We start from the raw sequence: 144,179 nt of genomic DNA on the forward strand, positions 1-144,179 counted from the left end.
TTTGATGGAGCAAAGCATATAAAATGCCCAAATGCTTGAACTACTTGATCCAGTTTTGAGCCCCCTGGGAAGAAGTTCTAGAAAAACGTCTGTTTAAACTCTTAGCTGTTTTGTATCTTGAGTCAAGATTTGCCGTCTCTGTGAAGAGCACATTGGCATCATGAATTTGGAAGCCTGGCTTTGCTGGAGTACAAGCTTTGCAGATTGTGAGACAGTTACCATTTTACAGGACCCATCAGTACAAGAATGCTTTTCTTTCACACTTCACAACCAACATTTAAAAACATTCATGAGGGCAGTTACAAACTGCACATAGTTCTCGATCTGCTTGATGCAACAAGGAATAAAAACCCACAAAGATAAAAAAAACACGGACACCAACTTCCTTGGCAGAAATTACAGATAAATTGATCAACATAGGAAAAAAGAACCACCCTCAGTAATTAACTGTTAGGAACTTTAGCCACCTATATGCCTAGTTCCTGGGAGGTAAATGTTTCATTGGTATTGGTTGTGTCTTCAGTTTCAGTCACTGCAGATAGAGAGGGATCAACTGGGAGAGATTAACGCTGGAAAAAGGTACTGTGGAATTGTATGATTTGCTGAAGAAACACTGGGCGTTCTTGCCTTGTACAATACTTCTGTGATTCCAAGCAATGTAGTCTCCAGGCAGTTCTTTTCTGGAATTCCAATGTGTAAGGCTCAAGAAAGGTGGGGGGGGGGGGGGGCGGGGGGTGGTGGAATCTTCTCTATAGTTTTGTGGAATATTCTCATTCATGTAGCTAATACAGTATCAGGAAATATATACAAATCAAATATATAAAAATCTATTTAAATGTCATAGGGATATGGAGCTATTTACGAACAAGCCACAAGACTTAGCAATCCTATTAAGGTATGCGATGTATTTATTGAAACTGTTTTACATCAGCAGAATAATTAGGAAACTTAGGGTTTGTAGTTCAAATTCAAGAATAAGCTGTAAGTATTAAATTTTAAATACCCTTACATAGTAAAATTAATCTTTTATTGACTAGTGTGTGGTATTTGTTATTTGCAGATAGATGGCTAAAAATAACTCAGAAGGACCAAAAGACCTCACTGATTTGTTTGGTATGTGAGTGTATTTTGTGAAGTGCTAAAGATAATAAATAGCTAGTGGCATATGTACAGAAATTTGTTTGGTGAAAAAAGAGGATTTCATAAGGATCTGATTATCTGGCAACATCATCTATGTTTTTTCAATGTGGCAACAGAAAAAAATACTTTAAAGGAAGCTTAGACATGTAAATCCAGTTATTAAAAACTTGTCCTTATAATAAACCAAAGGTAAAGACTAAAGTCTGTATTCTGCTTTCACTGAGATGGCTGCAACAGAAGCTTGTCCTTGTATTCTCAGAGACAGGATTTAACTTAATTTGTTGCTTTCTGCCTAAGAAATTCTGAGTAATGCTATTACCTGTTAATTAAAGCAGTATATAAAGAAAATAAATAATAATCACATTCCAGTCAAATAAAATTCAGTTTCACTTTATTCAAGGTGAAGAAGAGGTCAGAGGGCGGGAGGGTGGGGGACAGGGAGGGAAAGTGTGGAAACCAAAAGAGCCATGCCACGCAAAGCCATGCAGCTGAACAAAGAAAGGTGCAAACAGTTCAACTTACAAATTTTTTAGCAATGTGTCTGGCATCTTTGATTCTATGTTTGGTTTGTCACTGATTTCTTAGAGGTAATTCTAAGCATGAACAAACTACTACTAAGAACCCAAATGACATTTCTCAAAGGTATTAAGTTTAGGTAACAGTCATCTAGAAGAGAAACTGTTCTTCAGTAAAGGCCATGGTATACTTTTAAATGCCACAGTGGGCAGACCTAAATGCCTACATTTTAATTTGTATTGATATCCCCTTGTCTAATTGCATATACATTTTTAATAAAAGTTAATATATCTATTCTGCCTTGTTGAAAAAAATATGCATATTGCAATAAGGAATGAGGCACAGCAGAGTGGAAATCTCAAACAACTTACAGTAATCCAGAAAACTACACAATAGCATAAGTCTGAATACCTTTCTCCTCACCCCAGGCTGATGTATAGTTAGAACAGAAAGAACTGGTGTCTGCCAAGAAATGGCAAAATTCATTCATGACTGTATGGAGAAAGTGTAAGAAAAAAAACCAAGGAAAAAGATAAAATTTACTGACTAGAAAAAGGGAACTATAGGAAGGCATATTGTCATTACAAGTGGAGACAAGGAGGGAGGTGGGGGAAAGGTCCCATGTTGACTTTTGAACACTTCCAGTGTTTCCATTTTTGTGTTAAGGCTTTTAAGTTAGCACAGATGATCAAAATATTTCATACTGTATAAGAAAAATGTAATTTTGGCGGAATTCTTATGTTTTCCAAAACATGAGCTTAACCACAGACACACACATTTAAAATAAATCCTTCAACATTAATGGTTAAATTGCTCAAATATTACTGAAGAGCCAGCTGAGATTTGAGAATCAGGAGTTTGTTGGCAAAATAAATACAAGAGAGTTAAGAACTGGAGATAACATTAATTGAAATAGATGCTCTGTGAAGAGAAAATACTTAGAATAGGGTAAATTGAAAAGCTACACAAATGGGAATGTACAAAGTACTTGCAAGAGGTACTAAAAGTGAAAGTTGCAGCAGATACTCAGTAAATACTGTGGATGGAGAGAGGAGAAGACAACACAGTAATCAAGATCATGATAAGGCTATTAATTTAACTATCATGCCTAAGATGAAAAGTGATAGATGAAAAATTACAGATATGGAATGGTACTCAGTGCACCTAATAACACGACTTATCTAAGGCAAATTACTCTATTAGTTTGGCATGATTATAACCTGAGTTAATACTCTTGGTACGTGCTTAGTGTACAAACAAGTGGAGTAACACAGTCATTCCGATAGTTAGGAATTCTCTTATAATCTTTTGATTCAATTTACAATTTATGGGAAAAATTACAAGATTACATGTATTTTGTAACCCACTAAATGGTTACTCAACACCAAAGGCAAGACTTAGAGCAAATTAAAGAACCGCAATTGTAGGTTAGCATGCTAGTCATTTCAGATTTTACAATAATACAACAATTTGGGTATCTCAAGCACCAACACCAATGTCAGAATTATATCCTGTAGCTATAAATATTCCAAACAGTTGTTTGGAAATAATGTTTTGGCAGAAGGTACTTACTGTATGTAACAGATATTTTGAAGACTTCGATATGGGAATTTATGGAAACCTTCAGGTAACACTGTACTGTTTCCTGTACTTTTTATATCAACTGCAGTAAACAGCCATTCAACAATACTATGACTATTACATCTGACAAATAAGCAGAATTGCACACATTCAGGCTTTCCCTATTAAAGTTCTGCTGTCTGGATATGAAACAAAAAAGTTTAACTGGATAAGAAAAGTTGATAAAAGCAACTGTGAAATATTATATTTATTATTTAATATAAATTTGACTTTATTAGTCACTTGCTTAGCACACAATACTGTGTAATCCAAGGCATTTATTTTTGGTATGCAACAGTGCACTTATAACCCCATAAACTCCTTGAGCTGCAAGACAGTTAACTTTTATTTAAAATAATAGGCTTTAATTAATATTTTTAGTGCAGAGATATATTAATTTTCCCCATTACACATTTTTGTAAACTGTTATATTTTCTGTGAATATTGATGGAGGTGTTGCAATGTTTCCTTGAGTAGAATATAAAAAAAGTTTACACTAAAAGTGATACTGTATTGCAAATTCATCATGACCTGGTCCATTCATTTACAAAAAAGAAAATGATATTGTTAACTAAGCAGCCACTCCTGTCATCATCTAAGTTAGACCTCTCTGGTCAGTAACCTCCTCCTTAGAATTTGAGTTGTAAGACTAGTGATTATTTTAACATTTCCTTTGATAAAGAAATTTGAATTTCAACGTAGCCTCAAGTCATCAGAAAACTAAGACATAAAATAAGTATTGATTTTCAGAATCAAACCCAAAAGATTTGCTCTGAATACTATCGTAAGAATTATTCCAGAGTTCAATTTCAATATCAAATGTAATGGTAAAACAAATTCACTTTACACTGTATTTATAAAAAAATGAAATCTGGAATTCTTATGTTAAAAAAAACCAAAGAAAACAAGCCAAAACCTGGCAGAATTTTTTTGATCACTAGATTTTTTTAACTTCATCTATTTTTGTGATACAGCCATAGACTGTTGTGACCATAATAAACAATTTCATAAATCGTCCTTCCCTCCTGGTTTTGCTTTTGTTGCTGATATTCAAATAGTTCTGCTTGTTAAAGAGGAATTAAAAGGTAGCTGTTCAGTGTTCTTCGTATCTTGGTGCTTCTCCATTCATTACAATTTTGGCTGATTCTCCCTCACTTCTTCCAGTTTAGAAAGGATCCACTGTGTGAAGGAGAAAAAAGAAGTTTCCTTGGTAAAAACCATACAAAGCAGCCGAAAATTAGATTGGGTTGGCCAGACATTTCACTACCTGCTCTCTTCCCGAGTTTTAACACAGTGCTCAAAATTCTACTGTAGATTATAAACGCCTGATTTTCTCACATGAAAATGGAGGCATTTAAGTACCAGTATCTGACACTGAATACCACAGCTAATTAAACTGGCTAGGTTGATATTTCAGTTTCCTGGTCTGTATTTCAATGAATAATATATTAATAAATAAATTACATTATCACTTCACCCACATCATTATTAATGCTCTGCATTAGTCTCCAACTCTAGACAAATCACTGATGACAATAGAGAAGCAAGAATAACAAAGGACAGAGGACAAGAATAGGTTGCAGCAATGTGATAATACAGTTATTTAGAAAGAAGCTTTCTTTAACTACATTTGGTTTCTTTTCAGAAATTTCAAATTCACATGTTTACTGAACATGGAAAGGAAATTAGTTTCCCAAGAGACTAAAAAAAAAAAAAAAAAAAAAAAAGAGGGGGCATTGGGCAGGGCAGTGACATGGAAATCTAGGGTAGGAGATGAAGTGACATGGAGGGATTGCCAGGAGAAAGCTGCATAATGCTTTCAAGAAAGATGAGTGGATTATTACAAATCAGCACCTCCAAAGAGTACAGACAAGTCAAATTCAGCATGGGGCCCTCAAATACCTTGACAGTATTTGTAATGCTTTTTGAGGTAAGGGTCAAAAGGTATCACTCAGCTGTGGTTAGAAACTACTCTCATGAAGACAAAAGCAACTTAAACTGATAAGAAGATGCAAAAGCAACTTAAACTAATGAGAGGATGCAACTTTCACAGACTGTTTCAAAGTGTAATCCTAGGGTACCATATCCCACTGGTGTGAATATATACAAGACTAATTTATTGACTTTGAAAATAATTAGCTATATTAATAAAAACAAGGCAGAACCTTCACAACCTGGCTACCTCATCGTTCTGGTAGCAGACCTGAACCACTCCTACTCTCTGTTGTAGTCAAAACTAGTGATGTCAAAAGGAAGAGATCATACAGAATATGTGTATAATAATAGTAGTAATATCATATATCAAATAAACTATTTGTGTTTCTACTAGGGATTTTCTTCATTCTTCAACCAAAACTGTATTTTGAGGAAGAGAGGAATGACACCCCACCCCCCCAAATCAAACTAGGAGTAATTTACAAATATTGTTTGTTCTATTAAAACATACCATTTTGATTCACATTCATGAGTTATTAGCAGTACTGTTAAATCAGCTGTTTGACAGACAGTTACAATTCCAAAGATTTATGTAAGGAAAAGTTTGGTGTTGGAATTAAGTATTTCTGAAATTCAGTACTGAATAGATCATTGCCATTTCCATCTGGGCAGTGGCTGTGAGGAAATACTGAATTTTAAATATACATAGTCATTCCAGGTTAAGAATATTTCTGTTTGAATTTTTAAGCCAAATTTAGCACAGTATAATTGTAATAGTATTTTGACTTTACCTTAGCATCCTCTGGACTTTTAAAATTAATTATTTTTCCAAATTCTTTGGCATGGAACACAGACTTAACTCTTTCCTACAAAAAAAAGTAATTCAAAATTGTAGTTAGCTTCTTCAAACTTTACAACTAAGAAGTTATTTACCATTAAGGCAGCTATATGGTTCAGACAGCCATGTGTACCCATTACACTAATCTGAGTATGTTCACATTGCATGCACACACCCTGAGAAACTTCATTTTCTGCATGAAAGTACCATGGAGTGTAACACTCCAGCAATAACAGACTTCCCTTTTTACCATGGAGTCCCTGGAGACTGGAATATAAAGGTGTGTAGGAATGGAAGGCAGATAATGGAGTATGTGGGGTAACAAAATCCAGTACTCCCTAAGGCTGTAATGTTTCATTCTCCTTTAAGTCATTACCTAAGTGGACATTCCACCAATACTGACTTGCAAGTAGTGGTCTTAGGTAGTGGAAAATAGCAACTTAGGCTTCAGAAATAGAACATAAGCAGTGCTTTGCAAAATACAGGTTTCAACCATAGATTTCAATAAAGAGCATACTGCAGACATGTGAATGGAGTCTGAAATGACTGCTGTGTAGGGGTAAAGATGGGTATGTTATTCAGCATTGTCTGAAATGACAGAAACTCTAAGAATTTTTTCATCCTGTAAAAGTTCACTTGCAGTCAGAAATCCAGTTTGGAGGATTCCAAACCAATATGGCTCTGCCTTTCATGCTCTCTGCAATAGAAACAAATAATCTGAGTGAAAAACTGAATGACTTTGTACACTGTCAAGACTGTCCTGACAACCAAGATGCGTAATTACACACATGAAGCTTATTAAAAACAGAAACAAAACAAAACACTGGCAGGTAAATTTAGATTTAAATTAAATTCAGTTACCATCTCAACAAGAATTTAAGTATTTTTTTTAAGGAACTTTGCCTCTGTAAGTACACTTAGTCATCAGCGGTCATCTTTCTCCTCATGTCCTTTGCCACTTTACCAGGGAAAGAAAGTTTTGGGATGTTTTAAAGGAAAAATTGCAAATGACAGCAACATTCTTCAACTTGCATTGAAAGGGATAAGCATATGTCATTACATTTTTTAATGAAGATGTATTAAAACCTTATTATACTTTTGAAGAATTTGATTACTCGCAAATGGGAAAAAAAAATCCTTGAAGCATAGCACATGCAAATGTGTTGCTCTGATACATTTGAATCTTTGGGATCGCAACAAGGTACAAGTCCACATATTGGCATATTTCCACTGTGCCAGAGTGAGTAATAAAAATATTCTGCAATTTTCTGAGACAGTTTTGTTGCATCACCATTTTCCAAACTATCAATACACCATGAACTGGTGCATACCAACAAAAAATTCCCAGGTTTCAAGGAATAATTCCATCTGTGAACACCAAGTCACCATTCCGCTTAGAACAGTCAGAAGCTAGTTATCTGAGGAGTTTGCCCATGCCAAATTTCAACTCCCTTTTCTGTATGCATCTCAACTAGAAGAGAGATCAAGAATTCAAAGGAAAGAGATCAGGAATTCAAAGTTCAATTTTATAAACAGTAACACAAAAAGAAAACAAAACACGATTAGGTTAACATACCTTGGCTTCAATGCGTAATCTTCTGCCATCGACGATGAACGGTTCTTTGGTAAACTCATCATAAGTGTATTGCCATTCACATGTCAGCTGGCCAAATGTCCCTTTTGTCACAAATAACACACCACTAGGCACCAGAAAATAAAATTAGTAATTAAAAAATTAATGTAAAAATCCCTAAAAGTTATCAAGTTACCCTAGCCCCAGTGAAGTTCCTCATTGTTCCAAAATAGTTTTCAACTAATGATATATAATAATCATACAGCATACTTTCCAAAAGAGTGAATTTTGAACCTTATTCTAACTTACTTAAAAGACTGTGTTTCACAGCAAAACCGCAACACTACTTGTAGCTGTATTTCTACAAAAAGTTGTACAGACTTCTTATTTGAGGATGCCTGATACTCCACTGTTAGATATTATTGACTCTGTTCCTATATTATCCTTTTTTCCTTCAATATGCTAACTTATAAGCGAATCCCACAGTTCCATTGACTTCAGCCTAACCAGATTTATAACAAACTTCTCATTTAAAGAAATCATAAAACCAACATTCCTTTTCTCTCCTTAAATAGAGAGATTACTGTAACACTCAAAATAACATACTGATCAACAATTATCAACGCATGCACATTTTGATGATAGTTTTAAGTACTTATTATTCAAAACTGTTTACCTTTTTGTTACCATTAACAGATCTGTACTGTTGACCATAGCATGTGCAATATATCTGAGTTTTGCAAATCTTCCGTTTTCAATTTTCTAAAAGAGAAAAAAGTTTTATAACTTTGAATATGCTAGTATAAATTCATATACTAATTTTGTGCTTAAAATGTATTTATCCTCTAAAAGTATAAATTATAACAAAGCACACAGCACATACCTTTAAATAAAAGGCTACTTTCATAAAGTCATACTATGACTAACATATCTGTGACAGCTAATGTTCATAATTATGTAGAATTATTTGGTTGCTGTTAATGCAGTTACGCAAATAAAAATCAATCCTAACCAAAACTGGCAAGGAACAATATAATTTCTCAAAACATTTCAGGGCTCAGTTTTCTACATATCTTTAGCACACGCCAAACTTCTGCTGACTAATACAGTTCTGAGACAACAAAAGTAGTAAGGATTCATTTCCTAATTTATGTCAAGTCACCTCCAAAACACTGGAGTAATTAACTCTGGGAATAAATCTATACTTAACTGTATACAAGAACCTACTATCATGTAGACAGTGGGACTTAATAATGCACTTGAGGTAACACTTAGCATTTCTCCATATTTTTTTGTTTCCCTCTGAATGTACTTAATCTTTTCCTACAATTGCCATGAATATTGTAGAATATTCTGTAACAGGCAATAAATTTTTAATATTGATGACAGCAGATGAATCATTCTTAAAAACAGAGGCTCTGTAACTTTAACATGACTTGGCAACCATTGATTTCTTACTTTCTGAGCAACAAGTGGTTAAATTAGTGATTGAATTAAGATTGCTGTGTCTTAGTTGGGAATGGCAACATGACTGCTTGCATACTTCCCATCTGTTACAAACTGGAAGCAAAAATAGATTTGTATAAACCAGTATGATTCAATAAACCCTTAACTACAAACATATTGCTTCAGATATGTATGCCAATATTTAAAAACATGTAGGTTTGTTCTCAATGCAGTTAAAATAGCAAAACCATTTAATGAGTATTCATCACTGCTGTAAAATGATAGACATTTAATTAGGTGTACCTTACAACTTCAAATTTGGCCGCATGGGTAACTCCACTTGCTCAAACATTTTTTTAAATGATGCCTTCCCTCAAAGATGCGGATTCTTTAGTGACTAAAATGCAAGAACACTTCAGTAACAGGTTCCCAAGAGAGCTTTCCAGAAAGCTCTCAGAAAGTTCAGATTATTTCTCTCTTCCCAACTTGGCTGGGCTACAAAATCACAGCTATTGATCATGTGCCTACTTACATAAGTCACTGCTTGAATTTATTTCTGCAAGAGCTAGTGTCAGGGGCAGGATGAATACAGCAAGAAGAATGGCATAAGAAATGAGGAATTAAGGACTTGGAAAACAGATTTTCTTGTTGTGGTGGTTGTTTTGTTTTTGGAAACTCCTTATTCAAGCTTTGTCTAGGGGTTGCCATCCCTACGACTTGAGTGTCTCCCTGCCTCTCCTATTTAGGTCCAAGTCCCTATTTTGTAATTAAATAACCAAAAAATCCTCTCTCGAGGTAGCCTCTACAGTGTTCCAGCACACAACACATTAGATGGTTAGAAGATAGAGCAGTCTGTATGGAAAGACAGCATGGATAGGATACTTGACCCAGATACCAAGCTACTGGTCTAGTTCTATGTCCTGATGGATTTTCAGTGTTAGCGGCCTAGTGAGAAAGACTGGGACTGGGAGGAGAAGGCTGACAGGAACTTAGAGAAATAATATGTGTGGAAAGAGCAAGGGTGGTTCAATACAGGTAACAAATACACACCATTACATTTAATCTGCAAGACTCTGTCACAATGCCAGCAGTTCCTCTTACTGACCAAACACATTACAAATATTGCAAAGTATGATGAGTATCTCTCTTCTGTTAGAAGCAATTATAGGGGAGAAGCATTTAGCAATTTAGCCTTATTAGGATGGAGAGGATCTCTAGTCTTTCTCCTGCATCAAAGATGATAACTTGCTTATGCTATACATAGCATTGAGGTAAGGCTCTCAATCCAAATGTTAATTCCCCTTAAGTGGGACTTAAGAGAGAAGGGTTAACTCTTTCTGTCTTTTCATTAGCTTGCTAGGTAATTTTCAACAAGTCATGTCACCCCACTTTAACTTACTCTGTTTACTGATAATCAATTGAGAATTATGAAAATTATTATGGAAGTACACTACTCAGATATCACACAGGTTGCAATCCTAAACAAAAGCTATTTAAATGTCCAGCAAATTCCACAAAAACTATTTCATTCTACTAAGATTTACAAACAAGTGACTTGCTCAGCACAAAAATACTGTCAGCATGTGGTATGCACTAACTACTACTCATTGTTAGCTATAAGTCAAAGATCACAAATTCAAGTCATCTGCGTTCTATAGTTTTGTAGATAACAGACATTAATTGGGAAATAAAGCACAGGAAAATGCTGCACAGTCCATTTGCAAAAGTAACGCTTGTGTCTATGTCAATGCTGAGCAGTAACTACTTCTAAATTTTCTGCCTTTAGATTTTTCTACCCTTCACTTACAATCTTTATCCCTTTCAGCATTAGACTTGCACCTATTCATTAGGTAGTACATCATAGAGGAATACACCAATTTACTGCTGATAATTCTTACAGCAAGATCACTACTGCGCTCTGCTACCAAAGTGCCTTATACAACTCAAACATAAGAGGATATATAATTGATCCCTCAATATAGATGCATAAATATGTTTTTTAAATTTCACAGTATTTAGCTATTAATTGTGTGGAGAAAGACAGCAACTTGGAGCACTGGTTATGCAAAACTACGAAAGTGAACATTGATCAATCGTTTGTTTGATATTAGTTTCACCGGTGTAAGAAAACAAATATTAATTTTTAAAACACAACTTCTGTATTTCAAATTAAAAAAGGTTTAATAACCTTATTACTTTAGTATATGTTATGATCCATTGACTAGACATGGAAATTGAATGAATCTATTGAAAAAAGACACACCAGCAGCTGTAAAATGTGAAGTAATCCAAGCACAAATCCCTTCCTTTGCAAATTATTCTTACCTGTAGTACAAATCCTTAGATGTCGCTGCAATAATCTAACAGTAGATATGATAATTTATGCAGAGATGGGTATGCAAATATGCTCAGTGTCTTAAAAGTGGCATCTCTGCATTTGTTAAGATTCCTAATCACATCACACACTCCTAATTTATTGAGAAGCAAGCACAGAGGCCTTTGACAAAGTTAGAAATGAAACAGAGCAGAGCGTAAGTAGTGGAAACGAAATGTAAAATCTGCAATCCTTCTGGTTATACTTCTAAAAAATATTCACAGTATATGTCATTAAAAAGTCAAAATGTTTGATATCCTTGAACTCATCTCAACTGAAACTACTTGTAAAAAAACCACTGCAAAGACCTTAATTACTTAAAAAGTGGTTATAAATCTGCTACTCTTCTCTCTTGATGTTCAGGCTAACTTGAAGTTTTCAGTTGGATTTTAGATTGCCACTGTGTTTCCTTATGAACTGATTACTGTCCAAATGTGTGAGTTCTTAAGACAACTCACTGTTGTTGCTAGAAACTCCAATATTGAATGTATCTTTCAGCTCAAATTATAAGGTGACTTCTTCAAAAGCTGTAGAACTGCTACTTTCAGCAGGCTAACCTGGTATAATTACATATCCAATCTTTCCCACAGAAACATTTAATAATTCTAAGCAGTACTTGGGTCACTTGTTAGATCTAGCTTGAATGTGTGTGAAAAAAGGGGAAAAATTGTTAAATAAAGAAAAAAATAACATATAAAACATTTCTTTTTCTGCCATGAAAAATTCTCTCCTTATCCTTTATTGATAAGAACTAATGTTAATCTTTTATTGCCTACTCACTCATTCCAGTTATCCTAATGTGCAATGTCATTCTACAAAAAGCAAAGCTTTTGTCCATGATACATTAGCACCTGAATTCAAGATTCCATTCAGCCATGCTGAACAACCACTCTGAAATCAACACGATTTTCTTCAAATCAACAGAAATTTGTGGTCAAGGTTAACATTTCAATCTAAGGCCACAGTATGCAGGACAGTAAAAATTAGGAAAGCAGCTTTCTTTTAGAACACAAAGTTTCTACTTCACAACAGAAATATAATTTGCCTATGCTGACTGGCAGAATTATCTTGATCAATTTTTCATCTGAATACGAAGAGAATTCATTTGATGAGCTGAATGTAGAAACCATACTGATCTACACTTTCATTATGATAACCACATACAGATGTTCTGTTTCCTGCCAATATAACCAAAGTTCTTTGATTTGTAGCCTCTGAAGTGATTACAGTATCAGCAGGGAAATGGAAAAATATTTCAATTTTCTTTTCTGTATTCTCTGTTAGCAAACAAGCTGGTGTATGCTTTGCCTAGGACACTTCTAGATTTTACTTGCTTTTCTACCGTACAAAAGCATTTATGCTTCAATCACAAACAAGTTAAAATGAAACCAAGTCACACAAGCTTCCATGTTCTTCTGAAACAATTGGTGTTAACTAGTCTCAGCCAGACTCCTGTAAATATATACAAGTCTTCTACTTGGGGATGGGCAATGGCTATGTAATAATATCCAAAAGTTGCACACTTAAGTGATAAGGATCCTGCTCTTTCCTTTAACCTAGACACAACAGGTTTTCCAAAGGAGGATGGATGATAACAGTTGGGAGCAGCAAACTAGATGGCATGCATGAATGAATGCCTGGTAAGAGACAGGACAATGTCAAATAAAAATGAAGTTACTTTGAAATTTAGAAAGAATTTCTCCCTACGATTTTATGAAGTGAAACCTCAGTTTTAGAGTACTTCATGATATGATGTTTATGTTTTGATTTGAGCCCGAGCCCAAGCCCAAGGCGGGGGTGAGGGAAGGAGAGAAAGGAAGAGTAAGACACACTTTTCCCGCTCCTCAGATGTTCTTCCTGGCAGACTGAAGTTTGAATACTAAGAAACAAGGGCCTGTTCAACCCATTCCTACATTCTGCCATCTGATCTGAAGCTTATGTCATGACGAAAACAGGATCACTGAACTGAAAGCTGAACACCTCCAATACAGTAGGACACAGTACTGAAGCATGGCTTTGAAGGATTATCTTCTCTACAAGCTTACATCCACTGCAGCACATTTGGGCAGCAACCTTGCATAACACTGTAAAAGAGCCCTCACAAACTCATACACTATGAAGGCAAATTAAAAATAAAAAAAGGGTTTGCATTTTGGTTTTGGGTAGGCACTGAGCTGTGACACAGAGAACTCCACTGATTTCATGGTGCAAGTGTCGATGACTCACGTTCCTAAGCATGAGACTAGCCTATCTTTCAGCTTTAGTCCCTAGCAGGGCAAAGCCCAGTGATTTCTGGCAGGTCTACAGCTTCTGTAAATGACTAATAACAACAAAGGTATAAACAGTCTATTAAATGATGCCAGAAACTGTCTATAGTATCCCTCTGCACTGACTTAAGTCTACAGAGCCTCTGGAGAAAACAAAAAGACCAAAGAACACAATCAAAAGGGCTGTACTGGATAACATCAAAGATAAAGAGCACAGCCAATTCTTCACCTCAACAAGGAGGAAGCCTATAAATTCAAGTTACCATTATACAAGTCACTAAAAGAGTAAAACTAAACACTTGGGAAAAGCTGAATCATCAGTTTGTTCTGTAGCTGACAGCAGAAAACTTGGCAACCCAGGCTGAAAGGATGGCACTTAGTCCTGGAGTTTTCAGCACTGGACTTCAAATTCAATTTACCAGTGAAAAAATGGGGAAAAAAATTGTGCAGCCAAAAGTTAAACTATTAAAATACATTAAACTGAAGTGCTGGGAGGGGATGCATTCGAAGGTCTGTATTTTTTGGTATGTTACTTAAAATCCCTAAAGAAATTAATGTCTAAATTGTGAGGTTTTTTTCATTTTTGGTGCCTTATAGAGCATCAGTTTCAGCTAGTTAGCTATTACACTTTTCACAGGTTTTTGTTCCATGACCTGGAGAGAAATTAAATCCTGATATCCTAGGTGATACAATTTTTTGTTGTCCTAAATCCAAATTATTTCTTTTCCCAATGTATATTCAGCGGAAGCTAGACTCAAGACAGAAACAAATAAAATACTTCTACAAAATTACTACAATTTTATTAACAGAAAACCTTCAAAAAGAGAACTATACTCCATGAAAGACACAAAATACTCTAAGGTATATAATCATATTTGCCAACTATACTGGCAAATTTTTTACTGTTTTGGGTGGTTTTTTGTTTTGAATTGGGTTTTTTTGTTTGTTTTGGGTTTTTTTGGTTTTTGTTTAGTTAGCATTCTACAACCTTTCAATCTACTGAGTAAAGAAAGAACTGGGTTTAGTTATATTGCAGTGGAACTTCAATTAGTGATATCTGACCCAGAAGTACTACCATTCATGCTAAATTTTACTTCCATATTCTGTAATGATTTGTAGAATTGTAAATTAAAAAAATGTTAGGTCTATCTGATAGAAAAAATGTATTATTTCCAACAATCAAATTCTTTTTTTTGCAGGGATGCTTTTTCAGCCAAAAAATGATTACATTTCTTTCTCAAGCTGTTTTACAATGGGGAAAAAATATGTTTTGTTATAAAATTGACATGCATTGTCTTGTAAGACAGGTCATTAAAGAAGAAAAACAATATCTTATAGGATAAAAAGAAATTGCAGTAAAAAGCCAAAAAGGAAAAAGGAAATGCCAGGTAACATAGTCAAAGTTACCAAAACCCAGTAAAGTTTAAAAATGCAGCAGTAACCTTTCCATAAAGTTGTACCTAACAATTTCCTCAACTTCTAGGTATGAGGTGTCTTTTTTTCAGGATTGAAGATCAAAACAATTTCCTACATTCTTCAAAGAAATACCCAAGATCCATTTGTACCCGATATATTGAAAATCGTTCCCACAACGTTTCAGGCAGTAACACATGGCAATACAGTCATTCATTCACCTACTTCTGCAAGACATTCTTTTGAGATGCCAGTGTTACAAAATAAGCAGCAATACACAATCTGTAGCAATCTTAAGCATCAGTAGTTTCAGCTAAAACAAGCTCTTAAATTGAGTTTGTTCCGTCTTTTATCTGGGAGATTACAGGCATATATTCCTTCACTCATTGCCCAGGAGATCAGACAGTACAGGAACTTTTGAAGGCATAGCGCTAGAATAAACAGTCTTATGGATTTTAATGGTTCTTCCCTCAGAATTTTGATAACTGGAAGACATTATGAAGGACATGATATCATCTTTGGTAAATACGCAAACATTTCAGCAGTTCTTATTGCTTTAGAGCAATTCTAATTCTTCAGATGTTGGCAAAAGAGTTAATTCTTACTACAGTACTTATTGATACATAAATATCTATTGCAAGATGTCTTTAGAATGCAACACAAAATTTAGCAACAAACCACAAAAAAAGAATGAGAAAACTGTGCAAGCATTCCAGTGAATACAGAATAAAACAGTTTTTAAAGAAACAAGTAACTTATAAAGCTATATTGTAGAATTCACAATACAGAATTATAGTGGTTCAGTGCTGCTATTTTTTTTGTCCCCCATGTCTAAGTGAATAAAAAACCTAAATACTTTTGCATGTTATGTATCTTTTACTACACAGAGCCTTGTAAAAGTACTGGTGTTTTCTCCAGCTGCCCATGATTTTACATAGGGTTTAGTCCTGGGGTGGATTTTTTTACTTTTTTTGTTGCTATGAAAACAAAAATATTGATTTAAGAACCAAATAATTTATGGTCACAATCAAAAATAACTAAATAATCCATTATTTCACACATCTAAGGATTCCAAAGGACACACAAAATAAGTATTTAAAAATTACGGTAAAACAAATGATAAATGAAAAATTAAAGGTTTATGTTAAATGTTCCTTTCAAAATACATACATTTTATCTTTTAAAAACTTTTATAGGCCATTTAGTGTTCTTACATAATCTAGTTCCAGGAAACATGAGAAACAATGTTGGAACAGAACAGATGAATCCATTTTAGATATAATTTAGATGTGTTTATTGTTAAAAAGAAAAGCAGACAAAATACTTTTGAAATATGAAATAAATAAAACAGTCAAACAGCATTTTAACACCAGTAATGACTGTACAACTCAGTAAAGTTTTACTAAACACATTTAAAAGCATTCCATCTAGCAAATTGTAAATAAAACCTGTCAAACAGTTATATAAATGCAAAAACATTAAATACACTTGACAGAAACATATCTGGAAATAAACTTTAAGTCATGGTATTACTATTTCTTCATATTATTCAATATTAATTTCACCTAATGTCCAGTTTTATCTATAAGACTATATTTATTATATTTTTTGCTCCTTTGTCTAGCACTCACCATCATACAGTATTTCCCCACATTTATTTTTTTTTTTTTGCACATTTTTAAAAATAAGAATTTAATATCAGACAACCCCAATTTCTCAGTGGGAATCATAGCAGCAACATTTAATACTTAAAGGTCAAAAGAGCATGACAAAGGCCATGTACATCTGTTACAGTCCATATTATCCTAACTGTCATCATCATCACTACTATTGTGAGTCTTAGTCCATTCCCTGTAGGCCTGTCTTTTCTGAAAGCATGGTAAGGGAAGAAGAAAGCAGAAGTATTAGTTTAGAAGTATTAGTTTGTCTTGCAAGTTTGTTAATTAAAGCAAAATAAAACCCCAGAAAACAAAGAAGTTCTGAAGTGACATCCTAGTTCAGGACACAGTATAGGCACACGAAATCACCTATATCCTATTCTTTTAATCAGCATATACAATCTCTAAATCACTAAAAAGTTTCATTCCAGTCTAATCCGGTAATCTGTTTAAAATGCTACAACACAGTGCCTGCAGTGGGGCCAGTCACCAGATGTGTATGCATAGAAATAATACAAAAGTGGAAAATAATCTTTTTTCCCGCATAAGAAAATATTATGCTATTCAAACTGCTTCAGCTAGGGGACATGAAATAAACTAAATCTCATGCAAAACAAAGAATTATCTCTAGAACCAGAAACTCCAAGAACGAAAAACATTAGTACACTTGAGGGTAAAATAAGATTAAGACATCAAACATACTATATCAAAAATTAATGTCTGAAAAAAAATTACACGATTCAATATTTTCTGATTTGACTGCCTCCTAAGAGAATTACAACCCTGTTTGGAGCTTTCAAAACATTTCTTCAAGAGTAGTTCTACCTTAGAATCATCAGTAGTGAAAACTAATATGAAACATACAATTTCTCAACTTTAGCTACTGTCAAATGGCGGCTGCCATCACAAAATATGACAGGCATAACGCAAGGCAACGCCTTTAAGCTTTTTCAAGTTGGATAATGCAAGGTGGTGGTACTGTACTCAACCACACAACAGAGAAAAATTAGAATTACATATTACATTGCAGAATTTTTTAAAGGTTTCCTCAGAAAAAAACCCCAAATGCAAACATCTACAAATTTAAGAAGCAAAAGCAATGCAAAATCATTAGAGAATTCTGCACATTAGAGCTGACTCTGTTGGCTCACTAGCATTTGTTTTAGTGGTACACTTTAAAACAGAAAATGGGATACTTTGGAATTCATTTTCTTACCAAAAAGAGGAGAAAGATTAGAAATAAGTTTATGCTGTTTATCAGTAGTGGCTTCTAACTACACTCTAGTTAAGGTAATACTGCTTTATAACACTAGGTTTACATCGGAGAGCACGGGTTAAAGCTACTTCATTAGAAGAAAGGCAGAGGCGTACTATTTATTATCAAAGAACTTTCACAGTTTGCTGAACTATATCACCAGTGAATGGTATGGCGAACATAGCTGAGATGCCCCAGATAGGACAACCCTCTTCTACCAGAAAACAAAAGACACACTAATGAAATGCAGCAGGATCAGAAACAACCAGATTGGAACTTGACATGAAACACACAGCTGTGGCAATTCTCAAAATAGTCTAAAAATCCTCTCCAAAGGCTACTTCATTCTTATCTGCTTCTCCAAAAAGGTTATTTCTGTATACTTCTCCAACATTTCCCTGGCACACTGTGAATCCTTCAACGTGTATTTTAAAAATTCTGTTTACATTCATGCAATCACTAATTACTACTTTTTTCTTATGTTTGAATATTTTTAAGATGCAGTTTTACTTCTAACAGAGAGAAAAATAGAAACTTTGTAAGCTGCAAAACAGTTGAAATTATTTCCACTTTGATATCCAAGTAAATTTGCTTAACTAGCAGCCGAATTATTAAAGAATAGCTGCTGCTCAGCATGTTCATCATGCAAACAGTATTCCACTTCAAAACTGTTTATGTTCTTTCAATGGCTGTAGTATGACATAAATACAGCTATTTTAAGTGTGTTTAAAATGCTGTTTTACATAAAATTCAGATTTAAAATGTGTATTGTAAAATTACTGAAAAAAGTGTCTTTGTGTTTATCATCCCTGCTTATCAAAAATAAAAATTAAAGACATAAACCTTTTTAATTACACATGTAAACCTTTTTCTTCTTTCAAAATGCTCTGTATCTTGTAGAAAACTCTACCGAAATACCGGTGTAAATTATGGTGTCTTTCTCAAAAGTTGTATCACAGAAACAAAGTAACCAAAGTGGTCATAAGCCTAAGAAAGTAAATGAAACTTCTTGACTACTGAGTTACTAAGTAAGGGGCGGTAGGGAATTTAAGAAACAGGAAATTCTGTTAAATATTTATTTGAACATATGATGAGTTAAAATGTATGTCAAATTATCTTTCATTTTCTTCACCTGTAACATTTGACTTCCCGTTCCATCTCTTAATCTGTAAGGTCTAATAACTCCATCTTCACCAAAGAAGCGAGGTGGGCGCAGGCTTATCACATCTTCTGATGAATCTGCAACTCTGACAATAAAGCAGCAAATTTAAGGTATGTGTCAATATCTCTACTCAGGTATAATATTTAGCAAAGGCTCTACATCATTTTAAATAAAAATTAAATTCAAGTACTAGTACAGCAACTGTTGTTTATGTATGTGCTTTTGCATATGAATAGACATTGAGTAGGTAGTCTATGAAACAGTAATAGATTTTAGTCAGAAATCTATTTCAGAGAATGATTATGAGAAAATTAGATGGCACAGAGCAGCACACATCTGCAGTAGTCTTTAAGTATTGTACTTCAAAACTTCAAAATTAAAGACATCTGTGCAATACAGAACTTTTGCTTTGGTATTTTTCTTGCATTTCTCTGCTAAAGAACTTGAAGAAGTGGAAAACAAGAGACTGGCAATCTCATGGCAGCAAAAGTGGTCCAGCTCACTAAGAACAGGGCCATTAAACAGCTGTATTCAGATGAAACTACTAAATGCCCCCTCAAAACATTTTCTCCTACTTCTTTACATATTACAGCATGAAATAATGTACAGCAACAGCTTTATTAAAGTGAGGCTATCACAGTACTCAATATGCAGTCCTAACAGTTCTCAGTCAGAACAACCAGGACAGATTCCTGGCATGACCTGCTCGTCTTGGAACTCATCTTATAGAATATCAATAATATAAAAAGTAACTTCTGATGCAGCTAAGAAGTTCTTTTTTCCTGTATATTTTGGGTAAAAGGAAAAAATCAGCAATCAAAGGAAGCCCTATCACTGAGGCTTTCAAACTAGTTTCTTTGGTAATACTAGAAATACCTGAGATTTGATGTTGTGATTTTTTAAAAAATACATAGTTGGTAGCATTTAAGTGCCACATACTTTTCATATAAATAACAATATGGATAAGATTTTTTTTATAGCTCATCTGTATTAACAACAAAGTTGAGAGATCCAGAAACATTGACACAGAAGCAACACAAAGACACAATGTACTACTGCTACTACTATTGTCTGTTTAATGCCATATGTCATACTTCATATTTGTTTTACTTACTTTTTAATACCCTGAAATGTGCTGCTTGCCATGTCTATGATTCCTCCAGTAGGCCTAGCTACTGCTCCCACTAAGCCTTTTCCAACACCTTTGAAAAAACCAGCTGCTCCTTCTTTCTGAGCTCCTAAAAGGATTAAGTGCAGCAAATCATTATAAAACACCAAGTTTTTCTTACAATCTTAGCAAACTTAATTACCATTTAATTACAAATCTTATTTGATATGCAACTACATATTCTCCTCCACATAAAGTTCACGTGAACAACATTTAAACTAAAAGTCAGTAGGAATACAAAATCTTGATAAAAAGTTTTATAACTCAGATTTATAATGTGTGGTGGGTTGACCTTGGCTGGATGCCAGGTGCCCATCAAACTGCTCTATCACTCCCCTCCTCAGTGGGGGTGGGGGGAGAAAATAAGATGGAAAAAAACCTTGTGGGTCAAGATAAAAGCAGTTTAATAAAGCAAAAGCAAAGGCTACACGCGGAAGCAAAGGAAAACAAAAGATTTACTCTCTACTTCCCATCAGCTGGTGATGTCCAGCTACTTCCCAGGAAGTAGGGCTTCAGTAGACATAGTGGCTGCTCCAGAAGAAAAACATCGTAATAATGAATGCCTCTCATCCTCCTCCATTCTCTTAGCTTTTATTGCTGAGCAGACGTCATATGGTATGGAATATCCCTTTGGTCAGTTTGGGTCAGCTGTCCTGGCTATGTCCCCTCCCAAGACCTTGCTCACCCCCCAGCCTACTGGTGAGGGGGGGGGATGTTGGAGAGACAGTGTTGATGCTGTGCGAGCACTGCTCAACAGTGGCCAAAACACTGGTGTGTTATCAACACCTTTCTAGCTACCAATACAGAGCACAGCACTATGACGGCTGCTATGGGGAAAATTAACTCCATCCAATACATAATGTCTTATCAAATATCAAGAATTTACCATCATATGAACAGTTAATGCATCAGAAGACCTAAACTTACCTCTTATTGGTTTTGTAACTATTCCTGTTATGCCACTGACAAAACCCTACCAAGAGAAACAAGAGACATTACAAATAGGTTTTCACATTATTTTTCATTCTTTACATTTCTCTTACTACTACATTGGTGAACAGCCTCAAAGTACATGTGTTGGAGTATTCTAAAATTCACTACAAGTTAACAGAATTAGAGGTACATACTTCACAGTTACTACCTTCTTTTCTACCCTCATATATTTTTCTTTAAAACTATCAATCAATTCTGGCCATATATTTGCAAAACCAGAATTAAAATAAAGAGTAACAACTCTCTGGTGACTATGGCAGCCTCTATATTTGGTACTCCTGCCTGCATAAAATTCATTAATCTTTTTGTAACTTTTTTTCTCCTTACAGAAACTAATCCTTTTCCGCCACGAGTGATACCCTCTCTCAGACCAGTGGGCTGTTTATTCATGGCTTCTCTCCTCTTCTGCTGGTAATCCTCATCCATAGTTATCGCAGCTACTCCTTTTGCCATAGCACCAGTGATTCTCGATGCAGCACCAGCTAATCCACCTATTGGAAAATAAAACAATGTAAAATGTCAATACAATTTACAAATACTCATCTGTATTGCTTACTATTAAGTATACTACCATAATGCTGAAACTTACCAACAGCTCCCCCTACTAGTGCTTTAAGTCCTAGCGCCATTCCTTCTATAAATTCTTCAGGACCCTGGATGGCTCCCTAAATAAAAAAATGGATTGCATAAATGCAATGCTAAGCTTCAAATAGTATGCACTACATATTTTAAAATCTTACATTTTTATTGGAATTTATATATAACAAGGAGAACAAGAGCGCAAGAACGAGTGATAAAGTGTGAAAGTGCCCATGAGAGCACCTGTGAGAGAAAGACTATTTTAGAATACTAATCCATTCCCTGCAGTCTGCTTATTTTAAGGCAAATGGAAAAAAAAGCAGATTTATTTTAAAATAAGAACAGTAAGGAACAGTCTTTTGTGAATTAAGTTAAATGGACTAGTGTCTCTGTTTTATCTCCCTTGAGTTTTCCAGTAACTTTTCCTGGCACTTTCACTTTAAATTTTCAATTCTAAATCAAAATTTAAAACCAAACAATGCATTAATATATCCACATTTTCAATTTAATTCATATCTGTCTACTTGTGCTACATTTCATAAGAAAGCAGCAGAGATTTTTACCTGGTAAGGTTCATAGAAGAATGCTTCTACTCCTTCAGACAAGCCTCTTATGAATCCAAATGGATTACCCAAGACGTCAAGGCCAAGAATGAGAACATACATCTGTTTAATAGCCTAAAATAAAAATAGTTATTAGTAAAAATATTCAGAAATTACAATAAAACAAGGGCAGTGTAGTATATTGAGATTAAAAAAAAAGTGGAAGTAATATGAGTTTAATATAAAAAACTCAAAATTATGTGGAAAAGTAGAAGTAGTTGTATTAAAAAGGATCTTACAGTGAGTGAATCATATTAAGTCAGCCAAATAACCATTACTTCTTACAAGTATTTCACAAACAACTGACATTAATGTTCTTGAGATTTTACAAAGCAAGCACATTACTTAGATTTCTCTCATGCTACAGGACAAAATTTGGTCTGTTTGCATATGCTGAGAAAATTTCATTGATAGTCACCGCAAAATGTTGCGACTACATCTATATGAAGTGTAATTCAGTTTTTAAGAAAAGGTTGAGTATATCCTAGGAGATTTAAATTTTCCCTCTGGAAAAAGGAAGGGTCAGAGAACAAAAGATAAATCATTCCCCAATTAAAACCCTTTATAGGTTTTTTTTCTCCTTTAAAGATGGACAGAGCACTAAATTAATATGTTCAAAGAATCCCTTATTATTAATGATGGATGGAGAGGACTAATCCCTTTATGCAAAAGCGTGTCTGTTGGATTCTCTCCACTGGATGACAGGACCTGAACAGTACACAAAGGCCAAAGAGGCTTCATAATTCATATACTACTAATATCCAAGAAAAAACATTAATATTTTGATGCCAATCCTGCTCTATCAGAGCTGTATTGTGTTTGCTTTCACTATCCATTCCAGCAAGTTGTTTTGGCATCTATGCCACTTTTCCTCTAGTGATAATTTGGAAACAGTACTTGCCCCCAAAATAAAGGCAACAGAATACAACTAATAAGTAATGTGTTTATGTGTTTAACCTTTGTACAAACATACAAGGCTGAAAGTAATTTTATTTATTTTCATAGAACCAAAGCACATAGTAGTGCTTTCAAAATATAAATTTACTGAAATATTGAAATTTACTTATTCTCACCTGTTTTGAATAGTGCCTTACAACTGCTGATTGGAGCTGTTGTGTAGTACAGAAATGATAGCTGAGTTCAAAGAATGCCAACCTAAAAAAAAAAAAAGTAGTAAAGAGAAAAAGTAAGTCCTTATTATGAGAGCAAATTAAAGTCTAACATCTGTAATTTTGGTTTAATCTTCGGAAGTAATCTTTACAATCGTATTTTTAACCTACTTAAAGACAACATCTTGTACATCGGTGAGGGTGGCCCCTATACTCTTCAGCAGAAGATTCAAGGACTGAAGTGGTATCAGTTCATTCTTTCTTTCTTCTTTGTTACCATCTTCTCCACCCGTACTGAGTGAAAAGCTTAAGTGTAACTGAAGGATAAAAATGAGATTGGGAAATAACACGATTGGTTAGTAAAAGTATTATATTTCTTTGTTTATAATCTTTTAGATGATTTAAAAATTGAGATAAGACATTTCTAATCTTGACTGAAATCATACTGACTTCATCACAGAAAACATAAATACACCATGCAGGGCAGTACAAAAACACTGAAAGTCAAACTGTATAACCAGAACTACCTTTAAGAAAACAAGAACTTGAAATGGCTTACTCCTGTTTTCAGATAAGGTCTCCAGAATCTTTTAGTTGTAATTTAGGTTATTAGCTTGTTTCCAAAACATTTTGTTTCTATAACTAATACCCAAAATCAAAGCAGACTGAAAATGGTAACATAGCTTGGTGTCCAGGCAAGAACAACAAACAAAAGCCTGAAAACAAATAATTATTAACACAAGTTTTACAGGTGCTAAACAAACACTGGAACATGTATACAAGAAAAAAAACACACCGGGGCAGACCTGAATTAACCAAAGTATTTGTTTCACAGAAATTCAGATGACAGTCTCAAAACAGAAAAACATTCAGGAAAATTGCTCAGAGGGCTCTATAGTGCACAAGCGTATTCAGCAGTTTTCAAAATCAGATGAAAAGTTGTTATGTATGTTTCCAATTCTCCGAAGACAACACCACGTGCCATTCATTAATTTATGGTATAACAGACCTTAACTATATCTCATTTCAAAGATACATAGCTCGTCTTGCAGAATCATTTCAATTCACAGCTCTATATTGACTTCATAACTGTTAAAGACTAATCTTTTATTAGAACCTGAAGCCCGTTTATTCCATCCTTTCTCCTCTGTGTACTTTTTCTTGTCAAATATGACAGAATACATTAAAAAATAAGCTTTTGTTTACTTTGTTACAAAGTGTTCACTTTGTTACCTTAACATGTAAGGGGCATTTTAATTCTGCCAAGTCAGGAGTAGTTTTTGTAATAAAACATTGAAAACATTGAAACAGCACTAGATATACTTGGAATAAGTTAAGCTAAGCTGTTTACATGAAGCTAGCCAAGCATTTCCTGCAATTACCTGTTCTAATAGCAGACTGTTTCTAACTTCTTACCAGATACTGTAGAGGTGAAACTCAAACCATTCTTTGATCTATTTCCCAGCGGATGGAGGTTAGATTCTCTTACTGAGCACTGTTATAGAGCCTACAAAGTACCATCACAGCTTTAACAACGTCAGCTATGCAATAATCAAAAAACAAAGACCAGTAAGCTAAAAATGCATGGGAGTTAGATTTGGGCAAACAGGCTGTTGTTTCCATGTAAGTATGCACCTATTACTCAACAGCTGTACCTGAATGTTTATGGGAATGGGGAAATAGCCAAAAGTAGACTTTACTGGAGTCAAAAAACAAAACTGTTTTTCCAGTAAGTAATGATAAAGCAAAAAATATCATTGCGCAGTCATGCTGGCTGTACATGTTTTTTTAGAAATGACCTCATTCCCCAATCCACAACACACTGTCTGCACACAAACTATAGCATTTTGCAAGGATCTCTTAAATAATAAAAAGTATTACTGTATATGAAGAAACTCATGGATATGAATGAAATAATGAACTTCTAATGTAAATATTTAATAAATATTAATATAAACCCCATATAAGTTAGTGGTAACAATGAAAGCACTTTTCTAGGACATTTTTATTTTATTTTTGATCACCATTATATTTCTTTATTTCCAGTACCTACTATCCTACAGGAGTCAAAAATTCTTCAGTTAGAGAGCAAACACAGGCTGTACTGTGAAAAAGGTATACCTTAATTGGAGAGATATGAAAGTATTCATACAGGCTGATTTGTGAGGTATCCATTGACGACACACTCATCAGTTCTTCTTGCAGAGATTCAACATCCTTTCTGAAAAGTTCTAGCTGTGAATGCATTTTTAAAAAATATTACTTTAGAGTATATAAAACTACCCTGCATTTGTCAGAGATGCAATACATAGACTAATACTACTTATACTCTCCTGATCTTATTTTTTTACTTAGTCGACATTTTAAAGGACTTTTTGAGTTTGCTTGCTGCCTTTTTTTGTATGAAGAGGAGGAAACATATGTATAAACATACATCTATTTATTAGTTAAAAAAAAAATCTATTTTTATTAGAGTTCAAATACTAAATATTTCAAGTAAATTTTGGACAATTTTTATGTGGATCAAACAAAGGGCATACATGTATATCCTTTTGAACACATAATACAGCACACAGGTTTTTAAATACAAAAAACTAGACTAAAGACTATTTTCTGGTACACAGAAACTAGACTTTTACATACTCTGAGAAGACCTTCATCTAGCCCTTTTTTCTTTTCTCCTTCAAAAGATAGAGTTACTTTACAACAGTTTTTCAAGAATTGGCCAAGTTAAAAAAAAAAAAAAATTTTAAGATTTTTAAATAATTACAATTCTAAAGTCAGAAAAAACTTAATAGTCAAAGAAAATGAAGTTGTAACTGAAAATAATGAGAGGTCTTTTCAGAACAGTAAACCCCAGTACCACCTTGCTACTTCAACAAGCAGAATAGTCAAGGTACTAAATATTAAGTAGGGACCAAATCCGAAAATTATGCCTTGCAATTCCAATAAAAATGAAAGTGCAGAAGAGGACTTCCTCTAATCTCCGGATTCAGTGATTTAGCTCACAATGCTGATCTCAAATCACTCATCTTTCCACTGGGAGGGGAAAGAGAGAATAAAATACAACAATTTATTTTTTCCACTACACAACCATGCATTGAAAATTAACATAATTTTTCAAACTACCACAATAATCCAGGATTCATGGGTACACCTGGTATCAACAGAAGTAACAAACTGTATGCCCTAGCACACTGTTGGGAACCACCAGTTTAGACTACATACTCCCACATATGAAAATACAGTGACATTTCTGAAACAATTCTAAAGTAACATTATTAATGTTCATTGAATCTCTGCTTTAACAGACCTTTCAAATTTCCTTATATTTCATAAGTCACAATTAGACCGCTCATTCTTACTATTTAAATTTTTGAAGATGTTTAATTAAGCTTATGATGTTTAACAAAACTAGACTCATCTAGCCTTTTACATTACTCAGTTTTGCTTCAAGAGTTTATAATATAATAAGACAAGACTATATAGAAATACACACTTAGGTCTTGAATTAGAGAAAGGTGCCTCTCACCAGAGAGGATCCCATTCTTTAAGTTAAAATTTTACTTAAAATTTACATTACGACCAAGAGACTAGAGTTCCTAAGTCAATAAGCAGTTAACATGTTTTGTGAGTCTTTCCAAAATTGTGGTGCCTCTAGAGCTCTGCAAAGAACCCACAGGCTTCAAATTACAGCAACAGGAAAGAAAGACAGGACTATGAAGAATCAACTACATCTTCATGCCTGCTAACCCCAAACTCAAGGTAACCACATAAACGTCTGTGAACTGGACAGTACATTTAGTTTTCCTTTATCAAAGGTCAGAAAACAAGCTACAAACAACCCACCAAAATCAGAATCTTCTTTTTAAAATTCAAAATAAAGAACTCCATATGCTTAAGAAACAAAAGTAGGAAACTGAGGGAATATTTAATACATTATACCATGCAAGAGTAGCGAATTTACTTAGATGAAAAGATCTACTGAACTATAACCCACAGCAGACAAGTCTTACATTAATTTATTTTGCTGTAAATTTACAAAATTCTAACAGGATTCCTATCTTGCTTGAAATGTTATTCCAGAAATAAATTCTCTTGTTCTTCTACAGTTCCTTCTAATTTTCAATTTCTATTTACACTGGAGCAACTTTTTAATCTTTTCTCCTTATTTTAGTATAATCCCTGAGCAGTAATAGTTTTTTCAATCTCTGGTGTGTAGATATGGGGAAATAAAAGAAAAGTAAGTTGCCTTTCCGGCGTACCTTTCACTTGCCACAGTAAGACACTACCTTTTAATGCCCCACGAAAAAGGATGTTTTTGCTCTACTCATCCAGGAAGATCTTGTATGCAAATATTTCTGGTTCATTTTTCACTAGCAGCATTTTTGAGATACAGACAAAACCGATACACTTTCTGCTAAATAATTTATTATCAGTTCATTGTGTACTGACATTCAAAATTTCAATACTCTTAAAAGCAGCATGCCCAACTGCATTGTATCTATACAACTTATCACCTTTTTTGTTTTATTTTGGCAAATCCGAGAAACTCTGGCTCCTCCGTTGCTTTATGGTTGTATCTGAAGTTTTTATTATTATTTTCCAAGCAGACTACCTTGCATTTCATATTATCATTTCTACTGTTCCTATGTACAAACTTCTCTCATTCTCCATGTACAATAATTAAAATCCATCCCACTGCCCTCTCCTCTCCACTTAGTATCAACATGTCAATTACATCATCTTCCAATTTTACATAAAATTACTAAAGACTCTCACTTTCTCATCAACCTCTCTCCCTTCCTTTTACATTCTCTTGCTCTCATGGGCAGGTAAGTTTCAGTGATTTCCCGGCCAAGATTTTCCTTTTTTTTTTTTTTTAAATAAGTCGCATTAAGGAAAAGAGCATTACTTTCACTTCCTTCCTGTCTTGGGTTCTTAATTAACTGATGCCTCAGGCATTAGTAAGACCAAAGAGCCTACAACAGCATTAGTTTCATTCTTTTCAAAACGTTTTTGAAGCATGCAAGATGAGGATAAAAGGAAGCGTTTACTGATTGCCTCAGGCAATGGTAGTGCTTAAAAACCTCACAGCTTCATTAGTCCCTGACACAGGAATTAACCAGTGTTATGGACACAGAAGACCAAGTTGGTTTTTTTTTCTTTTTTTTAAATATAAATTGAATAATTACAAATTTTTAAAAAAATCTATTAATCTTTAAACAACAAAAGGTTTCTACCTCTTGGTCACTCGGCACATCAGTCTGTGTAAAGAATTCAACCAGTGCATACAAGAAGCCAAGATCTAATCTGAGATCCATCTCTTGAATGAGGACTTTAAAATACCTACACATGAAACAAAAAACAATTATTAAGGTGTTTTATGAAAACGCGTGACACACAAAACTTAATCTAGGGTATTTAGGCCACTTATGTATTGACTTCATGTAGTATTCCCACCACCCCTAGAGGGATTCGCCAATACTGGCGAAAAGAAGGCTTCCCATAGTGGTGTAAGATAAACACATTTCCTGTAACCAGAACCGTTTTAAACAAGTAGCAGCATTTAACATTGTATATAGCACCGTTAAACACAGAGGTTTTTCCTCAATCAAAAATGACTAAAAATCTGCATTAAAAACACACTTAAAAATCCTTACTTTACTCTGCCATTATATGGATAATAAAGGGGGCTGAGTTTTCATCTCTCTAAGTGCTCTGATCTTTCTGAGAATGAGTTGGTGTAAAATTATCTTGCATTATCTTTGCCCCTATAATAATTTTAAATCTTGATTAAACAAATCAATAGCAAAAGAGATGAAACATGTCAAAATACTTACTTAATATGAGATATTTGTGAATGTCCTGCAGTTCTCATGACAATACTGACATCAGTAAATGGTTTTGGTGCTATGAAGTTGTAAAGTAAAAAGAGATCAGGACAGATTTTTATATGATATACATACCTTTATATTTTTAATATGAAAATGTTGTATATGTTCAGGATTTTCTGAATCCTGTAAAGTAGGATTACATAATGGATATGACTGGCAAACAACTAAATCAGGGGAAAGACCAGGAACAGAAAGGAATAGGAAGACAAGGATGAAATGGAACATAAAAATTCTATTTCACTGATCTCTGGAAATGTACCAGTTTCATTTAAAAGCAAATTAATATTGATATAATCTTAGACTTATATCATTTCCCTGCTCATGGAATAAGATTTTCCAACAGGTGATACCAAAATATAAACTAAACAAAAAAAAGAATTCCACTGATTTATGCACTGTAGCTTGAAATTGATCATATTTAGAATGAACACCTGACATCTTATTAGCGTCTGTACAAAATTACAAGCAGTATTCTTTGTTGCAATCCAGAATCCCTCCTGAGATTACTCTGGTCTTCCAAGTGACTTTACCCTTAATGAGTTAATGGAAGACATAGTATACTGATTTGAGCTCTATGTTCCAAGCAATGGAGAAGTTGGGAGGCTACATACAAAACAGGCAAAATATAATTTGCTATCTACAGAGCTTATAAATGGTGACTCACATTGGAATTTTGAGTTTAGACTGGCACACATTTCTTATTATTTAAGATTATTTCAGATAGGTCACTAGGTCATCTATTGCATGCAAGCAAAGGAAAAAATAATCAACATGATTAAGATAAACATTTATTTGGGGCAGTAGGGAAAAATCAGATGACTAAAAATGAAGATTGAATCCTCACTGCCGTGGAACTCCAAATGCAAGTAATAGAGAAATGGTACCACAAATTCACTACCACCAATATAAGCAACAATTTGATCTTTTCTTATTTTCAGCAGGCAACTCTTCTCCTATATTAGTCAGCATTAAGTTTTAACTGTGGTCTGAATACAACTGCCAAAAGTCTGTTTTAAGCTTGATCCAAATGTAACTTTCACATTACACTCTCCAAGAGCACTGAATTAGTGTGTCAGAAAGATATGCTTAAAAGGTATGATATTGATGAATGAAAGAAATTTTGTTTTCTTCCAACTGTTAACTGTTCAAATGGTTTTCTGTATAACTTCTTTGTAGAGAAAACTGCTTCCCTATCTCTAACATTAGTATTTGCATTATCTGTAGTCAGGAAGCTTATACAGACTTCATCTGACAAGTGACATGGTTAACGTCAGTACAAGCAAGTTATCTTGTCATTTTAGAAGTAAGGATTATGTTAAACTAGAAAAACAAACCTGAATCCAGGGTGATGGACTTTGGAGGTTTAATAGGATAGAACACAAAGGGAAATATGGCTCCAGGAATCTGGTTTTGTATCTAATAGGGGTAAGGACAGGACAAGGCGCAGCACGTTAGCTTTTCAACAGTGAAATATTTTAAAATCAGGACAAACACAAGAATTATGAACATTACCTGTAGCATTCCACCAATTCAAAAGAGAAAAAAAGCTGCTATTGTGGTTCAAAATATCTCCATTTTCAAAATGAAATCATCCAATTCAAATAGTCTAGAAAAGTTTCTCTAAGTTGGTGGTAATTAATGGTCCACAGAATTTTTGCAATGGATTTGTTTTTAAAAACTTGAACATATGCAAGACAACAAACTGTACCTATTTTTTTGTTGACTGTAAAGCAAAGCCACAAGAAAAAGCATGGAAGATGAATGGTAAATGTTTTTCCTTAACAGTCATAGTTGTCTGGGTTTTTTTTTCCATAAGCATTTAAGTAGTATTTCCAAAGATTGAGAAGCACTGATGTAGAAGCCAGTGAGTACAATTAAATTCAAAACATGACAAATCCAATCAATTCTAAAAAAAAATTCCAAGTTTCCATAAAAGTTGCTTTTTTTTAAATAACTCACTGTTTTTTGACAAGACTCACCTGTATCCTGTAAATTTGAATTCTGAAAGACTTCTGATGTGCAGATGAACTGTATTCTACTTTTAATGCTGGCAGATAATTCCTTCTGATGGGAATCTCATTTGGTTGTTGAATTTTCATGTTCATTCCATTAGGAGTTAAACATACCTATCATATTATTAAAGAAAATTTGCTATGTGTTTCAAAAGACTGCTTTTTATAATATACTTTAAAATTTACACTGTTCATTGATACTGTAAAGATAGCTTAGCAGTAAAAATTTTGCAGCTTTTAAGGCAGATGTCATAACTTTTTTAAAACAATCAAATTTTGTCATAAATTTCAATAGAAGTAAAACTACAAAATAATGCAATATTTGGGGGATTACTAGCGTTTAATACATGGCTGTCTAGAGAAAGGCAGAGTGGTATAGTATAACAGTCTACGATTGAGATAACAATTGGCTTATTTACTTATAGCATGTTCATTTACCTACAACACAATTCTAATGAGTATCTAGAATCCATCTACAGACACGGACAGCAGCATTTAGAGCATAATGTACTTCTACATTCCAAAATAATTTCTGGAATTATTTTTTCATATGTATGTTACACTTCAATTTCAAAGTTAAAGGCTAACAACAAAACATCTATAGCAAGCTTTCAAATGTTTAGGGATTTTTTCCAAAGACTTTTTTTCTAGACAGAGAAAAAGAAGAGTTTTCAAATGGATTATGTAATCAATCATCTCAGTTTTCACTGGAAGTTTCTTCAAAGATAGCAAAATTGATACATTATCTTTTTTCCTGTGTATGCATGTAAACAACAGAATTAGAGAAACATCAGTATTACCAAAACATTTGATTCCAACTCAATAATCTTATTTTCTGAAGGAGTTAGCTCACTGTAATCTTTGAATTCTTGTTCTAATTTATCAGTCTGCTTAACACTCATTGGTCTCCATCTTGACTTCTTCTTGGGTTTTGTCTCCCAAACCACATCAGAACTTTGAAAACAAAACAAAGGACCAAGAGAGAAGGATTAGCTATTTCAAAACAAGTTTCACCTACCATAGTATGGCTTTTAATAAGTTACAACTATGAAATGAGAAACCATAAAGCACTACTGTAGTAAATAAAAGTGACCCAAATCTCCCACTACCTTCTTGGTACTAAGTGGAAGCTAGTCTCTGCAATATAATGCAAAAAAGAAAAGTTAACGGAAAGTCTGTATAACTTTGATCAAGATGGGTATGTAAGGATACTTAATCAGGAAGCTCAGTTTCAACAGTACTGCCACCTATTATTCTACAAACTCAGTGTAGTTTTCTGCATATACTCCTGCATGTATTTTGGCATAGCTGAATTTACTAGAAATTGAGAACATCAAGTCAAAATGAAATGCCTCCTGAACTACCTCTGACTTTTGATAGCTAGTTTCTTCATCCTGTCTAAATCAATAGATGGTGATTTTGGTTTACATGTCTCCTCTAATGATTTTATGGTGGGAGTTTTTGGTTTGGGTTTTTGGTTTTTTGGTTTTTTGTCCTTTAAAATGGTATCCCCAAATCAGTTATTTTGTTTTATTAATAATAAAAGTAAGAGACAACAAAATAATTAATCATCCTTAAAGGGCACTGGACTCTTTCCTGCTCAATTCCACTGCTTCTGGGAGAGGCTCTACTGTCTGATTTCACCTTACAGTCAAACCAACGACACACGATAGGGCACAAACCAACACTATCAGCAGGTGGAGGGTATTTCTTCTTTCCCCAAGTTACTCTATACCCCACAAATACATAGCTTTCCAGACACAGCCCCCCTAATCCAATCCTGTCCTGGTTTCAGCTGGGATAGAGTTAATTGTCTTCCTAGTAGCTGGTACAGTGCTATGTTTTGAGTTCAGTATGTGAAGAATGTTGATAACACACTGATGTTTTCAGTTGTTGCTAAGTAGTGTTTAGACTAAAGTCAAGGATATTTCAGCTTCTCAAGCCCAGCCAGCGAGAAGGCTGGAGGGGCACAAGAAGTTGGGAGGGGACACAGCCAGGGCACCTGACCCAAACTGGCCAAAGGGGTATTCCATACCATGGGACGTCCCATCCAGTATAGGAACTGGGAAGGGGGGGCGGGGAATCGCCACTTGGGGACTGACTGGGTGTTGATCAGCAGGTGGTGAGCAATTGCACTGCGCATCGTTTGTACGTTCCAATCCTTTCATTATTGCTGTTGTCATTTTATTAGTGTTATCATTATCATTATTAGTTTCTTCTTTTCTGTTCTATTAAACCATTCTTATCTCAACCCACGAGTTTTACTACTTTTACTGATTTTCTCCCCCATCCCACTGGGTGGGGGGGAGTGAGTGAGCGGCTGCGTGGTGCTTAGCTGCTGGCTGGGGTTAAACCACAACAAATCCCTTTAAGCTGTATCTGTGTCTGCATTCAGATACCTCAATGGCAGACCCACCTAAGAAAAGGTGAACTAAATGGCAAAACAACAGCTACAAAATAGAGTGCTACCTTGAAATTGCTGTGAGTTTTTCCTTTTTTATCCTCTCTGCCTGCCCTCCCCCACCCCCCCTCCATGGGCTGTGATCCCAGAACTGGTGTGGTGAAACTTGTTTCTGCATCAAGTTAGATACAAACTGCCTTTTCCGTTCTTTTTATAACAAGATGTTCACAAATGGGAACATTCTGAATAATAGGGTTTTCTTCATCGTACCCAAGGAATATACTCTTATCTTTAGAAAAAGCTTGCAGGAGTTTGACATCCACTCAGGGTTTAACAAAAAACCAATACCAACTATAAGTACTGCTATACTACTGACTATGGATGACTGCTTCCAGAAAACACTGATTCAGTAAAATCTCAACACTACTTTGAATCTAGGCAATTAGCTGCCACTTTTAATGGAGCGTTTCCACTGTCTAGATAGTTATCAGATCTCCGTTTCTCAGGTGAGGGCAAGGATTGAGATTATCTTTGTGAATGATAGATGTGAATACGTGAAGTATATGTGTACACAAGTTTTTGCTTGTTTATTTTGCAGTGCTATGCAAAGGATTAATCGGGAGAAAAAAAACTCACTCTAGCAACCTTATGGCTATGAATACACAGGAGTGTGTGGATTATGGCAATGATACACAAGTGTCTCTTGAGCATTCTAAAGAGCCCCTGTTTGAATATATGATAGCACACATTTCTTAACCATTACATAGTTTCTTTTCTGCTTCCCTCTGCAATGTTATAGTAGAAAACCTAAAGTCACCATAATTTGTCAATCAAAACTAAAAAGAACTACAAGCTGCTACTGCATCAAAATTTTCAACACAGTATTCAGCAATTTGTTTCTGTAATGAAGACAGAAAAATTCACTGACACAAACCACCCACAAACCTTACTCCTTAAAACACTGTTATCACTCCCCAAACTACACAGACAGGAAATACTTCTGTTCAACGTATTGGGAAGTTTGCCACACAGAGTTACAATTATGTGTTGCAAAAAAACATACATCCAAATACAGAAAGCATATGCATTAATATAAAACACAGTGAAAACATTTCTCTTTACAACAGGAGAATATGATTTTGTTCTAAATACTCTTACCCAGACCTCTTTTTCCTCTTCCATCACACCCCAAAATGAAATTCAGTGAGTGAAAATACCTGAAGTTAAACATTTTAGACTGTTGCACATAGAATAAGTTACCTTGTAATTCCAATGTAGGACACCTCTTGCTTCGTATAATTGTTAACCAATGAAATTCCAACATCTTGCAAAGACAGAACAATTTCTTGTTCTGCTAGTTCTGCTTTTACACTTTCATATGTCAATTTAAATACATTCTCATCTTCAGTGATCAGGACAATACGCTGCAAACCTTCAAAAAATGACACTAAATAGACTGCTTTTCTACAATCCAGGCTGAGTATTTCCATTTTGTCCTACAAACAAGAAAGGAAAAGTTTTAACAATCGTATTCATCATTCTACTCCAGAAGCAAATATAAGTCTTAGCAACACAAACAACAATAAAAGACATTTTTTAAAGGTACAGGAAAATAATAAAATTTTTAATTATGAAGTTTTACAGCAGTCTTCTTCACACACACGTGCTTTTGAACTGAAGACAATGCTTACTGGCACAAGCTCCAGCAAACACAGTTGTTACTGTTCTGTGTTTGAACCTCATATGAGATTGCCGATCATACTCATTACATATGGAATTTCATACATACACTGATGAACAGGATAATAAGTTAGACAGCATTAAAAGGAGATTTAGATAATAAACATACCTCTTTGGGGGTAATTTCCTCAGTTCTATTTCCACATTTCCATTTCAATTTTCTAGATCCTGCTGGGTCTGCCCAAGTATACAGTACTGCCTTATTTGGCTGAAGACAGTCTTCCAATTCACTGAGGGAGCTACAACAAGGTAATATTAAATTAAAATGTCAATGAATATTTTGTGTCAATGACTTTTGCATTCTAGCATTTCAACAAGAACACCTCAGTTATTTTTTCAAATAATGAAATGAAAACTTAAAACATTGTGCATGAAAAAAACATGCACAAAACCATTCTCACACTTCAAAGTACATATGCAGACTTTAGAAATAAAGTATACGCAGTAGATTTCAAATACTCATTTTCTTCCCCACTTGTAGTTAACAGGGAAACATCAAATAGAGAAAAAAAAAACGGACAGTGGGTCTTACAAGCTGAAAGGAAAATTCAGAATTTGTGCTGCTTAACACTAATATTCAAAGAGAAGAAATGCATGTTCAAAATCCGTTGTTTCGGAAAGGTTTCCCTTATATGATTTGCTGAGGGGAAAAAAGTGCAGTGTTTAGTATCTGGATACAGTGGATCTTTTCAGACAAAGATTTTAAACTCCATTCCTCCTCACACACAGTTAAAAACTGGCAGACTTGTCTTCTACAGCTCTCTGAAAGGAGCCTATCCCAGAAGGGGAAGTGGAGAGGGATGTGCTGATCTCTTCTCACTGGGATCCAGCGATAGGACGAGTGGGAATGGTTCAAAGCTGGGCCAGGGGAGGTTTAGACCGGACATTAGGAAGCATTTACTGAGGGGATGGTCAAACACTGGAACAGGCTTCTTAGAGAGGTGGTTGATGCCTCATGCTTGTCAGTGTTTAAGAGACATTTGGACAATGCCCTTAACATGCTTTAACTTTTGGTCAGCCAGTTGGAGTAGATGATCATTGTAGGTCCCTTCCACCTGAAACATTCTATTCTAGTCTATTCTCCATAGTTCATTACAAAAGTTACATATATACTTATTAAATTTACACTAGGGATGCCCAAAAGCCAGCTAAAAAGATCAAAATTACTAATCTTTACAAAAGAAAACCAAAGCAAACAATTTAATATATTCTTCAAACAGGAACATATAGCTGCAAGCTTAATTTGACTAGCAGCTCTTCCACTTTTCAAGTAAAAATCTTTAAACAACACTGCTTTGACTGACTGAAAGGAAAAAATGGTAGAGGCTGTTTGGTTTTTTAAAAGAAACAGGTCAAGAATGCTGTAGATATGCTTACACTTCTCAGCACTGCACAGTATCTGCATACAGTAGCACAGCATTATAAAGACATTCCATCTTGAGAACAGAACCAGTACAGCTGCATGCAGGTGCACAGCCAAATTTTCACCGATTGCAGATAATTCATATTTGTTAAAATAATCTTAGTTTTGGTCTGGCTTGACAAAAATTTATGTAAATACCTACCCATTTTTCAGCCCATTCCCTCATCTCTCCAATAACTTTTTAACCCATTCTTTCAGCTAAATCTCAACTAAATATGATAGGACAGTAAGTCTCAAATCTAATTACACTTACAATTAATTTGTTACTTATTCTGCACAGTCAGCACCTGCACAGTTTCAGAAAAGCCAAGCATATCCTTTTCCCCCACCAGGAATGTAAAGGAATGTAGAGGGCAAGGCCATAAAATTCATATAAAAAGAGACCAGAAAGCTTCTTTAGCTCACAAAACAGCTTCTTTACTTGTAGAAACAGGCACCTAGCACTATATAACACTGCACTGGTAACAATTCATTCTCTTCGATTTATAAAACAAGACATTTTGGGGTGCTCTGACAAAATTAGACAGCCATATCTTAAAAAATAGGCTTCTTAAGAAATAGGCATGTTTACAATATGTGAAATAACAGATCACATGTCACCATGCAGACATCCACACTAAAACTCTTCCTACATACCTTTGTCCATACTCAATAATTTCTTCTTTAGTATGGTTTATCAAGAGAAATGGAGCTGCGCCATCATGGTAATTAGAAAAAGTAATCACTGTAGAATGTTCAGTCAGGTTGACATCCACTGTAATTCCTCCAAGCTATCAGATATAAAAATTATGAAGTAAATAACAATGGAATTAATTTCTAGTAAAGCAAATGTAGTTGACATATTTTGGAAAACTTCTCTCTCAGATAAAACCGCCAAATAGTCAACCAACCAACCTGTTTTAACATGTCTTTAAAATATTTCCCTGATCTAACTACTAGGTAACAGGCATTACACTTAATAATCAAAACTATGGAGAAGTTCTGTATTGTCAAAATTTAGGCTGGTGGTAGAGGAATCTTCCTTGAACCAGTCATATGCATTAATGCCCTCCAAAACATTCTACTATTAAAAAGACTAATATATTTTAAAACTACTACTAGATGAGACTACATGCAACATAGAAGTAAATTTAGTGGTGTCAAAGTTACTTTGAAAAGTAACAGGGTTATTTTAGAACTAATGTAAATACCTCTCAGCTTCAGCGAGACAACACTAGCAAAATAATCTCTGTTTCAACTTCTATAGACCTGCCTCCCAGAGAACCGCTTAAAACGAAACACCTACTTATATCTGTGTGTACACACACAGGAAAGAGAGAGCACAAGAATGAGAATAATGCACTTGCATATACATAATCTTTTCCCCAGCTAAGGTTTTGCAATACTTGATTGTATGGGAAGACAGAAAGTTTTGAGAATGAAAATTAAACAGTTATTTATGTTGGTTTACCCAATTTCCGAAGGCAACCATTTACCTTGTTGTCCAAATGCAGTAGGAGACAGTTTTCTTGCTTATCAAAATTTATCTTCTTTGGGGGGAGGTCAGAGTTTTCAACTCTAACAAGCAGTTTGTTGGCATCATTTTCAGGCCAAAAAGGAATGCACTAGAAAAAAAAAAAAAATCAGATGTTTTAAAGTAAGTGAGAAAACAAACTACATGTTAAATAGCATACATTTCAGCCCAAAGTTCATCTACTGAAATTCTACCCAAAAGCGTAATGAGTTGGATCAGAAACTCCATTAAAAAACCAAAAAGTACTTACCTACCTGAACACAATAAATTGAAAGCAAGTCAGAAATAATTCAGACTACAGTGAAGAAACTGAGGAGTTAAGGAGCTAAAAGTGAAAACAGTAGGACTTCATATTCACATGAACAAGTAGATTTAAAATGGATAATGTATACGAAATCCAGAGTATAAAGCTGAGTGTGGCTACAACACTGAAATGGCCAAGTTGTTAAAAAAAAAAAAATTTAAAAAGATCAATTGACAAAACTGTTCTTCCATTAACAGACCTTTTGCCAAAGAAGTAAAAATTACAGATCAATCTTATAGTGACAATGACAAAAAGGGATATTAGCATAAATACACTCCCCATAGTAACTTGCGTATGCAGGACATCAGCATATTAGATGTTCTTTTGATATACTTTATATATATCCATAAAAATACATATACACACACATATATACGTGGGTATAAAACATACATAAATAAAATATGCAGCATTAGGCAGCTAAATCAGAGAGCATGTTCTGCTATTCACATCCACAGTTGAAATCACAGCAATTCTGGGTTTAAAAATCCCATAGACAATCTCTCTTCAATAGTTTACACACCAAATGGGTAAGACAAGGAGGCAGGGAAGACAAAAGTTTTAATTGTAACTAATGAAAAGTTTCCAACTAATTAAAAGAGTCCTGCCACAGGAACAAGCTATTATTAACAATAACTCTCAACCAGCAAGAGCCGAAGGCTGTCTAGATAGACGAGTTTTCCTGTATTTCAAACTGTTCACCTGCAACATCCAAAACTTCAGGAGCATCATTCTCAAACATAGGTTAAGAAATTAGATGTTTATATTTAATTGCGTCTGAATCCTAGAATTAAATCTTCAATGGTGAAAGACTAGTTCACCAACTTACCATGCCACTAAGTTCCCTTTCCCATTGTTTCTCACACCACAGGAAGCAGGAAGACAAAGGAAAAAAATATAGTTAAACAGAAAGATTGAAGGTGTTATCTACATCAACACGTATCCTACAGACAAAGGAAATTTAAATTGGATTGTAAACTAGCATAAAACACAGCAAGTAAATCTCAACATGGAAATTAAGAGACCTCAAAGGAAATTAAAGGAGAATCAGTCAACAGTAAATGAAAGTTTAAAATCAAAACCAACATAAGTAAAAAGGATTGGCTAAACAAGAAGTTACAGAATTAACCACAGAGAAGTGAAAAATAAATTTTTGCAATAGTCTTTAGCCACAGAAAGTGTCACAAAATGATGCTGTTGCCAAATGTTTTGCCAAACACTTGTTAAGTGCTTCACTAGGTATTATATATATACAACAATCTCCATTTCATAATAGGATCTTTAATTTATATTTAGCAGTGGTCTCATGTACAGTCTTCAGCAATATTTTCATTCTTTCTTTCTCTCTCTATGTTGGTCAACTGTCTTCTGCTCGAAGGACTGTCCTTGGCAAGCCATTTCATACTAATCATTGTCCAACAACTTCTATTACAACCTTTGAAGAACAATAGATTTTTCTAAAAATAGTAATTAAAGTTTCTGATAGATTGACTGCTTTCCAGACAGGAAACATGTCCAAGAGGAGATGGGTTCTACACAAGGATTGCTTTTGTCCCTTAGAAGACAAGCTATCTGTCACTAAGAAAGAAGAGTGGATAAAAAAAAGGAGCAGGAAGGACTCAACTTAAAATGACAAAAATAGAATGGGGGGAGAGGGGAGCAAGCTGAGATATGAATTAACATTTCAACAAGCTTGGTTTTTTGAAGATCAACCTAATGTAAAAGACTAAAGTGAGAAGTACTCAAAATCACAGGCATTAATTAAAAAAAAAAAAAATCTAGGTTAGCTGGATAGTACAGTTCTGCACCTCAAGAACAGGATCAGATGGGAACTTGTTCCTGGAAGTCTGTCCTGGATGTCCAAAGACAGACCAATAGTGGCTGGACTCTACCTAGCTTTAGAAGAGGTAAGAAACATACTGGATTGAGCAACTGGGTTAGAAATTAACAACCTTGGCAGACTTAACTATCACATCACAGATTTTGAGAGACTGCTTATCAAAAGGTAAAATATTGACACAATGTGGAAAGGCAAGCAATTTTGGGACTGAAGTTTGGAATAATTTAGGAGGGGATACAGATTCCTCTGTTGACCTCTATTACTCCATTTGATAATATTATTTCAAAAAATATTAGGAGTGATCCTAAAATCTACAAAGTCCTCCTTTGATACTTGATAACAGAAAGGAGACTAAGATCAACTAATACAATTATGAAACACCTGAGAAACGATGACACTTGTGGGACAAGGTAGAAAATTCTGTAAGCTTATCAGTAAAACAGCCAACACAGGAAAACCACAGATTATATATGTGGCAATGTGTTTGAACTTTCAAAACTATTACCTTTGAATAGTTTTGCAGAAAATTTCAAAAGTTCCTGTAAAATAATTCAATTTATTCTAATAATAACTCTATATCAAATATAAACCACAAGACACCAAGAAGTAATAAAATCTGACTATATTTTCTCAGAGTAAAAAGTCAGATATGAAGTAGCCCATCCCACTACACATGAACCTTTGTCATTTCAGAGCTTTATCAACAAAGTAAATGAGGAATCATGCATGTAAGGAACCCAAAACCCATGTAGAGTCAAACAAAAGTTTGGTGCAGAGGAACATAAGAATATTAGGAAATAGAACAAATGTGTAGGCTTATGACAAATAGCCTGTTCTTGAGTAGAAGCAAAGAAACATTTCTGAAAACAATGATAAACATTATGGGAAGCTGAACTGACCTAAACACTTAAAGATCTAAACATCATTGTGTACACTTAAAAATCACAATGGAACAATGACAACAAGAAGCACGCAAAGTAGTATCAATTCCAGAAATTGAAACAATGATATTTAAATGGTATTTCTCTTCCATAATCATTAAAGATAAAATGCTCACTTAAGGCGCATGTGTGGGAGGTACCAAAAATGTAACAAAAAGATCTGGTTACAAATCTGATTTAAAATATTCTTTTAACTTTGGTATTTTAGTTTGCAAGCATTTTTTGGTAACCATTTGGAGTATCTACAACGCTAAAGAAAAGCAAGAGGGCCTCCAACTGCACTATTTGTTAGGCTAAACTCTGTCTGGTTTGGATATGCTCTTTTCAAGACTCATTGGAAGGTAAGGAGGGAGATTTCACTCTTCCCAGAAGGCAGTATGGATCACTTTCAGCTTTCACAGACATCCAACGCTACCCCAAACAGACATTTCTTTTCCTACATGTCCTGAAGGAAGGCATGATGGCCTCCAAACACATACAAAATGTAATTGAGGGATACTGCAGTGCAAACAGCCAAGCTGCACACCCAATCTGCAACAGTCTGGACCTCTGCAGCATAGACAAAAGCCCAAAAGCCATTTCCACACCACTTGCCCTGGGGGCCAGGGATCCCTCTGTAGAAATGATGCATTCATTAAGCACTAAAAAACAGCTGTGAGACTAGTCTCAGAAGAACAGTTTAGAGCTATCTGAACTGATCCATGTGAGGGATTTTCTTCCTATATGAAAGTGGCGTGACATGTACCAGCTCAGCCAAAATACTCTGTCAGACTCCACTGCAAAAACTGAACAGAAGTTTCAGTGCCACTGCAGAGAGAGATAATATAGTAGCAGTACAGGTCTATTTATGATGCAAGTAACAGAGAAAACATTCCAATTACAATGTAAACCAGCTTCACAATAAGTCCTAAAGCAACACTGAGAAAAGGTAACAGGACGCAAGCACAATATATTCAGACACTGTCATTGAACACTATGCATGGCTCGTATTTTCCATCAGTGAGTGTTCAAACCATTTTGGTTTTTTTTTTTTTTACCCTTAGAGAAATGACTCAGAACAGCTTCCTTTATAAGTTTACCTGTTGCAAAACAATAGGAATCCACTTTTCCTTGCCTTCTTCAGCTACTTCCAAAGTGTATTTGCTTCTATTTGAGATCATAAAAAATGGAGTGAAAGTTACAATTCTAGTAATATTAAAACTGCTGTTGTTTATGGTGACACCGACCTGTGAATAGAAAGACATTGTTAGAAGTATGTTGTTCTTTTCTTACCTCATTTATATCTCCTGAAAGTAATGAATTTGAAAGATAATTTTAACTCACTTGATACTCCTTTTTATGACTCTTGCATTTCACAGAACCATGACTTCCAACTGTGTCCAGTGAAAATGGATCAGACAGCTCACTATCAGTTACCATAAGTTGCACCTGTGAAGAAGCACCCTAAATTAACTTTCAATTTACAGACACTGACAACATTTAAATCATATATAAAGTATGCATATATATAAATACAAGTGCATACTGGAAATGCTGGTTTGTCTATTAAAAAGTCAAGACACAACAATTGCCAGTATCTTCTCACGAAGATATTTTCTACCACCCTTAGTTATAAGCTATGTGGAATAAGCATTATAAGTGTAAGATACTCCAGAGGAAGCAACCACATAAGGATCCTTTCCAAAACTTATCACAATTAACATCTCAAAGGCAAATCAACACAGTCTTGTGATCTCTCTCATATCATTCATCCATCAGTAATACTCAGCACTAAAAAAACTCACATGGCAGACTCAAATGGTAAACTGCATCTTAACCTTAGCTGACTACAAGCTCAGACACAACCTACCAACCACCACTGCAAGCATTCATTTTTCAAGTAGCATCAATTTTTCAAGTACTGCAGTTTACATTTCTTACAAAACTTCTAGGTCTTACTTGAAATAAGGACCTTTATTGATGCAGTTTAAATGGGATAAAGGAAATTCTTTCATTTAGGAAACATTTCTCAGTGAATTTTATTCCTCTCAAAGATCTCTTTCTTAAAACCACCTTTGATAATGTAAATTTCCCACCTCAAGCATATCTGACACTACACTTATTTAAAATATTGTCTTTAGACAGAGATATTGTAGGTTGCATGCCCTTTTCAGAGCACAGTGTAGTGTAGGTAACTTTCTCAGTGTAAAAAATACTTTCATACAAAAACACTGGGGAGTGTGGAGCTGTCAGGTTTTACAAGATATAATACCTTGTTATTCTGAAGGAAGTTTTTGGGCTGAAAAGAAAAAAGGAGCGGCCTTTTGTAATCCGGAGGATGCTTGCGGTGAATACCATCAGCTTTGTATTGCAACATTCGACCAGTTTTATTTACCATCCAGTACGGACTGTGAATTGCTATAACCATCTGCCCAGTTGTGTAGGTCACGTGGACAGCAATATCCAGCTCAGTCTTATCCAACTCCGTGATGCAGTAAAACGTTGTGAAGCTGATATCAGGTAGATTGCTTTTTATATGGTACTCACTTTTCCAATTTTGATCAAGATAGTTAAGCAACTGTAAATCTAGTTTTGTTTGATCCAAGACTGCATTATGAATCTGGGCTGAACAGCCTTCTTGTAGAGTGTCATACTTGTTCCCATTTCCCTTAAAAAAAATCCAAACAGCGTACATTTGCATAAGTCACACTCAAAATTCATATCAACTTTTCTTTTCTAGCTAGCTGTGAAAATTAAGATACATACAAATTATTTAGGCATAATTTTTAAATACTTATTATGCTATTTAACCATGTTACATTCTTAAACATCTACCTTAACACAACATTTTACAGAAAAACCCTTGTCATTGTCATCTTTATTTAACACCAAAAAAAAAATCTGTCACCAAATTCAAATACATAAACATGCTTAAGTGACAGATTTCCTCAACTCAGTATTTCTTTCACTAAGTTTAAATTTATAAGACACATGCAGAAAAAATCCTGTTCCTTCCATACATTTGGTAGAGGCCACGGTCTCTAGCTCTAGTAATCGTGCATTTGCAACAAAATTTTATCATTCAGTTTTACTATTTGAGTCCAAATACTAAATACTAAGATCATCTGAAAAAAAATGTTTCAGTGTCTCCCATCTATATCTCTATCTTATGTCTACATCATTAAGGAGTGGGACACAACCATAGCAGATCCACAGAATGAAACATTTAGTGTTGAGGAACCAATGTCCACACTGTACATGTTTTAGGTGTTTTACAAGAGACTGGCTCTCATCTGGCCCTGGAATGAATGACTATTAACAGTCAAAGTGCACCTAATTGTTTAATTTCATGTGAAAAGAATATAAAGTCTGGCACTAGGCTGCAATTCAAACCAAAACCTGGCAAAAAGGCAGGTCTGTGAGAAGTCACTAAAAGCATGCTACTGCTACAAGTCAGTGACCGTGACAGCACATAAAATGCTGCTGCAGGCTGACCCACTTATGTCACTTGAGGCAGTCATAATTCACAGGAAAAACTACACTGCAGTTAGGCTTAAGCTGCACTTGAGCAACAGCAAGCGACTCTCTCACAGGGCTAAACGTGCACAGTGTAGGTTTTACTTTGCATATATATCTAAAGTATGACTTATTACTAATGATTAATACCATCACTTTTCACATTCTGGTACTGTTTCATTTCTATACATACAGACTTGCCCTTACAAGATCTGTAAACTTGCTTCACAGATACTTTAACAGAAGTCTTTCTTCTAATATCCATTTATAAACATATTTCAACTAGCTGCTCAGCTTTCATACCATAGGTGGGAAACATCACAAATAATACAAACATTAAAGAATTACCTCTACAGAGTAAGTGATTTGATAAGGAAGCAGATTGCGGAGAAGAACAGAAGGCCATAAATGAACAACATATGGAAAATCCCATTGATCTTCTGCACATAATGAAGATGTCAACATGTCTTTTACAGGAACAATATTGATGATAAGTGAGTAGTTAGTTGACCTCACAGACTGGCATTTCCTTTGTAATAAACTGTCAACATTTTTCATAATTTCATCAAATGTAATTCCTTCACACATATCATATTCTCCATCCACTCCATTTTCATTGGCTAGCGGTTGCAAACTTAGTATGGATCTGTAAATGAAAACTTTTTTTAAACATTCAGTATGAGTTTGAATTTTTCATTTAGGAAAAAGTACTATGCAACACTAACATTCTAGGATTATTTGGATTTTGGAAGATTTCTGACAGTAATTCATTGCCTGCCTTTATCTTGCTTAAAGGAGGAAGCAAAAGGTGGTCTGGATCACAAAAGTTAAGTGAATTATACCAGTTGGAGTTTTTTGTTCCATACCTCCACATACTTCCCTTGCAAAGAAGTGACTGTTGGAGATTCTTATGAAGAGGCTACTGACTTCCCTTAAAAGTGCTGCTATATTCCTGTTCCAAGCCAAAGGTCTGGATAAACAATTCACTCCTATGACAGATCCGCAGAAAGTGCCCTTCTTTCCAGTCCCATAAAGCATCAAGTTTATGCATTTACACACATGGCTTTTGTAAGGCAACTGCTTTAATCCAATCAGCTGCTCCTTGACTGAAGATTTTTGTTAGTAAACATTTCCTGCCTAGTGGAACTCACCCATGTATCTGTGCAATGAATCAGAATGTCACTAAACTTCATTAAATAAAACACAGATAGAAACATTAATGAACTTACATTAATCTACAGTAAAGTGTAACTTACTTAACGAAAAGATACACAGCTGTTATCTTAGAAAAAAGGGGGGAGAGTGTTTGGGGGAAAACAGAAGGAAAAAGTCTGTCATCATAAAAAATAATCAAAGCAAACTTATCTGTCTAAAAGTTGGGGACAGTTCGGCTAAACTATGTGTACAAACTCATTGCAGTTTTAAGTGGGTATTGGCTTGAAGGTGCTAATAGCATAGCTATACTGGAAGACAATTTTTTATAAGGTTTGCAAGTCTTTTTCTACATCTGTGAGAGAGTTTAAGTGTATTAGTTTCAATTTTTTACTTCAGTATCACAAAACATCAAAAGCCCTTTTTAAGAAAAAAAGTCTGTACTGTGCAGATAACAATCACTGTGTTCCAGAAGTACCTGGGCTTGGATCCTTAAAGTAACTTAGCTAATTTAATTTGTTCAGTAAAATGGATTTCAAAAGACTTCCAATTCAAGAATCAAATAGTATTCTGTTTAACTCAGACTAGATGCTCTGAGAAGATCCTACCCAGCAATGATAGCACAGTATTAATTGCAGTATGAAGTAGCAGAGAGAACAATTAAATTTTTTTTCTGCATAATTGTATGGATACAATAATCAACAATGTATAAACATATTCCATGATAAAACAATAATGCAACGAAGTACCTGTAAGAGGACAATGGTATGTTGAATTCATTTTCTGGTGAAGCAGTCCCTAAGCATCTTCCTTCCTCAAAAATATTTAATGGGATTGAAAAATGGTTCCTTATCTATATGAAATAAAAATCCAGCAACATACATTAGGAAAAAATGGAAAGATAAAGTGTTTTGAGCCTAACAGAGCACAGAGTGAGAACTCTCTCATTGTTCATCTTACCCATTTACCATTCAAGGTCAGGTATTTCAAAATAACTGTCTCTAACACCAGCAAATCTCCTTAAATGATTTGGTTGTGCAGATTAATGTTATATTTTAATTATGAAATTAATACATTAGTTGTAAAATTCTTTTCAAGAAGAAACATAAAGCTCTGTAAAACCAAAGACAAGTAAATCTGAACTATATAATAACTTTCCGAAGAACTTTTTCCTAAAAATATAGCACATACAAGGCTGTGTGGGTCAAAATCCATATGGCAAAAACCACAAGGGAAGTCAAATACTTATTTAAGGTTAAACCATCAATACCCATTATAATTTGGGTCGTATATAGTTCTCCTGTTCTTTGCAAACATTATTTTATTTATTTCAGTGTTAATTTAATGGCATTATTAGCTCTGGGAAAAAAAAATTAGTTTAGGGAAGAATAAAACAGTAAATCTGGTTATTAACCAAGTCGTAAACCACTCTGGGCAAAAGCAGCAAGTGAAATGTCCCTGTTACATTATCACTATTGAACACTAATATCTGGACCATCCCTGTACTTGTAAACCATATAATGTCTATCAAAAATACTATTCAATCAAAAAAGATATATGCTCAAAGGGCTCACTCTTCAGCTGACCTGGTACTAAATTTGAAATTCATGTATTAATGGTACAAGATGAAAAAAAGAAATAATCCGATAGAAGGATAACCTTGCGGAACCAAGGTAAGGTTAAGAGAGGTTTGATCACTTCACACAAAGCACTTAGTTCAACAAGACTGAAATTAGAGCTAGCATTAGAAAACAGTACTGATGAATGACTCTGACCTAAAATCTGGTCCATTTCTACCTCCAGCCCACCCACCGTCTTTGCCACTTTGAAAAAACTTTTTATTCTTGAAAAACTCTTTTAAACTATCTTATAATAAACAACAGCAAAGTTACATGAATTGTTCAGATAATTTTTTAAAATATGTTTTTTAAAATGTTTATTTAAAGAGTATAGGATCATTTTCATTCATTAAAAAATTAAAGTAATAATGAAATTATAATGCATGGAAATGTAACCTGAATAGGAGAACGTATAGTTATCATCTTGCTTCCTTCAACAGTATCAATCTGGCAGACAATGGACCTTTCAACACCTGATTCCTCGTGTCTCACTCTGTAAATACATCGACCCACTTTTGTCAATGGAATCTTTTCCACAGTAGAATGATTATGTGGACCTAGAATTTACAAGATGAGAAAAGAAAGACTCATAAGGAGCATAAAAATATTGAGACAGAAATATGCATTCAATAGAATTTCCTGTATCATTCAATCTATTAAAAAAAAAAATTAAAGCAGATGAAAAAGTACAATCACCACTTTTAACATGCCAGTCTTGCACTGTTACTAAAGAAACAGCAGATTCGTTTATCACCACAGGAAAAAGAGTGAGTCCATCACTCAATTAAATGGGGTTTGCAACTGCAAATAAAGAGAAATGTTTACAAGATGTAATGGCTTATTAACAAGGTACAGCTCACAAATATTGTAAAAACAATTCAACTAATAAATCATATGGTCAAGACCATTTTGAAAAATCAGTTTTGAAAAACTGTCAATTGTTGCAATGAATCAACTGAAATTGTTAACACATACTCCATTAGAAAAGAGCTAAATTTTACTTTTAGCTTTAACTGTGCTTTACTTTAAATTATTTAAAACAATCTTCTCTTAAAAATATTCCCCTTTAGAGTAACTTCTATGAACATACATACATACAGGCCTCAATTCCACAAGAAAAAAATTATTTTGGGCAGCTTAATTCTGCATTAACATGTGAATGCAAACAAAAATATTTGATTACAGTAAAATTATGAAATAAAAAAATTAGTTACCTAAATAATACATCATATTAGAAAATTTATGCTACAAAAATTAACAAGCATGATACATGTAACTTTTAGCTGCAAAGAAGAAAGCAGAATTTCAAATACTGCCACGCATCTCGAATCCAAAGAAACACTCCTTTCATTTTATGTAGTCCCCCAATACTTACTGACCTGTACAAGGTGCAGTATTATGCATCATGTAGTATTGACAAAAACAGAAGATGTATGAACTTTGGAACTTACAGATCTGAATGTAAAACCTCTTGCTACTCAGTGTTGTCATTGCTGTGAACTGGTCACTCTCATTTTTTGTTCTGACAAATTCCATATTTAAATTCTCTCCATCTCTTAAATGAAATATTTTTGCTCCACATTCAACATTAAGGACACTAAAGGAATCACTAGGCGAGACAGTGATAGGAAGTCCTAAAGAATTTATTATTACAAATGGTGCTCGGTCTTTTTTGAAGATGTCTGAAGTTTGACTAGCAGCTTCAGCAAAGGCCTAGAAAGCAAAGTATAGATACAAAACACATGTACTGAATAAGACTTCACCAAGACTATCTGTGCAAACATTTATTTAATAATTCCGACACTGCACAGTTAAGTAATCTTTCTTACCGTGCCCAAGTTACTCAGCATTTGTAGCCCACATTTGGATAGTGTAATGTTCAGCTGGTCTTTTGAGGAAACATTTATTACTGTTTTATATTCTGGAACTTTGTAGTTTTCTTCTTCTGCATCTGATTCAACCAATGCTTTTTTAGCCTTCTTCTTCATCTGAAAGGAGATTTTTAAAGAAGTCTTATCTGACCACTCCTTCTGTAAAAGCAAGTTTCACTTAAAGAGTCTTTTCCCCTCCTTTTCCTGCTTCTACATCCTGCCATGTTTTTTTTTTGTTGTTGTTGTTCATGTTTTTATTCTCAAATAAATACAAAAGAGGGAGAGAATAATGAAGGCAAGAGGCAAAAGATATTTTTCAGAATTCAGTGAAATTCTAGTAACAGTAGCTAAATTTATGATTATTCAAAAATAAAGAACATACCCAGTAAATGCTGTGTGAAAACATTCATCTTAACATATCTAATAACACTGTGTAATTACTATTATACATAATTGATTTCCTGTTCTTAAAACAGTAACTCCAAATTTAGTCTTTATAAGTTTCCAAACCAAATACTTATTTTGTATGTTTTCATTTGTTTGAAGGAAAGAAATAAAAATCACATGGATTACATTTTCCTGGCCTTCAACATTTCTGGAAATTATGTATTTCCAAATGTTATATGTCAACTCTGGGCAAGAAGATATGAGATTTGACTCACTATCTTCTACCTTCCTCCTGCATTAGGTCTCATATCCTTCTGGAAAATTCTTAGGAATATTTTTAATAGCAATTTCTTAATTGCAATATCAAAGTCCATAATCTTTACCCTTCTGAGGCCATTACTGTAGAAAATTGTTAAATCTAATTGAACAACAGTTCTAGGAAAAGGGTGGTTCATCCATTCTGAGCAACCTCTCAGGCTAAAAATACTTGAAAAGTTTTGAAAAAAATCAGAAAACAATGTAATAAAACAGTTAAGACATAAGGAGAGAAAAAAGAACTAACGCCCTTCCTTAGATAAATGCTTATCTACTTTGAGACCAGAATCTATACTATTTCCTCAAGAAAGATGGAACCGGAGTGGTAAGAGCACTATTCCCACAGTGCACTTTGTGCTGGTCAGTAACAGGTATCAGTTTTTCCAGTACATTTCTACTAGATACTACTGTGGAACAGGATAAGTGGTCTTCTATCTTTCCAAAGTCACTGAATGCATCATTAGCATATGACCTAACTTTAGAGAAACTGCTATAAAGTCATTATGATTATCTAGTGCAACTCGAATCAAATCTTCTTGCCACCTGAAAGCCAATATTACTTAACAGATCTGTGAGTCTGGATCTTCACTTGTGCAAGAGCTGGTTTCATTCACTAATTGGGGAAAAAAGTCTCAGTAACAAACAAGAAGGAACAAAATTGTTAGAGTAGTCTCAGCAATGAAAGGTGCAGAGCCTTTGTTTCTTCTAACATACTGAAATGAAAGATCGGAGTTGAGCTTTGGAAAATATACCTTGATTTCAAGAATCCACGGTTTAAAAAAATCAGTCTTCTCAACTTCTAGTGGTTCAAGCAAAGGTTCCCACACCCCAAACATCTCATTAAAATAGTGTACCTATCAAAATGCAGAAGTCAATTAGGAAATTACATACAACTGTTAAATCAATGAAAGCTCTATACTTAAAATTCAATTTACAATTATATTAATTACTTTGGTAACATAAAAGTTTTATAATCAGATTGAGCTTTCAGCCCCCACCATAAGATGAAGCAAACGCACTAGAGAAATAAATGAAGCAGCTAAGTCTCTACCGCAAAGATGCACTTCCAAGTAAGTGGTATAAGGTGTGTATAAGGTGCATCACTTAAAATTTTGGATTAAACTGTAGGCACTGGAAGTTTAAAGCACTAAAAATAAGGAAGAAAATCTATCTACAGCAACCACTGCATTTTAAGTCACTAATTTCCAAATATGAGCCAGTTTGGATGTTTTATGTACAATACTGGTACAACATAGTATTTTATAGAAATGACACATGACTATATTATTTTACTGTAATCTTAAATTAAGATTGTCAAAGAGTTTTAGCCAGTTGCTACTCCAAAATTTATTATTGATGCAACAGGCCTTTGTGAACTTGTATAGAGTATAAATGTGAGTTTGTATAACACTAATTACTGCTGCTAATACATTACATCTAATGCATTAGATTTTCATTTGAACTACTGTAACACCTCATTCCTGTCCTGCTCCCATAACGTGTATCTGCAGTTTAGTCATCAAATATATGGACTGTTTTTCTTTTATTGTCTAACATAACAGGTTTAATATCTTAAGAAAACTTTTCTTTCTTATGTAGGATTCCTCACCTCTAGCTCAAGACGAGAACGTAGGTTGATTAAAGTAGTCCAGTTTTTGACTTCTCCAAGAAATGAGGACTTGGCTAAAAGCATTGGTACAGTTCGGTGCCCAACCCCAGCTTCAAGTGTTAGAAAAACAGAGTCTATATTAATTTTCAATGACTCTCCTGTGGGAATCAGTTCAGCGGTTGGATTTGTATCTTCATTTTCATTTGCCTCTTCAAGAAACCACATTTTTAGATTTTTTATATCTTTCTTATTCCACAAGTCTGGAGGAATTGGACTAATCTCCTCTTCTGTTGTTTCTGCAGTTTGATAAAGGGCTGATGTAATAGTAATTACTGTGTTTATGATTATTGGTGAAACCTACAAATAGGAAGTTGGAATAATTGGAAAAGAGAAGGTAGTACAGGAAATAGTCAGCTACTTTCAGACACAAAATTATAATGAAAACATTACAGTAACAAAACCCCTCTGTACTCTACAGGACTCTTAGTTTGAAAACTCATTCCTTTGCACAAGCTACAGTTCAACCTCCTCAGATTTTCAACTCCTGCCTTTCTTCCAGACAGGAGCTTTCTGAACTACATCACCCAATGCTCTATCTGAACACTTCAAAACTTATGTCTGCACACCAGGCCATTTTATAAAACACAGATTCCAAAACCAAAGCATTGTGACACAATTGTTAATTTTCAATTTTGTTTTCATGTGCTAAACAGGTAGGTGACCTGATGAAGAACAGAAAGAATTCCCCTCTTCAGTCATTCCTGATTTCATTTTTTTTTAAGAAACATATCCCACAAGCAGCTTCAAAGCCTTCTGAGCAGGAAGTAGTAGAGAACTAAAAACAGAATAAAAGTTTACCTACTTTTATTGTTAGAGATTTAATCGTTAGATCAGCTGTCTGTGGATTAGTACCTGACTGTTTCATTTCAAAGAAGAAGTCACAAGGCTGTAATACCTATACAAAAGAGTAAAAACACATGTTAAATAGAGAAAAAAAAATATCTTTTAAAAATCATACAATTTTAAATACTACATATCAAAAGTACCAAAAGGAAAAGTTACCATTATATGTTTCTTCAAAATTAAGAGCAATCTGAACACAAATAATGTGTTGAAATGTAAAGAAAAAAAAACAAAACAAAACACGTATCAGAAGCATCACCTCAGCCATTCTCAATCATTAAAGATTCAAATGTCAGCTACAGTAAAATCCATTACACTTCAGCAACCCCATTCTTTAGGTAAAGTCTGCAGATGTCTTCAAATACTCTGCATCATCGTGCCTGTGACTTTTGAGGAGAATCAGACTTTTCAGTTAAGGGCAACACAGCCACAACAGTTACAGTTTTCCTGAACAAAAATACCACTGTTTGAATCACAATCACTCAGTTCCAGCTTTATTTTACAATCAGTCCTTGCATACTCCCACTTGCCAAGGCTTACCAAAAACAAATCTAAAGTACACTATAAACAAAATCATAGTGCTATGTGATTAATAAAGCACTCAGATGTAGTTAGACTCTACTGAGCCTGTTTTGACAGAAAAATTTGCTCTCCTGTCCCTACCTGAGTAGATAAGTCTTTCAAAAACAGTAGTTTCAGACCATATTGTTTTTGCAATCTTTCCCAACATCTTTGTCCATACCTGAATCAGATGCTGGGGGCATAGAAACACTGTGAATCAGTTTTACAGTTTTTCCAAATGAGTTTGATCTAACAGATTTTTTTGTCTCTATTATTATTTCATTCTCTGCTGCTCGAATTTTTTTTTTTTTTTCTTCTGTGTTACAGCCGGGAATGAAAAATAACATACTCTTCTTTAGAGGTACATGCAAGAAATGTTCAGAACTCGTGCTACTCTAAATCCAGAGGCTAGTTTCCCAGGTACCTGGGGAAACCTATTCATCAGGTGGGTGAATTCATCCATCACTACTGTCCCCAGAGTTTAGGCAATATAAAATCTTCACATCAATATCAGCCTTCAGAAATCTTGTAATCCTCATATAACCTCAAATCATACATTTTCTTTCTTGATCAAAGGTGGCCAAGGAATGTCATCTGAACCTCTATTTCTCTGTTTCCCAGACTGAAATCATATTGTTTACAGAAAAACTGGGCTCAGAAATTTCCTTATGTACACGTTTTCAAAAGGGGAAGTTATGCTGCTACCTGCAGAGAATGTCTTCGGTTTTGACCCCTACTACTCTCTTGAGAACTTTCTGAATCTTTCAAAGAAGGTACTGTTTTAAGCATCAAAACTAAGGTCCTCCAAAGTTCTTTCCCTCTTCACAGCACAAGCATCCCATCAGATACAGGTCTTTGTTTCTACAGTCTGAGGTAAGAGATTCTGGCACAAGATATTTCTGTAAGAGGGAAAGCTTGGTGTGAAGCCTTCTAATTGCTTTCTACAAAGCTAGCCATATTTGTGCCACATTCACCAGCTACGGAAATGGAAGTCAAGCAACTCTGTGTTGTGATGTGGCTTCACTACATCACTTCCTCAATGACTAGATTGTTAACTGATTAATGCAAAGACTTTGTCTACCCAAGGAGTAAACTGAGCTGCTATGAAAGTATCTGATAAGGAGATGAACTGGAAGTCCCAGCCCTTTGTGCTTATACCTTTGGTCTTTTCTATGTAGCTCCATAAAGTAAGCAAGCATAAATGCAGAGCTGAAAAGACTCATTTTTCAAAATTCATTTGTGGTCTGAGGACACAGATAACAGTTGGATATACTGTCAAATTGAATTTTTCCTCTGATACAATAATATCATTACAGGGTTAACTGAGGTATAGCCTGCTGTAGAGGCAGAAAACTATAAGAATCTCTGGAAGTCCATGCATTCCCACCTGCCCAGTAACTAGCAAGTCTGATTCGGTTGCCAAAATATAAACAGGCAGTTTTAATGTAATGGATTTATGGACCTTAACACAAAAGAATTTATGAACAGCATACCATAAGTAAATTATATCATATTACATACTTCCTATTCTGTCTGTGACCCTTTCTTATTCACTTACATAGCTATTTAATGCAAAGATTCAGACTGAAAGTATTCCAAATTTACTACGTTGCATTTGAAATAGTGTACACTCATAATATTCTATTTATTTGGCTTACATGGACTATAAGAGATTACTAACATTTTACTCCTCTGGGCTCTTAATATTAGCTTGTCATACAAAGCAAACCTCAAAGCCACTGATCAAGATGACGTTTTTGGCATATCAGACGAAACAGAATAAAATGAACAAAATAAGTTAGCCCCAGAATTTTACTCCTATGTCTGTACTATACATTCTAATGATGAAAGCTTCAGAAATAACTTGCATTCTAATACTATAAGTTACACAGCACGTTTTAAATACAAACTGGATGTTTGCAAACTCACCGTAGTAATGTTCCCTTTCCTTTTTTCTGGAAGAAATGGGCATGCTTTCATTTGTATCTCTTTAACAGCAGCTGTCATGCTATACCTTTCAGGGCTATTTTTAATGAAGACCTCACACTGCGTTGTAACCACCAATGCAGGAGCATCACTTCTTGTTAAATCGGCCACAAATACAATCTCTGGATTTTTAACAACAATGTTCATCTCCATTGTAGATACAGGCTGCACAGGTGCTTCAAAAATGTAAATTAAATTAGATGAATTGTTCAAAGATTAAATTGTCATTATTAACATCTCTCTTATAACTTATAAAGAAGTTTTAAAGATTTACTGATAAGATCTAGCATAACTGGTGTCAGAAAACCCGTAGATGCCTGCAACTGACTTATTTCTAGGCTTTTCACTGGAGATACAAAACCATTAAAGCTCTAATTACTTTCAGACACAACAAAAGATTCCACAAAGCTTCTTTGTCAAAATGAAAAGGATAACAGTATCACCACTATTATTACCTCTGACACTAGCAAATATATCAGCTTCACTAAATATCTACATCAGTCAGCTATGATAGGGTCTTACGGAAAATGCTGGACACATTTTCTGCTCTCTGGAGCAGTAAAACATACATTTTTCCATAGGACAATAATGCAGCATTTACTAGTGCCTGATGTAACCATTTGCAGTAGCAATATACTTTCATGTAAGACTTCCTAAGCTGTTTAGATTTTGATCATCTACTAAATAATCACAGCAGGCCTAACTGAGGTGGACACAACTAAGATATTCAGAGTACAGGAAAACAAAAACAAAAGAAGGGACTTGCTTTGCAGATCTGATGCAAACTACCCAAGGCCTGGAAGCATAAATAGCCCATTTCCTGCTCTGATGCTCTAATGGACTGATTTCTGATATCAGGTATCGGGTCCTGCACTAGCAAGACCAAATTGGACACTCAAGCTAAAAACCTGTTTCCTGATGTAGGGAGAAATCTGCTTCAGTGGACAAGTGAAATGACAACATTTCTAGGCAGCAATATCTGGCAAGCTGAATTCATATTTAAGCATAATATAATATGCTCCATCATTCTCAGGAAGGATGAAAATGATGATGGTGCTAATCATCATTATAAACTTCATTGAGATTGCAAAGATAGCCAAACAAACCAGCTGTAATTGTCCTTTCCCATTTTATTTTAGACATACATTTTTAGGTATTTCCTTTGACTGGTAAGACAAAGCTTCATTTGGAAATAAAGACCAAGGGACATGAACCAATTTACATGATGCAAATAAAGAAACATCAATAGTTAAAATAAGCTGTTCTATACACACAAACACAGGAAATAGCATGAAAGGAGTATTATAATTTTTAAGATAGTATTATAATGCCAAAATTAAAACAGATATTTAAATACAAATTTTTAAATATTTCCAATATATACCTTGCTCCTTTAAAGGTAATGACTGTTTGAGATTTCTCTGTGCAGCAGCACTTTCTGCATTAGCCTTTAGGAATATATCTGCAACAGTAAGTAGAAACTCCATGCTTGCACAAAGGTATATCTCTTGAACAATCACATCAAGAATAGTACCATCTCTCCCCTGCTTATAGCTTATATCCACCATAACTTTCTTTTCAAATCCATGTTTCATTTCCACCATCCTGAAAGACCATTAAGGCAGCATTTAATGAGACAATAAAAAACAGCCACAAATACTGAAAAACACTAATGATTTTCATGCCAGCTGCAATACATTAACAAGAGTAAATTTTAAAAGTACACCACAAATTCTAAAACACAACCAATAAAGACATTAATATGAACTCTATAAAACTTCAAAACTGGATTCCCATACATTGGCAACTAAAGGTCTTCATAATTTTAAAAAGACAAATCATCACAATTCCTTGTTTACATATCAAAAGCGTTATACTTTACTGAAGTTTGTTAGTCTTCATGAAAAAAAAAAATCTTAGCCTTACTTAGCCAGCATTTTGTTAAAGCTGAAAGTTAAATTTGCTTCTATATGAATTTATTAATTTCATATTTAAAGTTTGTTTTATTTCATATTTAAAGTTTGTTTCTAGCATTTCTCTCAAACAACATGTGGAACAAAAGGCAAGACACACAAGTCTACAGTAACATGTACTTTAAGAACCACCTACACCAAAATAATTGCAGTTTTAACAGAACACTAAAATGGGAACATTCGGAACTCTTTGTCAAACTCCAATAAACAGTAATTACGTCAAAATACAGACCTTGGTGTAGCCTTCTGGATTGACTGTCTTTTATCATCTAAGGTACAGTTTGCCAGCTTGACTGAAGCATTCATTGAACCATCTGATAACATTTTGACAGCAGCTGACATCAAAACTAACTTAAACTCTGCAAGCTTCAAAAGATCATCTCTCTGATCCAAATTTGTAACCTGTTTGAATCAAATGAAAATATGTCTGTAATTTCCTTAGAGGTAATGGAAATAATACACAGGTGTGATACAGAGCTTTATTCTAATTGGTAAGATTTCTAATAATATATTAAATAAACCCACTGGTAATTCAAAAGACAACACAAATCAATAACATACAGAGAAAACTGAAAACAACCAAAGCTTTACCCTTCTACCAGCTTGCTAAAGCAAGCTTACATTACTGAGAGGGAGAGACTATGTTTAAAAGAAAGTAGAATTGTCATACACAATTTTGGTTTGTCTGCTGTTTAAAAATACATAGTATATGCAAAGACACTAAATAAGAAATTAAGTTTTATCTCTTATGACTACGTAGTGTTTATCCAGATACTGGAAAATTGTTCAAAATGTAAAACAACAGACTTAAGTTTACAATAAAAAATTACCAAACTTTTAGTGAGAAATTTGCTGACAAGTTTTGTAAATTTAAACCAAGAAGAGTAAAAGTCCATTCATACTGTAATACCAATTTAAAATCTCTCTCCACAATTTCATTTATATCTGTGTGTCCACATATGTGTGTGTAACTAAAGAATAGGTTGCATCCCTCTGCATTTTTTTCTTCCCAAACTGTATTTTAAACTAAGATAAGTCTTCAGCAAATTTTTAGTCAGATCACAGAAGATGCCACATATCATGTGCTACCACTGATTATTCTCCTTCCTGTAATATCTGCCATGAGATTTAGTTACAGTAGCTGTTTATCATTTCCATCATGTTCAATACTATAGCTAGAAATCACTTTCTCTGCTCATAAATTAAACTATTTCCGTTCAGAATTTCCAGGACACTAGGCAACATTGAAGCTGTTTGTTTCTCTTTGTAACCAAAATTATATTTACCTGTTTTGAATTCGGACTATATAATACTAAAGTCAGAGAGTCGAATCTGAAGTCCAGTTTCAGTGTTGTTTTTATTTTCATAGGTGAATGCAATTCCACCACAGCTGATGTCACAACAGTTACACCTTTCAGAAATTAGAAAAACACTCAGTATTAAGAAAATTACCTGACTGCAAATAAGGAAAAAAAAAAAACCAAACAAAACCAAAACCCAAACCCAACATCCTCACTAATGACTGTAAAGACAAAAACCAGATGTAAATCCATCCACATTTAGGATACATTTATCATGCTCTCTGTAATTACATTCAGCAAAATCACACAACATTTGAGAAAATAAAATATTCTGCTTACATATTCTACATGCAATTTTTACCATCTTTAAGACATAAATGCACAACTTCCTTTAGTGTTATATGGTACTGTGTGCAAGAATGCTACAAAGAATACAATTTTGCTTTCATCCTCATTTGTTCATCTTGACATGTTTTTGCTGTTTTTCACATTTAATAGAAGAGTTCAACAGAAGATTCTTTTCTTAACCTTACTTTCCTTTTTTTAGTGTGTGCTGAACACTTTAGGAATAAACTGAACAGGAACAACTTTTAGAGATACCATAATTATGACAAGACAAACAGATCTAAAACTGAACAGCAACAGAACCAGCATACACAGGAAAAAGAGTAACATAGCAGCTTTCCAAGTTGGGATGTTACCAAATCCAGCTGACAGACTTTTAGGTGCTCACTGCATTACTGCCAGTAGAACAAGACAGTCCTTACATTAAAACACATCATGCTACAAAACTCGCTACAGTGGCCCAGTTGTTCCTATCCATTATCATTATTGTTAGCTATAGCTCAAACCACAATGTCAAGATAATAGAGGCATGCTGTTAAAAAAACCTGAATCTGGCATCCTTTCATAAAGGCAATTCCAACAGAAATAATAAATTGACAGTAATACCTAAAAATGTTAGGCCACGTGTAATTTTAGAAAACATTACCTGCAGAATGCTGTGAAGTACTAGGCATATCACTACAATGGCTAGTCGTATCTTTTGGTTCTGGTAAAGAAGTTGATGCACCAGAGCTTCCACCTATATTTTCATTTAGTGTCCTCAGTATTGTGGTAATATCTTCCTGACTGAGAATTAGCTTAAAAAGACATTGTTATTAAACTCAGAACAACTCAGTTCATGAAACTTATGGTAACTAAAATCTGTTACAAATAAACAGATAAGCAAAGTAATCTCATCTGAGTCTCTGTTTAGGAGACTAAAGAACCAAGTAAAATGTTTTTCTCAAATCCACACAACCCCTTACAGTAACTTCGAGAAATCAGAAGTCATTCACACATTATTTTGTTTTAGTCCACAAACTTTCTTTACAAAGCTATAATTTAGAGATTGAATGTTAGAAGTTGTACACGTATAGTTTGACTTATAGTCACCCAAAATTGTTATCTGCATTTAGTTACAAGGTACTTTACAGTAATGGCTACTAGTTCTATTTCAAAATTTGGCAAATTAGTTTTCCTCATACATGGACAAGCTTTATATTTTTTGATATTACATTTAAATGAGCACATGCACTAACTCATACTCAGGCTTGTCATGGGTATGAATTCAGCAGGCAATAGCGCTGCTAATGAACAGACCAAAAACCCCCAACTTTTTCCAATACTACTTTGAAAGATACTGACAGGTAAAAGAAGGCTGTAACAGCACACCCACTCCTAACTAGCAACAGTAATACATAGTACAAAGTCTTCCTGCAGTATCACAGATGAAATACAGAGCTTAGATTAGAACAGAAAGCTATTCACTTCCTTCTTCCTATGAAACAACAAAATCCACTCTACCTATATGTCTTGAAATCAATACCATAACTAAGGAACTAGGATTTTTATAGACAGAAAAATAAATCCATCTTCCATGGATATTTTAGCAGCTGCTTTCAGAAACGAATGCTTACATTCATAGGCTTGAGTCGGCCAGATATTTCAATATCAGGAACTTCGTTATACCAAGCAGCAGCTAAATTTCGTTCAACAGCTACTTCCAGATTGAGTGGCTGCAGCAACTGTACTTCAGTTTGTAGTGAACCCTGCTCATAGCATGATCTGTGAATAGAAACAAAATACTCCCAACTTGACATGCTTCACTTCAACATTCTAACACATTTCTGACTTTTCCTCGTCTTTTTGACTAGTACTGTAAAACAGTCTTCATACTACTCCTGGTATCTCTAGTTAAAGCCTTACTCCACCCACTAGACATCTGTCTTGGCAGGGAGGAGACACATCAGGCACATACCAGGCATGAACTTCTGGCAAGTTAGGACCTCTTATGTGTTCTCCACTGGAGAGCAATTCCTCCTTTCTTCAGTACTCTTCAACTGTGTTTGAAAATCCCCTTCCCTTCCCTCTCCCCCTCCCAATCCCCTACACCAAGGCCCATTTTCAAACACTTCTTTACAGCTATCTGACTTCATATCTTTCCTGCTACATATAGCTCGAAAACCCCATCAAAAGAGCCATTTACAAATGGGTATAACCTGTCCCAAAGTAGTGAATGATGCATAAGTCTATTATTCTACACAATATTCCCTAAACAAACATTTGCTTCTATTTAAAGATGTGCAGATTGCTATTTCTCCTAAACCATACATTCTTATAGCTTTTACAAAATCTTTATTAATTTGCTGTTATAGTTCAAGATAATAGTGTATCCATCAGCCACCGACTATTAACTAATTATTTTGATAACAACTTCTCAAAGCTCTCCAACTGAAGCATCCCAAAAGGGTTACATGAATTAAAAAATATCTTGACACTACATTACCTGTATAACTTTAGTTCACTCAATTTCACCGTCATAGAATCAACAACAGGTGGGAGATTATACCGTGTTTTTGTTTTAGCAATAAAGAATTGGTTCTTCACAGTGATTAGACCAAGATCAGCCACCAGGACATTAGCAGACATTGCTGACTGTGGAACTATCACAACAGGTGCTTTAATATTGATATCTAGTGCCAAACGGGAACTACGTTCTGCTAGCTCTTTTACACCTGTAGCTGCTTTCTCTGCTGCTTGAACAGTTGCCTCAGTAAGAGCTTCCTTGGCAGCTTGGAAGTTATTTATAAAAGCCTAGGAAAAGAATACAGATCTTGGAAATTTTATTAAGAATTACACTACTTCAAAAAAACTAAGAATCATATTTTTTTAAATAACAAATCATCTTAAGATACTACTTTTGCTACGCACTTCTTCTGAATTCTTTAATAGGATAATCTCCCCCCCAAATATGAAGTATGCATATATGTAAAAAATAAATTTCCATACTAAATATTTGGCAAATCAGATGGTAACAGCAATGACCTTGTAACATGACTTGTATGAATTATGTTTTATTTACTCAAATGGAGAGCAAGTTAGATTTACTTAGCAGAATTTATGGAAAAGGCATTTATTTTCATGGTTTGTTACTTATATTTCAGTGTTATAAACAATGAACAATGAATATCAAAAACAATGAATATCTAAAAGCTGCCACAAGTAATTTAAGGAAAAAAATTACTAACAATAATAGCCAATATTGTTGCTTAGCCACCCACTCCACAGTAACAGACACATGGAGAAGAAAAGTAAATGGCCCAACCACCAATCCCAGTGAAGATTTTACAATAGGATATAAGAGTTCTTACACAAATGGGCACCTCCCCATATGGGATGTTTTATCCTTTTTTAGGTCTGACAATGTTATCTTAATGCTAAGGAATAGTATCTGGAAGATTTAACTTACCAAAATAGATGAAACAAACTTGTTGACAAAAACCACTTGAATACACCCAACAGTTAGGTAAATACGATTGTCAACAACATCCATATTTGTATATGCAATGCCATCTGTAGCATTCACATATGACATCATTCTAAAGTTGAAGACTTCTTTTCCTGTGATGTAAAGAGCCTTAGGAAGAAAAAAGAGTATCTCTGCTGTAAAAAGTTATGCTAGAAAGACTGAATTGCAATACAGAACGTAGTACCTCACACTTCTAAGACATTTTTACTTCAAATATCTCAACAATAAATGAAAAATAAAAATCCTTTAAATAGCTGAAGATATTCAGTTGGAAGCTCAGCTTGAATAATTTCGTCCATTAAAGTCAACAAAATAAGGAGCATAATGAGCAGCTGGGCATCACAGTTGCGCAAAATCAACGTCAGCCTAACAATCACCAGTTCTGGGGGCGAAATCAGTCTGCCTATAGAGAATCATGCTCCCAGCAAATACATAAAATATTATTAAAAAAAACATAGTTAAAGAGTAGAGTCCACAAAGTAAGTTCAATTTACCATCTATATTCCATTCAGAAATCAATGATACATGCAAATGCATACCTTTTTATACAATGCCATCTCATCAGAATCCACAATAATGATGTTCTTTAATTTTGCGGTCACTTCTGTTGCTGCTTTCTTCATGATCACTTGGCTATCCAGACCTTAAAAAAAAAAGTCATACAAAATCTAGAGACTATTCTGGTTATGAGGTTTTATGCCTTTGTGATTAAAGTTTTGTTCCTACCTTCAATGTGAATTTCAGCTATTCTATGCTTTTTCTCTCTAATAAAGATACGTAAACAGGATAAATCTGCACAGATATTGAGGTCAATAACATCTTCGTACTTCGATTTTTTTTGATGCTGTAGGAAATATAAAATAAAAAAAATTACAGTTCTTCAAGGAGGAGATGTAATATTTTAGTATCCCTTCCCCAAAGCCTAGTTTGCTTCAAGCCTGCAGCACTGGCCAAATGCACTGCACCCATACAGGCAAGCATGACACAAAGGAATTGTATGTACAGGATTGTATATACGAGAGTCCTCATGTGCTTCACAAACTGCGAACACCAGTATTTTACTAACTGCAAGAAATACATTTAATATACATCTACATAGCACAATGCAAAATTCGAGATAGGTTATTCAGGACTAAGCAGTTTACCTCAAATAGTGGTACCATGACAGCTTGTCGTGGTTTAACCTCAGCCAGCAACTAAGCACCACACAGCCGCTCACTCACTCCCCCCCACCCAGTGGGATGGGGGAGAAAATCAGTAAAAGTAGTTAAACTCGTGGGTTGAGATAAGAATGGTTTAATAGAACAGAAAAGAAGAAACTAATAATGATAATGATAACACTAATAAAATGACAACAGCAATAATGAAAGGATTGGAACGTACAAACGATGCGCAGTGCAATTGCCCACCACTTGCTGATCAACACCCAGTCAGTCCCCAAGTGGCGATTCCCCGCCCCCCCTTCCCAGTTCCTATACTGGATGGGACGTCCCATGGTATGGAATACCCCTTTGGCCAGTTTGGGTCAGCTGCCCTGGTTGTGTCCTGTGCCAACTTCTTGTGCCCCTCCAGCTTTCTCGCTGGCTGGGCATGAGAAGCCGAAATATCCTTGACATTAGTCTAAACACTACTTAGCAACAACTGAAAATATCAGTGTGTTATCAACATTCTTTGCATACTGAACTCAAAACATAGCACCGTACCAGCTACTAGGAAGACAGTTAACTCTATCCCAGCTGAAACTAGGACACAGCTACATTAATACTCTACTCTATCTGGTCTGTTGATTAGTCATCTGCAATGAACAGTCTTGTTTACATATGGCAGGTGACTTTTTATTAAATGTCCACCACCTGTATTTTCTAAACTTAAGTTTTAAATATGAAAATACCATTAATATAACTAGACACTGAAGAGAAGGGACAGTGGGTATCTTTCAAAATTAATATGGTCAACCTTAAGACCTACAAAAGATACAAGCACATATATAGTACCTTTCAGAACAGATGTGTCCAAATATTTAGTCCATTTTTGGTTTTCTCAAAACTGCATAAGAGTAAAAATATCCTATTTCATGTTAACAGAAATAATCTCCATTCATTTTGAGTAGACATGACTGATGCCACACAACACTCTCTGCAGGTACGGTGCTAAATACAGAAGTCAACAGATAGTGGACTCAACCAATAACAGTCCATTTTTTCTGAAAGTCAAATCTGAAGTAATGTTATATGCTACTTCAAATGACAAAGAGAAATGTCATATCCTGTATTCAAGGATTTTGAGTCCTAAATGGTAAATTCTTATAGGTAATCTATATACAAAGCTAAAAGCAGCAAAATTAAAAGTAATAAACATTCAATCCATTTTTCCACAGGCTAGCTTTTCAGATGAGATACTACCTTTAATGTTGTGTGCGAGTATGTTACGGCTCTCTCAACCCTCACAATCAAGCTATGGTTCCATAAATACATTGGCTTCACTCAGATGATTTTATTCTATGTTGCTAACAGAAGACAAGCCACAGTAAATTAACCAATCACTACCCTCAGTCAAAGTTTATTTTGCACAGTTGTATAGGATTGGGGGAGGAGGAGGGAGGAGAATCACCTATGCAGCTTTTCAGCTGTGTAAAGTCTGAATTGTCACATGTTAATACATAAGGAACTAATTTAATCCTTTGTCTCCAAGAACTCTATAAAACAGCAAACACTTCACTGTTTGCCTGCATAGCAAAATGGTTCAAAGCTAGAGAAATGCTGAATCTTCTGTCCACAGCTCTCAGTAAGCCAAAGAACAGAACTCTAAGTTAACAGACTATCATAGGTACACAAATGGTATTTCATCTAGTGTCCAAGCATGTCCCTGTGTAACTGAAATCAAACAACCACCATGAATAAGAACAATCTCACACAGAAAAAAATCATTTAAAAAATACAGTTAAGTGGAAGAAATTTTTTTCACAGAGCAATTATTCTACCTTTTACTTCTCAGTTCTATTATGCAATGGAGACCTACAAAACACCCTCAAAGAACAAGCTGAAGAACTAAACTTCTTAATCTGATGGAATAATAAAAAATCATCAGCTGAAAGACAATGCCCGTGTGACATACTAATACTCTTCCCACATCTCATCATTCATAAGGCAAATATTTTCCTTCATCTTCCTCCATCTCCCCCCCCCCAAAAACAGAACCTACAAAACCTTATTTTCTCTCATTTTTTTAATAACCTGTTTGGGTCTAGACATGATAATTACCTTTCCTTTCACAATGCTTAAAAAATTAACATAGCTGATTTCACTTAAGTACGTATGGGAAACAAATACTCAAATCCCAAGAAAAGCTGTGCACTGAAAACCTTTGATTTTTTTTTTTCCTAATCCAGGCACCGATTCTGCCTGAAGTTCTTCAAAAAACACTGTCAGGCTACTAGTTCATCAACCTCCCATAATAAAATCATCGACCCTTAGCAACACTGTGAATTAATCACTGAATATGAGTATACACTAGACTTACAAACATATTTCTGTTTTGCCAAACAGAAATATATTTGTAAAGGCAGCACAAATTAACATTCTCAAAAAAATGCCACCAAATGTTGCAAATATGATACTTGCGGGTTAAAGATACCAAAATAATGCTGAAGTTTAACTCGAAATGCTTGTAAGAACTAACATCAGTGAATGCAGAGAGCCTCAGAAAGATCTCATCAGTGTACCAGTGGGTTGGCTAGGTCAGTCATATGGGGGAACTACTGAAAGCAGTAACACAGAGCATGTATTACAATACTTGAACTACAATCATCTTGAGAATTACCTTCTACCATAGTTTGTGTGTGTGTTTTCTTTTCTGTTTTAATAACTAGCTGGACCCTCACCGTTTTACAATTAACAGCAAGCAATGATTGCAAAGATCTGAGAGAAGTCCTTCTCAGAGCAGAAGTGAACATCATTGGCATCATGTTGAGCATTTAATAGAAGCTTTCATTTCAAAGTAGCTCCCAGACACAAGATCAAAAAATGGAGGTGATCTGTTTGTTTGCTCTTGCACAACATTGTCAACAAATCAGACCTGCCAAATTCTTGGTCATTGAATGAAAAACTGCATAGCAAGCAAGTTATTCACAAGATATGGATGTTCCTCAAGTATAAGGTAATAAAATAACTGTAAGGCAATCAAAAGTCTCAATTCATCCCAGAAAAAAAAAGAGCAACAAAAAAAGACAATGGGAGGGGTGTATATACTCAGTGCCTTGAATACACAGCAAAGGTATGTCTTGACCAATACGTCATAAAACAGCACGTGGAAGGAGGTAAGATTAAACTTATTAGACCAGAAAAATTCCTTCAGACCAATATTGTTGGATAACTGACTGGCCTGCACACCTTTCAGGATGCAACAGTGCTAATGCTTTTGCAGGCCAAGGAAAGCTAGGAACCCTAAGTTTATACATAGAAACCAGAAACCAGATACCTATAGAGTACCATGTACCTTTGATAAACATGAGGATACTGACCAGATTTGTCTCAAATTACAGGAATTCATATTCTACTTGTGTCCCTAAAAACACGGTAATTGATATTAATGAATGCTATTACCAGCTTCTTATAACAAAAGACTGAAAATGCTCAAGCCATCTTCCACCATGCAACGACTTCCTATTTATTACACTTCAAGGCAAATCCAAATTCCTGTGCCAGTTCATAAACCCAAAGCAGCAATTCCAACAAATTATTCCTACAAAATTGGTGCCAAACAGAATTTAGCCATTTGGTAAATCAGTAGATCACTAGTAACCAAAACTGTCCTGGAGCTTATTAAATGCAGTAGCATATATTATGTACTAATGTCTACAGCCAATGTCTACAAATCAATAAATTGCTAAATTAGTACCTATCTGCAGGTTGCAAACCTAAACCAACAAAAATATTTTGACAATGGGAAGAAAAATAGTGTACAAAGTTATTTCACTGAGGAGTTAAGAGAAAAATGGTAATTATGCTATTATTTGGAAAGCACAAAAGTGTCTAGAATATATTTAATAAACTTATCACAGAAAGTTTTCACCTTCATGCTAGATTTACTAACCCATAAATTTTTTTTTTATTTCCTTACTTTTTATAAGCACCTTTTCCACATAAATGCTATAATGCAAAAATACTTTTCTCATTATATGGGAGAACACCATTAGGAATATAATCACTGCCAGTAAGTCAGCATTCAATGTAGATTATCATAACTAAGTGAATTTGAACACATATATTCAAAAACATGCTTAGCATTTCTACCTCAAGAAATGTCAACAGCAGCAGCATCTACCTTGCCTCATTAATTATACAGTTATTCCTCACCTACACACTCCCAGCCAGGGAAAAAGAGTATACCCTTGCTACTCCATAGTACTCTGATGGCTAACATTCTTATTGCCACTGAAATTAAAAAAGGCTATGAAGTGGGTAAGTAAATGTACCGTAAACAAAATTTCTCATTTCAAAAGCCATTGATGGGCTTACAAAAAATAGAAAATGTCTGTTTTCTTCCTTACTTAAATAAGTGAAGAGAGAGGAATGAAAAGAGGCAGGGGCGGAATAAAGAAACTTACTCAATTTCTTAAGAACATCCTTCTTCTCCTCTATTTTTTCATGGACCAGTTCTTCTGCAACTTTAGTTTCTTGTTTGGGTAGAAGATTATTCAAATAGTTCATAGCATTCAGCAGAGCTTCAGTATGCAAATGAACATCTAGAGATGAAAAGTTCACCTAAAAGAACATATTAAATTTATCCAATATGCCTCTCTTCCCACAATGAGAAAGTTACATTAAAAAAGATACTATACCTTTACTTTCTGTAGAACATTCTGATAGGCAGTTTTCAGTTCTGGTCCATTAATATCAGCCTATTCCACCAAAAGTGCCATAAAACAAACAAACAAATCAGGAGAAGTTTGCAAATTTCATTAGAGAGAATATTTCAAAAAACACTACAATTTAAGATGTACAGGTGAATCTGTTTAGGGAGCAGACAGACTTTGCACATAACACTCAGTATGTTAGGGAATGAATAAGAAAGAAAAAACCTTCAACAATTGCTCAATACTACCGTACTGTTTATGACTGTCTTACAATTCAAAAGCAAAGTCTTCTCTTTTCTTACCTTTATGTACTCCAGAGTTAGAAGATCATCTTCTACATTATCCAAAGTAGTAATTATGTAAACTGGCTTGTCATTATCATCTTAAAACAAAAAGAATAAAAAAAGATTAGTTTTTTTTTTTTTTAAGAATAAAAATTGACAAGTTTTCTACAACTCTTTTAATCATCTGTAGACTACAAACTAGGCTACTAGCTATCATTACTTTTTAATCACAAAACCTCTTCTGCACCTAAAATACTTAGGTGTCTCTACTAAAATCATCAGAACTAGAACATATTTACCAAAGCATTACTAAGACAATGAGCTTCTGAATTACTTTTCCCTCCCCTCCCCCACAATTTATTTTAGGAAGCAAATCTTCCTCAGTTGACAAAAGAAAGCCCTAAGGCTTTTTGAAGACAAATTCACAGTGTTATTTGTGAATAATTCTTTTATCAGACTATAAATACTTACCCATATACTCTGGGCATAGCAGACAAACTTCACGAAGGAAAGCATTTGCAGTCATGTCAAATGTTCTCAATTTAAGTTCAGTGCCTAACCCTACAATATCAAGCTTCAGCACAGGTGTCTCAGTATTACCAGTAAGACGGCATAATTTAATTAAGACCTAAAAAATCACAAACAAACAAACAAAAAAACAGAAAAAAAAAAGTAGTGGATTATCCTCTCAATTTTTACATAGCATTATATATTTATATACATTTTACTTGTTAATGTGTATTGATCATTTAATTTTATACAGCAAATGCCTTGAAAAAAATACACAGTTCAAGAAGCAAAATTGCTAGAATACTGTTTGCTGCTATTTTAACAAAATCTTCAAACACGCACACAGGCAATATCAAAGTTACACTTACATGAACTAATTTATTTCTAAAAACAGCTCTGTAAAGCATTTAGTAATGTTCAACTCAGTCAAAACTGTATTTTCAGTCAACATAAAGAGTTTACTGCTTTCACTGGAATTTCTTTGAACTCTCTTGGTAACAGTTAGATTCCCAAGCTGAACATCAGGTGAGAGGATTTCCTACTTTTTCACCCATGAATGACAAAGATGTTCTTAAATAAATACCTGGCTGAGCTGTGGTTATCTGTCTTTCACAATCAAAGCAAAACAAAGATATGTACTCTTCCTTTCCACATAATGCCCTCTATAAATAGGGAAAATTAAACCCAAACTCAATAAGTCATTTTAAACTATAAAGCCAACAGAAGGTGATTCAATTGTAATTTTTTCTTATAGATTCTAAGATAGTTTCTATTAGAGAATAATGTAAAATACAGCATCTATCTTTAGACTAGTAGATCTTAAACAAGGTATTGTAATCGCACAAAACTCAGTACATTTCAATTTTATTTGTTCATGTATTTTCTGTAAGGTGTAGTACATAATAAGATATGCTGCAAGCTAGTTATGATGTGTTGAAGCCATTCTGTAAGCCCTACCCTAAAACAGAATTTGTAAAGTTAAATGAATTTGTATAGTTTATTTGTAAAGTTATACAGTGAGCAGCAGCAATAACACTGTCATAACCATAATGGTCTAATGATAAAGGTAATGATAGTGGTAAGAGGCCATCTCTTTTACTAGACGAACTGATGCAGTTAGAAAGTGTCTGGTTTTGTGTAAAATACTCTTCCTCTGCCCCGAGTCTGAAGCAGCAAGAACAACTTATAAAACACCCTACAGTGAACATGTTACAGGCCAACAGAGTCTGGGAAAAACTGGAGCAGAAAAATAGCGTGCGTGTCACAAGATAAAACATTAATGAAGTTTTCCCAGTGACCACAGCAGTATCTGGAAAAAAAGATGTCAAAAGCTACATCTTAAGCCAAAACAAATACATAATGTGATTTTTGAGCGATAGTTAGGTGAAGGAAATTCAGTGATAAAATTAGCTGGGAAATAAAGCAGATAAATCGAAGCATTTCAGTGATGTCAAGGATGCAGAAGCACAACTGTGGCTTGGAAAAAAACTCTACAAAATTGTTTCAGCAAGAAAAGGGGAATCAGTACTTCTGCAGACATGGATTCATGAGCACAACAAACAGGGAAAAAATTACAGTTCAGATGTGCTTCAGAGAAACAAACAAAAAAAAGTAACTTTACCTTAGCTACTTCAAATCTTAGCTGGAATTCTGTCATATTTTTCAAAGACTCTTGTTTACGTAGTTTTTTTTGCCTTGTACTGCTAGCTCGCTTCAGGGAACCAGATGGGGCTTCAAAAAATGGCATGTCTTCCACAGGACTGCTTAGAGCATCATAAAATTCTTCTTCTGATTCTAAGGATTAATTCACAACAACATTACATACACATTTTAGACAGCCAGTATTTTGCAGTACTGTGACCTACAATTTTATGTCTACATCTATAAAAACTTAAATGTACATGTAGGTAATCTTCCCATAACTGATAATTAGCAACCAACAAATTCTGTTTCTATAATTATCTCTGCTCCTGCCTCCACGACTTTTCACCACCCCTGCAGCTCCCTCTATCACATCATCATAAACCAGTTCTCCTCAACTAACTCTTTCGTCAGCATTTTCTCACTATTGGCTGTGCAAAACACAGCACAAACCGTGGCTCATCTTGCTTTTAGCGTGTACTAATAGCTTAACTCTTCTGCTGGTCTGACTGCTGCTGACTGTACAGAAGCCTTTGCCTCACTATCAGTGGCATTACTTTGGATCTCTCCCTGCCAAGATCTCCCGTTTCAGGAGAGACTCCTAAGGACTATCAAGCTTTTAATCCACCTGACATTATTACAGAATTATAACCAAGACAAATAGATTGCACCATCTTATAAGGCTCTCTTTCTTCACCTAAAAACCATAAACAGTGAAGTACCCTTCTTCTGACAAAATTGAACAAATGACATTAACAGATATTTTCTAAGGCTGAAAAGCACCCTTGAATCTAGGGGGTGAAGATAGAGAAATAATATGAATCACTTAAAGTGATTGCACAGCTGTATGTATAGTATAAATTAAAAAACAGACTTGATTCGATCTAAATCTAGTCATTACTTTCTCTAATTGTTGCCAGTATTCTCTCTCATCTCACCCTAATTTTTAAGAATTGAAAGAAACTTTCTCTCTACCTTTGGGCACTTAAAGGCACTTTCACAAAAAATAGACGAAGATGCACAAATACATATTTCTATACATACTGGACACACAACTGAATTTAAAGTGATAAAGTAGATGTAAAAATTAACTGTGCTGATAATTTTGCTAGTGTTTGCAAACCACATATATCATTAACTTGAGAGAGGAGAAAAAGTATTGTCCTCTGTTTCTCCAGTTGAGTGTTTTGGCATGACAAAGGTGATTGACACTGAAATAACACTGATATATCTGATTATTTTTCAAACATAACTACTAGATGGAATGTTACAATATAGCTAAGCTGTTTGAACAGCAAGGCAGTATTAAACATGACCAGTTTCTCCACAGCCAATCTTCTGTTTGATCCTGTAGAAGTCAAAATGATGCTTGTTTATAAAAACACAGTGGTTTCTAGCAGTCATCGTTTCAGTATTTTGTAATTTAAATAAATCCAGCTAAGTAGGAGAGAAATCCTTCACCAGAAGAAAATAATTAAAACCAGAGGACTAAGTACATACTGAAGCAAAAAATGACACACATACTACTTCAGATGTTCTGAATAGAGATTTGTAGTAACATATGTAAAGACAAAAATAAACAAACCCATCCTACCAAACAAACATTTTACTGCTTTGTATTCAGAAAGGAAACGGCAAGAACAAGCATACAGAATTTTATTGCTATGAGAAAATACTCAAATATTTTGTACAGAGTGAATTATAATAAGCTGCACAGAATATAACGCTACTCAACCTTCAAGAACTTGAAACAAAGCCACAAATAGTCACTTACTCCAAAAGAAACACATTAATTCAATGAGCTCAAAAACTTGGCTTGATCTGTTTATTAAATCAGACTTTAAAATAGATCATATTACCTGACTCAGCAAATGAATGCAGATCCAAAACAGGAAACACACCTTGTGATAAATGTGGTGCTGAGAGCACAGGGGATATTGCAGCCTGAAACAGGAGATACCATAAAATTTTTTGCTTGAATTCATTGGTCATGCTATTGCATGCACATATGCTGCATGGAAGTTTTACAACTTAAGGAAATTGGTCTTATTTAAAGCGCAAGTCAATACAGTTAAACACTTGGGTTACTAAAATGAAAAGCATGGGGAGAAATGAGGCCTAAATCAGGTAGAAGCAGCAGGTACTGCACATTCATCTAGCTACAGAGAGAATATATCAGGAAAACACAGCGAAGAGGTTCAAACATCCAACTTCACAGATCAAAAGATGGACAGAAACAGCACGTCATATGAAAACTCAGGAAAGACAAAACCTAGTCCCTTGCAGGACTACAGTATGGCAACTTCAGAGAAGTGTAAAAGATCAACTGTTCTTTATAAAAATCACATAATACTAGTGCCAGGTGGGAAAAAAGAAAAAAGAGCTAGAGAAAACATTAGAGCAGACAGAAATGTTTCTAAATTTCATAGATCATGGAATCATTTAGGTTGGAAAAGACCTGTGAGATCACCAAGTCCAACCATTAACCTAACACTGCCAAGTCCACCACTAAACCATGTCCCTAAGCACCACATCTACACATCTTTTAAAATACCTCCAGGGATGGTGACTCAACCACTTCACGGGGCAGCCTGTTCCAATGCTTGACAACCCTTTTGGTAAAGACATTTTTCCTAATATCCAGTCTAAACCTCCCCTGGCACAACTTGAGGCCGTTTCTTCTCATCCTATCATAGAATCATAGAATCATTTAGGTTGGAAAAGACCTTCAAGATTATCGAGTCCAACCATTAACCATGCCCACTAAACCATGTCCTTAAGTACCCTGTCCACTCGCTTTTTGAATATCTCCAGGGATGGTGACTCAACCACTTCCCTGGGTAGCCCATTCCAATGTTTAACAACCCTCTCAGTAAAGAAATTTTTCCTAATATCTAACCTAAATCTCCCTTGCCTCAACTTGAGGCCATTTCCTCTCGTCCTATCTCCAGCCACCTGACAGAAGAGACCAGCACCCACCTCACTACAACCCCCCTTCAGGCAGTTGTAGAGAGTGATAAGGTCTCCCCTCAGCCTCCTCTTTTCCAGACTGAACAGCCCCAGTTCCCTCAGCCGCTCCTCATCAGACTTGTGCTCCAGGCCCCTCACCAGCTCCGTTGCCCTTCTCTGGACACGCTCCAGCACCTCAATGTCTTTCCTGTAGTGAGGCGCCCCAAACTGAACACAGTATTTGAGGTGCAGCCTCACCAGTGCTGAGTACGGGGCGACAATCACCTCCTTGCTCCTGCTGGCCACACTATTTCTGATACAAGCCAGGGTGCTATTTGGCCTTCTTGGCCACCTGGGCACACTGCTGGCTCATGTTCAGCTGGCTGTTGACCAATACCACCAGGCATTTTTCCGACAGGCAGCTTTCCACCAACTCTTCCCCAAGCCTGTAGCTTTGCATGGGCTTGTTGTGACCCAAGTGCAGGACACGGCACTTAGCCTTGTTAAATCTCATTTCTTCATGTATCTAGAAAAAACAGATGCTAGTAGTCTTTAATTGTCAGATGCAGTTATGCACAACCCAGATAAGTAACTAAAAATGTGTTAAATGTCACTATTTTGCCACTAGAGTGGACAAAAGGACAAGAATCCTCACTCTATGTGGTATCATATATGACAGAATTAAATTCTCTTTTTGAAGGTAACCAAAAGGTTTATTCACCAAAGCCAGATTTCCCATCAAGGTCAGAAAGCAGTCTCAGTGGTTTGAGTTTGTAAAGAATTCTCATCTGCATGTTCCACGTGCGCATCTAGTATACGTGTGCCTTGCACAGAGTACTAAAGTAAGGAGAGACATGTGCATTGTCTGTGTGCCTATTCTTCTTGGGGTGCCTCTGGCTCTGGACCGCACAGACAAAGGTAGGGTGGTTTTCCCCCCGCCCCGTACTGCTACTTTCAAAGCCCAGTCTCAGACAATTATTCACTCACTCACAGTATCTTAGAGAGATCTAAGTATTATGGCAACAAACATTCATCTTTGCACATTGTTTCCAAGGCTCCATTTTTCATCTCACTCTTAACATTTCAACAGTCTCTCTTCTCAGTCTCCAGCCTACACAATTTGACCTTACTGAATATATCCAAGTCTATGAGTGATAGATACACCAAGTCTCTAAGAGTCTTGTAACTGTGAAAGTGTGTCATCTGTAACACTTTCACTTTCTAAAAAGACAAGCAGAAGAAACTGTGAGATTTAACTTCACAGTACCAAATCATAAGAAATAAAGCCTTCCACACTGAAGTGGACAGCCTTCTTGTACTGAAGTACAAGAAAGTGCAGGGTGCAAAAACAGAGAAGGATCTGTTCTGAAGAGTCTTCTGTTATCACAGCCCAAGAACAATTCCTCCACTAACTCAAAATGTAAGGAACTAAGTTCACATGCGGAGCCCTGAAAAAGGATTTCACATCCTTTTCATTTCAGAAGTGAAGTGATGGCAACAAAGGATTTCAGCTATGAGGATGAAAGCATGGGAGTATATCTACCACCACCAAAGCAGCAAATCCGTTCAAATTAACTTAATTTAATACCAGGAAATAGAGTCTGTCAAGCTCTGCAGTAGATGGAAGCTTGAGCAGGCAGGTTAAACCATAGGTTTTAATATGGATGCTGCATATAATACAAATACATTGACAGTGGCTCAATAGTCTTTCCTTACCTCATCTTGTATATCACAAGTAAAGTACAGGTAATACTAAGCACATCAAAGTCACTTAAAGGATTTTAAATGTAATAGTTGAATTCTATAATTAAATTCAAGTATAGGCAATGTTATAAAGTACAGGATAATCATCTTATATGTGCACATTTTATTTACGTTAAACTAAAATCCCATCACTTACCCTTAAAGAAAGCTTGTCTGTGATTAGCTGCACAAAACAACAGAGACTAGGGCAGCTTTTAGCTGTGGATACTATCAGTATATGAGGAGTGAAAGAGTAGGTCAGAACTAGCTAGAATTTTAACATCATCACTAAAGAGATGGCAGGAACTACATGTTAAAGGGAAACAATCTTCACTTTATATATACCTTCAATAAGTAGGCATGTCTAGTTGCATGCATTTATAGTTAAATATTATGCTAAAATAACCCACAGAAAACACCACCAACACTGCAGCAACAGCCATCAGGAACAGGGCAGAATAATTTGTATAAAGAGGAAAAGGTAATTATTAAGTAATCAAAAAAAAAAAAACCACAGAGATTACCATTATTCCTTTAGAATCAAGTACACAAAAGATTAAATAACAGGTAATTAGAACTATTTACAAATCACAGAAAAATGGATAGCCCAATTTTGTCTTTGACCTTGAGATTTCACATATGTTCAAATGATAGAACTGCCTTAAAGATACATAAAACATAGCCAGATCACGCAGACCAGAGTGATGTTAACGATCAGCAATTCAGAGTTAATTTCCTAGTTTTGTTAAGAACAGCTCATAGCCAAAGGTAAAACATACTTTTCAGGAATAACAACAAGAAAATGGCAATCCTCTGTCCCGAAGAAATCATAAAACAGTGACCCGAACCATTTTCACTAAGGAAAAGGGGTGGGGAAGTAGGGAGAAAACGCACTCCACACTCCTAAACCTTAGAAATGCAAGGCAGAACTGCAGCCCACTCAGGTGTGTTGTATAACTGAATAAAGAAAAGCTGGGAAGAGCAGTGAAGTGTGCTGAAATGAAGCTGCCACTTCTGCCAGGCAGGCACTATTTAGCCAACATTAGCCACAGATAGTGGATATTTTTTGTTTTGTTTTTGAAAGTTAAACTCCCATCTGGCTAAGATCCACATAACACTTCAACTTTAAAAATTCCCTTTTCTTCGCTAAACAAAATAGCTGAACCCAAACTCTGCAGCACTCTGATACATTTGTAAATTTGAAGGTATAATTAAACTAATCCTCAACAAAAGTGAATATGTTTGTTAATCAGGATTAATATGAACTACAAAGCAATTCCCAAAGTAGTAAAGGTTTGGGGAGGGGGTGTATTTTAAATTCAACCACCGGACAACTATCTCATAATTATTGGCTAAGGATCACAATAAACTAACTAACAAGTAAAGTTTCTACAGCTTTAGAGAATTAGCTAAGTTTTTCAAGAGGTACTAAGTAAATGCTTATTCTCCACTTTCTTGTGTTCCTCTCAAAACTGCAATGCTAATAGCAAGGAGGTATTTTTCTGATAATTATTAATGAAATATTTTTTAAAAACCTTACCTCAGTTATTTTTGGAGGAGAACTGGAAGCAGGAGCACTTTCTGGCTTAGGAATGCTATCAATTAGCTCCAAGATACTTGTCAGCTTCTGGTCTGATATTTGGATAGAAAGTAAAGGCAGCTGTCCAGACAGTTTGAACCTGTTTTGTAAACAACCAAAGTTATCTTAAAACTATTTAATTCAAACTTTACATTCATTTCCTTCTGAAAACCACACAACTCTTCCTGGTCAGAAAACCACTCATCTAACCATTGCATGTTACATATATAATTTCTGTTGCACACAGAAGAGTTACTTAACCAGCAAGTACCCAGTTATTAATGTAATTTATAATTCTGTTTGATACAATGTCTTGTGGATCAGGACTGCAAATAATACTAATAACCACTTCTGATTTGGCTACATAAAGCATATTGTCCTCACAATCAGAAATTGTTCCCTCTTGTTTGTATATTTAACTTAATTACTTGTAATAAATCACATAACTAAGCCTTTACACAGTATTTTACAGAAGAAAAGCTGGGGGCTTTTTTTGCATAACAATGTTTACAGCCCAAAACTTTAAGCAAAGTATACTAAATACTTCCTAGAAGTTATGTATATTTAAGCTGACTTTAGCAGTAATATAGGTACTTAACAAAGGAATAAATGTTATAGCTATAAAGGACATAAAAGAATAAAATAACAGTCTTCAAAAATTAAAGCAGGAAAACATAGTTTAAGCCTGTTTGAATAGGCTTTGGCCAAAAAGAAGTAGAATCACTTCAAACATAGGCAGACTTTTTAAAGACCTAAAACCCATCCCAGTTTCTCACAGAAGTGAGCAGAATAGAATTAAGCAGAAAATTGGCTCCAAGAACATTATTATGCTTTTATTACAACATCTAGTTAGAACAAATAAAGAGGTTTGTTCAATAAGCCAACTGTCTCCAGTAATGGGCAGCAGCAGATGCTTAACACATACAGCGTAAGGAACAGGACCTGCTACTTCCTCCCAGTTTTGCCGTGCTTAACTCACAGGTCAGTCTTCAAAGGAATATAATACATTGGAGAAGATGGGAGGACAAAAACCCCCAAATTTTCAATTACCTTCAACTTTGAGACTACATGAGTAAATGGAAAAAAACAGCTCCTCATACCTGAGCAAGCCAAGCACAAAGTTGTACATGTTAAAGTGTAACAGTAAGTACCTAGTTTTCTACAATTGAGGAATTTCCTCACATACTTAAATTCTTAAGGTATTAATTCTCAACTACTTTTGACTTTTATTCTTAATTCCAGTTCTATCAGAGAGAAATTTAGACTTTTTTGTTTATATATACTTTTATTTTAATGGAGAGAGGCAGGGTAGATGTGTAGCTGCCAGGTCTGAAAGGACATGTCCATCTACTGCTTGAGTGCTCCAGTAATCTAGGACACTCAGCAGTTCTCACTTCCATTGCACTTAAACCTCCCTATTGTTAAGATATTTTTGATGAATGTTTGTTCAATGGACAGCCCACGCAGTTACATGGAAGGCACTTAGTAGACACAAGGCAGATAACTGCAAATAATCCCAGACTCACTCCACTGCTCTTTTAACAAAAGCTTTTAAGGTTCAGAAAACATCTGGAACACAATTATTCCCAACTTGTAGAGACTGAGGCATGGAGGAACCAAGTAGTTAATCGATGAGGAAATCCACACAGAAACTTCTTCCAAGTTCAGACTGGTTATATTTAGAGAGAAGAAAATGTTAAGGATGCCATTCTCAAAGCTGCAAATAAGTACATTCCTTCAAACTGAATTTTTTTTTAATTATTTTTTTTTAAATACACACTAGTATATAGAAGGATGCTCTTAATATTGGTATACTAATCCTGGCTTCATGCACCTTCAAAAACCAGATGACAGACTCCCAGACACCTCCTTCAGAAAATGGGGGAACCATATCACAGGATAAAACAAATATTAAAAAAAACCTTGCACAGGCTAGAAAACTACAGAATCATATTACTGCTTCCAAATGTGAAGTGACAGAAGCTGTAAGGAGCAGTGCATCCTATTCTCAGAAATGACAGAAGGGCAGATATTCAGATCCGACCACACAGTAAAAGCCCATTTTAAGTGTTAGGAAGCATGAGCAGGTGAAAATACAGGTTAACAATGAAAGGCCTTTGATACAGTGGTCTTCAACAAGTGAAAACTACATAAATTAGTATTCTCTTCAAGGCAGCAATATAGAAATGTGCCTTCCTAAACAAAGCCAGCACAAAGTCCTGGTGAATTCATCATTGGTTTTGAACAACAAAAATCACAAGGAATTCAACTGGATTCAATGGTCACCCAAGGAAGTACAAACATCAAAGAATCAAAAAAATACAGACACCCAATTACCTGCTTTTTAGATAACTTAAAGTAAAATAGATGCCCTCTAAAGTAAGGGACTCATTCATAAAATTCTACTATAGTAAACAAAGCAATTTTGGTACTAGTTTTTACTGTAGAACAAACATTTTTCCACTCACCTTTCTCAACAGAACTATGCTATTCTTTAGCACAGTTCCAAACAGTAATGAAAAAAAGCTCAGGAAAAATATAATGATGGCTTCATATGCAAGTATACTTATAAAAATTGAAATATAAAGGAATAGCTACAAGTAGACTAAAAATACATTAATATGTGTAACTGATGTGAGCAATACTGATGCATAATACCCTATTCAACCATAATTACTAAAATTTACAGTTTAGAGGATTATTGCTGACACAAAAGCTATCAGTTAATTTTCATCATTTGTGCATGATGTCATCTAGAGGTCACATGGACCTAAATATTTGTACATAAACACTCATTAACTGACCATTCTTAAAGACACAAAGAGGTTATGCAGTGATAAGAAAAGATTTGGCATTTGAAGCTACATTGATAATGATATTATTGATGGGTTTGAGTAATCAAAGCTAGAGAACAACAGAAAATAGAACATTTGTAGTTTCAACTGATTTGGGAGGTATATAACCAAAAGTAAAAATTTATCATAAATGATCTTAACCCGACATATACTATTCAGAGGTTCATAATTTTCAGACTTTTAAAGAGCTCAAAGCAAGAAGGAAGAGCAAAAAGCCCTTAAAGAAAAGGTCAACTCTGCACCATCAGGTAAAAAGCTGCTGTACCAGTCATTTCAAGACTGGTAGATGACTCTAGAGTATTATAATACCATCTGCAGAATACATCCTGAAAGCGTTTGGAGACTGAACCAGGTACAAATGAACAAGTGCAGGTGTTGTTAAGTCACAGTATCAATATGCTAGATTTGAAATGGTTACTTGCTCTTGGTGCAGGTTAAACTATTAGTTATGATTAGTAACTCACTGTGGTATAGACTTATCTAGTACTAAACTGCTGTCCATGGCATTCCAAACAGTTGTAGACAGTGCAGGCACTCAGAAAGAAGCAGCAGCTGATCTTCAAGAAATATTAGTATCTCAGTGGAAGAAAAATTTGCCAGTTTCTAGACACAGGTAGAAACTTTTTACTGCCAAGGAAGTGACTATATGAGAATTCGGTGTACAGAAATAATATCCATTAGGGAAAAATTTCCCAGAATCAGTCTAGACACATAAACTGCCAAAAGGAGAAGCACACCTGGTAGCCAAGACAGTTAGAACTACAATACTGCAACAGGTGATCTCATTAAGAACAGACACTCCTTAATCCAGGTTATACTAGCGTAACTTGGAGAGATGTCAATTACAAACCTACATTAAAACGACATTCTGTTATATGACCATAGAAATGAAATCACACTTTCCCTCCCTGGACTTTCTGACATAATAAGACAGATTCCTGTGAGTCGTATTTCCCTTGTCTCACCTTCTCCACCAAACAGAAAAAGTAAGGAGGGAAAGAATAAGATGTTTTGTAAAGTCAAGCATCAAAATTCAGAATCTGGCCTTCCAGCTTTCCAGAAGGTGGCACCATTATACCATGCAATCAATGATCTGCATTTACAATACACTGCACTGGTGAGGTACATTATTTTTAGGGGTTTTTTTTCTGACTAAGCAAATTCTAGATTCTTCGTAATTCTTTAATTTCATTAGCTGCCTCTTGATTTTGCTGATTTTACTAAACAATTTTCTGCAACAGCCTAGGTCTATTTTTATGCCATTAATTTTCTGAAGTGCCTAGCTAAAATCTGAATTTCCAACAGTGTTAAGAATGAAATAAGTATATGCTAACTTGTAGCATAAGAATATGATTCTTATTAATGGCTTACTAAACCAAACTACTTCATAATGCATTAGTGTGCTAGTCTGCAAGTACTTCAAAACTGATCAGATTTTTTTTAGGTAGTAGCGTCCTTATCGGACATTAGTGAAGATGCACTTTCTAAAATATGTGCAAAGTTAATCTTTGCCACTTTGACTCCGTGATGTTTAACATCAAAGTTCCATCATTAACAGTAGCATATATTTTCTTCTGATTGAGTACAGTTTCCATAACCAACAGGTTTTTTGCTAAATAAGCCTAAGTGCAAACTCAATGCATTAAGAGCTGTTTCCCTAAGAAGTGATCTCTAGTAGGTAAACAAACAAGATGAATAATGTAAGTGAAAGAGAGGGAGTATGACAGCACATTACTTTTCAGAATATTTTGTGACGTTTATAAAAGAGACTTTGTAAGTTGAGATTTTTTGCTCCTCAGTATTTCCAATGAGGACTGAAATGTAGCTATTAGAAAGACCTAATTAGAACAGGTATTAATATATTTAACAAAAATCTTTAAATATATTATACATACTTATTTTATAACAATGTAACATTCTATCACCTCTTCAGTGTCTGGCAGCTTCTTGGGTTTATTCTCTATATTTCTTGATTAAGGTATTTTACTTCCAAGATTCACACATGGCCAATGTAAAATAGCACAAGTATAATTAGATCCTTGATTTTTTCTTTTTTTTCCCCTAAAAAAGCCATTTACCATAAAATTTCAAAATAGGAAAAAGCACATACTTGGGCATTCTTGCATCTGTAACAACCATAGCCCTGCTAAATTCCACTTTTACGTCCAAGGGCTGCAAGATATGTTGAGATGAATATTTCAGCTTCCGAGCCTCTTGCCAGTTCTCATCTAGAAGAGCAAAGAAAACCTACGCTTTAAACATTGAGATTCCTTCTCATTACACATATCACAGAATTAAAGTATCTGATATTAATTAGTATATATGGCTGAAAATTCAGGTGACACAATCTTGTTTACAGCTCTATCAATACATATATATTATACAAGATCTGAACTTCAGACATAAAAGACTACTTAATAATTCCTACCATTCACATCTAAACAGCTACCCCATCTGCAGACTGCTAAGGTCCCAATTCTTAACATGCATGGTACTGGGAGTTTAGGCTCTGGATTCCCCTCTGGAACCAGAGGATTAAGAATTATATGCTTAAGACTTCTCTGGTTCTGACTCTTTGTATATTGTTAGTTCCCAAAATACTTGTAAAAGTTTCCTTCATTAAGGGATTCTGACCCTTTCTTTACCCTCACAAAATGATCAAACCCAAAACTACTCCTGGATTCTGCTTTATATTTGGAGGGAAGCAAGGAAAAGGCACTGAAGGAAAACACCATAAATAAATAAATTACACTCTTATATTTATTATGCAACAAATCAAATGAGATGCCTTCAAAAATAAGGGATTTAGTAAGTTTGTTTATTTAGCAAAAGCTAAGGTTGGAATTTAAGGCCTAAAGGTAAGTTTGGGAAATTCATAACATGTTCATAGGACTGAGTTCAGAACAAGAGTATGTTCCAAAGATTCTCCACTGCTTCAGTTAAAAATATAAAAGGCACATGAACCACCAAAATATTTTTACTCATATAGAGAAAAATTACTTTCATGAATACTTACCATGTTTGCTGTACAGTAACTGTATACTACTGAGCTGGATATCAAAACTGTCATAAGCTCTTGACATTATATCTTCGATAGTGCTTTGTCCTACTCTGAGTTCTGATAAATCAGAACGACTTTTGCTTTTCATCTTAAAAACAGTCAGAAAAAAGCATAAATCAATTTCAAACATATTCAAAGCACTAATTCTACAGACACTTGATCCTACCACAACAAAAGATTAAATTTAAAGTCCTCATAAGGGCACAGAATCTTACAAATATCACAGCAGAGGAGATATCTAAAATTAGTAGCCTGTATCAAAAAATGAAGAGTCTTAAACTCCATTTCTTCTTCAAGGAAAGAAACAAAATAAAAAATTAATTAAAATCTATGAAGTTTTATACAATGTATTTTTTATAGAATTATTTCCTTTAATAAGTGACTTATACCCTAAAGTATAAAGTCTCAAACCCTTTGTAATCAGTAGAATAACTGTTTCGGGTTTTTATATATAAAAATGTTACTGCGTTGATCACCTCAGAAACATGAAATCTATTTTTGATTCCTGTTGAATTTAGTTGTGGCATTACCCTGTTACATAATAGTCAAGCAGAGTAAAAGAGAAAAGGGGATTTGGACTGTTCGTCATCAAAGTTCAATGTCTTTGCTTTAATATCATTCAATATCCCTTTGACTCAGCTTTGGGATGCACACACTTCTTTGGTATTTCACATTTGTATGTGCCCTCTGCTGTTCATCTCTCATGAAATGTGGCTGTCCTCATTCTTAAATGTCTAATAATTTTGGATCCATTTTTTTTGTCAGTCCCAGAAAATATTCAAGATAACATTCATAACTGTGAAAAAGGTTTAAATACTGGTGTCCAAGACATAGAATTTCTTTTTCCAGTGCTACTGAATGATGACTACTTTTACATTAAAAATAGCTTGCAGACTGAAAATTCAGAATTACCAAATTAGTATTGCCTGTGTGACCTTAATTAAGTCCACTTACATATCTACATTGACATACAGTTTTAATTTTATATGCCATTTTCCCCGTTGGGGCTTGACCTTATCCAGTACACAACTAAGGGAAAGAGACTATTTGTTTTGTATTAAACATACTCATTCAACAAATGACTGACATTCACTTAAACATACGCCACTCAAAGTGAATACAGAATTATTAATCATATACTGAGAAGCATCTAACTTTTCTCTTTTGGCACTGCCAAATTCCTTCATCTTGCTTTGTAATTTCTATTAAAGGACAGGAACCAATCCAAGAGTCCCATTCACTATGAAAATCACTCATCGATTTCAGAACAAATCTCAGACATTTACTGGAGTCTGATTTTGAAACGTATTCTTCTATGTATTATTCTGAGAGTAATTTCCTGTGGATGGAGTAGAAGAGGTGGACTGTTCTATTCCCCAGCTCCAATAGATCTAGGAGGCTGTCTCAAGCACCCAACCAATAAACAGATTGATTACTGAACTCTACAAAGTGCCTACAAATGACCAGCATTCAGAACAGCAGGTAAAATCATTAGTCACTGAAATAAGTGATCTGGTTGTAAATCCAAATTATTTTTAGTATCTACACAGCAATGTTTTTCACTAATTCCACTTTCTGAAGCACCTGATATATTCTTTTTCAACAAGGCCAAGTGGAAGGTCCTGCACCTGGGTCAGGGCAACCCTGGTATCAATACAGGCTGGAGGATGAAGGGATTGAAAGTAGCCCTGCAGAGAAGGACTTGGGGATACTGGTGGATGAAAAGCTGGACATGAGCTGGCAAGATGCACTCACAGCCCAGAAAGCCAACCGTATCCTGGGCTGCATCAAAAGAAGTGTGGCCAGCAGGTCGAGGGAGGTGATTCTCCCCCTCTACTCTGCTCTCGTCAAGACCCCACCTGAAGTACAATATCCAGCTCTGGACTCCTCAGCACAAGACAGACATCGACCTGTTGGACCGGGTCCAGAGGAGGGCCACAAAAATGATCAGATGGTTGGAACACCTCTCCTACGACGAAAGGCTGAGAGAGTTGGGATTGTTCAGCTTGGAGAAGAGAAGGCTCCAGGGAGACCTTATTGTGGCTTTTCAATATTAAAGGGAGCTTATAAGAAAGATGAAGACAAACTTTTTAGTAGGGCCTGTAGTGACAGGACAAGGGGTAACGGTTTTAAACTAAAAGAGGGTAAATTCAGACTAGATATAAGGAAGCAATCTTTTTATGATGCAGGCGGTGAAACACTGGAACAGGTTGCCCAGAGAGGTGGTAGATGCCCCATCCCTGGAAACATTCAAGGTCAGGCTGGATGGTGCTCTGAGCAACCTGATCTAGTTGAAAACGTCCCTGCTTATTCCGGGGGGGTTGGACTAGATGACCTTTAAAAGGTCCCTTCCTACCTGATCTATTCTATGTTTCTAACTGAAACCCACCCACTCAAAGTCAATCTGTGGCAGACATAGAAAACTTACTTCACTTTAGCAAGATTTTAAGCTTTGAAACAAATTCTTATTAAAAAAGCAGATAAGGTAATCTAAACAGATAGTATGTGGCAGAACTGTTCTTACCCAGAATACAAGTAAAAAAACAAAAAATTAAGTTGCCTGTATACATGTAAGATCATTTGTCCTGAAAGAACACAAGTTCATCAAGGAGTAAGAAGATTGCTAATAATATGTAGAAACAGTCTCTTCTATGATTTTACAGTGCTAAATTACAATTTTAAATACATCATTAAACTACCTTTTTGACTTTTCCCTTCCATGAAGTATCTCAAAAATATCTCTAATTTTATCCAAGTTATTTTATTAATTTGGCAGTACGTTTACTTTTCTCATTTTAAAGTAAACTGAAGGACCAAAAGGTAATTGATAACAAGAATAATAGTAATATTAAAAATAAGAAGACCACTTAATCATGTAAGTAAAAAGTTTACTATTTTATATTATAAGGTAAAAAATTGTTAGACATTTTCCACATAACAGTTCAAAGCATCAACAGTGGTTTCATTCCAGGGGAGGATTATTTTCTAACAATTCTTTGAATTTGGGTTGAAAGAATCTACTGAGAAGAGTTCAATAATTTCTGCCTTGACTGGAAAGCAGTTTAAAATAAATACCTAATACATAAACTACAAGAGGAACTTTTACTTAACCAGTACCACGTTATACAAGTTAAGAAACTGGAAATCACATAAAAGCCAGACAATCATTTTCAGTAAGTTACTTCATTAGGTAAACACATACCTTAAGACTACCAAGATCCAGAAGTAGTAAATTGGATGTACTCTCATAGAATCCTTTTTGTGGAACAATGATGTATGAAGCCATGAGGTTAATTTTGAGGTCAAGAACTTTCTGAGTTTCAATAACATACAACAGACCTGAAAATTAATGTAATTAGTAAATATAAACAAAAAAATCCATACAGAAGCTATGGAATTAAGAGAAGCTATAAAAAGAAATTCAAATCTAACTTTGAATGAGCTGTGAATGCTACATGACTAAGTTTAATTGCAGGTACAGATGCTCTTCAGATTTCTTCTGAACGAGTATTTATAGGCAGTCTTTAAAGAAGCACCAAGTAAATGAAATGATGATAGCAAGCAATGCTAATGGACAAGTAGGGACAGGAACACAATACATGCAAATCCAAGAAAGTTTCATACTAGGCAGATATGAAATGAGAAGAACTGGAATGTGTACTGCAACTTGGCAATTGCCGAGTTAACCCACTGTGCTCTGTAGATTCAGAATTTTAATTGTTCTAGAAGTTCTTATTGGCCAAACTACAAGTGTTGTTACTACTGAGATACTGAAGCTTACACTGGTTCTGTGGGCAAGCATTTCCATCTTGAGATACTGAAGACCAGCAAATAGAAGGTATTACAAAAATTCTGTTTAAAAATCATGCAGTTAGTTGGGAAATTCAGACTGTCAGAACATTTGAGATCAAATTCTGGTTTTTTTGCTCATCTGAAGAGGAATGTGTAGTCTTGTTTCAAGTTAGCACTGAAAACAGCCATTGATGCAGCCACAAGCCATTAAATACCTAGCAGGTACAACAAGCTGATGATCACAGAAGCAGAGATAATAAATTACAAAGATGACAACATGACACTGCAGCACACCCACATTGCTGAGAAAGCACTTAAAACTGTTCCAACAGTTTTATCAAAGGTTGTCCTGCCACAGGAGAGCTAGATTAGTCAATGAAAAACCGGGTGGCAACCACATTTCAGGATGTGCAAGACAGAACAACTTGGATTAATAAAAAGATTAAGATTTTTTCAGTTTTCAATGCCTAACTGTATTCGAGTGATGCAGAAAGTTCAAGAAAATACTTTCTTTTTTCCTTCATATGTAGAGAATGTAGTTGAGACCATGAATTGAAGTCTGTGAAACTAAGCTTTTGTAATGCCTTTTAGTGGTGATGGAAATCATAACTATTTTGGTGTAGCAAGTTCCTTCACTTCTGCAGTTCACAGTTCCCCAATATTTTCCAGCTATCTTCCACTGCTTGAAACAAAAGTGTTAAGAATTCTTTTCTGAGAAGGACTGCAAGTGTGAACTTATTAACTATATTGATATAATTCCTTTTTTTTAATTCTACCTCTGAGAATAGCATAGTCCCCTGCTGCAGAATATTCTGCAGATGACATCTTCCCCTGGTAATTCTGTAAGTCTCAGCCAAGATTTTACAAGCAATGCACAGCATATTTTTAGAAATTTCCATCCAGCTTCTCATTTGTGAGTGGAACAAGCTTTTAGATTACTATGGGCAACTCAACATTCTTGTGAAGGTAAGAGTCATTCGATATACCTCTAAAGTAATGCTATGCTTAAATTGTAATTAGACACATAACATGATTTCCTATTGCCATAAAAAAAATTAATCGTGACCAGAACTAGAGTATTTGATGGTAATGAGCAGAGAAGCAAGCATACTGAATGTAAGCAAATTTTCATTAAATTAATCTCAGGAATTAACTGTGGTATTAATATATTTAGTATTGCTGGAGAAGATTCTGATAGAAAAGACAAGCAAGTTGATTGATAACTTTGGTTAATTTGACATTAGTCCTTAATGAAATAGTTCAGTCAAAGAAGAACTAATGAATAGAAATATAACTGACACCTGATTTCATTCCTGATACTAGCTTGATAAAAGCAATTGATTAAATCTACATTATGCTTGAGTTTTCTGTGATTTCTTTCACTTATTATCACTGAGTATCCAGATTTTTTAAATGTACAGTTTAAATATTAATAGGTTACAAATTTAAATGAGGTTAATAAATTTCACTGATTTTTGTTTTCCTTTTGAAAAGAATTTATATATGACATCTCCCCTCAGCATCCTCTCCAATCCACAGTTGGAGAGAGGACACTGTGCTGGACACACCTCTGATGTAGAAAGCCTCAGACATCCTTACTGGAACAAGTTAATTCCACAAATCTTAGTGTCAGTCTTAAAAGTATTCACCAATTTCATTCATGTGTCAAAATACAAGTTCTCTAGAGATAAAAAGGTAGGATGAAATGAAAACTAGAGGAATGGCTTTAATGCTGAGTAACTGAAGACAGATAAATATAGTTTATATGACTTGATCTGAGTCAATCCAGATGAAAATCAACATTCATCGAGGAATAAAGAAAGTGGAAAACACCTATACAAAGGCAAATAGTGTCCTGAAAAGCAGCAAGTCTGGAAAGGATTTAGGGGTTTCATTAGAGGACGAATATCTCGGTATCAGTTTTTAAAGAGTATGAAACTATTAAGGCCATTTAGATACTCAGACAAACAAAACAGAAAAGTTGGAAGTAACAAACTGTTTTTAAGTCTGCACAGAGTAAAACAGAATAAATACTGAAATACTACCTCAGGGTGTGAAGCATATTTTACAAAAGGAAGCTGAAGTTGAAAAAGATACAGACATAAAATTATTCAATACGTGGAACAAACGCTTTGTAATGACATTGAAGAATTCAACTTATTTAGGTGTTGTATTAGAAAGCTCTAACTAGGATCCATATATCTCCATATGTAAAGATGTAATATTTTCATACTCCTAGAATCAAAAATTTGTCTGATTGTACAGTCAGAAGAGCATGCAGCACTTGCCTGTTGATGTTTTTTCACGGAACTCTTCAAGCTTCATCAGAGTTGCTGATGTCAATTGCTCTAAATGTACATCTTTTGGAGGCCTGAAGAAATCCACTAAGCTATTTATTGTCACCTGTTAAAATGAAGAAAAAATAATACATGGCAAATTTACTGTTAAGTGAGATTTTTCAAGATTTATAATGTATTCAAATATTTACTTACTGCATCATATACTATTTCCAGTGGCTGTGATTCTATTCTAAGCCTCTGATCTGCTTTCTCATCCAAAGGATTAGTCTCAAACATTATGCTTAAGAGTGAGGTACTCTTGTCTGAATAGACCGTTCGAGAAGATAGAAGACAGGGTGTACACTTTTCTCGGGACATGCCTGTAACATCAAGTGAGGTAATTTTTGTTTCAAATCTGTAAAGAAAGGTAAACAGCATGGTCAGATGTAATATCCATCTGGCTAGGTACAATTAGGTGGTTAAGAGTGTAAGGAATGAGCTGAAAGAAAAAACAAGCAACAAAAAAACCCCAAACACAAGGACAACATATCTCCACCCTACTTAAGTTAGTAACTGCATTGCTTGTACATAACAAACTGAAAAAAAGGACAAAATCTGTATTGGCACAAAAAAGTCTGAAGAGGGAGAGAACATAATAATGGAAACAGTATCCATTCACTTTGTCTATCAGTTGCAGGATGATTCTGTTCCCAAACTGCACAAGAAATGACAGTGAAAAATTGAAGCTAAACATCATAACAGAGCCTTAAAATGTCTATTAGCTGTCATCAACATTTCATGAGGAGCAACAAAAGTTTGATAAAGTTCACCTTATTGCTTGTGCACCTGGTCGTTGGGTAAATACTGTACTCAAGCCAGTTAATGCAAATTCTACCAGCTCAGGAGTTTGCTTGTTTTCTCTTATTGATATAGACATGCTTAATAACTTCACAGAGAACTTCATGGCTTCATACTAGATATGCAGGAAAAACAACAACAGTGGGTTATAAAATATGTTAATATACATTTCAGTACAGCTTATGACAAGATGAAAGCCACAAATACCAGTTTGATACTATTTTTCTAGTGCTATAAATAGTTTGTATCACAGCTGGTGTAAAAGTAATTCCCAAATAGTTATAACAAAGAGACAGTGTTAGAGTAAGAGTAGACTATGCTTACAAACTTATGTCTTTGATGTCTCTACACCACATTATGAGATAAAGGGCCTCTGACACAGAGCTGGAAGGCAGTCCATTGTACCGTGCATGGTAACTTACATAAAGATGACTTAGCAGACAATTTCTGAATAGTTCAAAAATGTTACTCTTCCCCACTACAGTCCTTCAATTATCTCTTTCCTTATATACTCACCTACTGTACCTCATCTACTATCACTCATATTTAGGATTCCAGCGAACCAGTGCACTTTCTTAAAAAATTTCTGAATATTGTAAGAGGATATATGAAGCATTTCATAACTTAAACAATACACTATTTACATGATTTTATTCTAGCTTGAGCAAGCAAAATTTCATTCTGAACTTCTTCAGAATATTCAAAGTAAGCTCTATAACAACTCTCTTAAAACTACATCTAAGGATGCCATGTTCTGCACAAAGCCAGCATGCAGTAACTTAATTAAAAAGTATCAGAACAGTATTCAAATATAGAGACAGAGCTTCAAGCAATTTTAAAAACAATTTCCTATCAGCTTTAGATTTTTATTAGTAGACAAAGCTACCAATTGTTTGATATCATAGTGGGTTACGACTTACTGATTTTGGAAGGGTGGGATCCACAGCTGTTTCACTATATCCAATTGCTGCATAAAGTTTAGCCTTCTCTTCACGTGTCATCAGCTCTTCAAGACCTGTCACATTGCAAGAGGTTAGTTAAACTCAATAGAGCTATCTGAAAAATGCAAATACTGTTATACATTTTCCAGTGCTTGGTAGCTCTATAACATACAGTAGATACTGTCATCACTATTCTGAATTAGTAAAAGCAAAAACCCTGAGGTCTAAAGCAAAGTCTTGAGTCTCCTAAAGCATTCTTTAAAATGCAGTTATACTTTTATTCTGACCTACTCTACTTCCTAGCTTACTAACAATGAAGCAATATTTCAAATTTCCTTTCTATTTTCCACAACCTTTACTATGTGCCCTGTACTTAAGTGAATCAAACTCTAATGCACTTGCATGAAATTATGAAATGAATGGAAGTAAAATGATTTACATTCCATTAACTGCTACTGTTTTCTAGCACTTTCTTCAAATCCCCATACACAGTACACCATGCAGACAAATGCAAAAACCATGGCAGGAGAAAGCACAAAATGAAGACAGTTCAGAAAGACTTATGGAAGGGATTGTAAGATACCTCTGTAACATGCAATTAACAACTTCATCAGCAAAAAAAGGCTGAGAAAATGTAAACATCACTAATCCGATAGCCCAAATATTAAACAAATCCAAAGTTACATTGTTAGGGTCCTATTATTCTAATAAGTCATTTTTAATAATAGAAAAAAATACCAATAAATGAACATACTTGAACCCTTTACTTCTTGTTTTTGTTCATCCTTTTTTTCACCTGACCAGCTCCACATCCAACTAAACCAGCCACCAGAATTTTCATCATCTTGTTTCACTCCTGGTCTGTAGATTTTTAATCCAGCCTTAGTTGCCTGAAATATAAAAAATACTCAAACAAGTCATTTTCTTCATGCTTCTTTAATTTTCTTAAGAAAAATATAGACCCAAGACATGCTCTAACACATCAAAACATCATTAGACAACCATTGAAGAGGCAACATGTTATTTTTTAGTTTTTCTTCTAATAACTTCAAGTACACAGTGCATCATCAGACCAATCCTCACTTGCATAAAATCAACCTCCTTTATGAACAAAAAGAGCAAGCAAAAGGTAGCTGATTTTAAGTCAATAAATGTTTCCTACCACAACAAAAAATTAATTCCACAACATTATACAGCGCTCTACATTACAACAATGCACTTATAAAGAATCATTAAAAATACATATATAAGCAATTAAATAGCCAGCACAGGCCAAATTTTAAGTGATCCCTATATTTTTCATTTCATGATATATGTCCAAAGCAATAATAATTTAAAAAACAAACAAACAAACAAAAACACACTACTCTTGTAATAGAATATTTACTCTAAGGAATATAGAAAACTATTCCTGGATCTGACACATACAGCTATAACAGTAAGGAAGCCTTCACTTCTCCCACATTCATTATTTCAACAACTAGGGGTTGTCCTGTCTGATGCCAGTGATGATTCCAATACTGGGTCCTCACAGAAAATGCAAAGTACATCCAGACTTGACCACCGAAAGTTTGGCATAAGGGACAGCAAACAACCATCAAGCAATCTAAGAGACAGAGGAGTTCTCAAAACTGCAGTGGACCACATAAACTATTTTTCTTCATGACTAATACGATCCAAAAAGATAGAAACACTTGCAGATAAGCCCTGAATTTTGAGATGCTCTAGTGAATGCGATACCCAAAGTGAGTGAGACAGGGATCCCTTCTCAGCATTCAAAAAACCCAACAGTTAGGGAAAACAGCTGGCTATAAATCAGAACTTTTAAGGGACTTGTCACATCTATCACCTACAGGCCAATGGAAGGCATGACTCACCACAAAAACATAAAGGCTTCTGAATTCACCTCAGAGAGATGAGGAAGAATGTCAGCTAAATGACACAAGGCCTCAAACAGTTTGAAAAAAATCCTGCAAAGTCCTCTTTGTAAAGGATAACAAGTCATCAAGCAGATGTTAGAGCGAATGGTCCAAGGAAAGAATGGACAAAGCCTTAGAAAAAAGGGCTGTTAAATCCCTGAAATTATCAGTTTCTAGGACATCAAGGAGTTGGTGTTGAAAGACAACTGCCATGGAGAAAAAGAAGCCGTGCTTAGAGGTATAATTCTCAATATGTCTGAGGCAGCAGCTGGCACGAGCATCCAAGGCAAGAAAGGCTACAGACAAAAGGGAGGGGAACTGTACTTCTGCAAGGATGAAGAGAACATTTGCGCATTATGGGAACTAAAGAAATTTCCTGAAGAAATCCTGTTGAGCTTTCCCCATCCTCCATTTACAATTGTTTAGTAATGAATACAGTCATAGTCTGTGGAAAGATTACTCAGCAAGGTAAACTGTTTTAACTAAAAGAAAGTGAGAACCAAGAGCATCACCCTGTATTCTGATTTAGGTGAATCAGCTATATACTATTCTTTAGAATGAAAGCACAAAATTTCTCAAGCTATCTGATACAGAGACTTGATGCTTGGCTCACCGAAGCTGGTGTTTGGTACTTATGGCACTAGTGATAAAGATTAAAAAGCGGCCTAAGGTTTGGGATGTAAAGTTCTTGCTCCAAAGTTCCCAGAAAATCAGATGGTACTGTGTTCACAAATGTGAGTTCTGGGGAGCTTGATTTCAACATCTAGAGAAAAGCAAGCCCTTGAAATTCAACTCTAAGGTCTGTTTTTAAAAAACAAAAAAGCTTAACAAACAGTAGGATCCTTCACCTGGCTTTACTCAGCCCACATCTAAAGGGTGCTCCTTTAAATTCCTAGTAGACTTAAGGCTAACTGTCAAGATACCAAGCTAGTAGTAGATTTGCCTCTTACAAGTCCTTTGAGACCTTTTTCAGAGGTATGATCTGATAACAATAAGACAGATGGGTTCTGACAGATAGATGGAGGTAGAAGAGTTTAGAATCACTGTGACCGGATTTTCAATACTTGGAAATAAATTCAGAGACTTAGCTAGCAGATCTTTCAAGATGCTTTTCTAACACTTTTCAAATGCAAGCCTTAAAGACCAAACAAATGAAAATTCATTTGCTTGTGTCCTGGTTTCAGGTGGGACAGAGAGAACTTTCTTCATAGTAATCAGTACAGTGCTGTATTTGGGATTTAGTGCAAGAACAATGTTGATAACACACTGATCTTTTAGTTGTTGCTAAGTAGCACTTATCCCAAGTTAAGGATTTTTCAGTTTCCCATAATCTGCCAGCGAGCAGGTGCTGAAGAAGCTGGGAGGGAGCACAGCCAGGATTGCTGACCCGAACTAGCCAAAGGAATATTCCATACCATAGAACATTACGCTCAGTAAATAAACGGGCAAGTTGGCCAGGAGGGGCGGATTGCTGTTCAGGCATCTGTCAGCAGGTGGCAAGCAATTGCATTGTGCATCATTTCTCTTTTGTTGGGTTTTATTTCTCTCTCTTTGTTATATTCCTTTTCATTACTATTGTTATAATAATTATATTTTATTATTATTGCTAATTTTTTATTTTATTTTAGTTATTAAACCATTCTTATCTCAACCCATGAGGTTTACTTTTTTTTCCAGTTCTCCTCCCCATCCCACTGGGAGCAGGGAGGGATATAAGCAACATGGTCGCACTGGAGAAAAGAAGAATAAAACTAGACAGGACATTCTTTGGGATCTCCATCACCTTGCAAAAAGTAGGAGGAAAATGATAAAACCAAAAGAAACTATATGGTACAAGATAAAAACATGCCAAAATTAAGTGAGAACTAAAACAAAACAAAAAAACCATTCACGTGAAAAGCACTCCAATACAGCCAAACAACTGAAGGGGAGGGACATGAATGTGTCTTCTGGTTCTGTAAAGTCTGAATAATGATCATACAAGCACCCAAATGCGGGTATACATACAGAAAAAAACAGAAGCAAAAATCACATTTATGGATTCCTGTTCAGAGTTTTGGTTTAGAAGCACCATATCTATCACTGCAGCAATTGCATTCATACCATACTTATTATACTCCACAAAAAAAAAAAAATTCAAATTTCTTTCAAGCACTGCCATAAGATATGATTGACGTTCATGAAGTTTAGTTATCAATACATCAATATTTCAGATTCTAAACTTCATATTCTGCTTACTTTTAGTCACATTGATTATTAATGGAGAAAGACTACTTCACAGATTTCAGAAAACCTATATAGATTTCATTTCAGTCTCCTGGAAAGATGCTCATTCTCTACATTGAAAACTAAGCAGTACACTAACCTAGGAAAAACAAGGCTAACAAATTAAGTCTAACTACTCACGTCACATTATCTTGCATAATTGTCATAATCTACTTAAATGTATTCTGCATTTGCTGTATTCCGAATAACATTTGCAAACAGTAACAAAAGGTCAACACACTACACATACAGGTGTTCAGCCTACATAATAGGCTATCAGTAAGGAAGGGAATAAACTAATAGTCTAGGCTGTTAGGAGGAGGGAGAGGAAGCCTGAAGCTTTGGGTATAATCACTTCCAACTTGACTTATCCTATCATCCTTTGACCATATTTTCCACAGTAGATCTTCCTCACCAAAAATGGAAAGATATTTATCCCAGATCAGTTATTTTGAAGAAGCAGTATATGGAACTATTTAATTTTTGCCTAATTATAACCTGAAACTAACTATGCCTTACAAAGTATACATAAAACATGAAATACAAGAAAAATAGGAAGACTGTACGATGCACAATTTAATCACTAGAACTAAAATGGATCTGCCTAAAATCTCCACAACCTCACGTTGCAGTTATTCTTAGACTCACTTAAATGATGAAATTTTACCTCAACTTCTGCTTGTTGCCTTGCTAGAGTGATGTTAAAAATATCCAGGGCCTTTTCGAATTCCTAGAAAAGAGGTGAGAAATTATTTTTTGACAATTTCATTTGGTTAGATTTCACGGCTCAGTTTTACAGGAAATGACAGTAAACAACTCTTTCAGTGCAACCCAAGTTAATTTGCTCAAGCTGGAAACTTAAAATAAATCTGGAAAAGCATCAGTTTAAGTTTTTCTTCACTGCAGTTATTATTTTTAAAAATTATCTAATATGTTTGTTAATACTACTCACAGAGAAAGGTACTGATAAAGTTGCAAGTCTGGCCACTAAGAATTTTATGTTAACCTTATTACTGACTTAGGAACATGTAAACATTTAAGTTTAAGAAAATAGCAAGATGAACAATATTTCAGCCTTTAATGGAAAATGGCTAACCTCCAACAATTTTAAGATTTCTTCATTAGGTTTTTTTGACGTTATCTTTGTTTTATACATGTCTTTATAGTTCTTCACTTGTTTCCTGTGGTGCCGAATATGTTCCCATGACCACATTTGGAGCTTAGGTTGAACATTTACTTCAAGGATGCCATAAATAACATATTTCCACCTAAAAGCAAAGACAAATAAGTGTAGTTTACATTTCTTTTGGTATATTGAGAAGACACCTTGAGCTATGCAGACTCCCACTAAATACAACTTCAAGTTGTGAAAGAGTGAAATCCCTTGTCTAATATCACACTTCTGATCAGTAGCAGAACCTAAGGATTTTATTTTCTTCCACACAAAGTTGACAGGTTGCTATTTCCCCAGATTAAAAAGTAACCTTGTACAAAAAGTGCCCACAAATATATGCGTGTGTATGTGAGAATAATCAAAACATATTTGTAAGGAATCTTCTGAAAAGAAATCAAATCTCTACCATCTGTGTTGAAACGATTTGCCTATTTTTAGATAATAGCTACGTTCTTGTAATAGTACTTAACATATAATGGGGTGTCCTTCATTTCTGATAATGGTCTTTAAGACAGCAAATGCAGGCTTTCAAACACTGTGTTCTCACCTTTGGTTTGAGGTACTCACCAATGTTTTTTAATACTCCTAGCTTAAGAAAAACAAACAACAACAAAAGAGAAGACTTTGTTTCAGAAGGAAATGAGTTCTAATCTCCTTAAGTAAGAAACAGTCCCTTTGTAATTATTTCAAATTAATAACTACCAAATTATTTTCAAAGCCTGAGGTGGCCTACCATGTCTTGGCATTGTTGTGCAATGGAACATCAGGTCTGTACTTCCTATATGGCAGATTTCGAGTCATCATATCAATGGACTCAAGAAGCTCCATAACACTGAAGTACTGAAAAAAAACCAAACAAAAAAATTCAAACGAGTGTTACTTTCTGAAAACAACATGAATCAAGCTTCTTTTTGAAAAAGAAAATAATTTACAAAGAAAAACAAGACTAAGAAGAAAATTGATTCTGTATGTTCATTATAAAATTTCAGACTGCTTTTCTTAGTATTCTTGCAAACTAACTTTTTTACCACATTACATATAACTTCAGAGAAATAGTTTATACCTGTGGCTTATTGAATTCAACAGTTATATCCTGTAAATTTACATCTAAATCCATTTTCGGTGATGAAAAGTCAACATCAGATCGAGGATTCATAAGGAGTTTGGCTTTAGCTGAAATTGGGCGGAATACTAAAAAACAGACAGAAGTTGATATAAAAAGTGCAATTAAAATATTTAAGACTAAATGATACATAACGCATATCAGCTCAATTTATGCCAGATTATTCATCTAAAAATGCTAGACTTCAAAACGTGAAGACTTCATCAACACAGCTTAAAATATAACACAATCTATACTCAGTTTCCAGTTTCATTATGGCAACATTTCTGGAACAAATATTTGTGGAACATTTTCACAAGATTTCCTGTATGCGGTATTACATGGCAGATGTTTCAATTAATAGTTTATATTTTCAACAAATCTAATTTTTTTGGCTATGACATAAGCTGTTTATAGTATAAGATAGCTTCAAACATAGCACTTACTTCACTATAATAACTCCATAAGGATATATAATAATTCCATAAGGATATTTTTCTAATCTTACTGATGTTTTACACTGTTGTATTGAGTTTGTGTGGCAAGGTTTCAGTAGCAGGGGGATTACAGGGGTGCCTTCTGTAAGAAGATGTTAGAAGGTTCCCCTAAGTCCAATAGAGCCAATGCCAGCCAGCTCCAAGACGGACCTGCCACCGGCCAAGGCCGAGCCCATCAGCAACTCTGTGATAACATATTTAAGAAGGAAAAAAGTTGCAGCAGGCACAGAAATGGCAGCCAGAGAGAGGAGTGAGAATATGTGAGAGAAACAGCTCTGCAGACACCAAGGTCAGTGAAGGAGGGGGAGGAGGTGCTCCAGGCGTGGGAGCAGAGATTCCCCTGCAGCCCGTGGGGGGAAGACCATGGTGAGGCAGGCTGTCCCCCTGCCCATGGAGGTCCACGGTGGAGCAGATATCCACTTGCAGCCCGGGGAGGACCCCACGCCAGAGCAGGTGGATGCCTGAGGGAGGCTGTGACCCCATGGGAAGCCTGTGCTGGCGCAGGCTCATGGCAGGACCCATGACCCCATGGAGAGAGGAGCCCACGCTGGAGAAGGTTTGCTGGCAGGACTTGTGACCCCACGGGGGACCCACACTGGAGCAGTCTGTGCCTGAAGGACTGCACCCCGTAGAAGGGACCCATGCTGGAGCAGTTCGTGAAGAACTGCAGCCCGTGGGAAGGACCCACGTTGGAGAAGTTCATGGAGGACTGTCTCCCGTGGGAGGGACCCCACGCTGGAGCAGGGGAAGAGTGTGAGGAGTCCTGCCCCTGAGGAGGATGAAGCAGCAGAGACAATGTGTGATGAACTGACTGTAAACCCCATTCCCCGTCCCCCCGCGCTGCTGGAGGGGGTAGGTAGAGAATCCAGGAGTGAAGTTGTGCCTGGGAAGAAGGGAGGAGTGGAGGGAAGGTGTTCTGAGATTTGGCTTTATTTCTCATTACCCTACTCTGGTTGACTGGTAATAAATTGAGTTAATTTTCCCCAAGCTGAGTCTGTTTTGCCCATGACAGTAACTAGTGAGTGATCTCTCCTGTCCTTATCTCGACCCACAAGCCCTTTGTTATATTTTCTCTCCCCTGTCCAGCTGAGGAGGGGGAAGTAATAGAACGGCTTTGGTGGGCACCTGGTGTCCAGCCAGGATCAACCCACCACAACACTTTACTAAGATTTCTGAATAACAGCCAAAGTAGCAATTTCTGAGAGGCATTAAAAATTAGAAGTATACACGCATATTACATATACAAATAAAATACCACCTACCAAAATCATAACCTTCTGGAATCACGTTGTGGCTGGCAACTCCCTGTTTTAAGTTAACCTAAATACACAATGGAAGAAAAAAAAAAAAAGTTGCATTTTTATTTCATGATACAGTTTTAAAATATAAAAAGTTAGCATTTTAATACAAGTTTCAGGTAATCCCTCTGATACACAGTAGAATTCAAAATATTCATCTATGTTTTAAACAGAATAAGACTCCTATTTTTAGCTAATAAAAATCACTGAACAGTAAGATGACCATATATTGTGTATAATTTCGTAACTGGCAAATGACTTTTTTTTTTAACTTCCTCAGATGGGTGTTCTACTTCCATTACATAAAAACCTCAATATTTACTATTTTTCCTAAAAAAGCTATTAGTAACAAGACAATTCTCCAGGACACTGACATAAATGGAAGCAGAACTGAATGTGAAGCATGCTCTATGCTTCACAGTATGAACTAGAATACTAGATACATTATCTCATGCTTACTTACCAACGATTCATCACAACCACCATGGTAGAACATCTCCGATTTCACATTCCAGTAAGCAAAAAGGTTATCCAGTCGTACAAGCTGAAAATACAACAGAACATGTGTATTAATACGTACAAATTTTAGATTAATAATTTGGATTTCACAAAGTCTGGATGAATAAAACATTCAGCCTGTTCCTTGCAGACTATGCATCCTTTTATTTTAGAGCCTATACAGTTATGTATTTTTCTTGATCTCGCTTTCTGTGGAAGGAACTAATTCAGCTTTATTAACAATTCTTTCTTTAGCATACAGTTTACACTGTACCTTGTAGAACAACTTGGCAGTTTCATCATGTAAACATGGATTCCAATTCTTATCTGAGGTCTGAAATGAGAATTAAACAAAGTTACTCCAATATCTATAACACACCAACACTTTATCATCACTGAAACAAACCAGGAAAAAAAGAGGGACATCATCATAATTAAACCCCACTGAAAATAATGGGACGCCATCTTCTAATTCAAGATGATTTAGCCATTATTTTAAGTGGAAACTTGATAAGGCTACTTCCCTCCCAAAAATACACACGCGTACGTGCAGTGACTGGCAGGCTGCACACAAGAACCAAAAGATTCTTTAAAATTCTGTTTTCATTATTCAAACTGTTTTTCTTTACACCAATATTATTTTTAGGCAGGCTCTTTGGAAAGACATAAACAAGGGACTAGAATTCTTTTACAATTCTGGAAGTACTATTTTAGTTTGAGCCCAACAGAAACACTGTATGCTATTATACTTTTTCAAGGCTAATAATAAGCATTTCAAGAGTGAAGCAGTAAGAATACTAAAGCTTTTTCTCACTATGCAAAACTGTTTCGGGGAGGGGGCTGGCAAAAAACTTTCTATGTGCTAGGAACAAGCATTCATAAGACAACTGCTTCATTCAAAAAATTTACATTTACTTCAACATATTTCTTTAAGATTATCAGTTGCACAGCAAAAGCCACTGAAACAGAGCAACTCAGCAGAATCAGCATATTGCTACTACTAGGTAGTCTTCCAGGAAAAAATGTGTACAGACGATGACGACTACTATTAGCACTTCAAAGTGGAGCTTGCAGATCAAAGAACTGATCTCTGGTTTGAAACAAGATGCCATCTTTTTTTTTTTCTTTTTTTTTTTTTTTCTCTCTCCTTTTTTTCCCTCCCCAATATCAAGTAGTAACTTCCTCTCTTGGGGCTCAAGGCAATTTCAGTAAAATATTCATAGATCTGAATAGCCCAAATCCAAGTCTGGTACTTGGCAACCACAAAGTGCAGCAGGCAGAAGAATAAGAATTTCCTCCCAAAGGTCTATTTTAATACTAGTGCTTTATGTTTAATGGCACCCCCATCACAATATTTATGCTGCATTTGATAAACCAAGTAGTTACCATTGTGCATTGTTCATGATTACAGGTACACTTTCATTAGACAGTATGTTACCAGACAGCACAATAATACACAAAAGCTTAACTTAACTTATCAGTATACATCAACACGCTTTTTAGATAAAAAATAAAATTACCTGCAAACTTAGATTCTGAAGTGAAATCCCAAATGACAAGGGGTTATTCCGATTTGTGATCTAACAAAGCAGGGGGAAAATACCAAAAAAGGATTACCTTATGTTCTAAATTTAGATTTGATGTAAATAACCAACAATAAAAATATATAGCAAAGACCTGACAACTATATCTTCTTTGTTCCCAAACATATGCTTATAAATATCTTTATGCTTTGGTACCAGCTTTTTATCAGTTTTTTTTGTTTGTTTGTTTGGTTGGTTTTTTTTGGTTTTTTTTTAGACTATGAAATTTCCAAAAATGTACTAGGATTCTCTCAATGTGGGAAGCAACTAGAAGAAAAGAAATCTGACAGGTTCCTAACTTCATGTTACAGTGCACAACCCCTTATGTTGAGATATACAAAAGTACTTACATCATCTTCATAGCGAATATGGATGTTGGAAATTTTCACCTGAAGATTTTTGATGACCTGAGTGACTAGTTTTTCTACAAAAGTGTCTTGTTTCTCTTCTTTTACTTTATCTAAGTTAAAGGAAAAGAATTTCATATTTTGTTTGTATTGAAGTATTTTTAAAACTACACTAGAGAAAACAGTAATACAAACTTTATTATATGATATTTAAATTTTCTATTACATTGTACTGTAGTTGTATAAAAACATGTCCTTTCAGTATAATCTCTAACATTTATATCCTCAGACTAGATGGTTTTAGCTTTATTACCTGCTGCATGAAGAATCAGGTTGTTCAAAAGTATGACTTGTACCCACTGATACTAAAGATGGCCAATACATGTTTCTTCAAAGTACCAAAACTTGAATTTAAGATGGTAAGACTTAACATGTATCAAAGAGCAAATTAAACAGAATCTTTAAAAAGGTGTAACCTTAAAAATTCTTTGCTACTGGAAACAAAGTTAAGGCAACATATGACACAAACAAGCAATATTTCAAAAGCCTTATTTATATCAGATCACATCAATGCTTCAACATTTTTACTTTCAGGATACCTGTTCTGCAATATTGATGGCAACTACACCTAAAAATCTGTAACTAATAGGTTTTTAAGTAACAAGAGGAAAAAGGGAATCTAAAACACTAAGTGAAAATCCAGCATGTTTCTGGATTAAAATAAAGAAAGAAATAGTGTCACTTTCATTAGCTTTTTCCAGTTTTACCTTGGTCAGCTATTTTCTGCTTTGCTTCTTCTATCCTTTGCAATTCCCTTTGTCTTGCCTCCAAGAGCTGCCTGGCTTCTTTTTCAGCATCATATTTTATGCCTAAATACACAATGTAAAACGGAATGATGTAAAAAACCTTACACATTTTTGGAAGATGCTGTTTCAAAAGCAATAATTTTCTCATTTTGTTAATAGTTATATAACAGCAAAAAAATTAGGTGACAAAATGTAAACTACTGAGACACCCCATTCCCATTATCTAATTGTATTCGCTAGGAGTATCTACTAGGAATAAAGCTCATGAAAACAATATCAACCCATTCCAGATACTTCTGAAATCCCACCAATCTATATTCACTTTTTTCTCTACATTAACTTACTGGCTGTGGGCACGATAAGCAAATAAACTCCATCAAGAACTGCCTCAACAGGTTGAGTATAAAGGTTTTGCCATGGAATCTGTAGATTTAGTTGACCTACAAACATAAAAGAAAAAGGTTGAGGTATACAGTTAAATAGTTGATTGGAAAGAAAAATATTAGAAAGAAAATCAACATTAACCACCAAATCTCTGGACAATTATTATATTGGACAGAAAAAACAGTGCATGAGGCACGTGTCCTTTGGGTTGTTTTTTTTTTTTTTAACACAGCACACAAATGAACATGAGGCATGGTTTTCCATGAGCAGAACTATTAAATCTACAGGCCCTCTCCCTACTCCCTTGAATTATATTCCTTCTTCCTAACAGCAACCTCTCCCTCCTTGCAAATCCACTGCAGCACCCTCATAAACAAGAAAAGCATGGGGAGCTCATATATAATCACTCAGCTAAACACTCCCAAACCCACGATTTTTAAAATACATATTTTTCTTTCTTTTTCTGTCGAAAAGTCTTAAAGTAGTGCGTATGTTTCATGAACATGGGGACCCTGAGGTTACACTGTTTCTCATTCTTCACACGTGTCAATTTTAATAAACTATGAAATCAGTCATAAGAAAATATATACTTCCAGGGTAGATTTAAGGGAAATATAATGGCTTTAGACTTAGTTTGGTTTAACAAACCACTAACTTTTACAAGACAATCAATTTACAATGAGAAAACTTTTCATATTAGCAAAAACAGGTAAGAAGGACAGAAAGGGACGTAGAAGGCAAAATCAGCTGTGGAGTCTTGCTAAGACAAGGGATGAATCCAGTCCTGCTCAGTTGCTCATCATTGCTGTGTTGGGTTCTTTTCTCATTAATATTGAAGTGATTAGACAAGACTCTAGTATATTTTAGCTTTACTATCTCAGCTTAAGAAAAGGAGCTTCTTCAAAGAGTTTTTTTTCCACAAGAGACAAACTTCAGAGTGTATAAGGCATGCAAATCAAGGAAACTAGGAAAATTACTTGCTTAGGATGTCTAGAGCCACTTGCAAGGAAAAGTAGTATGTTTAGTAACTCCTGCATGGGTGCATGTTAAAATGTAACTTACCAATATGTCCTGCTTTAACTTTAAATGGCACATCCAGCTGACTCTGAAAGAAAGTGGTTTAGAACATTTAAGCTCATTTCAACAACTCGTGAAATGTTCCCACATAGGAAAAAAAGATTATGATAACCTTTACAACAAATTTACCTTTCAACCACTGAAAAAAAAAAAAAAACCATTCAATAAAATGGAACAAGCAAGTATTTGGTTACTGATCTAGACTGTTAAGCCATGCTAGCTAAATACATTCCCAAGAGCAAGTTTCTAGCTTCGTGAGCTATACGAAAAAAAAAGGTCTTTCAGTATTGCTTTTGACCTAAACATATTCTTTTAGCAATTGCTGAGAGTTTTAGTTTGGGGGCGGGAGGGGGGTGGGGGGGGCGGAGCTAAATGAAGCCAGCATACACCTTCACCTTTAAATTTAATCTCAAATTAATTAGGCAATCCACACAAGCGCAGAGAAAACAAAACAGTAATTTTTCTCTTAAAAATAGTGTATCCTAAAATAAGAACCAAAAAAAGCATGTACAACCCAAAATGTTGTTCAAGAATTGTTTTTGCAACAGTTTTTATTTTCACTAACTTACCAGTGCATTTTCTTTTATTTCAAGATTCTTCAGTGCTACAGCTCCTAAAAGCGAAGAAGCCAATAAGTAAAACTACAATAAGCAAAGTAGTAGTGGTGCACACTAAACATCCTAAAGTCTGAGTCAGTGGTCCCTGACCTGCAGTTCTTCAACTCTTTGCTATGGAAGATATGCACAAGCTACACCTCAAATATCCATGAAAGATGATTAAGAACACACAGTTCATTCATGCTACATAATAATATCTGAGATTTTCTCATGGAGCTTGCATGTCCATGGAAAAGAACCCATGATTCCTCAAAGTAAAAATGTTGGAAATTACTGTCGCATTTTCTAAGGACTGATTTTGAAATTAAAAGTTCGCCTCTTTTTCCTCAACCATCTGCTTCCTATGCTTGTGGAAATCCACCAACATTAAATTTGGAGTGAATTTTTAGCCCTCAAAAGATCTTACATATGCAAGTTATATTTATAGGCTTATACAAGTTCACAGGAAGCATTTCAGTAAATCTAATTTTTAAATGTCTTAAGACAACAATAAATTCAGTACTCTATAAACACAGAAAATTTGAATTGCAGGATCTGTTTTTACAATGTACCTGACATCAGACACTTGTCATAACAAAGGTACATTGGAAGGGACCAGGAAACTCGTAACTTAAAAACATGCACATAGTCCAAAGCAATGTCTTCTGCAAATTCTACAAGAAGGATGGAACACCTGCAATGGTTTACCATCAAATTAATTGTATAGTGTTAACACATGCACATGGAACAGACACCTGATACAGTTGAATAGGGGCATAAATGAGATTCAGGAAGCCAGAAGCAGATTACAGGCCTGGAAAGGAATACAACTTGAGATTGCAAATGATGACTTGATTGACCCAGTAATGCTTTCCTTTGAGGGATGCAAGTTAGAAATGGCCAAACATATGGGGAGACAGGAGCTCCTTGTGCAAAAAAATTTCTTGCAGTGATATAGTTCTGATGGCATTAGACTACTGTTCAATGTACCACAGACTTTGGGAAACTGGACCATAATCTCAAAAATGCATTCATTAGAACAGTTGGCTCAAGTTGTTGAACTGCTGTAGAAGAGAGCTGATCAGGTAAACTAATCCATCCATCTTGTAGTACTCGCAAAATATTGTAAAGTTTTTAATGATTTAATTTATTCATTGCAACAAGCTATTATCACTTTCCAGTTGAATTCTACACATCTGACATGTGCCACCATCAGCGTCTCCAGAGAAATACTATAAGCAGAAGGATGTTTTCTCAGAGCTGGTGGCTCTGCTTTTAAGCCTTACAATACACACATATTGATAGGAACATTAGAAAAGAAAAAAATCAAAGAAAGCATACTTAGCAGTAGTCTATAATTAATCTAGTAATTATAACTAGACTACATAGTCTTTGCAGGTAATAACAAGGTGGAAGTTTTTCTATACCACTGGGTTCAATTCCACTCTAAACTTATTCCCTGATAAAGCTGACCCTGCAGACCATTTTAACACTCATTAGAGAAAGTTTCATTATATGACACAAACACACCAAAAAAAAAAAAAAAAGCATTTGCTTCTCCAAGAAGACATCACTAATTGTAACTGTATTCATGGCAAGTAATTATAATGGTATCCAGAGCAAAGGGTCGGGTTTGTAACTAAGTTACCATGAATGACATGCAATTTCTGCACCTCAGTTGAGCCACAGTAAAAATGTTCACAGGCAAACTCTAAGACTATGTGACACATGAAACAGTTTAACAGGGTTTCATTTCTTCACTTTCACTGTCAGCTAAGTAAACATTACCTCTCATTTATCAAGGGTTTGGCACATGCCACACTTCAGCTGAGGCACAGTAACTTAAGCTGCAATAATTTGGCAGCCCGAATGCTTCTAAAAACAAGGTACTGCAAAGTGAGCAAGGATTATTATCTCAAGCAATTACAACGTTTTGTGATGGAGAACTATAGCTCATTTTACCTGAGCACATTGTAATGGCAGAGAATAAACAGGGTATAGACACCAGTTCAAACAAGAAGGCTTTGACAATTCTACATTGAATGTTGAGATTGGGAAGTGGGGTAAAGAATTCTTCACCATTTATTCCTACACCTATGATTTTATAATTAATAAGTTTAAAGGTTTTAGTTAAAATCCTTAGAAGAGACAGAAATTAGTAAAACTTCAATCATCCCAATTTTATACTAAATTACTGAAACACATTCACTGAAATACCACAGTTTACCTACAAAAACCTTGATTGAGGGTCTGATCATAGTGAATGGACTAACAAAGCACACAAAAGGCTACTACTGAAGCACTATGTTTTGTACATTTATACAACCTTTCTTCTTCCTACACTTGAGAGTGCAAGAAAAATTGACTAAACATTCCTGCAAGTAAACAAGAACTGCTTCCAAAGTTACCACACCTCAGCTAGCAACCAATTCTAACAGTCGTAATTCAAAATGCAGTAACTGATCATGTCAGTATTCTCTTTCACTGCCAAAATTTAGTCTCCATCACACTCAGCTGTTTCACTTGCAATAAAGCATACCTCCAAGTGCACCTGCACTGAAACCTGACTGTTCTGCTGGGGGCGGGGGGGGGGAAGAAAAAAAAAGCCCTCACAAACACAAGCAGGAAGATCAGGGAACAAAGGCCTGTTACAGCACATAACACAGCTACTGAATTTTACTGTCTTGGAGCACTGCCAGTGGATATTAATTGTAAGAATTTCAAAATACATCATGATTTGGTTATTTGGTTTTGTTGGGGTTTTGGGTGGGGGTTTTTTCGCCCTGTTGGGGGCAATTGGATGTTTCTTTGTTTTCACAACAGAAATGCATCCAGATAAAACCCAATTTGATGGGGTAAAAATTGCTCAACTAAGCAACCTTGAAAACTGTATATACAAGTAGCTGGAGTTGTATAAATATCTAGGGTTAAACATGCAGGCTAATAGCCAAAACAATAATAAAAGCCGGAACATTTATAAATACCTACAGCACAGTCTAGGATTTATTTAGGCTATATTATAAAGCAAATTCTTAGCTTTACTGATCTCTGGACATTGAAAATAATTCAAAATCAAACTTTTGTCAAAATTCTGGAATAAATAGGTTTATGGTTTTCATTTAGGTACTAAAAATAACTTCATAAATTTGAGTGCATGAACCAACATCTCCTACCAAGGACTTAGCTCGCAATAAGAGATCTAGAAAATAAGATTAACACTCAGTAAATCATTTCACCAATGAGGCCTGACTGAAATTTTGTTATGGATGTCAACAGAAGTTAAAGAGGGGGAAGAAAATTAACCCACATAAAAATCCTGCACATTTAACCTATGTATTAATAACATCTCTGCTGTCTTGTAAGGCAGGCAGGGCGGGGGGCGGGGAAGGCAGATGAGAGAAAGAAAGATGAAAGATGATAGGCATCAGAAACTGAAAATACCTCAGCTGGTATCTGACCAGTACTCAACACTCCTGCTCACATACTTTAACAGAACTTCTGCTTTTTAGCAACAGCACTGTCAGCTTGTGAGCCCCTTTGATCACTTTATACAAACTGCTGCCTTTGTCAGTCATTTCCTACTTGTCTTTGTGCTGTTAATTATTCCTGTTTAAGCATACCTTCTGGAGACAAGCTGTCAGCCTTTGAGGATCAGAGTGTCTGCCAAATACCTCCTCTATTGATATCTATTGTAAAATAGGTCATGAAAGGCAGCAGAAACTACTAGATATTATTCATCCCTCAGTAAATCCAAATTACTAATATGTAAGGGGAGGATTGCACCTGCTATACCCTTGCATCTGCTATACCTACACAAGGCAAGGTATGCAAAAGTAGTCGTCTTTTATTATAATAATATGTGTAGCCGGAAAAAAGTAAGAAGTGCTTGTGTGCTCACAAACTCGTGTCAATTATCTGCCTATATGATCCTACTAACGTAGCTACCCCACTAAAAGACACCACCTATTCAAATAACAAGTTGTGTTAATTAAGATATGCTCGAGACATTGCCTAATAAGTAGGTCTGCCAAGTCAACAGAGAATCAAGTATTTTAAAGGGCAGTACAGAGGGTCCGACCAGGACACTGAATGAAACGTTATTTAGACCCAGTCAAAAGAAAATAGTGGCAACATGGACTTTGGTGAAACAACTGTTTGGTCTCTCATAGTGTTTGGAAGCCTCAATGACACTTCACTTCTTCTCAAAGATAACTGTCAACATCTCACATGGCTTCAATCATTGCTTCAGGTATTGAAGTATAACTTTATTAGGTCTAGAGCATTCAAAAATATCTAACTTACTAAATACTCATCTAACCTGTTTATCTAACCCAAGTACTTACATGTTTGTTAACACAGCACATTGAAACTATCTTTTTAAGTGAAGACGAGAACAAGAAGAGGTTTAAAACACTGTCCTTCCCAGCATCAGCCATCCAATAGCTTTCCTTGGCGGCTGCCTACCACAGCAGCTTTTTATTCTGCTTCATACTAATGGACTTCTTAAGGAATATGATTTCCTTCCCTGTTACATCCTTTTCTGAGCCTTGGCCTTTCCAACATTGGCCTTACATGTTCAAGCTACCTTTTTTACTTGTATAGGTTGTCCCATATTCTCCTTTCTCCACTGCCTTTTATATTTCAGGTCATTCAGTTCTTGCAATTCTCCCAGCCATAGGTCTGTTTCCAGACATCACATCTTTCTTTAGTATTGAGACACTCTGCATTTTTACCCTTCAACATAAGGGGTTTTTTAACGAGGAGGAAAAAAAAAAATTTAAACATTTCTGTCGTTATTACTGTGTTCATGTATGTTGTTTGGAGCAGTCTCATCACACAACTTTACTACACAGATTGAATCTAGATAGCGTTGATATGGCATGCTGAATTCTCTCATTATGCAAAACCAGAATGGATGTTAAGCATGTTCATTAAAATGTCATTAATAAAGCTTCCAAATTTACAGAAGCTGAAACTATATAAAATTACATTTTATACATATATCCAGAGTCTACCAACAGGTTACCAGTGTTAATGTAAACTGGCTAGCTATAAAATATCACAAGGACATAACTTATTCCCTACAGCATCTGAAAAAACTCCCTTGGGTGTTTATCATTCAGAGGTAAAAAAAATACATGCCTTTTAAAATTTGAGATACAGAAACATAGTACCTGTGCAGTGCTAAGGCATCCAAAAAGCACTGGCTCTTTGTTACAGGGAGAAAAACTTTCCTTTTAATCACTACTGAAATATTGAATGGATTTAGGACAATTTAATTTCAGGACTACATGATTTTTGAAAAATGTAGCAAATTTATCATGACAAGTAAAGACAAACACTGTACAAAAACACATAGCTGTAATGGAAACGCTTTCAAAGCATGCAGACAAACATGAAAAAGTATTAAGTTTACACAAAATACAAAGACAAAAAATAGTACTATTTTTCTAAAAAAATAATTTAGTTCCACAATTTTAGTAATTAGGAAGCCAATAAAATTATTGGTAGACTTTAGATATACTGTGGGTGTAGGGATCTACTAATCAACGATGGCCTCCATGTAAAGACAGTAGTCTACTGCTATTACTACTAATAGTTACTGCCTTTTAGATAGAGGAATGCAATTTCTAGGTCCTCCAAAAGTCTTCGGAATGAAAGAAATAGTGCAGATGCACATACCATTAAACATAGTTTAAGTTGCAAACACAAGTGAAAGCATCGTGCAGTAGATGAGAAAAAATAAAACTCTACAGGTGATGCTTCAACAATACTACACAATAGTTTTGGGCATCTTGGAGCAAAACGTAGCTTTATATACCAATTTTCATGCTAAGCAAGTAAACAGACTATGTAGAGGAAGACTAATTTTATTGCAGTACAAAAGTGCTGTACTGGGGATAAAGGAATTTAATTTAAAGAAAAAATATACTAAAACCTCTAAAATATTAAAAATACTTGAAGAGGAAATAATAGAAAAATACCAAAATCAAGTTCCACATCCATAAAAAAAAATATAGCAGCTGAATATCAAAACTCCAAAGCAAAAATTAATGAGATCTATTTAGCTTTTTTAAAAAAAAGTGAAAAGATAATGTGCATCTAATCTGGTGGGAGTTTACTCTTGGCAGATTATGCATCTATGAGGCACCACCACCAGCAATCTACAGAGCTGGAAAAACAAGCTTTTACCTTTTTGTAATGTATAAACATTGCCCAAAACATTTACAGAATGTTCAACATTATACATTAAATATTTTGCTTGCCTTCCCTGAACAGAAAGAAGAAACCATGATAACTGAAGAACGTGTTAAGTTCACAAATCAAACAATTAGTCTGACACACTTTTGCTGAAAGATGCAGTAACTCAATCCTTTCAAGTAAGATGCATATAATCTGTAATAAATATGCTATATTGGGCCTTACTGCTACAGATCAGAGACTACTACTTTCTCTCCAGAAAGTATCTCTGCTGTTGCAGTGTTAAGACTCCATATAGAGACTGAACTTTGCCAAGATCCTACAAATGCCTTGACTAACTAAAGGAAAACTACTGCAGAGATTAAACCAAATAAGGACGCCATTTCAGAAAACAAAAGTGTGAAACAAAAACGTCCAAGATGCAAAAAAACTCCAGGAGAAGCTTCCAAAATCTGATTCATACATATGAGTACCTAAGAATGGAACTGTAGGTAGAGAATACCTCGAGGATGCTTCACACCCACAGACATATGAACACACATGTAAAAAAAAAAAACCTCACAACTCTTATGTTTGCTTTTGCTGATGCTGCAGACACCTGGAATGCACATTCGAAACCGAGCCAGGAGTGGTCACTGCACACGCATCTGTTAATTGTATTTGTCTTACTCTTTGTATTTGTCTCCTCCTTGCTTTGCCCGGACATACTGGAGAGACCTTTGTTGCTGTTTTCTTGTACATACGTTCCTAAAGGGACCTCAGCAGAGCACATTCAAACAGAATACTTTTCCTCCCTTCAGAGCCGGCATGCTTATTTATTTCTACAGACTACTGCTCAGCCCGCCTAGCAGAGCTAGGTCACAGCCTCTGCCAACACCTAAGACGGTCTCTATTCCTGATTCTTTAACGCCAAAATGACAAATATGCTAGAACTACAGGTAACAGCACCGAGAAGAAATGGCATGTCACTGCTGTTCGCTGCTCCCTTCAGCACACCACCGACACCAAAGCGCTACCAAAACCCCGGCCGTTTATTTTCAGTTTCTTATTTCCGGGCCGGGAAAAAGCCACTCCGTCAGTCAGCCCCACGGGTTTCGCATTCACGCAAAGCCGGGTCAGGCTCCCGGCTGGAGCCCGCGGCGGCTCCCGCTGCCCGCCCAGCCCTCCCCAAACTTCCCGCGAGTGCCCGCCCCGCTGCGCCGCGCGGACCCCCACACCCGCAAGCACGCCCCCCGCCAGCCCGGGGGAGACAGCAGGGCCAGCTCCGCACGGAAAAATAAAACCCACACGGACACCCGTACACCTCGAGCACTGCACCCGCCGTTTTCTTTCCCTTGTTTTGCAGCCCTTCCCGGCCCCGCGGCCGCGCCCCCCCCCCCGCCGCCGCCGCCGCCGCAAACCGGCTGCTCCACGCCCCCCGCGGACACCTCCTTCCCAGCCCGCCCGCCCCCACGACTATTTTTAATCTGCCGGGCAGGTGGAGCGGCGGCAGCGCTGCCGGGCAGGCAGCCCAGGGCGGCGGCGGGCGCGGCACCGCCGGGCCCAGCCGGACGCCCGGGGGACACCGCCCCGGCCTCCTCCCTTGCGCGGGCGGCAGGGCGGCCCTGAGCCCGGCCGGACGGGAAGAGCCGCGGGGGTGCCGAGGGCGGCGGCGAGCAGGCAGGCAGGCAAGGCGGCTCCCCGGCGCGGCCGGGCCGGCCCTAGCCGGGCCGGGCCAGGCGGCGCGTACCCCCGCGGCGCGGCAGCCCCGTACCTCCCCAGATGCCCAGCTTCAGCTGGGAGCTGTCCAGGTTCACCACGTAGTCGCCGAGGAAACGGTTCAGGACGTCCACGACCAGCGACTCGAACACCATCGTGCCCGGCAGTAGCGGCGGCAGCAGCAGCAGCAACGCCGCCGCTCCGGCTCCGGCTCCCGCTCCCCCACCAGCCCCTGCCCAGCCGCGGCCCCGCCCTGCCCCGCCCTCCGCCACATACACACTGCGGCGCCCCGCCCCCGCGGCCCGAGGGGGCGTGCCCTGTGCGCGCCCCCCCGCCGCCGCCGCCCCGCCCACCTCCCGCCAGCCGCCGAGACGCCGGGGGACCCATTCCCCCCCCCCCGCTCGCGCCGTGCGCACGCGCTGTGGGCTGCCTTCCCGCGCGCAGGCGCGGCAGCTGGGTGCCCGCTGCGGAGCGGGGGGGGGGGGGGGGGCGCGGTTTGCGGAGGCTACGGGAGCCGGTGGGGGCCGCGCGGCGGCGGCGTGAGGGGCGGGCGGGGGTGGGTGCCTGGGCTCTTTCCCAGGGCCGCTTCGTACGGTTTCCGAGGGAAACACGAGGGTTTCGCGCTGGCTAGCCGCTGTGTGCTTGTAAGATACCCACTAGGTGGTCCGAGGAGTTTAAATGTGGTAGCCATTACGATATTTTGAATAAATTTTTTCCCCAGGCTAGGCAAGTGTAGAAATCATTACATCTCTCAGCTGTTTGAAAGTGGCTGAACTATTATTAGCATAATGACTAAACCAAGTTGAAATTAAGATACTTCTGCAAAGAGCCTGACTCTCATGCCATTTTCTGGCTCGGGGATCTGCTGAATCAAACTGGGTCATGTTTGCCCCGAGTGACTGTGTGCTGAGGCCTCCTGCCCTCACAAGGCTCTTGTTCTGCCAAATAGCCACAATGCACTTCTTTGGTGACGGCAGGAAGAATATAATTATCTTCCAGCTTGTTCCTGGAACTGCAACAATTAGGTTTGAAATGAAGTTCAAATGTTTATCGATAAGCAAACCCCTGAGTTTTTATAGCATGTGGCATTGGGTTTGCATGGCAAGCCGCAGCAGACGGAGGGCGGCCTCTGTGAGAAGAGAGCAGGGGCTGCCCGGCGCCAGACACAGCCGGTTCCTGCCGGCTCCAACCAGCCCACGGCAGGGCACGGCTGAGCCCCACAGCAATGCTCGTGGCACCTCTGGGATAACATATTTAAGAAGGGGAAAAAACAACTGCTGCACAACAGCAGCCAGAGAGGAGTGGGAATACGTGAGAGAAACAGCCCTGCAGACACCCAGGTCAGTGAAGAAGGAGGGGGAGGAGGTGCTGCAGGCGCCGGAGCAGAGATTCCCCTGCGGCCCGTGGGGAAGACCATGGTGAGGCAGGTTGTCCCCCTGCAGCCCAGGGAGGTCCACAGTGGAGCAGATATCCACCTGCAGCCCGTGGAGGTCCACGGTGGAGCAGATATCCACCTCAGCCCATGGAGGACCCCACGCCGGAGCAGGTGGACATGCCCTGAAGGAAGCTTCAGCCCATGGAGGCCCACACAGGAGCAGGTTTTCTGGCACGACCTGTGGCCTGTCAGGGACCCACACTGGAGCAGTCTGAGTTCCCTTCTGTCGGTGTCACTGAACCATTGTATCTAATACAATAAATTAAACCATTTTAACTAGAATGTCTGGGGGGATAGGACTGGGAAGACTGCCAGAGATGATACACTGTTTCATTCCTTTTTATAGTAATAAGAGAATGCTACCTACCACTTCTCCGGACCTTTCCTTTCACTGTGGCATATATTTGCCTACTTACCAACAGCCTGCCACAGCAGTAATGCCTCGCCTCCTCTCAACATGCAGAATTTAATCATTTACAAAGAAGTAGGTTGATTTAAAGAAGCATACTTTTATCAGGGTCATCATTGTTGTTGCTCTTTGATTATTAATGCAAGAAAGGGGACAGAATGAGACTGAGGAAGGAGAACAGACAATGAACAAACATACTGTCTTACTGATACTTAGGTTCCTCTGAAGTTTATTGTGTATGTTTTGAAGAAATTACAATCTCTGCATTTCCGGTTCTTGGGTTTAGCACCTTTTGCTCTTGAGAGACAGCAGTAACATAAAAATAAACACTACATTAGAAAGAGATGATTTAGACCAGTAAAAACCAAAATGCCATCAGCAACTTGTTCACATCAAATGTAACTGCGTCCATGCACTAATGCACATACATGAGAACATTTACGCAGCAGGTTTTCTATAAATTTCTTACACAAAGCCAAACATATTTCTTATAAGCTGTCTCTAGAGGACTGAAGTGTAAACACAGGGCTTCTCTTATTTTGTGACTAAATCATGTATCTTCCTATTTAGTTGTGGAAAAGCTAGTTGTTAAATCCATTTACATCTACTCCTGTCCACTTATTCTTCCAAAGTCAGGCTTTCACAGCATGCATCCTCCCAAATTAACTTCCTTTTTAAGTCTGCAGTCCTTAGGGTATAAGGTAAAGCTTCTTTGTCTTATTCAAATATTCTGCAGACGGCATTCTCAAGTCAGGGGAACTGAAGTGTCCTAGGTGAAGTAGCATTTGTATTGATCAGAAGGATATGATTTTCATTTTGTTACTGCAAAAAAATTCTTTTGGTATAATGGATCTTTCCACTGCACAAAATATGGGTGAATCTTCCACAGCAGTCAGTTAGGCTTGAAGCTCTCCACCTGAGAAAAACTGCTTACTGTCGATGAACTGCTAGGCCTAGTGTAGGCGACCACAGTTAAGCGTGTGATTTTTACTAGCGACTCTTATATAATTAGAAATCTGTAACATTTGCAGACTCACCAAGGCAAGGGGGGTCTTTTTCCCTCATCCCTCTTCAAGTCCCACAGCTCACTAGCACCAGCAGGTGCAGTGTGATTTCAAGCATAGCTGGAGCAGTAGCTGAGAAGTAAGGAACAGGGTACATGAAACAGTGGAGTGTCCGTGGAGCATCTGTCCAGTCACATGAACCAAAATTTCTCCCTGGGATTTCCACAAAATTTGAGAATTCTCTCTATGTACATGACACAGTCACAGCCAGCTGGACAGCAATTTTTCCACTGGAACTGGTGTTCTGTGTGTTCCTGCAGTCCCCATAGAAATTCATTAGTAAACTCTGATTTTCCCAATTTTCTAATCAAATGTCCTGATACCTTGATGGCACTTCACACCCATAATAAAACTGTTTAACATCTGGCTGAGTATTAGCAACCAGGTTTCTGGGCTCCCTGCTCATGCCATTTCTTCAATCTGAGCCTGGAGGCCACAGTCTTCTCTGTGCCAAAGGGGGATCCCAGGTCAGTTTACTGATTACCTCTGTGTGAACACTGCTCAAATTTCTACTGAAGTGACTCAACATCTCACAGGTCTGCCAGGATGGCAGGTCATCTTCAGGGTACAGTGCTGTCCTCTGCTACAGAACAATCACAGGCAGCCTTCTCAGTCATATATTAGAGTTCAGGGAAGTACATTTGCTCATAGGAAAAAAATGTAAAAGATGTTTGTATTGGGTTTGTGTGGCAAGGTAGCGGGGGTGTTACAGGGGTGGCTTCTGTGAGAAGCTGCTGGAAGCTTCCCCCACGTCTGACAGAGCCAAGGCCAGCCAGCTCTAAGACGGACCCGCTGCCGGCCAAGGCCGAGCCCATCAGTGACAGTGGTAGTGCCTCTGGGATAACGTATTTAAGAAGGGAAAAAAAAGTTGCAGTGGGCACAGAAACTGCAGCCAGAGACAGGAGTGAGAACATGTAAGAGAAACAACCCTGCAGACACCAAGGTCAGTGAAGAAGGAGGGGGAGGAGGTGCTCCAGGCGTGGGAGCAGAGATTCCCCTGCAGCCTGTGGGGAAGACCATGGTGAGGCAGGCTGTCCCCCTGCAGCCCATGGAGGTCCACGGTGGAGCAGATATCCACCTGCAGCCCAGGGAGGACCTTACGCCAGAGCTTGTTTTTATTCTCCTCAAAAACTTCTCATTTCCAGGGTCTAATGAAGTCACATAACTTTAGGCAAACTGCCATGATTCCATGTATTTTCATGTTCATAAATATGAAAATTCTTATCCTTGTTTCTTCCATGTTGCAGTTAATGCTGTCAAAATGGCTGTGGCTCAAAGAATGTTGAAGGGTGGTGAATACAACAGGATGGACTATGAACTTCATTTAGTGTGTCCCCAAAACCAGAATTCTATCAATCTTACAGGGATGTCAAAATTTATGAGGTATTTCATGAACTATTTTAGAATGCACTCATAAGCGCAGTAAAACCACACATCACAGGGATGCCTTATTTCTAAGTCTTTCAGAGAACCATGGTTTTGAATCTCCTTTGGAATCAGCTGAATCATGGTAGAACAATGCTTGCTCTACTTAACACAACATTTTCCTCAGACAAGGTGAAATATGTGGAAGTCCTAAAGTACTCCAATTACACATGCAGCAATGTAGTAACTGCGGAAATGTGTAGCAATCTTACTCAGTAAGTCCATAGTACTGAGCCTAAACTGCTAAACTGTTTGAAACTCAGAGACAAAACCACTCCTGAATTTTCCATCTGATCATGGTATGCAACAAAAACTCCAAGATCTGCTTATCAATAAAACATTTTAGCTTAATTTTAAAGTCAGTTCTTGCAGTTCTAGGAACAAACTAAAGAGTAATTATATTCTTCCTGTCATCATCAAAGAAGTGAATTCAGCAGTTTGGCAAAACAGAAAGTTTAAAAGTCTAGTAGGCTTCTGAACACATTCACCAAGAAGACACTGATCTTCAAGCTTTATTCAGCAGTGTAAACTGTGGCTTTTCCCTTGCTAGTTGTGAAATGCTCTCTCTTGCTGATGTCTGTGGGAATTGTCAGTTGCTCACATCAATGCCATCAAGTATGTATTTTTTGGTGCCTAAGTGACTACAGAAGTCTGGCCCTATATGTGGATGGTTAATAGAAATAGAGCACAAAGTAGAAGGTTCCTACCTTAATAGAAGAGGTGCCATATAGCAAAAGCAGGGAAATCAGTAACTTCAGCTGTGATACCCAGGGTGACAATTAAGCCCAAGCATATTACATCCACACTTTGTCTCTCTGTTGCTATAAGTGCATACAAATAAGAGAGTACCTGTGCAGAGGATTTTAGGTGGAGAGTCATCCCAACTGGAAGAGTAAGAACAATATTTAATTGTTTGCACTGGCGGATCTCCTATACTTGTATTAGAAAGCAAGTACCTCATGCTTTCTGCTTCACCTACAGCCACTTCCTGTAAGATCAGTAATGAATCTCATAGAGATTTGACAACATAACCTGGATGTATATTTTTATGGTGCATACAACATGAAAACATGTTTCTAAATCAAATTTATGACTACAATATTTAAACTAATAATACATAGATGTAATTATTTCAAATGTTATTTTTAAATATAACATCTGAAGTCCTTAAATTCCTCACTCATCATTATTCTCTCTAACTGACCGTATTACCCTATTAAAGCTAACTGACAATCCTTGTCTTGCAATTTCACTGTCACAAAAAAGCTGCAGTAGATTCATCAGTTAAAACACCAAGACTCGATTAGTTCTAAGAGGGGCACAACAATTTTTGCCTAAGACTGTGTCAATTTTCATGGTATTTCTGTTATTAAGAGCTTTAATTTTAAATGAGAAAACTTTAGATCTCTCTTCATCATCCCATGCAAAAAGAAATCATCATTAAAACCAAGAACTTTGCTGGTTTTAATAACTGCACTTCACTGCTTTTGGAATTTTCCTGGGACTAGGGACATGACTACACTAGAGATAACTTTTTTTTTTTTAAGTGCTTTTAAATTATTTATCATAAATGTCCTCAACTACAATGATATGCATCCTAAGATTTGCATTACCTGAATTATATTCAGTAGCTAGCCTCAGCAGGCCTGTTTTGTCAAGGTGCACTGTAGTCTTTTTTTGCAGCACTTTATTACATTGGATGAAATTGAGAGATAATCCAGGAGCAGAAAGCAGCATAGGGCATGAACCTGTAGATTTTATCAGATACTCAGGATTGCTGTCTGGAGACAAGCATTTTTCTGTAGAAAGCACAGGTTTGCATTGCAAAATCTTGGTGGGTGTTGTTTTGGAAGTACTACTCAGAAAGGTGTTGTGACTAATAAATTGAACCAGTGAGGATCTTGAAGCTGAATTCTTTGTAAATGGAGAACAGTGTGACCTTTTTCTGTCATAATGGGCAGTACTTTCTTGTAAGCATATACTGTAGTTCTTACGTATTTCATGTGAAGTTAGTGGCAGTGTCTGCAAATGGTTGTTTAAAACAGATTTCATACAGATTTGCTTTGAAGTTTCTATTTTTTGTGTATTTACAGTAATTGTAAAATCTGTGTGGAATAAAGATTCCTTTCCTGTGTGCAGATGCCCCAGGAATTCAAAAATACCATGTTTTGACAATTGCAGTGCTCTTTATCCATGTGATTCAGTATGAGCTTTGCCATTTAGGCTGATGTTTTCCATTTTTCTAGTTTTATTTTGGTAGTTTGATAATTGAACAATGTTGTTACCACTATTGTTATTATTATTGTTGATTATGCTTTTTGTTTCAGAATCAAGAAGTGAGACTTTTGAAAAATAATCTTTTTTTTTTTTTTTTTTTTTTTTTAATGAACACAGAATGTTTCTGTAGAGGTTAGATACATTGACCAGGCTCAAAAGATCTGGACATCTTTACTAGAGTCAAGACATTTCTTGGCAATTTGGAGTTCCTTTCTTGTGAATTACCATCTTTGTTAGCTGAGATTCTTTGATTTTCACCACATGGCCTCATTGCAGTGTTTTCATTATTTATTTTAATCAATATAAACATTTGAAAGATTATCTGGATTGATAGGAACCTGTTTTGAAATGATCTAAGGAACACAAGAGAAACAGTTATGAAAAATCGGAAAAAACAATGACTATTTAAAAGCTCTATTTTTTATTTCCATTGTGGCATTTGAAGCAGATTGCATGAATAAAAAAAACCAGCACATAATGTATAGTTAGCAGAAAATATGCTAAATGGAATTGTAATCTAACATAACACTGGACAAAAGAGGTTTTTTCCAATATATTTGGCATATTGGTAGATCTTCTCATTGATTAGAAGAATTAATGAAGTACTATACATAACATTATATGTACTCTCTTTATACTTCATATAAATAAATATAATTTACACCAGATTTCAAAATTCGCATTTCATTTTAAATTTGGTAAATCATGCATGAGCAATGAAAAGCAACAAGACATAGAAAGAAAAATAGAATTGGAAATAATATGTTTGCATGTACAAAGTAATACACATTTGTCTGACCATCTGGAAATACTGATATGGCACTGTTGGCAGGATAAGTTTACAGCTGACACTGAGCATATTTTGTTATATGTCCTTGTCTTTTTCTTGAGCCATGGAAGTGTTTGTCAGGTGACACAAGGCATCACAAATAAAGCCCTGATTTCAATCAAAACCAATAGACTGGTCCAAGACATTATTGTTGATAGAAAAATTTAATCTTAGTAAAAGGGCACCATCTTCCCTGTGAGCAGAATATGAAGTAAGGTAAATCACTCACATTTCTAGTAGGCCAGGGTCTGCTTTATTTTGGACAGGGGTATTAGGATTAAACGCACGTATATTTCTTGCAATTAGAGGGTTTTTTATAAGCTATACACATGTAGTATGTCATTTGTATTGATAGTGGCATGAAAAGTAGATAAACACACAGTTGAATATATGTTATATGCTCAGCTAGATTGCAAATATTTGCTTATATCCTGCATTATGGGATCTTGTGTTGTTTTTAACATCAATATAGATTTGTTGAAAATGGAATGTCTTATTTCTCTGATTCTTAATGTCTACTATGTCGAAAAAGTTTAAAACCTTTCTTCACTTGAGACAAGTTATATTATTATATTGAAATGGCTTGGATTTAATCTTTAAATATTTTCATTTAAATGTAGTACCTACCCTACTATCTGGAAAAAATAAGTCTAGTTCTAGCAGTATTCATGACTTTTGTAGTTTAGCTGTGCTCAGAGCAGTTGTATAGCCAGGTTTCCTAAGTGATGGAAGGAGAGATGTTTTCGTTTGAGGGAACTGTGTAGAATTTGTTGTAAATTAAGAATCTACAGAAAGTGGCTGGACTGAAAACAAGCCTAGAGAAAAAGATCTGAAAGGAGATTGAGATAATATGGAGAGGTCCTATAGCCATATAGCAATTAAAAAAAAAAGCCATGCTGATGTACACTTCCAAACCTGTGGATTACTATTTCAGACAGACAAAAACCTTTGACACCTTTATAATAATAGCGACAATTCTTTCCAACAAACAGGTTTAAAGGATTTACAGTTTAAAAATATATATCATGAAAGGCCATTAATCCATCCAAAAAGTTCTCAGATAAAGGATCCCTTCTTTGTTTTGAACCATTTGGGAGATATTTCTCCACCTTTAGTTCTTGCTCTACTACTTTTCTAGGTCTTTGATTACTGGCACCAATCAAAATATTTTTTGCTCCTTTAAAGTGTACAATTTCACTGAAGCCAAATGTTCTGTAGAATTGCATCGTTAATGATAAGTTTTAGCTGACAAAGTATTATCATGTAAACCAAAATTTTTGGTTGACAGAGGAAAGGGAAAGAGTGAATGGACTACTCAGCTTGAACACATAGTATGGCAATTGCTCCACTATTAAAGCACTTGAAACATTGAGACCTTTCTTCCTTTGAGTTGTTAGACCCATTTCAAACATAGTCCTACTGTGTTTCCCCTATAACTTACAGGATTTTGGAGCTCTATCCTGACCCTTACTTTTCCAGTGTAGGTAAAATATGGGGAAAGGATTACTCTAAAAGTTCCAAATGAAAAAAAGAAACATGAAAAAAAAGGCAGCAACTGTAGCAACTAATCTTAAAAGTGGTACTTCCTGGACCATCACACGTACTCTGAGTTGGGTTCCCAAACAGCCAGGTTTTGCAGTAGCATTTGTTTTTACTGTCTGGTTTTGGAAGAGCAGCATTAGTGCCACTGCAAGTGATTCTCCTATCAGCAAAGTAAACAGAAATGTTACCACTGATTCCAGCAGAAGTGGCATCAGGGCCCCAGTAGGGCAATTCTGAATGCTAGAAATACAAGTAATCTGTATTTGACATGACAAATTTACACAAGAGAAACCAATATTAATAAAATTAGTCATAGGATACAGATGCTATTGACAGAACTGCTCAGGATACACTGCCCCCTATTTTGTAGAATCCAGACCTCTTTTTGACACAAATAGCAGCTACATATAACTTCCTTAATTTTAAGTAATCACTTCACAGAACTCATAGGCCATCGTCATCTTTTTCTTTACTGCTAGCCTCTGCAGTTGAAGCACAACTCCATTTGTTCAGCTGCAGTGTACATTCCTACTGTGCTGCAGAGACAAATACCCACAGTGTGCTGCATATCCTGCACAACATGTGGCACTTTGCTTCTGTTCATACGTGCTATGTAGTTGTTGAACGTATTATTTGTGTTGTAATTAAACACTAAGCACTAGTCTTCGATGAAGCCTGCACTTCCTATGCTGCATTCACACTTCTATTGTGCTACTGAACCTCACTCAGATAATATAGTTGTACTATTGCAGCTGTACTGATGCAATGCTGAAGATTAGTAGTAATAGTAGTAGTCAGATGGTAGTTTGTGCACTAGATTTAACCTGTAAGACTGTTTAGTCTGCTAAATGCATGTCTCTAGAGGGGTTTTTTTTGGTGGGGGAAAAAAGCAGGAAGGGAGACAAGAGAGAGAGCAGGTGTCTGGTGTCAGATCTGAAGGTCAGTGTGTGGCTAAGTATTTTTTCATCTGTTTCAGTTGGCCAAACCAGAAATATGACTCCTTCTCATGAAGTGTGCATTGCTGGGACTGTTTTGCAGTATCTGTATTTTTAAGATTCTGCTGTGTCATGGGTCAGCTGATTCAGGAATGTATTAAAACCAAAAAAAGACCTTAAAATGCAGGACTACCTATGGAAAAAAAAAAAAGTCGCAAAGCTCAAACGCTGGTAGGAAGCCTTAACTATAATGCAACCTCTGGATACTGAACTTTGCACTTGGTATTTTTCCTCACAAGACTGCAGGAATCAGAGTGAATGAGCAATTTAGCTAGCAATGTCAAGGACACTTAAGAGTTACAGTTGGAGCACCGTCTTTGTTAAATGACATAGACAGCACCATCTGGTGGGTATACGCAGATTTCTCAGCATAGTATTGGATTGATGGGCTCATGCATTTTCTGGTAGTTTGTATTCAACAAATAATTACAATTAGCATGAATAATTTAAGGTTATTTTATGTCCCTTTTTAAATGAAGTTCACAGGGCAAACGTAAATTCTCACAACACAAAGATAGTTGCATTTCAGGTGGAATTGGTGTTTGGAAAACACCCTTGGCAGTGCAGCAATCATCTAGTAGCGAGTGAATGAGTTCTATATGGAAGTAGGTAGTGCAAGACTATGTGATCTTCCCATATTGTTAATATCCTTAGGTACTATAGGTAAAGGACTGAGAAGAGAAGGTAGAACTTGTTGCCAAAGACACTCTTGCAGGTTTTATCGCTGTCCACAGGGTAAGGAAGCCAATGTAGATGCTAAAAATAATTTATAGAAGTCCTAGGAATTAATGCCACATTTGTGTCCCCTTTTAAAAAGCCATTGATATGGTAATCCTTGGAGAGGCCCTGTAGACAGGCCCCAGTAAAACAGTTCTTTACAGTAACATTTGGAAGTGGACTGTGACTACCCCTGCTGCAATGGGCTACCCACTCGCCCATCTCTGCTCAGTCCAGAGGGACTGGAGCCATCGTTGCTATGTCTCGCTTCCTGGTCTTTCTGCACTGTTACTCGCTCTGCAGTTGTAAATGAAGATACTTGGACTCCATGGCTCAAATGGCAAATCTGAATCCAGTAGTTCCCCTGTATGAGCTTTTTCATAGGAATAGGGTGTATGGGCACTTGTACTCCAGTTAGAGGAGTGATGGACCGCTGTAGTTAAAGTCCACATGACACTAGAGCTCAATTAAATTTAAAACACCTAGCCCAGATAGTCTAATTAAAGTCCATGGTTACTTTTATCATTATATGAGAAAAGCCCTGAGTCCAAACTCGTGCAAAAGCAGCTGGTAACTTATGGCAGGTAACTGTTTAAGAGGTCTGAAGTCAGCACTAATGAGAAATAGAAGGGCCATGTGGGAAATACAGTGAAGAAACATGGAAAAAGCAGATACCCACCCACCTTTAAATCATAAATTTCACATGTACATATTATTTGAGCTTTGTCCCTTACTACTTAACATTGTATCCAAAACCACGCCCCCTGTGAAGCAATGCTTAAATTGGTGTTAGCCAATTTAAGGTTGTCCTTTACCTTATGTAAAGGTAAATTTTCTATATCATTATAGTAAGTCATTAAGTATTGTTAGCATGATTTTTCCTCTTGATTTGTGCCATTCAACATTTTAGGTATCAAAGTGAAAGCTCAGAATGGTGACATTTTTTTTTCTTATGAAATGATGAATAAAAAGTTGGTAACCCAGTTTGTTTACACAATTTTAAAATTCTTTCTAATACCGTGTAGTCCTGACTGTAGCACATGATTTTGTGACAAATATATGTGTATTGTTTTATTTATTTGGTCAGTAGTAACAGTAGATTCATCAACATCCGTGTACATCTTTGAATCACCTCTTCTTTAAACTTTTCACAAATTGAACAATGATTATTTTTATTATTTTACATCTCCTGCCCTCTTTTCTAATATTGCGACAATATTTCATTGCATGGTCAACTAGGGACCTAAGCATTCTCTTGTAAGAGAATTTATCAAGAACTTTCAGAATGTCTAAATAGTGGAAAACCCTATTATCTGTTTATTCTCTGTTTTAAGTTTTCAAAGAGATCTGTTTAAACTGTTCAAAGAACACACTAATATTTCATAACAGACATTTCTAGGCTGCTTCTTTGTTTTCGCCTGATACTATGATGTAGAATTCTGTCTAGCAATTTCTTCACTTATTTTTCCTTGTACTGAATTGAGCTTATTTGTCTACAGAACCCTAAACCGAAGTAATTTTTTTCAGTGAGGAAAAAATGTGTGTTATGAGGACCAGAACTCAAATGGTCATCTGCTTGTGAAATTGCCTCTCTTCTCAGTTTTACTTCCACTGGGCAACCCTCTGTAGATGGAAGAATAAGTCTTAAAAATTGCCGAAAGTTCAGCTTGTTGTAGGTACCTGAAATTGCTCAACTTGTCTTTATAAGTCTTAATCTGCATACCTTGATGCCTGTTGAAATCCTCCTTCTGAAGACATGGCCACAAGCTGGCCATACATTATTTGGGGAAGTGTAGCAATAAGGAAGGGATGCTTAGGAATTGAACTGAAGTACTAGGGCATTACATGCACATTGGGGTTTTACCATTTAAGTAGGTTGGCAGCTTGCTCTAGGCAGCAAGCAAGGCAGGCTGCCTCCCATGCTTCAGAGCCTTCCTAGTGAAATGCATTTAAACCACTTCTACTTTAGGGAGTTTCTTGTGTCAGAGCAGGGAAATCATAGATTTAAAGGCTTAGACAACTGGATAACAGTAATTTTGTGAATTTCAGTGGCATTTAGTAGATTTATACAAATGTAGAGGAGGTTGCTTTACAGTCTCTGAGCACCAAGCCAAATGATTTGTTGAAAATGACATTTTCAAACTGAACAGGGCAGGTCTGAAGTGATCACCATGCTAAAGAAAATTATATGTTCATAAATTGTGGTATGGTATCCTGCATGCATTTTGCATTACCAAACCATTACCCTGGTCATGTGCACAGGCTAATTAACCTCTTTTCCTAGAAATAAAGGGTCTAGTCCAGAACTAGCTTATTTGGAGCTAGCTTGCAAGCCCTTTTGCCATTGTTTTGTACTCAGATGTCTTTTAGTGTTTTGGACTTCAAAATTTGGGCCTTGTCTCCTATTTCATACTTCTACTGAATTCTTGTTGGTTTGTGCCTTGGAAGTTGCTTCAGAATTCTGATTTCCTCTTCTACTTCTCTTAGTACTGCATTAAGGTTGACTTTCAGTGTGCAAAAGTGTAATGTGTTCCCAGTGACAAAAGGCCTTAAGCCCCAAAGCTATTTTAATCTTTTTTGTTGTTGTTGAAGCATCTGGTTTTTATACAAATGTAAAATTTCTATACAGCATAAAAATACAACACATAATGTAACAGTAAGAATATACATGTGTATCATATAGGACATTACACAGTAAAACAAAATGTGGTAACTTACTAGTAATAAAAATCTCTTATTTTTAGTATCTATAAAACATAATTGCATTATGATTATTTTGCCCTAATTCCTTTTTTTATGTTGTCAAAACTCAATACTTCATGTAAGCTTTTTGTAGACTTGCACCCGTGAGATATGAACATTGCTATGAAATTGGATAGTAGATTTTTTAAAGTGTGGTATTTCATTTTGTGCTGTCCCAAAGGAGTATTTTGGTTTGAAGAGAAGTCTTTTTAAAATGCATTTGCAGATTTTTATAAAACCAGAAGATGGCAGCAAGTGTTGACTAGAATTTTGTACCACTAAACCACTTCACACCTTCAGAGCAAATCGATACCCTTTGTAATGCAAGCATTTGCTTTGAATGTGATGTGTAACAGAAAAAAGCTGATTTACATTTGCATCAGTACCATTATTCTTGCACAGGGAAGTAAGAGGGCTAATCCATTTCAAACAGATTTATCCATTTGAAAAGACTAATGCTGTGAGGGGCTGTCAGTGTGCATATGCCAAACAAATAATGCAATGATCTGTCTAATACGTTCCCTGATAATACAAAACCACATGTATAATGATGTTTTTTCTGTGTACTGCCATCTCTGAAGCTTTCTGCAGCACGTTTGGAAGATAGATGCTGTTTCTGAATAGGCAAATTGTTCAAAGTGTTAATGGTGATGGAAGATACCTCATAAATTGATTCCAGGGTAGTTCAGAATGAGGGTAGTGCTTCCATGGAGGTTGGCAGGAACACTTGAAACTGAGGTCTAATTCTCCTCAGCCTGTTTCTAGTTCTTCAGAGTGGATGGGAACCCAGGTTGGGACTTGAGCAATGAACCAGCAAGTAGAGGTGCAGGAGGTTTCTAGATTTTAATTTGGGTATTGTATATAATGTCAATTTGTGGAAAGGTGGGAGTAAACACTGACTATACTCTCTGCACGTTTTAATTAAAATAGCACACTTGCCCACAGCAACTGATTGGAATAATATAAAATCCTTTCTGGAAATCACATACTGGGCCACACACTAAAGCTAGCTTTGAGTAGATAGCTCAACAGGTCGTGCTGAAGTTAAAGAGAGAAAAAGTGCTCCCTACTTAATATAAATCACAGTAGCTCAGAGAGGAGCTGCGAGAAATACAATGAACCTCACACATCATTAAATAATAGTTTTGTGATATCAGCATCCTTCAAAGAGTTTAAGTTTAAAGAATTGTAGTGTAGCTATTTTGATGTAAGGTATAAGTACCATCAAAAGTGACCTGGAAGCCACTCATAATTTTAAAAGCCTTCTGCATATTCTGCCTCATTTGGGCCTTTATAAGCCTGAAGAATCTTAATTTATTTAGTTTCTACTCAGGCAAACCATCCCATAACTTTGATTATCCTCATTGTCTTGATTTTGTTTTTCCAGTTTATCTGTTCAAGATGCAGGTGAGCCATGGGTTTTATACAGTGGTATATTGATGTTTTTTCAGTCTCATAACGATGTTGTCTGATATTGTCTTCCTATTAAATCATAACATTTGACTTGCGTACCTGTAGCTGCTGATAGTCCAATAGTCATACAGTGAGGGAAGGAAATGACAGAAAAATACAACAGTTGAACTGATAAAGATTTTTTGTGTGTGTAGTAACAGCATGTTCAGGAATCCACTTTACTACCTTCTAAATAGAACAGCTATAAAGCTATTTATTTATTTCCTCTGTCCAACGGGAAGAGTAGTGAAAAAAAAAAGGACAAAACTTGTGAACTTCAAGGTGACGTAAGTAGCCATAATAAATTTACAGGACTCAAAAGAAAAAAGATCGGATTTGTTAGATTGTTTTGTGTAAGAAAGATTCTGTGTTGCACTGGTCGTGGGAATGTTGAAAAGAATATCATTCAGGGGTCTGAATGTCGCCGAGCTAGTGGAAGAACAGAATACAAAATCAGTGCTTGGAAAAGTGCAAATATCCAAGTGTCTTAAATGAAAGTATCACCCATTGATACTCTAAGATTGAACACAAAGAAAATGAATTGTTATACCTACCTGTCTACTAGTCATTGAATACTACTGAGAACTGGGTATGATTTATTTCCAAAATTAAATTCAGTTCAGTAAGTCCCAGAGCCTTTTTAATCGATCCTGCAAGATTCTAATCACCTTTCTGGTTTAGAGACAAGTTAGACAGAAATCAGAATTTAGACAGGAGGTAATTACTTTTTTTTTTCTGCTAGATTGGTTGATTGGTTTGATCAACTGATTCTCTAGTTCATCAAGTGATTGGTGAAATCCATGAGAAATTTCACTACTTTCCTAATATAAATAGGCTATAACAATGATTCTAAAATAAACCCATTACCCCAAATAAAAACGCAGGTCTAAGAACCTGTTGTTCTTCCACATTTTATACAGAGTGTAACTTATCCTCCAAACAAGTTTACCTGGAGTCATAACTGGAAGAAATGAGGAAGAGGACAATTAATACTTCTAGTCATCTGCTGCTGCAGACAGCCCTGAGTTAAATGTCGTTTTTTCAAAATTGATTACAATATTATTCACTGTTGCAGCAAAACAGTGAGTGCTTTCTTCAAAACTAAACATCTGAAAGAGTGGAAAGGTGCATTTTCAAAATTCTGTGGCTACTGTCAAATATAAATTAGCATTTAGTGCTTTGTTGGCTATCATCTCAGCTTCTTTGAAGAGTGAAGCATGCTACTTACACCATGATGGGTTCACAAAATCCACTCATTTACTTGAGATATTTTGTAGTGCTGTTCAATCAACAAGAGAAACCAGAGATTGGTAATTGAGAATGAATGTCAAGTAGTGTCAAGACTCCTCACTTCATAAAGCTGATAACTCTTTGTGTGATTGCATTTGTCTCTTTACAGCTGATATGATCTCCCTCTTTACCAACCTTTGCCAGAGAACATGTATTATTCAACTGCTGGCACAGCTACACTAGTGCCGTGGTATTTGTTTCTGAGGGTGAGCAACTCTGCAAAATTATACAAATGAAAAAAATAAAAATGAGGCCCTGATTTTGAAGGTATATTACCTCTAATAAGTAAAAAAAAATATCACATAATAAATGCAAATCAGTGAAGCATGAGAACATCTGGATTGGTTTCTTGACTATATGAGTGATGAATTCTCATGTCTAGTAATGTTTCATAGTTTTTGTCTCTTACTTCTATTTTTAGTTTACCTTTTCTATCATTACCATTAGTACTCTCTTACACAGTCTTTTCTAATCCCATTCAAATTAATTTCTTAGTACACAGTGGAATATAAAGCCTCTTGAGAGTGATTGACTGTTGTAATATCACAATTTCTTGCTGGATTGCTTAACTGGTAGGGGGATAATAATATAAACCAATGCACCACATCTCTGAATTTTTCTGTTATTTGAAGATGTCTACACAGTAAACTGGTTTTACCACAGCCTGAAAAAAAATGTACTTTGCAAAATAACTTTTAAAAATGTTTTAAGATGTGGATTTTCCATTAAATGTATGTCAGCCACATTGAAATAAATTGGTCATCTCTAGTGGCACTATTAGAAAAGACTGTAAGAGATCTGTGTCTTCACATAGTCTAAAGAAATGCCAAAAAACTTAGAGAGTCTCTTTGGCCAATATTAAAATTCTTCTGTATTTTCTTGATATCAAATTTATCTCAGCGAGGAGTTACACTTTAAGAAACAGTACTATTATATATACATTCACATTTTTTAGCTTCTGTTTTTTTCCCACCATGCCAAGTGCAAGAGAAAATCTCAGGTTTGCAGCCCAAATGTAATTTAAAGCCTGGCCTTATTTTTGTCAGCTCTTTAATAACACATATTTTTCATTTTAAATACATTTCTGCTGCCCACATCTCAACAAAGTTCTCTTGTAAAGCCAGCAGACAATTACACTTACTATACCAAAATTCACGTCCTCACACAGGGACTTCTTTCCTCAGCTACAGGCTGTCCAAGATCTGCAATATTTCTCTTTTTCCTCCGCTCTCTTTGTCTCTTCTTCAAGTATCTTTCTTCATTTATCTTGTTGGGGCTCTATCCTCTTGGTATGCTATTGAACATTCAAGGATTCAAAAGCATGAGAGGAGTTCTCCTCTGTAAGTCTATTCATTCATCTGCAGCTTTGGTGTGGGTGTCTCTTTCTGAGGAGGTGGATACAATACCAGTGCACAGCTTACAAATTGCAGTAACTACTCTTCAGATAGATGTGAGACAGAATTAAAAACAACGTTATAAGTCTTCTTGCTTGTCAAAGCAAAATTCTTTTGACTATTTTATTTTGTTCATTTACATGTATTTTTAGAAAGGAGACAGCAGTGGAAGGTTCAACCATTAATTTCATAGGAGGATCATGGTGTGGTCAAACTACTGAAAGACACCACAAGAGAAGCTATGCTAATGGAAAGTTCTTAATGAAAAAGGATGAGGGCCTGATTCTTTGCAAATTCCTTCTATTTCACAACACTTTTATTTTTCAGACTTGGCAGTACTGTTATCCCAGCATTTGTTATTAGAAGTTTGGTGGTTTCACCCAGTGGTGAAACCTTACAAATTAGTATTCAGTGATAACCATGTAATAAATTTTACATGGATATATAAGTATATTTATTACCCCTTCAGTTTTCCAAAGTTCCAGCTTTTGTGTTACTGTATAATCTAATCTAAGAGAGGAAAAAAAGAATATTTATTTTACACTGGTATACGATCTTCCATGTGACATACATTTAAACACGGCTATTTGGTTTATGGAGTTTATGTAATCTCTACTGCTTTTATGTACCTATCAAATGATATCACCAAGAGTCAAATTACAGGTTATTCTGGCAATTGATGGAACAGCCAGCCATGACAGTATGGAGAGACATGACTGTTGTCTGACACAAATCTTGCCTGTCTTAGGATCAGTGACAAATATATAGATTAAAAAGAAACTTGAATTTGTGCTTTTTTTTTTTCCCCTGACATAACTTTACACTGCTAAATGCATGGAATGTTGTGTATTTACTTTGAAAGTATTTAAGTATGAGTTTCCTCTGTCTAGAATCTAGCTGTTTCAAATGCAAGAATGTATTTTGTTGCATCTCCAGTAAAAAAAAACCTCTGGAAATCCTAGAATTTCATGTTGAGAAATGCCTTCCAAATTGATTTATTTGTAATTGTTTTCCCTAGGACAAAAAGAAAGATTTTTCTTCATAAATTCAAAACACGTACCTGTGTATTCTAGCCTGAAAATAATGATAAACCCCTACCTTCCTTCCCATGGCAAGAGTTCATTTAGCGGACATAACTTTATGTAAATTAATGCTGAAATTGACAATATGACCCCACAATTGTCAAGAAGGTTTTTCGCAACTGCATGAATGGGAAAACCAGTATGTGGTGGGTTGCTCCTGGCAGGTTGCACCTGACACCAGGTGCCCACCAACGCTACCCTAACACCCCCTCCTCAGCTGGGCGGGGAGAGAAAATACAATGAAAAGCTCATGTGTCGAGATAAGGACAGGGAGAGATCACTCAGCAATTACCGTCATGGGCAAAACAGACTCAACTTGGGGAAATTAATTAATTTATTGTCAAGCAAAAGAAAGTAGGATAATGAGAAATAAAACCAAATCTCAAAACACCTTTCCCCCACCCCTCCCTTCTTCCCAGGCTCAGCTTCACTCTCCATTTCTCTACCTCCTCCCTCGACGCAGTGCAGGGGGACAGGGATTGAGGATAGCAGTCCTTTTATCACTCGTTGTCTCTGCTGCTCCTTCCTCCTTGCTCTCTTCCCCTGCTCCATCGTGGGGTCTCACCCACAGGAGACAGTCCTCCATGAATTTCGCCAATGTGGGTGTGGTGGGCTGACCTTGGCTGGTTGCCAGGTGCTCACAAAGCCGTTCTGTCACTCCCCTCCTCAGCAGGACAGGGTGGGGAGAAAATAGGATGGAAAAGAACTGGTGAGTCAAGATAAAGGCAGTTTAATAAAGCAAAAGCAAAGGCTTCACATGGAAGCAAAGGAAAACAAAAGATTTGTTCTCTACGTCCCATCAGCAGGCAATGTCCAGCCACTTCCTGGGAAGTAGGGCTTCAGTACACGTAGTGGTTGCTCCAGAAGACAAATGTCATAATAACGAATGTCCCCCTCCCGCTTTCTCTTAGCTTTTATTGCTGAGCAGACATCATATGGTATGGAATATCCCTTTGGTCAGTTTGGGTCAGCTACCCTGGCTGTGTCGCCTCCCAAGATCTTGCCCATTCCACACCTACAGGGTGAGGGGGGGATGTTGGAGAGAGCCTTGATGCTGTGCGAGCACTGCTCAGCAGTAGCCAAAACACTGGTGTGTTATCAACACCTTTCTAGCTACCAATACAGAGCACAGCACTATGAGGGCTGCTATGGGGAGAATTAACTCCATCTCAGCCACACCCAATACAGTGGGTCCTTCCCACAGGCTGCAGCCCTCCACAAATTGCTCCAGTGTGTGTCCTTTCCACATGCCCCTTCCGCAGGCTGCAGTCCTTCAGGCACAGACTGCTCCAGCATGGGTCCCCTGCGGGGTCACAAGTCCTGCCAGAAAACCTGCTCCAGCGTGGGCTCCTCTCTCCACAGATCCGCAGGTCCTGCCAAGAGCCTGCTCCAGTGTGGGCTTCCCATGGGGTCACAGCCTCCCTCAGGCATCCACCTGCTCCGGCATGGGGTCCTCCAAGGGCTGCAAGTGGATATGTGCTCCACCGTGGACCTCCATGGGCTGCAGGGGGACAACCTGCCTCACCATGGTCTTCCCCACGGGCTGCAGGGGAATCTCTGCTCCGGCGCCTGGAGCACCTCCTCCCCATCCTTCTTCACTGACCTTGGTGTCTGCAGGGTTGTTTCTCCCACGTTTTTCTCACTTCTCTCATAGCTGCTGTTGTGCAGCATTTTTTTCCCTTCTTAAATATGTTATCCCAGAGGTGCTACTACTGTCACTGATGGGCTCGCTTTGGCCAGCGGTGGATCCGTCTTGGAGCTGGCTGGCATTGGCTCTGCCGGACATGGGGGAATCTTCTGGCATCTTCTCACAGAAGCCACCCCTGTAGCCCCCCTGCTACTGAAACCTTGCCACACAAACTCAATACACAGTATTCCAGATACCTTTGACACCCTTAGATTGAAATCTGTCCTGGTCATGTTTCAGGAATACATGATCTGATACATAATTCTGTGAATTTTTAAATACATTTATATATCAATAAATTATAAATATATGCAAATAAATCTTTACTTGTTCAGAGTTTTATTTCAACATGTTGGTATTTTGTTAATCTTTTTACATAAAATAAATCTTTATAAAACAAAATATTCTATATTTCATAATTTTAGGAAAATAATAATTTCACAAGTATACATATATACCTCAAGGGTGCATCACATGCCTTTTGAATTAACAGCTGTTATTCACATATGAAAGTGAATGTAATGATGCTTAAATGGAAACTTGCCATGTATATAAGCTAATTCCAAGTTGAACATTCACAGTTCCATATAAATAAAGAACACCGAACTATGGCATTAATGACATTAATTCACCATAGCAATTTGAGCGACTTTCAACTTTTTATTACAAAGTGACAGAGTAAGTCAAAACTGAAGAAGACTTCAGCTGTTAAAAGTTGTTTGAAGCCCATTGAGCATGAACCAGGCTGCTGAATAATGCAGACAAGATAATGAACTGGAGATAAATGATCCCAAGCTGGCCCCTGCTGAGTGCCAGGAGAATATGTTTATTCGGTAGATTTATTATCTTAGCATCTTTTTGCAGTGACCTCCAATTTAGAGAAAATACCTGAAACATTTATAATCTGTGGGGTTTTATTTGTAACTGCAAGACAATGTTCTTATTTATCTGGAGCGGCTGTGAGTAGTTGTCTGTTGAAGATGTAGAATCAGTTTGCTAAATTCTTCTTTCAGGTATGTAAAAGTAATTAAAAGACATTTTGAGTAGGAATCTCAGTCAAATGTGTTCTTTGACAAGCAGTTGAGATTGGCCATTTATCTGCAGGGCAACAAACCCAGTAACTTCTGCACAGGTTGTTTTTTGAGGCTTACTCTTTTAATAGAAAAACCTTACTTTATAAACATTGTTACTGTTACTTGTTTCATGTCTAGACCTACTATTCTGATAAAGAAATACAGGAAGTTGTAAAGAGTTGCTTAATACAGATCATAAGGACTTTCATACAGAATTAACAGGTGTTGCTATGCTTGAATGTTGTAAAGTATTACTGTCACTGGCTGCATTAAGGTTTATTCATCAGAGGCCGTGCTGGGGCAAAAGCTCCTTTACTTCACTTTTCACAGGTACAGTGTAAGTAATATTCAGAAGGCATTTCAGATTCAGATTAGAGTTCCCTATATTTTTCTTTTAACTCCATAAACTACTTAATGTCCACTGCTTTATAGCATTTTCCATTCTCAGACAGCTCCTAGGGGTACACCACCTTCCTCTTCAGTTCCCAGAAAAGCTTCCTTCCCGGCAGTGGGACTCTTGGGAAAAAAAAATTGCAGTTAAGCCTTTTACGTGTTAATGGTTCATCGGCAAGAGAGCTGGTCATGAAGGTCTTGAATGGGTCCAAGAGATAAATTTTCTTCAAACTCTGCTATACACTACAATCACATTTCTATGAACATACAGGATTAGCGGTAGGATTTTAGATTTACAGAGAAAAATTTGTTGCAGGACATCTTATCTTTTAACAGCATCATTTAAATTACAGTTTTACAATTTAATCTCAGATTCTTCTTCCCTAGGCTCAGACACAGGAACTCTAAACAAAGCACATAAGCAAGGATCACAATACCACTGGATTTTTGCTATTGGGTTATTTTTCTGCTGGTAATGTAAAAAGAAGCAGTGGGTTACCTCATTTCTTGGATACTCTTTCAACTTCCAATGAAATCTGAGAGCCTTCTACAATGAGGTAACTACCTTGTTGGACAAGGGGAGAGCAGTGAATGTTGTTTACCTCAGCTTTAGTAAGGCATTTGACACTGTCTCTTGTAGCATCCTCATAAACAAGCTGACAAAGTACGCGTTAGTTAAGTGGACAGTGAGATGGATTGAAAACTAGGTGAACGGCCAGGCCCAGAGGGTTGTGATCACTAGTGGTTTACCTCAGTGGACAATACTGAGGCCAGTACTGTTCAATGTGTCATCAACGACCTGGACACTGAGACAGAGTGCACCCTTAGCAAGTTTGCAGGTGACACAAAACTAGGAGGAATAGCAGATACACCAGGGGGACTTTGACATGCTGGAGAAATGGGCTGGGAAGAATCTCATTAAGTTCAAAAAGGGAATATGCAAAGATTTGCCCTTTGGGAGGGACAACCCCATGCACCAGTATGCACTGGGGGCTGCTGAGCTGGAAAGCATCTTTGCAGAAAAGGACCTGAGGGTCCTGGTGGACACCACGTTGAACATGAGCCAAAAGGCTCCAGAGCTGCAATAGGCAGAGCGCTGCCAGCAGATTGAGTGAGGTGATCCTTCCTCTCTACTCAGCACTGGTGAGATACATCTGGAGTGCTGGGTGCAGTGCTGGGCTCCCCAGTAAAGGAAAGGTACAGACTTACTGGAGTGAGACCAGTGCAGGACCACAAAGGTGATAAAGGGACTGGAGCATCTTCCTTATGAGGAGAGGCTGAGAGAGCTGGGACTGTCCAGCCTGGAGAGGAGAAGGCTCAGGGAGATCTCATCCATGTGTGTTAACATCTGGGGAGGGGAGTGGAGGGCACGGGGTGGGGGGGCAAACACTGGCAGAGGTTGCCCTGAGAGGTTGTGGAGTTTTCTTCTGTGGAGATACTCAAAACCCAACCGGACATGGTCCTGGGCAACCTGCTCTAGGTGACCCTACTTGAGCAGAGGGTTGCATAAGATGATCTCAAGAAGTCCTTTCCGGGCTCAATAATTCTGTGATTCTGTGATTCTGAGTAGTTTCTGGAAAAAGCAGGAACAATATGCTTTTTTCGTTGCTTATGTGCAGTGTGTGTGTGTGTGCTGCTATTGTTTTGGAAAACAGAAGCTTAGCTACTAACTTCTCTGGGTAGTAGTGACATAGGTATTTTAGAGGATCTCGTCTGGTGGTGAGAAGGAGGTAAGAGGAGAAGAAGGAGGAAAAGGAAGATGTATTTTTAGTTCATTTTTTGCTTATTTTGCACAAGGCCATCACCAGTTTTTACCAATACGATACACATTTCAGTAAATTAATAGTATTCAACAAGTTCATATGAACCTGTACATACTGAACAATTAATATGTTTTAATATTGAAATGAGAAAGTGTTATTTTATGCAGCACTTAACTTGCATTCATAAATAATCATGCATACAAACATATTAAGTCACTTAGAACTGTAATTAGTAATTTTCAAGTCCTGGCAACCAGCAGGATTCAACTGGAATATACCATTTGGCCTACTTGGCCTTAATAAAACTTTCAAAGAATGGGCAGCATGTCCTTTTTAATCTGCTTCTCAATGGCTAGTAGTAAATAAATGAACATGAGATTGGTGGGTATGACAAATTAATATGCACATTGACAACTTATAAACACAGCATCGCTTAGGGAATTACTATATGAATATATACAGGCAATTATATGTTTTAAATTATTTATTTCATTTTCCAAATAATATACCAATGAAGTAGAAATTGATAAAGAAAGAGAATACAAATACAATATTATATCAACTTTTTACTGAACTTATTAAGTGGAGGCCCTCTTAATGAGGAAATTAATGAATGAAGCAGTTCATTATGGCTAAGCATGCTTTGTGGTCGTTAAGAATTTGTCAGCATAGACCTGTCATAGTCAGTTTAATTATGATTAATATGTTATCTTGAATTCTGTCTCCATTCATATCTGAGAAACAAATGCAAACCCTATTACATGATCAAAGTTCATAAAATAGGACGAGTTGCTGATGACCTTATATTTTATTCATCTTCACATTCATATTTATCAGTTTTTACAAGAACTAAAGTCAATCTCACAATATTTAAAAAAAATAAATATATTTATTCATGGTAAGTTATGCAACCTCTTGTTCTTCTTAGAAGCAGGATCCTATGTTCAAGATGAAATATCTCAACAGTGTTATTACCCTTTTTCAAATGCAGTTACCACTACTTTATGGCAATTCGGGTAAGGAGAATGACTATTTCAGTCTCTAAGATTTACTATAAGACTCACTAGACTGTGTAATTTAAGCTGATTTTATTTAGCCAAAGCTCTCATTAACATCAGTGCAAATTTTACTTTGGCTGTACTCAAGGTTTACTCTTAGTTGTATGGTTTTTTCTGTGTGTATGTCCATTAATTGATGTATGGGGAGTACGTTCTAATTAGTTTGTGTTTCGAAGGGTCTGTCAGATATCAATGGCCCATAATTCCCCATATCTGACCCTATATTGAATCAGTTAATGCTTGTCCACACTAATAGTTCAGTCTGAAATAGTCCACACACTGTCTTTGGCTGTGTTACATTAATGTTATGATTTTATTCTCTTATTTTCTTAATGAAATAACTAAAAATTTTATGTCATCAGACCCTCCATCTGTAATTATTCTTCCCTTTTTTGAGTACATATTGCCTAATTTCAGACAAATCTCCACTTCCCAGAGTATTATAGGTCTCAAAAGTATGAAATTTCTTCATGAAGACTAGTGACTGAATGAAAAACTGAGCAAAGATATGGGAGTGATAGGCTTTGGGGAATACAGAATAAAAATCTCTAGTGTCCCAGCTTTAGTGTTTCCAGTGCTCACACAAAACTTTGTTTTGTCTTACAGACTTTCAAAACAAATTCTTTTGCCATTTCTAAGAAAAGGACCAGGGTAAAATATGATGTTTTATCTCTGTTAAGGAATTTCATATAGTGTTTGTTGGAGTAGAGGTGATTCTTGATTAAAGTTTCCGAAAATGCCAATGTTGTCACATGATAGCATACTTTTTAAAATTTATTTATTTTCATCCACTGCACTAGTAGCATGCCCCATAAATGAATCAGGGTTATATGTTAACAACTTGGGCTTGTTAAACCTCATCCTCATTAGCTGCAGGGGTTAGGCAGGAGTTAGGCAGATCTTCAGGAGGAGAAGAGGTGGTTGCTAGGTGAGGAAAGGAGATTTCCAGTGCAGAGGACTAAATTCCATCCTGTTGTCTTTTCTGGAGCCTCTGAGATGACACTGGACTAAACCACTAAGTCAGCATCTCCACTGATGGCCATTCACTAAGGTTTGCTGACATTTGAGATGCTTAGGGGAAATTTTGTTGAAATACGAGTCAGCTGAGAACATATAGGTTGATTTGGAAACACTAAAATAAAATTTTTTCATCTAATTCTCATATGTATTAGCATAAGCCAACAGTAATAGGAATATAAAAATACAGTCTTCTAGACCCCTTGAAAGAGCCAGACTCTAACCGTAAGGGGGAGTGGGATCTGCAACTTCATTTTCCTCTAACTTCTAATCACTCTTAAATTTTTACCAAGATGAAAATAATGAATGGATACTACCCCATCATTCTCTTTAACCAGAACAACCTTTTGATGTCAGTATTTGAGAAAAGGGACCTAACTTACCTAACTGAATACTTCTTTACCTAAATTTACCTACATCAGGAGAGTCTTTTTCAGTCACAAGCATTTACACTGTTCTTCATAGTTTTTATGATGTGTTCTTCAACACCAAAATATTGTGAGTTCAGTTCAACTTGAAGCAACTGTGTGAGTTGGGGAAGGGGGGGGAGCCCAAAATCTTGTGAAATCCATCAAATCATTCTTTCTTGTGCCTTTTTTTCCATAAAAGTGAAGAATTCTAATTTTTCTGACCATTTAAAGACATCTCATTTCACTTCAAATCCCTAGTATAACCAGAGACAAGTGTACTTCATCAATGTATAAGTCTGTGAAATCAAAATAAAGTCTGTGTGAGTGAGAGACTTGAAAGACCACGTTTTAATTATGATTTCCCATAGGTATTTGGGGTCATATGTTTACAAGCGTGTAATGTACTTAAAAATTATGTCTTTCAGCAGTCTCCACTACTGACTTCATGAGTCTGCCCTTTTGAAAAGCACCCTCTATCATATTTATGATGTTGTCTTACTTAAACTGGGTACTAACCTAAGTCTGCTGAAGGCTTGATTGTACTCCTGTGACTGTCACAGCAGAGAATCCCATGGGGACAGCATGGGTTTGAGCAATGATTTCTGTGCTCTATTGGTGACTTTGTAACTCACTTCCAGGTCATATCCAAGTCTTGTCACTCACTCTCCCTCGGTATTTCCAAGGTACTCTCTAGAGCTGTCTCTCTTTCTTTCTTTCCTCTCATTCATATTGATTACCATAAGATCATCCTCCTACTTTGTCTTTCTTTAGTTTCTGCACAACATTGTTGCTAACCTCTGCTTAAAAATGTTTAAAATCTCATCTTAAATTCTCTGTGCTTGCTTGCCACTCACTATATCAAATCTCAAACCTCTCTTTGCTTACTCTTTTCCTGCATTACTCCCATGTGCTTCCGCTCTGCCAGTGCTCAAAAGCGCTTATATTCATCAGATTTTGATATAACAGTTTTTCCTAGTCACAAACATATCTCCTGTATGCATGTAACCTTTGTGTTACAACCTGTGAAAAACCATACCTTAGCCACATTCAGGTTACCTCTAAAACCCAGTTTGGCTATTTGGTTTATAGCGATTTTGAATAAATTTTAATTTTATATTTTTATAATTAGATAGAAATTCCTTTATTTTTATTAATGATATGCTATTTGTCTATTATTATTCCCCTTCTGATGTCTGTCTGTAGGTAACAGGCTCTTCAGATCAAGGCTGTCTCAGGTATCCAGTTGGCATTATTCATCCTATTGCTAGAATCATTTTAATAACAAAGTAGCTTAACTATCTAATCACACCACCACCACTCTACTTTTATGGAAATATGAAAAACATTATGCTAAGAAGCATTCTCAAAAGATAAACAAAAATAATTAAGGCATGAACCTTTTTTCTGTTTGTTTATTCATGTAAGATCTCTAGTTTATAAGAGCTTGTATAAAAAAAAGTCCATCTCTAATGTTAGTCATGGACAAAAAGTATACAGGCCTAAAGGTGATTGCAAGTTAGAAAGAAATAATTTCCTGGGATCAGATTCTCCCTTGCTGACACTTACAGTAGCCACTTATATTTGTGCAAGATAAGCATGAGTCAGCACCTAAGTAAAGCTCTGCATTCACTTTCATTGATGACCATTTGTACTGTATTTTGGCCTGGAATAAATAGCTTTAAAAGGTCATGAATCAACACCCTGAAAAGTCTAGTTTACCCTCAGTGATCTAGTACTGACCTGCTTATGTTGACAGTGTTTTCATTCTGAAGTTCCTTTCTGTGCAACTGGATAGAAGAACAGAGATAATTGAGTCTAAAGAGAGGCTCCATAGCTACAGCCACAGAGGCAAGATTTATTGTATTGGCAGAACTATTGGAAGTGACAACTCCTGTATGCTTCACTGGTATACTGGTACTTGGACATAGGTGATTTTTCATGTCATAAATAAATAGTACAAAGTGAGAACGATAAACATGGCTGGATAATTGCAGCCTAACTTTTCCACCCTCAAATAGGACCCCTGTTTGTCTGCTCAGTATTTACTGGTATTATGACTTATGTCTGCATTGCTCTGGTTTTAGCTTCTCTTTATGGATTTCTGTGTACACAGAAAGGAGCAGGGAATTGAGTATAACAAGGTATAAGTATTTCAGTATTATTTAAATACACATAGGTAGGAATAGTTTTACAGAAGAATGAGTATGCCTGGGCCAGGTAGCAGCCCTAGATTTGTGTGTCCAGCATCCCCACAGAAAATATTTGCTTCAAAATGGGATACATCAAAGTCCCTTCAATGACACAACTAACATAGCCAGTGATGACTGAGCATTAAGCTCCATTCCTTTATTCTGTGGCTGGAGGTGATGTGCGTCCTGGTTTCTAGCAACTCTGTGATACAGCATGCAATCAGGTTGCATAAGACCTGGTTCAATTCCTGTGTAAGGCGAGTAAAATCTCCCATCTTCCTGGAGCATGCTGTTAATTAGCTGTCCCATGCCATGTACAGCAGTAAGACATTCCCTGGGTGGCTAAAATTCTGTTGGCTAGGAATTAGACCAGCCAGATGCAGGGATACGGCAAAGTGCTCAATCCTAGCCCTTGCCATCTTTAAGGACTTTGCTCCTTTTTTATTATGTGCATAGAGACTGAAGCCCAAAACCCTTTCCCCACTAGGCAAAACATTCCCAAGCTCAGTCATATTGTTGTCATCTTCTACCAGCCAGAGTATGTGACAAAAACAGAAGACCTTGTTGAGGACAAGAAAAAAAGTGACAGAGTCACCCATTAAGTAGAAAAGGAGGCAGTCCTGTGGAGGCACTAGCAGTTCCCAGTTATGCTGCCTCTTCTCAGAGGAAAAATTAGTAGCTGGGCAGCCTTCTGCCATCCCCTCTCCCATTCCCTGGGCTGCCACCCCATGTGTGACAGAGACCAGCTTCTGGGCCACTCTGGAGTGGTCCCTGGCCACTAGCAGTACAGGTATTGTAGCATGACAGTACCTGCAGAATTTTTGGTTTTGCTGTTTGATCAAATTCTGTCATGAAATCCCATATACAATAAATTACAATTAAATAAACTGTATCTATATACAATATTTATATTCTTTTCATAACAGGATGTTGGATAGTCTAATGAACTGGTATAATGCTGATGCTAATGTTTTCCTATACCTATTAAGAAGGGGTAGCTCTACTTCTTATTCTGACTGGCTAATCTACTTTAATATGCTTGATCCCTAAGCAATTGTGACTCTGTGCCAGAAATGCAGATCATACCAGCAATTCTGCTTGTAGAACTGGCAGATCTACAGTTTTTCACCAAAACAGGAGACTGATCTGGCTCCTGGTGAAGCCAGTGGGATTTTTGCTTTTGATGTCAGTAGGAACAGTAGCAGAGCTATGACATTTCCTTGCCTAGAGCTTTATTTATTCTGACTATTGTAGGGAATTTTTTTAAACTTCTGTTCCAAAAGACATGGAATCAGTGATATAGACTGGCACAGATGGGCCAGTGCTCCAATCCAAACTTTTTTACATCTGAAAGACAGCAGTAAAAAGACTCCAGTTAGTGACACAGCACAGAATCTAGATTGTATTTAGGCAGCCATTCCTCAATTTTAGACAGATTTTTTTATTTTTAAGCTATCTTCATTGTTCAATATTTGTTTTATGATCATCAGGAAGGTAGTTGTGGAAGCCAGTAATGTTTCTCGTGGGGATGCAGTCAGAACCATAACCCACTAATAAACATAAATTAGGGTATAACTCATGTTAACATCACACTAGAAAGCAGGAAAAAAAAAGAGAATGTGTCTCTTGAAATAAACTTTAATAGCCATAAAAAGGACTGTAAAAGGGGAAATAATGTGTAATTGAAAGAGCCTATGGATAACGTTTATTTGTGCTGGTAATGTAAAATAGATGTCAAGCACTGGAGAGAAAAAAATTATATGAAAAAATGACATTTTCTGCTTCAAACTCATTAACTGTCAGTGTGGAGCCTTAGTCTGCATGATATTTAAACGCATGAGAAAAACACGGTACTGGAATGGTGAGAAGTGGTACTATGAGCAGGATTATGAAAATTCCAATAATGGGTACTTTTCTGGAGTCTATTCTCTCAAGTTAATGAGATTATAAATATGATGCATATCAGACTGCATTTTAAAGAGAAACAAGTTTTAGATTTGTGGTTATAAAGAAAGACTTTAAACCTTGGCAGTTCATGCTTTCAAAAGGCAAAGAAAAAGATTTGTGGGCAGTGGGGAAGGCAGAGTTCAGAAGTTTTCAATGGCTCAAGTTAGCAGTACTTTGCCTTGGAACAAGTATATTTTGTGCACTGGTAAGGCAACAAACAAAATGGAAGGTTTATCCTGTATATTGTGTTTTGATGAAAGCAGAAGAGCAAATTGCTCTGCTTTTGTTTCATGACAATGATCGCTAAGCATAAAGATCCCTGAATTCGTAAGGTATGTATGTTTTACTTTTGGATACTCCCATTTTCTTTCAGTGGATCCATTCCATCATGAAACAAAAAGACCAGTCTATTTAACTTTCACCTTGACAGGCTGTTTTATGTCATGTTTTATGTTTCTGCAGTACACCTCCATTCTACACACACACACACACACACACACACACACACACACACACACACAGTTTTGCTTTGTTTATGAGGAGCACAAAAGTCTACTGTTTTGATGGACTTTAGCACAAAATACTTAACATTACAAAATTCACTAGAAAATAGTGTGGATAATTTGCTAGTGGATAATTTGGGGTTAGTTGTTTTGTGAAAGACTAAATTATTGGCTTTGCAAGACAAACTATGCAGAAATTATGTCCTACAATCCCTCAGTTAGGTGTTTCAACAACTTTTTTTTTCATTGCTACGTTAAAGGAAAGATAATTCATTACAGAGCTATTGCTCCATCACTAGCTTGGTGGAACTTTTCAGCAGAGGTGTTTGCACATGGGGACAATCCCCATTTTTATAGCTGTCTCCATGCTGCAGTTGCAACAGGAGGATTTTGCAAATGTTTTATATCTTTACCCATTTAATTCTCTTCAGATAGTCTTCATGCTGCAAAACAGTCTTCCATATCACCTTCTAAAGGCTTGTTATTTCAACTGCAAGACAGCTGTTTTGGATTGGAGACAAATGCAAAATAACATGTTCATGTTTGCTATTTGTCTCATACAGCTTACCTGATTAGTTGCTGTTAAAGCCAGTGTATTACAAATACTTATCCTTCAATGCAAGTGAAAAGGGTAGCCTGTAACTTCAGTAGTGCCACTGGGAATATATTTGACCTCACACCTCCAATCCTGACATTGTTTAACCATATCCCACAACTAGTGAATTTCAATTATTTGTTCAGAGGAGCCATTCATAATTGCCTGGTGTAAGCCTGCCTTTAGGATGCAAAGCAGAAAACAATGAAAATGCTACACTGGCGAATTAGAACAGCAGCACTTAAATGTATAAATTAAATGGGCTTCTTTTCACAGCTTTCTTTTTCTATTCTGAGAGGCCTCAGTCTGGTGACATCAAAGACAGGATTATGTGAGAAGATAAAAACTTGATCTAA

The 144,179-nt window shown here is 36.3% G+C and overlaps 1 protein-coding gene across 1 annotated transcript; it reads right to left on the reverse strand.

The window, feature by feature from the left end:
• Window positions 1-2,933: 2,933 nt before the first annotated feature.
• VPS13A (vacuolar protein sorting 13 homolog A) lies at window positions 2,934-112,767 on the reverse strand. The gene is made up of 72 exons (XM_030005170.1): window positions 112,591-112,767; window positions 104,610-104,653; window positions 104,026-104,068; window positions 102,924-103,019; window positions 102,541-102,642; window positions 101,777-101,886; window positions 101,364-101,423; window positions 100,118-100,177; window positions 99,809-99,889; window positions 99,310-99,367; window positions 97,512-97,639; window positions 97,182-97,288; window positions 96,371-96,542; window positions 95,942-96,004; window positions 91,845-91,980; window positions 91,070-91,164; window positions 90,122-90,264; window positions 89,505-89,706; window positions 89,301-89,415; window positions 86,423-86,559; window positions 83,176-83,308; window positions 82,270-82,387; window positions 77,266-77,404; window positions 72,893-72,977; window positions 71,014-71,186; window positions 69,354-69,510; window positions 68,901-68,980; window positions 68,584-68,643; window positions 68,349-68,506; window positions 63,471-63,586; window positions 63,284-63,387; window positions 62,685-62,852; window positions 61,722-62,029; window positions 60,853-61,000; window positions 59,883-60,033; window positions 58,877-59,001; window positions 57,823-57,992; window positions 57,002-57,222; window positions 55,561-55,793; window positions 53,030-53,122; window positions 52,168-52,524; window positions 51,311-51,412; window positions 49,815-49,973; window positions 49,437-49,698; window positions 48,382-48,542; window positions 47,116-47,219; window positions 45,563-45,860; window positions 43,971-44,366; window positions 43,043-43,147; window positions 42,799-42,945; window positions 38,597-38,725; window positions 37,758-37,891; window positions 35,808-35,937; window positions 35,219-35,454; window positions 32,358-32,511; window positions 31,525-31,671; window positions 30,880-30,961; window positions 29,492-29,561; window positions 28,892-28,997; window positions 25,770-25,883; window positions 23,820-23,965; window positions 23,613-23,694; window positions 22,501-22,614; window positions 21,948-22,023; window positions 21,686-21,849; window positions 21,293-21,338; window positions 20,312-20,435; window positions 19,168-19,282; window positions 8,299-8,384; window positions 7,626-7,749; window positions 6,003-6,077; window positions 2,934-4,455 (listed from the first exon to the last, which is right to left on the reverse strand). The coding sequence occupies exons 1-72, from the start codon at window positions 112,688-112,690 to the stop codon at window positions 4,405-4,407; spliced, it is 9,588 nt and encodes a 3,195-aa protein (XP_029861030.1). The 5' UTR covers window positions 112,691-112,767; the 3' UTR covers window positions 2,934-4,404.
• Window positions 112,768-144,179: the final 31,412 nt, after the last annotated feature.

The sequence above is a fragment of the Aquila chrysaetos genome, chromosome Z (genome assembly GCF_900496995.4).
Source record: "Aquila chrysaetos chrysaetos chromosome Z, bAquChr1.4, whole genome shotgun sequence".
Taxonomy (NCBI): domain Eukaryota; kingdom Metazoa; phylum Chordata; class Aves; order Accipitriformes; family Accipitridae; genus Aquila; species Aquila chrysaetos.

Bases quoted from the DNA above. Each gene is read 5' to 3' on its own strand.
- VPS13A (XM_030005170.1), bottom strand. From the start codon at position 112,690: ATGGTGTTCGAGTCGCTGGTCGTGGACGTCCTGAACCGTTTCCTCGGC. The intron at 91,981-95,941 runs GTAAAATTTCAT...TTTATATTTCAG, and splicing joins GGCAACAAGCAGAAGTTGAG to GCAACTAAGGCTGGATTAAA. The intron at 63,587-68,348 runs TAAGTTTCTTTA...TTTCCTACAGCA, and splicing joins GATGTTCTTAAGAAATTGAG to TCAAAAAAAATCGAAGTACG.